Genomic DNA, 144,179 nt, shown 5'->3' on the forward strand with positions numbered 1-144,179 from the left:
CTCCAATCTAGGCGGAACGAACATCAAAAGGCAGTTCCGAGAGAAATCACAGAGAGAGTGTGTAGCACCGGCGATAGCTTTCCTGCCTTCCAACCCTTCTGAAACCCAAGCAATAACTGGCAAAAGGTAAAACTAAGAATCCTGGTTCTGTGAGAGTTTGACCATCACTCCACAGGAACAGGCCGCAGCTTCAAGGACCACAAGGAAATGACTGCATCTACACCATCTATGGCACTGTAAGTGTTTCTGAAAAATGCCTAAACCCAACTCAGCCGTTTATTGCTGAACAGATAAAAGTCAAAGTTAAACATAAATATATAAAACAAAAAGCTGCAGCGGGCCTGGTGATCAGGTACAAATGGCCTCGGGAGCTCAGCAATTCCTACCCTGCCAAAACACAGTAGAATATTTGAACTTCTGAAGAAAAGCATTATCTCTCTCCTTCACCTCTATGTTTACAAATGGAGATATGCCATTAGCCCAAAAATCAGTGATATGAAAATCCCACCCAGGCCAAGTATTATTGTGATATGTCAGAGTTCCCGTGAAAGGGGTTAACTGGAGTTGTTTGTTCAGTGACTGTGATTAATACCAGTCTCCCTGGACCTAACTTGGTCACTGGAGAGTTTCCCTCTTCCATTATTAGGGGATTCTTTCAACCTGTTACGCCATGTATCAGGCGCAGCGTCATCCTCAACAAAACTGAGATCAGCAGTTAGAGAGAAAGAAAGAGAGACCTGAATGTGAGAACATTAGAATGTTCCAACAATGGATCAGAATCTGAGAACATTAGACTGGAATGTTACAACACTGGACAGGAGTTTATCTTGGGGTCTTTACTGGATTTCTCGGAATAGGGTAGGCTTAGAGTGGCGGATACAAGCTGGACTGATGATTATTCAAGCGGGTTACTATCCCATTCTCGCTATTGTTGGTGTTCCTGGTAAGCTTATCTCTGTCAATTCTATAAATGATGCTGAATGTTATTGTTATTCTGGTTAATAATATTTCACAAATACATAAAATTTCAGTCACAAACGTCACTTCCTTTTCATGTATTTCCAATCTACTTACTCGTAAACATCTGAGCAGGAATAAGACTGTTCAGAATCTTGAGTCTCCTTTTTACCGTGAACTGTTTTATGTCTCCATATTATCTTTGTCATCAAACCTGCCGACACCCACCTACATAATATCCCGTTTCCAACTCTGCCTGAGTTCTGTTGCTGATTTCGCCATCATCTACCCCTTCATTAATGACAGTTTATGTGGCTCCAGTACTCTTCTGACTTCTCTTCCAGATACAAATAGTTTGCCCACAAACTTGCTCTATAGTTACTTAACGACAGGGACTCTGTATCAGAGTAATAATGTCACTGACCGTGTAACGCAGAGGCACAGGTTATGACTCTAAAAGCATTGTTTGAAATCTCACCAATGCCGATGATAAAATTTAAATTCCAGTGACTAAAAATTGGAATGAAACCTAATTTCACTCATGGCAACCATAAGCCATCAGGATTTCTTTTCTTATTTTATGGAAAACCTTTGCGAAAGAAACCTAATATTTTTGCCCGATTTGGACTAAGTGTCACGTCAGACCCACAACAATGTGGTTGGTTCCATATTGCAATGACAAATGGCCGCGTGGTCAAGGGCAGTTAGGACGGACAACAAATACTGCCCTTGCCAGTGAGGCTGGCATCCTGGGAAACAACAACATGAAAGGTGAAAGAAAAAAGGAAATGTGGAATTTGGAGATTTGAAATGAAATTCTCCACCGTCTGAAAGAATGTTGGAGAATCTCAGCAGGTATGGCAGTCTGTCGGGAGAAACACAGATAACATTTCGAGTTCAGTGACCCTATCAAAACTGAATGCAACTGGGAAATAATATTATTATATCAAGAATGATCGGAAGGGTGAGCGGGAGGTTTGTGTTGAGTGGATCATGTGCAGCAAGGGAGAGAGAAAGCGAGAGAGGGAGAGAAATGCAAAGCAATCAAAAGGATTGCTGATGATAGACTAGAAAGAAAATAGAATGGGAAGTTATTTGAACATTTCCCCTTTTCACATATTCCTGAATATCATAGCTATTACGGAATGTTCCTGCTTAACGTGAGTTACGTTCCCTCTATCTGTCGTGTCTTCGTGTGATGATCAACTCCATCAGCAATACTTATAGTTGCTGAGATGTAAAGAAACATAATGTTACATTGTCAACTGCTTCTTTGGAAAGAGCAACTGTTACTGTGCGACTGTGGGGAGATGGAACAGCTATCTCAGCCAGGAAGAGAAACTGAGGAGACCGAGGCATTTTCAACTCGGAATGGATGCACTTTGGGTGTGGGGAATTGACTTGCTGCTGTCATCTAGAAAGTCAGTGGAGGCTCTGTGGATGGTGTTCTCAGAATAGTGATGTCAGCTACTGGGTTCATTCAGGGAGCCCCGAGGGTCTGGGGACCCCACTCTGAATACTGCATTTACAGTGTGTTTGGGTCCATGGTAAACAAATGGAACTGAGACAACAAAGAAGGGAAGCTGTGTGAACAGGGAGGAGCACAGCACTCTACGATACTCTCTGGGATATTCAGGAACATTTGTCTAAGCTGTACCCATTCAGGTGTAAAGTGTAAAACCAGCTTGTCTCAAAATCGAGGTGGTCATTGAGCTGTATCCCCTCCTTCAGTATAACCTGTCGTCTCATATCAGGGACAGGACTGTGCTGTCACTCACAATGAATGAAACTGGATTGGTTCTGGAACTTTACAGGCAGCAGTGAGTAATATCTCCACTATCACTTAAGTGCAAACAACCAATGTATTCACCAGCTGACTGAAAGTATCTGAGAGGAATGCATTGGTTCCATCTCCACAGAGGAAGGTATAGAAACTAATTTCCAGAAATATTAGGGAACAGAGTGACTGGTAGAAATAAAACTGCTGAAAATCAGAATGAATGAAGAGTATGTTAATGAAAATCTAATTGAATTGAAGTTTCATAAGTTGCTGCATCTGATGAGCTCCATCCCAGAGTGATTGAGATGAGAGCAGAGCTAATGAAAGAATTACTGATTGTTCTTCAAAGCTAGCTAGATTCTGGAAAGGATGCTGCAGAGTGGACATCAGCTATTGTAAACACAAATATTTAAAACAGGATGGAGAGGGAAAACAGAAAACTAACTAGCTTGATATCAGCCGTGAGAAAAAAAAATAGTGGAACCTTTTATAAGGAACGTGACAACTAGATACTTGGACAATAATGGTATGATTTGGTACATTCGGCCTAGATTCAGGAAAGGGAAATGTTCATTGATAAACCTGTTTGTGGAGATTGTCCGTTGTGACATCGACAGATGAGAACCATTGGGAGTGGTGTATTTGTATTTTTAGAAGACGCTTGACAAGTTTGAATACAGGTGAATGGTGAATGTTAGAGTCCATAGGTAGGTAGGGCTGGAATATATAGCACATGGATTAAAAATTGGGTAATGGAGATACGAGAAGAATGCTGTTTTTCTCTGGACTGAAGGATTGTTGGGTGGCAACAGGATCAGTGTTTGGGCAACAGCTGTTCACAAGGTATAAAAATGATTCAGATGTGAACAACAAATATCATCATGTACATTTATATTTATTAAATGGTAGAGAGGTTGGCGAGTGCTTTTGTTGAAAAGGACCTGGATGTCCTTGGTCATAAGTCACTGACAGAATTCATACAGGGGCAGGAAGGAAATCATATGTGGCTCTTCAGGCAAAATGATTGAAGTACAAAAGTTAGAATATCTTTCCAACTGATCGTGTTTTGTTGGGAGAGTATTTGGTGCATTGTGTAAAGGTTTGGTCTGCTTTATAAACAACAATCCTTTTGTCATTGAGAGAGAACAAAGTAGTTTTACCAAACTAGACACTGGCATGATGTTACCATGAGGAGAGAGTGCAGTAACTATGTTTAATCTGTAGCGCTGTGAGAGATTAAGAAGTTGAAGTTTGATGGGTATGGACAGAAAATTCTTATGTCCCGAACAGCTAATAGGGTGAAAATTTCATACTTTTCATTGGATGTTTGATTTAAGACAGTTCACATGCATCTGCAGAGCCCCCAATGTCGATCGACAGCGAGGTACAGGCTCTGAATGAACTCTGAACACTTAATTGGACAGTTACTGTGTGACACTGCATTGAATGTCACTTTGTACACAATCCTATCAGCATCCAAAATATTTCATTCTGAAACAGTTAGTTATTCCCCAACGGCTTCTGAACTCCACGGAGACCATGGGTCTGCCTTCTTGGAGATGGAAGATAACTTGAAAAATGGCTAAAAACGTTGGCTTCATTCCGACTGCCAGAAACCCATGTTAAAGTAACACATATGTATCATGAGTAATTAAGCCATGTGGATCAATTTAGAGCAATCTGTCTGTCTAGCCCCGGCTCCATTTGTTTGTGATGTTGGAGCATCTCTGACACCTTCCTGTTCCTGCGTTAGTGGCTTCACAAACTGAATAACCTCTTCCTGTTCCTTTGTAAGTGACTCCGGGTGTGAAATGGTTCGTTCTGATCCCATGTAAGTCAAATGTGGGATTCAGCAGACTCCCTGTCTTCATGTGCAACACGCAGGAGGGACTGATCGAGCTATCCCTCTTCTTGCCTTGTAGTTTTGATGGGATGAATGGCTTCCCCATATTCTTGTGAAACCAGATTGAGGTGCTGAATGAACTCCTCCTTTTACTGTGGAAATGTACAGTGCTGTTACATAAATGTTACCCAGACTTTAACAGCACGATCTTGAATGTTGTCCAGGTCTTGCAGCACATGGTCACAAACTGTTTCAAGAGCGGGAGAGGGACAACTTGTTCTGAAAATTTTGTAAACTTCAGTGAATGCCCCCTCTTCTGCTGGCGCGGTGACTCAGTAGCTTACACAGCTGCCTCACAGCACCAGGGTCCCAGGTTCGATTCCAGCCTTGGGCAACTGTCTGCGTGGAGTTTCCACATTCCCCACTTGTCTGCATGAGTTTCGTCTGAGTGCTCCGGTTTCGTCCCACATCCAAAGATGTGCAGATCAGGTGAATTGGCCATTCTAAATTGTCCATTATGTTAGGTGCATTAGTCAGAGGGAAATGTGTCTGGGTGGGTTACACTTCGGAGGGTTTGTGTGACTGGTTGGGACGAAAGGCCTGTTTCCACACTGAGTGGAATCTAATCTGCTCAGTTTGAACTCAATGGGGTGAATAGCCTCCTTCCCCACACTGTAGGGATTCTATGAAGACAAATTGGAGATGCCAGAGCTGAGGAAGCTATGCTGAGGATCTCCTACAGATGTGTCCCACAGCTGAGATGATTGATGCCCCCCTATGTTAATCACCTTCCCTTGTGTCGGGAATGACTCCAAAAAGTGTAGACTTCATAATTAATTCTCATTAAGTGCGATTTTGTTCAGGCTGCTTGATGTCATCCTCAGTCAAATATTGCCTTGAGTTCAGGGCCAGTCTCTATTACCTGAGCACCTGTGTTACCTCTTTTCTTCATATCAATAGGTCATGGTGTAGAAGCAGAGAACGTTTTCTTCAAACAGAGGGTAGTGAATGTCAGGAATTCTCTTACACAGAGAGTTAGGGGAGCTAGATCACTGAAAGGGACCAGTGGTGTCCAGCAGGGATCAGTCCTGGGACCTCTGCTGTTTGTTACTTTGAAGAGTGGGTTAGTAAGTCTGCCGATGACACAAAGGTGGTTGGAGTGGTACAATATGTGGAGGGCTATTGTAAGTTGCAACGGGACATTGACAGGATGCAGAGCTGGGCTAAGAAGTGGCAGATGGAGTTCAAACTGAAGTGATTCACTTTGCAAGCTCGAATATGAACGTAGAATACATGGTTAATTCTTGGCAGTGTGGAGGAACAGAGGGATATTGGGGTCCGTGACAACAGATCCCTCAAAGTTGCTACCCAAGTTGGTCGGGTTGTTAAGAAGACATATGGTGTGTTGGCTATCAGTTTCAGGGGGATTGAGCTGCGAGGTTATGCTGCAGCTCGATAGAGCCCTGCTCAGACCGCACAGGGAATATTGTTTTCAGTTCTGCTCTCCTCATTCTAGGAAGGGTGAGGAAACTTTAAAGAGGGTAAAGAGGAGATTTACGAGGATGCTGCCTAGACTGGAGGGCAGGTCTTATGAAGAAACCGTGAGCGATCGAGGGCTTTTCTCACTGGAGGAAAAATAGATGAGAGGTGACTTGATAGAAGTGTACAAGGTGATGAGAGGCATAGAGAGAGTGAATAGCCAGAAACATTTTCCCTGAAATGTCTATCACAAGGTAGCATAATTTTAAAGTAATTGGAGGAAGTTTTGGGGAGATATCAGCGGTAGATTATTTACGCAGAGAGTGGTGGGTGTGTCGAATGCATTGTCAGCGGTGGTAGTAGAGTCAAATACGTGAGGGACACATAAGAGACTCTTGGATAGGCACATGGAACAAAGTGAACGGAAGCATGTAGGTTAGTCTGATCTTTGAATAGGATAAACGGCACAACAGCGAGGGGTGAAGATCTGAACTGCATGCATTCATGTAGAGCTCTGAACTCAAAAACTGCATGAATTCATGTAAAACTCCGTTACCTCACTTTTTAGATTAGAATCAATCTAATCATCACGGCCTAGACAGAGAACACAGGGGGGCAAAATCCTCAACATATTGTCCAGCTATCACTATTGTTAACAGCTAACCTGAGAATGCAACTTTAAGGAAAAAGTTTTGTAATTTACATATGAAAGAAGTGAAACTATCATGGCATTCTAACAGATGAAAGTCTTAACAGACAATTAATTTTTCAATGTATAATTTCGGTTAAATCACACTGTAAATTTCTGCGATAAATTCTGTGTTAGGATTGAGCCCTTCACTATCACCTGATGAAGGAGCGTCGGTCACTCCAAATGCTCGTGTGCTTATAATTAAACTTGTCGGACGATAACCTGGTGCTGTGTGATTTTTAACTTTGTACAGCCCAGTCCAACACCGGCATCACCAAATCAGTACTGTTCTTTGTTCTGTGTTCTATGGAAGTGCTCAAGAAGACTTGGACATTAAGAAGATTTGAGAATTGGAGCAGGTCAGCCTTGATCTTAGTGAAGGGCAAGTCAGACTTCAGATGTGAATGACCTGCCCCTGTTTTGATGTTCTCCCATTCTGTTATTGGAAAGTTAGTTGGTGTTATTTTCCTCGAAGGTCTTTTATGGAATGTTGCAATTATGGAGACCAGTGGATTTTATGAGCCACTGTTGGGTGAGATTTGGGGGCTGTATTCACAGTGAATCTGGGTCTCAAACATGATCAACAAATGAAGCACAAGTTACAGAGAGAGGAAGCTCTGTCAGAAGAGATGAGGGGCCTCTTTATATCCAGCCTGGGTCTTCTATTTACATTTTCCAAATCTCCCAAACCTTGTGGGACAGTCTTGAGGGACGAAATGGTCTCCTCTGTTTCTGTGCACCATGCTATAACAGTAAGGAGACTCCAACTGCTCCTGTCTATCAGGCTAGAGGGGTTGAATGGAACACAGAAACATGGGATTGAGGAGCAGGAGTGGGTCATAAGAGAATTTGAGCCTTCTCCAGCAGGCATTAAGATTGTGGCTGATCAGATTCTGGTCTCAGCCTCATCTTCCTGTCTGTGTCCCATTATCCGTGATTCACTTCTCTGTCAAATCTTTAATCAACTCAGCTGTGAATACTTGTAATCAGAGAACCATCACAAACTTCCGGGGAAGAGAATTCCCAATTCGAATGGCACTTTTAGAATTTTTCCTCTTTTCGCTGTGAGAATAAGAGTGTCGTACAGAGTGGAAACGGATCCTTTTGTCCAAATTGTCCACGCCAATCAGGCATCTTAATCAGATGTCGTACCACTAACCAGCATTTGGCCCACATCCCTCTGAACCATTCCTATTTACGTACCTATCCAGATACATTTTAAACGTGTAATTGTACCCACTTTCACCATATCCTCTGACAGTACACCCATCAGCCTCTGTATGAAATGTTTTCACCTCAGGTCCCTTCTAAGCCTTTGCCTTGACACCTTCACCCTATGCCAGCTAGTTCTGGACGGCCCCTGCACGGGGAAAACGATCTTGCCCATTCAGACTATCCATGCCCCTCAGGACTTTTTAAAACATCTGTCATATCTCCATTCAGCCTCTGACAGTCCAGGGGGAAAAAGCCTCATCCTGTTCATCATCTCCCTGTAGCTCAAACCCTCAGATTCCAGAAAATTCTTGCAAATCTTTTCTGCACCCGTTCAAGCTTAACAACATCCATCCTTTAGCAGAGTCAACTGACATGTACACAGTATTCTTAAAGTGGCCTCACCTACGTCCTGTACAAGCGCAACACCCTACCCCTACTCCTATACTCAATGTTCTGACCGATTAAGGCAAGCATGCCAACTACATTCCTCACCACTCAATCGACCTAAACTCCACTTTCAAGGAACTATGAATCGTCACCCGTAGTTCTCTTTGTTCACCAACATTAAACTCCATCGGCCAGTTCTTGGCTCATTGATGGTAAAGGATCCCGTTATATTCTGAGATAATCTTCTTTACTGTTGACTGCACCCCTTTGGTGATGTTATCTGTAAACGTACTAACGATGCCTCCGATAATCACATCAAAGTTGTTTATAGCCGTGATTAAAAAGCAGTGAGCTCAGCACTGATCCTTTCAGAACACCGCTGGCCACAGATCGTCAGTCTGGAAAACAATCCATTACCTTCAATCCAATTTTGTATCCAAATTGGTAAGTTTTTCCTCGATTACATATAACCTAATTTTAGTAATCTGTCTACGATGGGGAACCTTATTATATGCCTTGCTGAAGTCTGTGTAAAAATTGTACACCACAGTGTCTTCTTCAATCTTCTTTGTCACCTCTTCATAATACTCAATCACATTAATTAGACATGATTTGCATCACACAAATCCATATTCATTATCTCTAATCAGTCCTTGTCTTTCTAAATAGATGTAAATCCTATCCCTCAGAATCCTCTCCAACGAACTCCTCGGCACTAACGTTGGCTGATTGAGTTGATAATTCCCTGTGTTGTTTTGGCTCATTGCTCCCTTTTCTAGTCCCACTCCTCCACTGGCCACAAAAAATAATTATAACGAGGTTGATGATATGGCCAATGATGTAGTTCTCAGAGTGTGTCAGGGTCAGTGTTAGGAACAAGTGAGGCAGATTTCTTTAATCTACAAAAACAACACGTTTATGACCAATAATGAAGTGACTCAAACTATGATGGAAAGAGGAATGACGAGAGTATATTGCAAATATGTACATTGATATTATACTTTGAAAAATGCTGAGAAACACACACAGTCTCTCACACACACACACACAAACACACTCGCACGCACACACACACGCACACTCCATGGCCCATTGGCCCATTGGCCCAAACCAGTCCATGCTGATCCAAATATTCAACCATACTAACCTCATTTCCCGTCACTTGGCCCATAGCATTCTCGTCCTTTCCTGTCCATGTACTTGCACAAATGCTGTTTAAATATCGTTAATATAAATGCTTCAACCACTTCCGTTGGCAGCTCATTCTTTTTGTGTACCACTCTCTGTGTAAGACAGTTTCCATCAGTTTCCCTTTTATTCATTCCCCTCTCCTCCTCGGTTCCCCAACTCTAGGAAAAAAAGGCTGGATCTATCCTATCCATGTAAACTTCTATAAGATCCCTTTCAGTCATCTATTCTCTAAAGAAAAACGTCCTCGCTTGTCCAACCTCTCCCTGTAATTCATACTGTTGAGACCTGGCAATATTTTTATAAATTCCGTCTGCACACTTTCCAAATTAAAAAACATCCTTCCGATCACAAATTGACTAAAACTGAACACAGCACGACAAGTGCAGCCTCACCAACATCCTGTATAACTGCAACATAACTTCCCAACTGCTCACCTCCATGTCCTTACCGATGCTTGCTAGTGTGGCAAAAGCCTTCTTCACTACCATGTCTAACTATGACCCCACTTTCAGAGAACGGTGGACCTAAACTCCATGGTTCCTCTGCTCAACTACACTCCTTAAGGTCCTACCAATCACCATGAAACTCCTACTTTGATCTAACGTTGCCAAATTATTCCTCAGCCCATTTCTCCAGTTTGATCAAGGTCCTGCTGCAATTTCTGATATACATCTTCACTGTCCACGATACCACCTATTTTCGTGTCATCTTCAAGTTTCCTAATCATGCCTTGTGCATTCGCAGGAATATTATTGATACAGATAACAAACAGCAATGGGCCCAGCAGCGACCCCTGAGGCACGTCATGTATCACAGGCCGCCAGTCCGAGAGCATCCTTCCACTATTACCCTCTGCTTACTACCAACAGCCAATTATGTGTACAATTTGCCAGCTCACTCTGGATTCCCTGCGATTCTAACCTTACAGAACAGCCTATCAATGGTAACCTTGTCAAAGGCTTTAGTGAAAACCATACGGACTACGTATACCGCCCCACCCTCTTCAACATTCCTGGTCACTTCATCAATGAACTCAAACAAATTTGAGAGGCATGATCTCCCACTCACAAAGCCATTCAATATTTCCGGTTAAAAATATCTATTATTAAAGTTAATAATAACATACAAATTAGTAAATAATAATAATATGACATTTTCAGTGGAGAATAAATTATCCATGGTATGTGATATTGGAACGTGCATCATGGATGAAGGGCAGAATAGATTTTGTACCTGTGTCATTGAACTGTGTTGCAAAAGGCAAGGGTGGCATGGTGATTCAGTGGTTAGTACTGCTGCCTCATAGTGTTATGGATCAGGTTTGGTTCCAGCTTCGGGTGACTCTCTTTGTGGAGTTTGCACATTCTCACTGTATTTGTGTGGGTTTCCTCTGGGTGCCCCATTTTCCTTCTACAATGCAAAGATGCATAGGTCAGGTGAATTCGCCATGCTAAATTACCCAGAGTGTTATGAGCATTCGTCAGGGGTAAATATGGGGTAGGGGAATGGCACTGGGTGGGTTACTGTTTGGAGGGTCGGTGTGATCTTTTTGGGCCAAATGGCCTGTTTCCATAGGTAGGGAATCTGTCAAAAAACTATTTCTAAACAAACCTTATCTTCCTAAATGCATGCATATCTCATTCCTCAGAGTCTTCTCAAATAACCTACCTACCACAGTTGTTAGGTTTACTGGTCTGAGGATCCCAGATTTTTCTTTGCTTCCCTTCTTGAATAATGGCACAACATTTGATAATCTCTGGAACCTAAACTGTAGCTAACGATGATGCAAAAACATCAACCAGGGTCCCCGTAGTTTCTTCTGTAGTGTCTTGTAGTGTTCTTGGATGCATCTGTTTAGGACCAGGAGATTTATCCAACTTCATACATTCTAATGCATCCAACACATCTTCTCCTGTGATATTGACTCACCCCAAGATAACACTACTACCTTTGTTAACCTCCCTAGCCTTCATGTTTTTCTCCGCGGTAAAGGCAGAGGAGAAATATTCATTGAGAATCTCGCAAATCTCCTACGGATCTAGACCTGCATGTCCACTTTGGAACTCGAGGCGTCATATTCTCATTTAGTTATTCCTTTTTCTTTAATATACTTAAAGAACCTCTTTGGATTCACCCTAAACTTCTCAGCCAAAGCTATCTTGTGCCCCCTTTTCGTCCTCCTGATTTCCTTCTTCAGTAAACTACTGTATCCCCTGTATACCTCCAGGTATTCCCTCGATCCCAGCTGCCTGGACCTGAGCCACGCCTCCTTTTTTGCTGGTCAAAGCCTCAATATCTCCTGACGTCCGAGGTTCCCTCTTCCTACCAACCTTGCCTGTTACACTCACAGGAATATATAGACCTTGAATTGTAGACATTTCACTTTTAAAGGCCTCCCACTTGCAGGAGGTCCCTTCGCCTGCAGACCAACTCCTCCAAACAACCCCTACAAGCTCCTGTCTAATTCCATCAAAATTCGCCTTGCCCCAAGTTTGAACTTGAACATGTGGAGCAGTTTTGTCCTTCTCCGTAACTATTTAAAAATTAACAGAACTATGGTCACGGGTCCCAGAATGCTCCCCCACTGTCACCTCAGTCAACTGTCCTGCCCTAGATCTTAGAGTAGGTCATGTTTTGTCCCTTCCCGAGTTGCATCCTCTACTTACTGCTTGAGGAAACTATTCTGAACACACTTAATAAATTCACCCCATCTCAGTCCTTAATTCTATGTCATTCCCAGTCTATGTTAGGAAAATTAAAATCTCCTACTAATGCAATCCTATTGGCCATGCAAGTCTCCCCAGTCTGTCTGCATATTTTTATTCCCCTAATTCCTCGTTTACTATTTGGGGGCCTATAGTACAATCCAAATCCTATCACCATTCCCTTCTTATTTATTAGCTCCCCAGACAAATCCTCGCAGGATGATTCATCAGTTATTTTATCTCTGTTACTGCTGTGATACTCGCCTTAATCAACAATGAAACTCCTTGTCCCCTCCTTCCACAATCTCTGTCCCGCATAAAACACCTATACCTTGGTACATTCAGCTGCCAGTGCTGTCCCTCCCTTAGCCATGTTTCAGTAATGGCTATAATATCCCAGTCCCACGCACCTATCCATTCCCTGAGTTCATCGGCCTTACCTATCAGCCATCCTGCATTGAAACAGTTGCAATTTAATCCAACAGGCATTCCTTGCTCCCTGTCGTTTTCGAGCCAGACCTGTCTTTTCATTTTGCTGTTTCTGATTACTGTATCTCCTTCCAACCTCGCAATTGCCTCCATGCTGTTGAGGATCCCACACGCACCCGACCCCAACCCCAGCAAATCTAGTTGAAATCCTCCCTTGCAGCAGTTGCAAACCTGCCTGCCAGGATAATGGTCCCCTTCCAGCTCAGGTACAACCCGTCCTTCCTGAACACGTCTCCTTGCCCCACAAAAGATACCAGTAATCCAAAAATCTCTGCCCCCTGCACCAATTCTTTAGCCACTTCTTCATCTGCCATATCTTCCTGTTCTTACCTTGACTAGCACGGAGCACTGGAAATAATCTGGATATTACCACTGTCATGGTCCTGTCTTTTCTCCTTTTCCCTAGCTCTCTACAATCACTCTACAGGATGTCATCACTATTTCTACCTGTGTCACTCTGTCCTTTGTACCAATGTGCACAATGACTTCTGGCTGCTTCCCGCTACCACCACCCCCCCCCCCCCACCCCACCCCAGGTGAGAACGTTCTGCAGCCGCTCTGAGACATCCTGGACCCTGGCATGTGGGAGGTTGCACACCATTCCGAATTCCCATTTGCAGCTAAAGAATCTCCAGTCTATTCCCCTCACTATCGAGTCGGATAATTACTCTGCAGTTATTCTGCTTGCACAGCCTTCTGACAATGGGATTTCTTCATGAAACAATTGAATTCGGCTGATCTGTTTTGCTTCAGGCAATGGGGAGATTCCAATGAATCCTCATCAGGAATCCTCCATCGGTGGGAAAGACGACTGGGTTTTTTTTCACTCCACACATTGCTGCGATGAGTGATAGGGAAACGGAAAGGGAGCAATAGAATGTCTCTCCACAGTAAGGCTACATTTTCCATCTGTCAGTTAAATCAGTAACGTTATCAATCCCACACTGGACTCCATGATCTCTTCTTGAACATTGTCTGAACGGTATGACTCCATCACATTCTTGACTCCAGGTTAGTGCGTCATTGCAGAATCAATTCATTAACAATAAATGGTCATGATTGTTTTGAAGATGTGTTAATATGTGCTTGCATAATGTAAAAATAAGCGTTTCATGTCTTCACAATATCTGTGTTAAAATGAATATGCTTAAACATATACAATAATTGCTGGAAAAGCTAAGCTTGTCTGTCAGCATGTAGGAAGAGAATTCACAGTTCAATTTTTCTGTCCAGAGACCTTTCCTTTGAAACTGACTTATTCTTAAAGAATTTCCCCAGTTTTATTCTCCCACTCAAGAAGAAATATCCATCCGGTATTTACCAACTGCTCTCTTCTCAAGATCTTATATGGTCAAGAAAACATCCCTCATTCTCAGGTCTAGCTGTTAATTCTTCATAACGTAATGTCTTCATCCCAAGAATGTGTAAAGAGAAATATCTTTGAGACATTTCGAAAACATTTTTTTTTCAGTTTAAACAGTTATAACTACACAAAGTATAACAGATGTAATCTCAGCAATGCCCTGTACTGATGCAGAAAACATCACTAAGATCATACACAACACCCCTTGCATGAAACAGAATCACGACATTTACCTTACAAATCACTTGCTACATCTTCAGGTTAATTTGATGGGATTCATGTACTAAGACACACAAATCCCTCTGTAACACTGAGTTCTGCATTCTCCTTGCATTTAAATAAATTTCTGCTGTTTCGTCCTTTCCCCAAATCAGAAAATTTCCATCATATATATTGAACTGCTTTTTTTCTGCTGAAACTTTGCTCACAGCCATCCTCTGTCTGTATGCCATTGCTTGTTGCTGTGCCCTCCCCCAATCTGTGTCCCATTGCAGACGTTCTGCACTCCCACTGTCTGTATCCGATAGCAGACAATCTGCCCTCCTCCGTCAGTATCCCATTGCCGATGCTCTGTCTCCCCATCTGTATCCCATTGCAGATGCACTGCCCTCACCCATCAGTATCCCATTGCAGACACTTTGCCTTTCCCCTGTCTGTATCCCATTGTAGATGCATTGCCTTCCGTCTGTCCTCCGCTGTCTGTAACCCATTGTAGATGCTTTGCCTTCCCCTGTTTGGATCCCAATGCAGACACTCTGCCCTCACCCATCAGTATCCCATTGCAGATGGTTTGCCTTCCCCTGTCTGTATCCCATTGTAGACGCTGTGCCCTCCCCTGTCTGTATCCCATTGCAGACGCTTTGCCCTCCCCCTGTCTGGATCCCATTCTAGACACTCTGCCCTCACCCATCAGTATCCCATTGCAGACACTCTTCCCTCCCCCTGCCTGTATCCCATTGCAGGCGTGCATCCCTTCCCCAGTCTGTCTCCATTTCAGATGCTCTGGCCTTCCCCTGTCTGTATCCCAGTGTAGACGCACTGCCTTCGCTCTGCCCTCCGCTGTCTGTATCCCATTGCAGACGCATTGCCCTCCCCCCGTCTGTATGCCACTGTAGACAGTGTTCCCTCCACTGTCTATATCCCACTGCAGATGCTCTGCCCTTCCCCATCCATATCGCATTGCAGACACTCTGCCCTCCTTCATCTTTATCCCATTGCAGATGATCTGTCCTCTCTCTGACTGCGTCCCATTCCAGACCCTCTGCCCGCCCCCAGTCTGTCTCCTATCGCAGATGCTCTGCCCTCCCCCCGTCTGTATACCATTGCAGACGCTATGTCCTCCCCCTGTCTGTATCCCACCGCAGATGCTCTTCCCTGCCCCAGTCTGTGTCCCATTGCAAACGTTCTGCCCTCCTCCTGTCAGTATCCCATTGCAGAAGCACTGCTCTACCCCGTCAGTATCACATTGCAGATGCTCTGCCTCCCCATCTGTATCCAATAGCAGACCCTCTGCCCTCACCCATCAGTATCCCGTTGCAGACGCTCTTCCCTTCCCCTATCTGCAGCCCATTGCAGAGGTGCATCCCTCCCCTATCTGTCTCCCATTGCAAACGCTCTGCCCTCCCCCTGTCTGTATCCCATTGTAGACGCACTGCCGTTGCTCTGCCCTCCGCTGTCTGTATCTCATTGCAGACGCTCTGCCGTCCCCCCTGAAAGTATCCCATTGCAGACGCTCTGATCTCCCCCGTCTGTATCCCATTACAGACGCTCTGCCCTCCCCCCTGTCTGTATCCCATTGCAGACGCTCTGCCCTCCCCCCTCTCTGTATCCCATTGCAGACGCTCTGCCCTCCCCCTGTCTGTATCCCATTGCAGACGCTCTGTCTCCATTTGACATCTTATTGAATGACTATCCTGGTGCATGATCAAACTGAGCTCCATCTCCTTCATCCAGTTCATTAGAATAGATTGTAATTTGTTGATGACTTCATGCAGATCCCTGAAGAATTCCACTCATTACAGCTTTCCAAACACAAAATGAGTAATGATCTCTACTCTGCATTTCCTGACAGCCACCCAGGGCGCCCCTGCTTCTGCATAACAGACTGGGATGATTATAGGGCGTCCCCCTGTGCTGTGTAATTTACTGAATACTTCATTCTGTTTGGTGGGGTCTGTTTGGTGCAGCCCATTTTGCCGCACGCACTTATAGACGCAGAACTATTTCATCGCAGCTCATATTTATTCCTTTTCAGGTTTCGAAAAAAGCTTTAATCTAAGCAAGAAAAATAAAAATAATCTTTATTCCATTTAGTAAAAATGTTAAAAATACACTTGAGTAAGTGTAACATTGACTCAGAGTTTTATTTCAGAGCTAAAATGATAGTTGGTCTTGCATTTATTCAGATTGAAAACATTCATGAAGCTATTGAACATTTGTCTGATGGGCTTCCAGATGAACTACAACCGCTGCTGGACTGGTTCGAGGATAACTATGGAGGTAGAAGATTACGCAGAGGAAATGGTCGGTGTCCACCACTTTTTACAGTTGGAATGTGGAATTTATATGAAAGGACTTTAAACCATGAGGACAAAACAAACAATAATGCAGAAGCTGACCACAGGAGATGACAATGCGAATTTGATGTGAAACATCCAGTTATTTGGAAATATATTGACAGTTTACGAAAAGGTCAGAGAGGAAGGGACATTTACTATGAGCATCTGATAGCAGGGCACGATATTCCATTGAAATTACACAAGAATACAAACACTCGTAAGAAGTTTTCGTGAGAGAAATGATGTCGAGTATTTATGAGGGAATGCCCATAATTTTGAATGAACGTCATATTTTAGATTTTTCCTAATGAACTTATTCCATTTACTTTTTTTCTTTTTAACATTTTTACTGAAGACAATAAACATTATTTTTTATTTTTAGTATTTCATTAATGCTTTTAACTAAGCCTGAAAAGTGAGAGAGATGAGATTGGAACTGCCAGCAAGTTTAAATTGAGAATTGCTCTTTCCTGAACATTGCTGCTTACTTGGTTGGTGGGATGTCGATGTTTCACAATCTCCACACAAGGTGTCCTGGTCCTCTGTGGCTCTTTCCAGGATCCTCCCCACATGTCGAGGTAGTGGGTGAGGGAACAGATATCGGTCATTCTAACACCTAACTTGGCCCTTTATGTCCTATTCCAGGCTGTTTCTCCTGGAATTGGTGAAGAGGAGGGATGGAATGAGGGTGGGAGTGGCTACCCCTACTATTAGTGCTGGTTTAGTGGAAGGGGGAAGGGTGAGATGTCCGCAGGAAGTCTGACCACAGTGTTGTATCCATTCAGTGGTATTCGTGTGCGCGGCTATTGTGTCAGTGACAGAAAACGTCGGGGAGGGAAGGTGCGAATTCAACAATGAGTGTGGTCGTGCTTGAGCCTTATTTTGAAATAGAGTGTGAGCCTTGGTCGGGGGTAGGTGTTATAACAGATATACGGTGAGTGTGAGGGAGCAGAAGAATATGGTGACACTTATCCTGGCAAAGTGGGGGGAAAGAATATTGATGCTTGTCCTGTATTGCTGACCAATTCTTCAGATCATCTCAGCGTTGAGGTGAGTCTCCCTGAACGTCTTGTCCAAGTCTATCGCTAATAACGCCACAGACCTTTTCCATTACATCGAAAAGAATCAGTTTGGGTGGATCTTCCAAAGAGCAAGGTGAAGCAAATATTAGTGTGTTATATATCTAACCCAATCTATCACGCAAATACTTTACATCATACGTTCTGGAAATTAGGTATGTAAGTTAATGCAAGGGAAAGCAATGACATAGTGACATTATCGATGGGTTCTTAACCCAGAGACCCAGGTAATATTCTGGGGATATGATTTCAAATCCTGCCATGGCAGATGGTGGAATTTGAATTCAATATGTATCTGGAATCAAGGGTTTATGATGACGAGGAATCCATTGTCGATTGTTGGAAAATCTCATCTGGTTCACTGATGTTCTTGAGGGAAGGATACTACTGTCCTTACTTGGTGTGGCCTGCATGTGACTCCAGACTCAAGACAACGCAGCTGACTCTTAACTGCCCTCTGGCATGGGCAATAAATGCTGGTTATCCAGTGACGCCCTCATCCTGTGAATGAGTAGCAAATAATCATGGGTGCTGCAGTAATACTGGATTGTCTCAAGTTGCACCGAAACTACATTAACTAAGTGACTACCAATACTGTGAAGAATAACTTCCGTAAGTGTGCATCAGGTCGGTTGAACAGTATGTTGTGAACCAAACTGGAGAGCAGGTTATTTCAAATTTGGTGTTGTGTGGTCAGGAGGACTAATTAATAACCTTGCTCTAAAGCAGCTTTGGAGGAATAGTGACATCAATATGTTGCATTTTTACACGGCGTCTGAATACAACATCGAATGTTCGAACGTTCTGGTCAATCATCATGGAAGCCCGGAGGCTGGAGGGTCAAGTACGCTCCAATGAATTGGGGAAGTATGATATAACATTCAATGGGACAAGCAATGATTGTGAGAGTCATAGAGTCCGACAGCTCAGAGAAAGGCCCTTCAGCCCAAACTGGTCCATTCCGAACGAAATGTCCATTCACATTAACCACACTTCCCTGCACTTGCCCCGTATCCTTCTTATTCTTTCCTATCCGTGTATTTGTCCAAATGCATTTTAAATTTTGTGAGTGTACCCGCCTCAAACACTTCTACTGGCAGCTCGTTCCATGTGCATACCACCCTGTGTGTAAAAGAAATTGCCCCTCAGGTTCCCTTTTACTCTTTCCCCTCGGAACTTAAATTAATGCCCTCTGGTCCATGGTTGCTCAACCCTGGGGAAAAAAGACAGAGTGCATTCACTCTATCCATGCTTCCCATGATCTTATACACTTCTATCAGATCCGCCCTCAGTCTCGCACTCTAAAGTAAAAACTCCTAGCTTGCCCAACATCTCACAATAACTCAGACCATTGAGTCTGGGCAACATCCTTGTAAGTTTCATCTGCAATATTTCCAGTTTAATAACATCCTTCCTATAGCAAAGTGAACAACACTGAACATAACACGACCAGTATTGCATCACCACCATCCTGTATAACTGCAACATAACTCCCTAATTTCGATACTCATTGCTCTGACTGATGAAGGCCAGTCTGCCAAATGCCTTTTTCACTGCCCTATCTACCTGTGACTCCACTTTCAGAGGACTTTGAACCTGAATTCCAAAGTCCCTTTGTTTCAATACACTCCTAAAGACCCTGCTATTCACCATGAAACTCCTACCTTGATTTGACTTTCTAAAATGCAAGAACTTACACTTATCTGTATTAAACTCCATTTGCCATTTCTCGGCCCACTTCCTCACCTGATCAAGGCACTGCTGTAATTTCTGAAATTCCTGATAGTCTTCCTCACTGTCCACGACACCGTCTATTTTAGTGTCACCTTGAAACTTATAATTCATGCCTGTACATTCTCATCTAAATCATAGATGTGCGTAATATGTAAATATATATATATATATATATATAATATACATGCATAAAACAAACAGTAATAGTCCCAGAACTGACCCCTGAGGTATTCCACTCATCACAGGCCTCCAGTCCGACAAGCATGCTTCCACTATTACCCAATGTTTTCTACCATCAAGCAAATTTTGGATTTGAGTTGCCAGCTCCCCCTCAATTCCATGTGATCTAAACTTCCAGAGCAGCGTACCATGTGGAACCTTACCGAAGGCCTTACTGAAATCCATATACACAAGATATACCACCAAGTTACTTGTCATTTCACCAAAGCACTCTAAGAAATTTTTGAGCCATGATTCCCCATGCACAAAGCCATGCTGATTGCTCATAATCACACCCTGCCTTTCCAAATCCATGTATATCTTCTCTCTCAGAACCTTATCAAGAAACCTACCTACTAGAGATGTCAGGTTTACTGGTTTATAGGTACCAGGTTTTTCTTTGTAGCTCTTCTTGAATAAAGGCACAACATTCGCTACCGTTGGACCTCACCCGTTGGCTACCTATGATACAAAAGTACCAACCAAGGCCCCCGCTATTACTTCTCTGTCCTCCTGCAGTGTTCCTGAATATATCGGGTCAGGACCAGGAGGTTTATAGAAATACTGATATGTCTACTTATTTCAGGTGGAATTACCAAAGAGTGAGAAAGTGACTTAATGATGATTAAATTAACAATTTAAAGAAGATATTAATCACAGGAAGTGACTTCAGAAGAATTCCAGACTTCGTAGAATCCTGATAATTCTCAGAAAATTGCAATACAGAAAAGGAGGGTCATGAAACTGATCATGAAATCAATAAGCGAACATGCATGCAAACAAACAGGAACACAAAGACTGCAAAAATCTACGATCTATATTTCAAAGGAATGAAAAACATAGTCAAACGTGGAAATTTGCAATCGGGAGAGATGAGTTTATGGTTGATAACAGGGAAATGGCAAAGCAAATGACCAGTTATTTTTCATCTGTCTTAATGGAGTAAGATCCAAAAAAAAATCACCCGGAAATGGGCGGCACGGTGGCACAGTGGTTAGCACTGCTGCATCACAGCGCCAGAGACCCGGGTTCAATTCCCGCCTCAGGCGACTGACTGTGTAGAGTTTGCACATTCTCGTGTCTGCGTGGGTTTCCTCCAGGTGCTCCGGTTTCCTCCCACATCACAAAGATGTGCAGGTCAGGTGAATTGGCCATGCTAAATTGCCCGTAGTGTTAGGTAAGGGGTAGATGTAGATGGAGATGTGCCTGTTTCCACACTGTAAGTAAGCTAATCTAAAAAAATTCGAAGGGAAAGTATAAGACTTGCGGAAGTAAAGACATAAAGTCAATTCATATCAGTAACAAGGCAATATTAAACATGCAGCTGGATTGAGCATTGCTAATCTTGACAAACCAGATGTACTTCGTACCAAAATCTTCAGAAATAAATCACAAAGAGAAGTTTTATTTTCCTTTACATTCTGCAGAGTCTGGAAGCTGGTGTAGATAAATGTACATTAGTAAACATCTTCCAAGCACGATAGATGAATGGTAGGGATCCTAGCATCTACAAAGGGAAGAAGAGATAGTGTGGAGAACTGCTGACAAATTAACTTTACATTTGTGGGGAAACTGTTGGAATCTATTATATAGGATGTGATATTGGATACTTAGACATTAACAGCAATAATGGAGAGACTCAGTATGCATTTCTGAAAGGGAAATCATACTTGACAACCTTTGGAATTGTTTGAAGTTGATTCTTACAGCATCGATAATGGGGATCCAGGAGAATTGGCATATTTTAGATTATCAGAAGGCTTTCTATAAGAACTCACACAGTGAGTTCCAAAATGCAATGATGTGAAGGGTATTTGGAGGAATATATGTAAATAGAAACTTAAAGTTTGGTTTGCCTTCCTTTAAGGGAGTCAGAATATAGATGTAAAGACATGTTGAAGCAGTTTCACAGAGTGTTGGTGAGACTGTACCTGGAATATTGAGAAAAGTTTTGGTGACCAAATCTGAGAAAGAATATACTGAGCACAGAGGAAGTGTAATGGACATTATCCAGATAAATCCCTCAGATAGGAGATTGCGTGATGAGGAAACTCCGCCTGTGTTCTCTTGAGTTTCAAAGAATGAGAGTTGGGTCACTGTCAACTTTATAAAACTCACAAAACATACGACAAGTTGGAAATTAACAGATGTTTATCAGGCTGTCTAATCCACATTCAAGGCAAATAATGGCAGGATAAGGACAGAACATTGAAGACTGAAATAAGTAGGAAATTCTGCACGTGGAAGAGACTGACTAACACAGGGGCAAAGCAGGGCAAGATTACGGAGAATCCACAGACAATCTATAAGTGTGTCAAGTGGAACAGAATAACCAGTAAATAGGTAGGCCTCATTAGTGACTTGCCAAGTTGCATCTAAATCAACTTTAGTAGTCGGAGAAAGAGGGGTGTGTAGAAGGCTGTTTGTGTGACTGGAGGCCAGTGTACCACAGGCATCAGTGCTGGGTCCCTTATTATTTGTGATTCGGCGGTACTAGTGTTGGGCTGGGGTGGACAAATGTAAAAATAGCAGAACACCAGACTGTAGTCTAACGGATCTATCCGGCAGCACAAGCTTTCGAAACACTGCTCCTTCATCAATGTGCACAACCACGTGATGTAACTGATGTTGAGAGATTTTTAACCTTATTATTTGTGGTATTCATAAATGATACAGCTGTGAAAATGGATGAGGGGTGGGGTATGTAATAAATAAGTTTGTGTTTGATACAAAGATTGGCCGGGTGATTGGCAGTGAGGAGGAAGGCCTTATGTTACAGGGTGATACAGATGGAATGGTCAGATGGGTGGATCAATGGCAGATGGAATGTAACTCTAATAACTATGAGATGATACACTTTGGGAGAAGGAACCAGACAGGGGAGTACTCAATGAATGGCAGCACACTAGGAAGCTCAGAGGGTGCTTCTCCACATATCGCTGAATGTGATTGAACAGGTCAATACACAATTTGGGGATGGATAGGGGAATATAAACATAGCCTTTATTCATCTAGGAAAAACTATAAGAACTATGCAGAACTTTGATGAGGGCAAGATGGAATTCTGTGTGCAGTTCTGGGAACAACATTACAGGAAGTATGTGATTGTACTGGAGAGGGTACAGAGATATTCACCAGGATGCTGCCTGGGATGAAGCATATCAGCTATGGAGAGAGACTGGATAAGCTCAGGTTGTTTAGTTTGGAGGAGAGAAGGCTGAAAGGTCTGTGATTCAGAAGAATAGGATTACGAGGTACATGGACAGTGTGGATAGACAGCAGCTGCTGCTTTTAGTCAAAGGGCCCCACTTTTAAAGTGAAGGGTTTGCGGTTCAGTGAAGATTTGAGAATTGTTTTTCAACCAGAGGGTGTTGGGGTCTGGAATGCACTTCTTGAGAGTGCAGTTGTCATGGTAACCTCAACCCATTAGAAACGACACGGCTGTGCACTTCTCAATACTTTAAGATTCACGGCGACGGTCTTGTGTTGGAAAGTGGCCCTAATGTAGACCGTGCTGTATTTCTGGTAGTACAGAGACTTTGCTTCTGTGATTGTATGGCTGTGGAAGGTCAATCATTGAGTAGCTTAAGGTAGGAATTGATGGGTTTCTGAAGAATATCGTAACACAGTTGATAAGAGAGAACTTGAAATATTTTCTGAAAATATGTCAAGGGCAAAATTAAGAGCAAAAAGGTGCAGATTTCTTACCATCTGATAGCAGATAATTGAGGACAGGAAAATAGCAGAATGATGGAGCAAATACTTCAGTTATGCCTTCACAGAAGAAAATAAAACAAAAAAGAAAACTTCCTTGTAATACGAGGGAACTTTATTCTGGTGAGAAAAAGGGATAGAATGAAATTAGCAGCTAAACAGTTTCGAGAAAGTATTCGACTGAAATTAATGGGCTTTAGACAAAGTCAACAGAGATTTATGAAATGGAAACCATATTTGAGAAAGTGGCTTTTAGTAGAATTATGTAGAAGGTATCAATGCCATACGAATGGAATCTCAAACCCAAGCCTATTCTGCAAATTCGAATCCTGTGGAACTCAGGCGAATATATGGTCATAGATTTAGAATGGGAGAGCTGGCAGGAAACAGTGAGTAGGAATAAAACAATGTTTTTTTTTAATGGAAGGCTGGGAGGATATAGAAAGGATCATGGCTTGGGCTCAAGCTATTCCCAATACACATCATATCTTGGGTGTGCAGCGCAACTGCAATATTCCCAAGTCTGCTGACAGCACTAAACGATGTCAGCCTTTGAGTGGATGAGGAGGATGTAAAAAAGTTCCAAGGTGATTGAGAGAAGTGGAGTAACTGGGCAAATACGTGGCAGATGGAGAGTAATGAAGGAGATGAAATGTTGTGTACTTTGATGGGAACAATAGAATGGCGGCCTCTCATTTGAAAAAGGAGTGGTTGAAAAATGTTGCTCTATGAATGAACTTAAGCTGCATTTTTGTTCATTTCTGTATAGCCCGCCGAGTCCATGTAGGGCAGTGAGTTTTGAAGCCAGAAGTCAATACTGGGAATGGCATTGGCACGCTGACAATTGTATATTGGCCCAGCAAGTGGAGAACTGTAACTTTGAAAGGAATCTGGATCTCCCTGTAGACCAGTCACTGAAAGCAATATCGCAGGAGCAGAAAGCGGGTCGGAAGATAAATGCTGTATTCACTTTCATTTCAGGGGGATTTGAGTACAGGACTAAGTGTATCTTATGCAGCTGTACAGGGCCTTGGTGAGACCCCATCTCGAACATTGTGCAGTATTGTGTGCAGTTTTAGTCTGTTTTCCTAACAGAGGACAAACCTGACATTGAGGGAGAGCAGCAAAGGATGACCAGTGTGATCGCTGGGATGACAGACTTGTTGTGGGAGCAGAGTTTGGAGCGACTGGACCTGTATTCCATGGGCTTTAGGAAAATGAGTGGAGATCTCAGTGAAATATATAACACTCTGACAGGGCGAGACAGATTAGAAGCAGGGATGGTAATTCCCGTGGCTGGGACGTCTAAAACAAGGGGCCACAATACTAGGTACAGACAGGCCACTTTGCATTGAGATGAGAATAAATGTCTGCACTCAGAGACTGGCGAACCAGGGCTACTCTCTCCCAGATCAGGCTGTGGAAGTCAAGGGGCTGAATATAAATAAGGCTTTCTGGAAACTAAAGGGATAGGTAGAGAGCAGGAGTATGGTGTGAAGATAGAAAATCAGCTATCATTCCAAGTTGTTCTCTAATAATGCAGTAACTGTGTTCCTGTACAACACTGTGTTGTAGAAAGTCGTGTAATATTAATAATGGGGTCTATGGATAAAAGAGGGTAAGTGCCGAACCCCGAAAAATATCAGTAAAAACCAAAAATTAAACTTGGTCTAACTCACATTCGGACAGTCTAAATAAATCTTTAAATTGCATGTTGTAATGGAACAGTGCTGTAAATGTAACGCTTTCACACGACAGTCACTCACAAGAGCACTGTACCTTTCACCACAATCTTCACCAGAAAGTGAACGGGAGCTGACTGACCACGTGATGCCGATGGGGAATTCCAGTTCTCCCCAAGGTTCTCGCCACAATTTGAAATAAAGTTGTTTCTAAATATAAACTACAATTCCCAGTTTCAGGCTCAATTTCAAGGCCTGCAGAGCGGATTGCATTCCTGTTTTAGCTGAGAACATTGATTGTACCTTTTATAGTCAGAGGGTTTCTGAGGCAGGATTTGCTGTTCAGCTGGTGTCTGGAAAGGAATCGCATCACAGTGAACACGAGTTCACCTTATAGAAAAAGGTTCATTAATTGCATTGCAGCCAAATTTTATTTAATCAACACGTGTTATTGGTGAACGGCCGGTACATAGAATGGAGGCGCAAAACTGATGGGCTGAATGGACTACAGCAGTTCTCATTTTATGGTTCACAACGTTTAAACATATTAAGGGATATGATTATTGTATGGGGAAAACTGCGTTGAGGAGATATTCGGCCATTAACTAGAATAGGGAAAGCTGAATGAGTTGTATGACGTATTCCTTTCCCGATGCTTCTGTGCAGTGTGTGGGAAAGCTATGTAAATGTTGTCACAAGATCTCAGCTGTTAGGAAGGAGGTCTCTGCAGGGTCGACAGGATTGTGTTTCCCATTCCCTTTTCTGATAACGAGGCTGGTGCCGGCTGTTCTCTCCGGGTTTATCCTTTAAGATCTTGGAGCAGGTTGATACAATTGAGTGCCTTGCTTGGCCGTTTCAGAGACCATTGAAGAGTTTATAACATGTCTGTCTGGAGTCACTTTTACGTCAGACCAGGAAAGCACGGGAGATTCACTTCCTGAACGTATACTGGGGAAGGAGATCGTCGTCTATAATCGACATTGAACAAATGATCACTATTACTTACACCAGGTATTAGATCTCCATATTTTATTAATTGTTTTTTTAACTTGCACCAGTTGCCAGATAATTATCCTGATCTGGATTAGCAATCCAATGACAATTACACAACAGCACCATCTCCCCATGGGGGCCTATCGTAAAACCACACTGAACCGATTATTTCTGTGCTGTTTGACAGCTCTGTCAAAAATAACCCCAACCAATTTGACTATCGTGATGGGACTGAGGGCGTGGTAATTGGTCTGATTGTAATTATTCCCTTCTTAGGGGATGGGACATAGTTGAGTAATTACCCACATTAGGAGAAAGTGAGGACTGCAGTTGCTAATTACCCACATTGCCAGGGAGTTGTCAGAGTTGGAGCTGGAATGAAACAGCTTCCTCAGGTAAACGGCTTACTGTGTAGCAAAAGTCCTCAGTCCTATTGCAGGAATGGTGTCAGGGCCAAATGCCTTTGTCGTATTTACAGTGTCCAGCTGTTTCTTCATGTCACGTGCAGTGAATTGAATTGGTTGAAAACGGGCATCAGTGATTCTGAGGGCATCATATTGAGGGTGAGGTGGGTAATCGACTCAACACTTCTGGCTGAGGATGGTGCAGATACTGCATCGTCTACATGGATGCACAGGGCTGTTCTATCATTTAGGATGGGGATATTTGTGGAGTCCTCTCCTCCAGTAAGTTGTTTCATGGTTCATCGACTTTTATCCATGGATTTGACAGGATGACAGAGCTTAGATCTGATATGTTAGTCTTGGGCTCATCTCTCTCTCTCTGTATCAGATGTTAGTCCTGCTGTTCATAGTGTACCCAGTCAAGTGCGGTAGCTTTAATGGGCTGTCGTCAGGTTTAGGTGCACGTGATTCCGATCCGACCATGTTCACCTACACTCGTCACTGACCCATGGATCGGCTTGATGGAAATGGTAGACGAATGGACTATCCTGGGGGAAAAGTTACAGATTGTCATTGAAATCTCCAGCAACAGATGATAACCCAGTTTTAGCTGCAATATCTACAATTCAATACTACTGACTGGCCCCAGTTCACACCGAGACCCATTCACCCATCAGCCCTGTACTCAGTGACCTACTCTGGTTTCTGATGCGGAAATATTTCCATTTTCATATTCTCATTCTGATGGATTTTTTTCCTTGTGTGACGCCTGCAATTTGTTACATAAACTATATCCATTTAAGATAACAATCTGAATCTTTTCCTTTCAGTAATGCCATCTTCTGTATTTGAAGTGAACGTGTTTTCCTCTGTTTTTCTCCCTGACCATGAATCAGAGCTCTGCAGCATCAGTGATGACAGCCTTATGCAATTTTAGAGTCAAGGATCTTGTCACCATGTGTTCCTGTTCAGTTCCCAGTGTACGGCACTCCATGTTGGACAGGATGTTTGGGCATCTTTGACAAATGTCGTTGGAAATTGTTCAACAAACAGAAATTGCTGACGAAATGGCTAAAGATGTTGCAGAATTTTCTGGAATGAATGCAGATCTTAACTTTCAGTTCCAGTGAACCTTCCATAAAGCTTTTTGTATTTTTATTTCCAGTATCCATAGTCATTTGTTTAATTGAAAAATTGTTCTGTGCCTATTCATTTCTGGAGAAACTCAGCAGGTCTGTCAACATCTGCAGCGAAAGAGAAACAGAGTTAGCGTTTCCAGTCCAGTGTGACAATTCTTCAAAACTGAATACAATTGCAAAATGGTATTTTAATCCCTTGCCAGATATAGAGGATGGGTGGCAGGGAAAAGTGGGTGTGGCAAAAGATAAATGGACTTTTAGCAGTGGGGAATGAGAAGATTCCGTATAACGGGTCGAAATTAAGGGTTACTGGGGGAAGGGGGTTTTCTTTATTGAATGCAAGATAAAGAAGACACAACCAGACAAAGTCATACGGAGGCCAGGAGGGAGAATGTTGACCATGTGGTAATATATAGATCTGGCCACAGATTCGTTTTCACTGTCGTGATCATTACCCCTTTTAGACAAAGGAATTCAGGTGCTTGACTTCTTATTGGCACTAGTAAGCGTTTCATGCTGTCTTAGTATTGTAACATGGAGAAAAACAAATCACACTTTGACGTTTGGGCTGAGTGTTGGTTACCTGTCATTTTTAATATTGATTAATTTTGCAGTGCTTATCTTTAAACACTTGTTCTTGAAGTTAGTATCAGATGGAGTGTAGGATGTTGAGGGGTGGCATTATAGAAACATATAAAATCATGAGAGGTATGGATAGGGTGAATAGCCAAGGTCTTTTCCACAGGATAGAGGAATCCAAACATAGAGGGAATAGGTTTAAGGTGAAAGAGGGTAGATTTAAAAGGGACTAAAGGGCAGCAGTTTTACACAGAGGGCGGTGTGGGTATGGAATGAGCTTCCAGAGGAAGAGTGGGAAATGCAAGGACAGCTACAACATTTAAAACTCATTTGGACAAACATATGAATGGGAAACATTTAGAGGCATATGGACCAAATGAAAGCAGATGGGACTCGTATACTTTGGAAGATCTGCCCAGCATGGACATTCAGAAAAGCTTCTCGCAGAGTCAGAGTGGTTTTGTGAAAGGGAAATGATACTTTGCCCTGTTAAATCATGCAAAGTATTTCTGGAGATGCCTGAAAATGTAACAAGTGGACTTGATAAAGGGGATCTGGTGGACACGAGGCTTTCCAGAGATTTTCCACAAGGTATTACAAAACAAACGTTCTTACACAAAACAGAAGCTCTAGAACGTCGGATACTGTATTAACGTGGGATGATGATTGTCTAACACAGAAATCGGAGAGTCAGGATTAATGGATCTAAATGGTAAAGGTGTATCAGCTGGAGTACCACAAATATCAGTCTGATGGCATCAGTTATTTGCAATCTATACTGACAGCCTGAAGGAGGGAGCTGAGTGCAACGCACATCCAAGTTTGAGGATGACACTGAGAATCAAAAGGCAGGCTGTTATTTAATGGAGAGGACTTCCAGAAAAGGAACAGTAAAGGCATTGGAGTTTTCCTGTGTATGAAACATAAAGTCAGCATGATGATGCAGCAAGGAACTCGGTTGGTTCAGTCGGCGGTTTCCTGGGATGAAAGGGTTGAGTTATTGAGAATCTCTAAAATGGTGAGGCGATAATTCATTTGGGTTTAAATGAATGAAGAGTGCTACTGCTGAAACATACAAGACACAGAAGGGGTTGGAGAAGGTAGATGTTGAGAAGTTGTTTCCATTCTTGGGCAAAGTGTCGAACTCGAGGACATAGATACCGAATAAGGAACATCGATTTCAATCTGAGATGCATAGTAATGTCTTCTCTCCGAAGGTAGTGAATGTCTGGAATTCCCTGACCCGGAGAGGTGTGGAGGGATACAAGGAGTCGGCGAGAGAGTGGAGTTGAGCCCAGGAGTAGATCAGCCATGTTCTTATGAAATGACAGGGTTAGCTTGAGGGGCCGATTGACCTCCTCCTGTTCCTATTTATTCATTTCACATGCTATGCATTTAGAAAGGAACGGGTTATTTTGCTGGAAATCGTGTTGTACAATGTTGCATTCAGGGAGAGCAGAGGATTTGTTGTTTTAACCCAAGGTGGGGTATGTAGCTGTATTCCCAGCGTATCTGGGTCTGCAACATGACCCACATCTGGAGCAGAAGTTACAGAGAGGGGAAGCCTGGAAACAGGGATTGGGGGTGGGGGTGGGGGTCACTTCCTGATCCAGTCTGGATTTTCCAAGTACATTTCCAAAACTGCACCTAACCATCGGAGTGGCTTCGATCTGCCCCTGTTTAGCATGTCTGAGGGCTGAATGGAACATCAGAACATAGGGCTGAGGGACACAAGTGGGCCATTCGGCCCTTTGACACTACTCCACTAATAAATAAGGTCATGGCTCATCTCATTGTGATCCCAGCTGCACTTTTCTTTCCATGCACCATTATCCCTGATTCACCTGTCCATGGAAAATCAGACAAAGCCAGCTTAGATATAATTTAAACATCTAGCCATCCCAAACTTCTGGGTAAGAGAATTCCCACTTGACTGAATTCCTACTTTGTGTATTTCTCCTAATTCCTGCTCTGATGGAGGTTGGAGGGTATCACTGTTTCCTTTTCTCATCCCATTCCTCCACTGCTGACACATAATTTTAAATGTAACCAGGTTGGTGATATGGCAGATGATAAAGTTCTCAGACTGAGTCAGGTTCAGTGACAGGAACAAGTCAGGAAGATTTCTTTAGTCAGCCACAAGTAACTAATATAACTTACGGATGTGCATGGTGGATCTGTGGTTAGCACTGCTACCTCCCATCACCAACTAACTGCGTTCAAGTTCAACCTCGGGCAACCCTCCATGTGGATTTTGAACATTCTCCCCATGTCTGTGTGGGTTTTCTCCCAGTGTTCCAGTTTCCTCCCACTGTCCAAAGGTATCCAGCTTAGAGCGGATTGGCTATGCTAAATTGCCTATAGCGCCAAGGGATGTGATGGTTAGATAGGTTAGTCATGGGAAATGCAGGGTTACATGGATAGAGTAGGGGGGCAGGTCCGGGGGGGGCGGGGGATAGTGGATACTTTTACGAGGGTCAATGTGGACTTGATGGACGGAATGTCCTGCTTCCACAATGTCGAGATTCTATAAAAACAACAAGGAGTTTTGCTGTACAAACACCCAGTGGGTATCTATCTGATCACTCTCCTCGAGGCTTTGTATGTTTCAATAAGATCACCTCTCATTCCAAGAGTAACCTGTTAAAGCCTTCATAATATAAGACCCTCATCCCTGGAATACATGAAGTGAAATATCTATGAACTGCTTCCAATTTAATTATATCCTTTCTCAGGTAAGGAGACAAAAATAATCTCATACACAGATGAAGTTAATTTTAGTTTTCTCAGTGGTGAGAGTATTTGGAAATCTCTTCCTGGCAGAGCATTGGAGGTAGAGATATTGAATATGTTTGAGGCACACACAGAAGGTTCATAAATAATAACGGAGTCAAGGATTATCGAGGAATGGCAGGAATGTGCAGTGTTGGGGAAATGCTGACAGTGGTAAAAAATCACATTGCTCCAGAACATCCAGGAATATAATGCAAAATGAAATGATAATATCGATAAAATGTTAAGGGGAAATTCAAGATGGTGGCGATCTGGAAGGTCTGCTTTGTTGGGCTCTGCATCACAGCACGGCCAAAGTGCTTCCCTAACCCACTCCATCCCAGGAACTTACTTAAAATGCTTAATTTTGGAAAGATTTGAGATTTGGCAATTGTAGTAGTTTTAGTTTGTGTACTTTTTAAGATCTATGAGACTTTGTTTATTAATGATCAGTAATTCGAGTTCTTCGTCTCTCGAGTTCAAATGTTGCTACAGTGTGTTCTGGGTAATGATGTGCTTAAATAGTCTACCTGGAGCATTAAGGGGAGCCATTAGCCAGAAAAGATGAAAAATTTACTTTCTAGTCTTAAAAAGAGAGGATGGATGTTGTCCTATTGCAGGAGATGCACCTTGATGACAAAGAACATTTGACTTTCCAGCAGGTCGCGTTTGATCGGGTTTATTTCTCCTCTTTTAATATTACGAGTTGGGGAGAAGCCATAATGGATAAAAAGAATCTTCCATTTAACCTACTAATAATCCCCAAAGCCTTGAACTATGGTAAATAATACAGTATTCTGAATGTTCATTGCACCCCCTCCCCACACCATCCCCCCCGCACCCCCCACCCACCCCACCCCCGGCGCACTCTCTTAAAATCCTGGTAGATGCATTTTCCAAATTCAGTTATCTTGCATCATGGCACATTATTGTAGAAGATTTCAACTGTCTTATGGACCCCACGGTGAACAGAATGTCTTAAGGTGCCCCAATACCCTCGTTATATTGTAAGCAATTAGTGAATTTGTGTGCAGAAAGAGAGCTGGTGGATATCTGGAGGCAGATCCACATCACAAGTAAGGATTTAATTTTCTTCTTTAACCGGCATAAATGCCACACGAGGGTTGATATCTTCCACATTCCTGCAACAATCTTAGATTCGGTGGCATCCTGCACAATTAGGAATATTACCATTTCTGACCATGAAGCAGTATACTTATTGATGAAGATTAAGGGCAATATAATAGATTCGAGACACTAGCGAATCAATCTCGTTAGTATTAAGACTAGTTGGTTAATTGAGTATTTAGATTAGATTACTTACAGTGTAGAAACAGGCCCTTCGGCCCAACAAGTCCACACCGACCCGCCGAAGAGCAACCCACACAGACCCATTCGCTGACATTTACCCCTTCACCTAACACTACGGGCAATTTAGCATGGCCAATTCACCTGACGTGCACATGTTTGGACTGTGGGAGGAAACCGGAGCACCCGGGGAAAACCCACGCAGACACAGGCGTAATGTGTAAACTCCACACAAACTGTCACCTAAGGCAGGAATTGAAGTGGGGTCTCTGGCGCTGTGAGGCAGCAGTGCTAACCACTGGGCCACCGTGCCGCCCACTGCAATGAATTCAGATCTTACTTAGCCATTAATTCAGATTTAACCAGTAAACCATCCATTCGGTGGGAAGTTGCTAAGGCTTCTGCCGAGGGATTAATTAATCCTTAGGATGTCGCAGAAGGGTGAGCAGGAACGCTGGTTTGAGGCAGAGCTGAGGCCAGCCAAGAGGGCATACTGTGATAGACCCTCAGTGGCTAAGCTGCAGAGAATCACAATGCTTCGGTCTACGGTGAATTCCACGCTCACACAGACAGCCAAGAAGGTACTTACTTTTGCAAACCAAAGGCTGTTTGAACATGGTGATAAGCCAGGCAGGTATTTATTCTATCTTGCCAGGAAAACGATCGCCCCTCTTAAGCCATTACCTCAATTATGGAAGGTACTGGGATCCTTCCCTTCAATTCCAAAAAGATTGATGCCCCCTGTCCGAGATTTTTCACCAAATTATTTCAGCCTGAACATTTTGAGGATAGGTGGATTAAGATGGAATCATTTTTCAAGAACCTGGGTCTTCCAGGAGTAACCCCTGAATAAGTGTTGTGCCTTAATGCACCATTGTCAGCGCAGGAAGTTGTGAAGCAACTTCAGAATGTAAAGGTGCACGTTCCTGACGGATTTCTGAGTGAATTTTATAAATGATTTATAAACCTATTGTCAGGGCTGATGTTTAACATGTTCTGTCACTCATACAGTCACGAACCCATCCCTCCATCCTTAAGAGAGACTCATATCTCTCTGATGCTGAAGGAATGAAGGCCCCGGAGGATTGTGCTTCTTACACGCCAATCTCACTTTAAAATGTTGGTCTCAAAATCCCGTCTGAAACCCGTGCATTAAGGCTGGAAACTTTGCTGCCTTCCCTTACCAAAGAGGACCAAACAGGCTTTATAAAGGGCGGCAGATTTTTCTACAATGTTAAGTGGTTACTCAATATGATCCAAGAGTGTCAACATCAATTTGTCCAGGGATTATTGATCTCTTTAGATGAGGGAAGGCATTTGATTGGGTTCAGTGGCCGGATCTCTTCTGTACATTAGAACGGTTTGGTCTACGCAAAGTTTTTATCAAGTGGGTGAGGGTCATTTACCGTGATTCTCTGGCTGCAGTTCTCACTAATGGTGTGCCAACCAGTAATATTAATATTTCTCCAGGCAGCCGACAAGATTGACACCTTTCTCCATTGTTGTTTACGTTGGGGACTGAGCCACTGGCGGAGGCCATCTGTAGGGATGTCAACATATCTGTCCCAGAGGTGGGATATCAGTCACGAAAGATTACATTATATGCAGATGAGGGTGTTTTTTTTTGTCAAATCCCGCAATTTCGTTCGGTCGTGTGATGCAATGCATTAATTTGCTTGCTGCCTTTCCGGGCGATAAGATTAATTTTACAAAGTTGGAGGCCATGCCTATGGAAGGTCTTAGGGAAATACCTGATACTGTGGGGAAATCCTGGTTTCCTTTTAAATGGTCACTGGGGTGGTTTTCCTATTTCAGTATATTCATTGCATCTGTCTTTGATCATTTAGTTAATGTGAACTATATCTATTTGTTGGACAAAATTAAACTACACCTTCAAAGATGGGAGGCATTTCCAAAATCCTGGCTAGGTCGGATAGCTGTTATTAAAATGAATGTCCTTCCTCATTTCCTTCACCCCGTGTGAATGCTTTTTTTGATGTTTCCCAGACAGATGAGGCATGTGGGCTGCACTGTGGCACAGTGGTTAGCACTGCTACCTCATACTGCCAGTGATCCGGTTCACTTCCCACCTCAGGCGACTGGCTGCATGGAGTTTGCACATTCTCCCCGTGTCTGCGTGGGTTTTCTCTGGGTGCTCCGGTTTCCTCCCACAGTAGAAAAATGTGCAGGTTAGGTGAATTGGCCATGCTAAATTGCCCATAGTGTTAGGTGAAGGGGTAAATGTAGGGGAATGGGTGTAGGTGGGTTGTGCTTCGGCGGGTCGGTGTGGACTTGTTGGGCCAAAGGGCCTGTTTCCACACTGTAAGTAATCTAATCAAAGGATTTTTTTTTTTAAAATGGCTGGTTTAGCTCTTTTATCTGGCACCATAAGCGATTCTTTATCAAGCAAACAAAATTGTAACTGCCCCAAAGATTGTGGGGAGTTGATCACCCGATTAATCGCAATCAATTAAGTTTTTTTTCAACGTATTTGAGTGCCTGGGCCGCTGTGGTCTTGGCGTCACTATGGCTAGACATTGAGCCCTCTCAGACAAAGTGAACCCTTTTAGTCTGTCGTTCTTAGAGAAATTGACAACGTTTATGGAGTATTGTCAGAAACTAATGATGATCAATTCTGTTAAAGCATGAAGGACAATCCGTCAGATTGAGGGCAATACAGCCAAAACCATGTTTCTTAACCCCTATAATTGGAAGACCAGGTTGTCAACCAAGGATAATGGATTCCAGGTGTAAGCTGTGGGCAGCGAGGGGGATACCTTGCTTGGGTGATTTAGAATTAGTAGAAGTCCTGCAGAGTGGACTCAGGTCCTTGGGCCCAGCAAGTCCACTTCGACCCTCTGAAGAGTGACACACTCAGACCCATTCCCCTAACATGCTATATTTACCCTGGTTAATGCCCCAACTTACAGATCCTGGAACACGATGAGCGATTTCGCAATGACCAATTTATCTAACCTGCACATCCGCGTGACTGTGGGAGGAAACCTACGCAGACACAGTTGAGAATATACTAACTTCGGACAGCGAGTCACCCAAGGCTGGAACCAAACCCATGACCCTGGTGTTGTGAGTCAGCAGTGCAAACCACTGAGCCACCACGTGTTACTTGAGGGAGAAACAATTATATCATTTGGTCAAATAATTCGTAAGTATGGGCTACCTAGTAGAGACTCCTTCTGTTATTTTCGAAATTAGAGATTTGATTAAAAAATTACTTTTAACAGACACTTATAGATCCGATATAGAGAAGTGGGTTCTTACTGCGAAGAATACACTCTCTGTCAGTACCCTTTATCATTAGTTGGATAGTGTCCGCTCAGACAAGACTGTGAAGCTTCGTGACGTCTGTGCGAGAGAGTTGGGGTTTAGATCTCTTCGGAGACATGGGAGGATATTTGTGAAAATGCTCTAAGGATTTTGATCTGAAATAGGACCCATTCCATACAGTTGAAAATTCTTCACAGGGTCTATCTGACCCTAGATTTTCTGTCAAAATTCAAAGTTGGATTATCTTCAGCGTGTCCTAAATACAGAATGACTACAGGCACTCTGACTCATTGCATGTGGTCCTGCTGCAGGCTTCGTATATATTGGAGCTCTGCGGTAGGTGTGGTAGAGTGGGTCATTGGGACCGAATTGGAGATGGACCCGGTTTGTCTTTTCCTGGGCCTGCCCAGAGTATCTTACACAGATGCACATGGGAAAAAAATATATCCTTACTTTCTGGGCTAGGGAAAATATTATGTTGTGTTGTATGTCTGAAAACTCCACGGATCTGTTGGGACTTTGTAAACTCATCATGGAGAATATCCCTTTGGACTTTCACACCAGCATGGTGCAACAAAAAAACAGAGATTAATATAAGTCATAGAGTCATAGAGTCATAGAGATGTAAAGCATGGAAACAGACCCTTTGGTCCAACCCGTCTTTGCCGGTCAGATATCCCAAACCAATCTAAACCCAACTGCCAGCACCCGGTCCATATCCCTCCAAACCCTTCTTATTCATTTACCCATCCAAATGCCTCTTAAATGTTACACTTGTATCAGCCTCCCCGACTTCACCTGGCAGTTCATTCCATACATGTACCATTCTCTGTATGAAATAGTTGCTCTGTTGTTCTCTATTATATCTTTCCCCTCTCACCCTAAATTTATACCCCCTCGTTCTGACGCCCCGACCCCTGGGAAAAGACTTTACCTATTTATCCTATCCATGCCCCTCATAACTTTGTAAAACTCTATTATGTCAGCACTCAGCCTCCGACGCTCCAGGAAAAACAGCCCCAGTCTGTTCAGTCTTTCTCTATAGCTCAAATCCTCCAACGCTGGCAACATCCTTGAAATCTTTTCTGAACCCTTTCAAGTTTCACAACATCTTTCCGATAGGAAGGAGACCAGAATTGCATGCACTATTCCAACACTGGCCAAACTAATGTTCTGTACAGCTGCAACATGATCTTACAACTCCTGTACTCTAAACTCTGACCAATAAAGGAAACGCCTTCATCACTATCCTATCTACCTGCAACTCCCCTTTCAAGGAGATTTGAACCTGCACTCCAAGGTCTCTTTGTTCAGCAACACTCCCTGCGACCTTACCATTAAGTGTAAAAGTCCTTCTAAGATTTTCTTTCCCAAAATGCAGCACCTCGCATTTATCTGAATTAAACTTCATCTGCCACTTCTCAGCCCATTGGCAATTTGGTCAATCAGAGGTGACCCTCTCCGCTCTCCACTACACCTCCAATTTTGGTGTCATCTGCAAACTTACTAATTGTACCTCTTATGTCTGCATCCAAATCATTTATGTCAATGACAAAATGTAGTGAATTCTGCACCGATCCTTGTGGCACTGAATTTGTCACAGGCCTCCAGTCTGAAAAACAACCCTTCAGCATCACCCTATGTTTTCTACCTTTGAGCCAGTCCTGTATCCAAATGGCTCGTTCTCCATGTATTCCATGAGATCTAACCATGCCATTCAGTCTCCCATGGGGAACCTCATCAAATCCCTTACTGAAGTCCATATAGATCACATTTACCCCTCTGCCCTCCTCAATCCTCTTTGTTACTTCCTCAAGAAACTAAATCAAGTTTGTGAGACATGATTTCTCATGCACAAAGCCATGTTGACTATCCCTAATCAGTCCTTGCCTTAACAAATACAAGCACATCCTGGCCCTCACGATTCCCTCCAACAACCTGCCCATCACCAACGTCAGGCTCACTGGTCTATAGTTACCTGGCTTGTCCTTCACACCCTTCTTATACAATAGCACAGCGTTAGCGAACCTCCAGTCTTCCAGCACCTCACCTGTGACTATCCATATTACAAATATCTCAGCAAGACGCCCAGCAATTACTTCTCTAGCTTCCCACAGAGTTCTGGGGTCACCTGATCAGGTCCTGGGGATTTATCCACCTTTACCCGCTTCAAGACATCCAGTAATTCCTCGTCTGTAATATCGATATTTTGCAAGGTGTCACCATCTATTTCACTACGATTTATATCTTCCAAATCATTTTCCACAGTAAATACTGATGCACAATACTCGTTTAGTATCTCCCCCATACTTCATGTGCTAGGAAGAATATTCTGTTGTGTTGGATGTCTGAAAACCCTATTGGGTCTATTGGGTCGTTGTAAGCTCGTCATGGAGAATATCCCTTTGGACGTTCTCATAAGTATGGTGCACCGAAAAGCAGAGATTTATGGAAGACATGGCAACCCTTTCTGGATTACCGCGATGCAGGCTTATTTGCCACTCTAAAATGGTCTTTTATATAGCCATGACGATATTGTCGAATGAATCACATAATAGGAACTATGAGTGTGTGAATGTGTATCAGTTGATGCTCTCGAAGAACGAGATTTATCACTTTGTTATTATTTATTTATTATTTATTGTGTATTTTTGTTTTCTTCTCTCCGTTTAGAGACGTTAACTTATTTTGCATATACATGCACATGGGTGTAATTTTGTTCAGTTATTTGAGTTGTTTTGTTATTGGTTTAATATAATAATAAAAATATCTTTTTCAATTAAAAAAATTGCTAAAAATTAAAATGCTAATATGGATAGAGTAGAGTCCCAAATAACTCTCATTAGAGAGACCACTCGTGGTGGTTTACGTTGAAGGTCACAACACGGGTGATAGGGTAAGGTTGAGAGAGGATCCCCTTCATGATAACCTCTGGGGAATTGAACCTGCTCTGGTGGCCTCCCTCTGCATCACAAACCAACCATCCAACCAACTGAGTGGGAGACTGTATAACTGCTACACACAGAATCAGCCGCAGAAAAAGGGCAAGAGAAATTTTAATGACAAGGAAAAAGGTGTATTTGATACAAAAATGTTCTGTGCTAGAAATTGTATTTTATAATGAGACAAGTGTTTGGAAGCTGTCTTTGGCTGAATACAATAAGGTGAGACAAGTGAAATAACCAGAATGACTAATTGTGATTGGATATCGATAACCATAAAATAAGTCCATGTTTTTGATTGGTCTGTGGAAAGCATGCTGACTGTTGCATGAATTTATAAATCAGCTGAACTATATTGTTAGGAGAGTCCGTCCCCATGGGAAATGCCTTCTGAACACGTGCTAGAAGAAACCCGGTGTATGAAGTATCTGAGAATCGTCTGCTCTTTAACAGAAACCTGGGGGTTGAATGACTGAAAGTTCCTGTAACATGGAGCTGAGAAAACCATAAGAACACCCCCAAACGTATTGAATGTTTGAGCATATTTGAAGTACTGAATGGCCTCAATGATGGATTTTAATTGTGTGTGATTTGAAAAACGTACATCTCTACTCCATCCTCTTACGTGTTACACACTGGGGCACAGCCGTTTTCCTGAAACTGGGAATAAGTTGGAACAATACCTGGAAAATTCCATCATTGGCATTCCCAGGAATATTCTATAGCTATGTGGGGGGCATTAGAAAGGCAAGAGAGAAAGAGAGGGAAGGTGCTGCATGCAGCAGTGAGAGTGGGGGAGCAAGAGCTTTGTTCGGGGGTCGGTGCTATAACAGATATACAGCGAGTGTGAGGGAGCAGAGAAAATATGGTGACCCTTATCCTGACAGAGTGGGGAAGGTTATTGATGCTTGTCCTGTATTGCTGGACATTTCTTCAGACCATAGATACTGCACTGAGCTGGGTGGAGAGAGCAGCCCATGCTCGGTGGGTCTGGTAGTGTGGCCCCCTCTGGGAAGAGAATGGTCCCCTTTTGTACTTGCCCATCCACCAGGACCTCCATGTTGCTGTCGACAAACCGTGGTGTAATTTCCCCTTCGATTCCATGCTTGGGGAAAATGTGCAGGGTAGCTCCAAACTGAGAAAGCGCAACCGTGTGCCCATCGGCCTTTTAAAGATGGCACCAGTGTCAGTGATCACAGAATATCCAGGGGCATCCAGGCGATTGTGATTACCTCCAGTCATGATGGCTGGCAGAATCGGGCTGGCATTGTATGAGAGGGACACTATGGAGTGGGGTGGGTAGTTAATGAGGTGAGTTTGGTAAGATAGCACCAGGAAACTAGCTCGGCCTCGTGCAGACAATCCCTCTGTCACACCTAATTAAAATGTCACTGCGACAGTTTTTTGTTAGATTCAGCCCAGTGAGGCGAAGACTCTGCTGTCCTCATTGGAAGTTACAAAGCTGCAGAACAAATGCTCATCCAAAACTCTCCATTGCCTGAACTCACAGCAATATCCCTTTCACTCATAATTCTTCGAAATACTGACCCGTGTTGCATGATCCTATCGAAATGTCTTCATTCTGAAACCTGTGAACATATCCTTCCATGACATTTTATCTCAGTCTCCCCCCCGCATCCTATCTCCACCCCAAAACACACTCATTTCCAGTCATATTGCACGAGACTGCCAGTATGACTAGTCATTTGGCCTAGCTGGTCCATGGCAACCAAAATGCACAACCAGACTCACCCCATTTCCCTGCTCTTGTTCTGTATCCCTCTAATCCTTTCCTATCTGTGTATTTGTCCAATTGCCTTTTCAATGTTGTTATTGTACCCACCTCAATCACTTCCACTGACAGCTCAGTCCATATGCATACCACACTCTACGTAAAAAAGTTGCCCCTTAGTTTCCTTTTTATATTTTTTATCCTTTCCAAACATTAATGGATGTCCTCTAGTCTTCGATTCACCAAACTTGAGAAAGAAGTTTGAAGTATTCACCCCATGCACGCCTCTCATGATTTTATAAGGGCTACACTTCTATAAGAACCCCCTCAGTTTATACGCTGTAAAGAAATAAGTTCTAACCTGTCCAATCTCTGCCTATAACTTAGAGCTTAAATCCCAGGAAACATCTTTGGAAATTTGTTCTGCATGCTTTCTAGTTCAATAATATCCTTTCTAGAGCAAGATGAACAAAACTGAAAACAATAATCCAACTGCAGCCTTACCAACATCCTGTACAATTGCAGCATAACGTCCCAACTTCTATACTCAATGCCCTGATGAAGGCCAATGTGCCAATAGCCTTCTTCACTGTCCTGTGTATCTGTGACTCAAATTTCAGACAACCGTGCACCTGATCTCCAACGTCCTTTTGTTCCACTACACGTCTTAAGGCACTATCATTCGTCATTAAACTCCTACCTGGATTTGACTTTCCAAAATGCAAGACGTCACACTTATCAAAATTAAACTCCATTTGCTATTTCTCAGCCCACTTCCCCAGCTGATTAAGGCACTGCTGCAATTTCTGATAATGTTCCTCACTGCAAATGATGTCTCCTAATTTAGTGTCATCTGCAAACCTACTAACATTGCGTTATGCACTCTGGTCCAAATCATTGATATAGATAACAAACAGCAATGGGCCCAGGACCGACCACTAAGGCACTCCACTAGTTACAGGCCTCCAGTCTGACAAGCATACCTCCACCATAGCCATTTGTTTCAGAACATTAAGCAATTGTGTCGCCAATTTGCCAGTTTACATTGGAGTCCATGCGATCTAACCTTCTCGAGCGGCCTATCGTGTGGAACCTTATCAAAGGCCTTACTGAAATCCATATAGACTATGTCCACCATCTTTCCTCATCAACCTTCCAGGTCACATCCTCAAATATCTCTATCAAACTTTGTCAGGCATGATCTGCCACGCACAAAGCTATGCCGACTGCTCCAAGTCAAACTCTGTCTTCCCAAATGCATCCATATCTTATATCTCCGAACATTCTCAAGTGGTTTCCAAAACAGATGTGAAGCTTACTGGTCTATCTTTCCAAGGCTTTTCTTTGCAGCCCTTCTGAATAAAGGCACTACATTTGTTACTGCCCAGTCTTCCGGGACCTTGCCCCTGAACGACCTTCTCTCGCCTTGTACAGTGCTCTTAGATATATCTGGTTAGGACCAAGAGATTTATCTGACTTTATGCATTCTAATATGTCCAACAACACCTCTACTGTTATATTGACGGTACCAAGATATCGCAACTAACCTCCCAAAGGTCACAGGTCTTCATGTCTTTCTTCATGATAAACACAGAGGGGAAATTGAGGACCTCACCCATCTCTTGAGGTTTTACACATGCATGCCCATTTTGGATTTTAAGGCGTCCTATCTCTCTCTAGTTGTTCTTTTTATTTACTATATTGAATTTGGATTCATCTTAATCTGCTCAGCAATGCTATCTCATACCCCATTTTAGCCCTGCTGATTTCCTTCTTCAATAAACTCCTGTAACCCCTGTGTACCTCCAGAGATTTCCTTGGAACCAGCTGCCTGTACTTGAGTGACGCCTCCTTTCTTTCTGGTCAGAGCCTCAATATCTCTTGTCATCCAGGGTTCTCTCTTGCAGCCTCACTTTCCCTTCACCCTCACAGGGACATGCAGACCTTGAACTCGAGCTATCTCACTTTGAAGCCCTCCCACTTGCCCTGGATCCTTTTATCTAGAAACACACTCCTCCAATCAAGCCCTGCAATCCCCTGTCTAATTTCAACAAATTTCGCCTTGCCCCAATTTAGAACTTGAATCTGTGGGCCAATGTTTTCCCTACCATATCTATTTTAACATTAATACATCTCTGGTCACTTTTCCCAAAATGCTCCCCCACTTTACCTCCATCACCTATCCTGCCCTGTTTCCCAACAGTAGGTCGAGTTTGTCCCTTCCCGATTAGGACCCTGTACATGCTGCTTGTGGAAGCTTTCCTGAACACACTTAACAAATTACGTTCCATCTAAGTTCTTAACCCTCTGGAAGTCCCCATCTATGTTAGGATAATTAAAATCACCTATTATGGCGACCCTATTGTTCCTGCAAGTCTCGCCAGTCTTCCTGCATATTTGTTCTTCTAATTCCCATTAATTATTTGAAGGCTTATAGTGCAACCACTATAACGTTACCAACCCCTCTTATTGTTTATATCATTTACAAAATCTCATTGGATATTATCTCAGTTATTTCATCTTTAAATACTCGAGTGATAAACGCCTTAATCAGAACTTTTGGTATTTAAATTGTTTCCATTTACATCTCTTCCTCGCAGTGACTTTCACATTCGCAGCATCCCTTGTCAAGGTACAGTGGAGATATGGAGCTGTAAATGGATGGGAGCGGCACATCCTGTCAGTTCCAACATTGGTTGCAAGTTTCCCCACACTGAGCTGCGATCTAACACAGTGTTACCGAACAATGCAACAATCTGGGTTTATATATGAATGATCCAGTGCGGACTGCACAGCCCCCCCACGCTGGACATTTAGCCCAGGATTATAGATGCAGCATTGGTCTGGGCTGCACAGAGTTTCACTTTGCACATAGCTGGGTTGCATTCAGCAGTACACTAGCCGGATCTACACAGTGGTCCATCCTGAACATGTAATGGTTATGTGAGTTAGATTGTGAATGAGAGAGAACTAAACATCCGGCTATGCCTTTATTTTTGTTTTAATTCTTGTGATTGGACCCTTCAAATCCTGACTCATCCAGTTAGACCCGACCCTCTGGATGAGTGATGGTAACTGTTGTTAGAGTATCTGAGTCTGCAACATGACCAACAATGGAGCAGAGGCTGCAGAGAGGGGCATCTCTGTAAAATGGAATGAGGGAATCACCATCAGATCAGTCGTGGTCTTAGTGAATGGTGGGGCAGGATTGAATGGACCACTGATGCAACTTATCATATATTTCTGTTTGTTCCAAGCAAACTCTCCTTCTCTCCCAGTGTCCCATACTGGTGGGGAGTGAGTCACCTCCTCTTGTTCTTGTGTAACAGGATCCTCAAGCCTCACTAGCCTCCAGATTTCCCTGTGCCCCAGTCTCGAACAGTTGAGTGACTGCCTCCTGTCCCTGTGTCCCAGTTTCAAGCAATTGAATGATTCACGCCTGATCCCAAGTTTGTGAAAGTAGATGTCCTCCTCCTGCTCCTGAGTAACAGGCTCCAATAGCTCTGTGCTCACCTGCTGCTCCTGTGGAATGGAGGTGAGGGACTGAATGGCCTCTTCACATTCTTTACAGCTTTTTCTTGACTAAAGGCCTTTCCCCGTTTCTGTAAAGCACCATCAAAATCTGAATGATATATTTTTTTATTTGATGCTCTGTGATTGAGCAAACAAGCCGACTGGCAGAATTCAGATGCTGAATGGCCTCCTCCTGTTCCCGTATTATACACTGAAGAGTCAATAGACTCTCAGAGATGTACAGCACGGAAAAAGATCATTCGGTCTGGTCATCCATACCGCAAAATATCCTAAATAAATCTCGTTCCACTTGCCAGCACTTGGCCCATCTCCCTCTAAACCCTTCCCATGCATGTATCCATCCAAATGCCTTTTAAATGGTGTAACTGTACCTGCCCCCACCACCTCTTTTGTCTGTTCAATCCATACACACAGCGGTCTCTGTGTGAAAATGTTGTCCCTCATGTCCCTTTTTAAATCATTCTCCTCTCACCTTAAACTTTTGTCTTCTAATTTTGGACTCGTCTATCCTGGGAAGACATTGACTGTTTACCTTAACTATGCCCCTCATGATTTTATAAACCCATTTAAGGATCCCCTCACCCCCAGCCTCAACACTTAAAAATAGCCCCAGCCTATTAAACCTCTCCCTGAAACTCTAACCCTCCAACACCTGCAACATTCTTTTAAATCTCTTCTGCACCCTTTCAAGTTTGACAACATCTTTCCGACAGTAGAGAGACCAGAATTAAAGGCAATGTTACAAAAGTGGCCAAACCAATGTCCTGTACAGATTTAACATGTCATACAAATGCTTCAACTCAAAGCACGCACCAAAAAAGGGAAGATCACCAAATGCCTTCATCACTGCGCTGTCTACCTGTGACAGCACTGTCAAGGAACGGAGAACCTGCACCACGAGGCTAGCTTTGCTGCCTCACAGGGCAGTGACCTGGGTTTAATTCCATCCTTGAATGACTCGCTGTGTGGAGTTTGTACATTCTCCCCGTGTCTGTGTGAGTTTCCACCGGGTGCTATGTTTTACTCCAACTGTATAAAGATATACAGATAAGGGTATATTGGCCATGCTAAATTGCGCACCATACCCAGGGATGTGTAGGGCATGTGGATTAGCCATAGGAAATGCAGGCTCAGAGGGATAGGGCAGGTGTTTGTCCAGTGGGATACTGTTTAGAGGTTTGGTGTGGCCTCGATGGGCCGAAAAGCCTGTTTCCTCACTGTAGGGATTCGATAATTTCAATGGAGTTCTCCTTCACTGGCAGCTTTCGACAGAGCACTACTTGTAAGTCTTACCTTGATTTGTCTTGCCAAAATGCAACACCTCATATGTAACTAAAATATACTCTATCTGCCACTCCTCGGCTCACCTAAAAAGGTCCCATTATAGTCTGAGCGATCATTCTTCACTGTCGACAACACCACCAAATTTGGAATTATCTACAAACTTACTGACCATACTTCATAAACTCAAATGTAAATGATTTGTATCAGTGACAAAAGGCAGTGGACCCACTATTGATCTTTGCGGCATGCCACTGGTCATAGGTCTCCAAGTTTAATGAACAAATGTCCACTCTCACGGCCTGTCTCCAATATTCAAGAAAATTTCGGATCTAAATGGCGAGTTCTCCCTGGATCCGAGGAAGTCTAACCTTGCTCACCAGTCTACCATGTAGAACATTTTGGTTTTCTTACTGAATTCCATAAAGACAACATCCACTGTCCTGCCTTCATCAATCATCTTCATCACTTCCTCGAAAGATTACACCGAGTCAGTGAGACGTGATCTCCAATGTACAAAGCCCTCTTCAGTCCTTGTCTTTTCAAATACATTTACATCCTTTCCAACAAAACCCCCTCCAACAATTTAGTCACCATTGACGTCAGGCTCAGCGACCTATGGTTACCTTTTTTTTCCCTTACTTTTTAAATAATGGCACTATGTTAGCAGCCCTCCAGTCTTTTGACACCTCACCTGTGGAAATCAATGATACAAATATGTCAGCAAAATGCTGACCAATTTCTTTCCTCGCTTCTCACAAACATTTGGGATACAACTGATCAGGTCCCAGGGATAAGTTCACCTTTATGTGTTTTAAAATGTCAAACACCTCCTTGTAATATAGATATCTTTCAATGTTTCACTGTATATTTATTCATTCTCTCGCTCTTGTAACCACCTCCATATTAAATACTGAGGAGAAATTTTTGTGTCATATCCCTCCAATCTCGGGTGGTTCCACACATAGGTAGTCTTACTGATCTTTAAGGGGCCCTGTTCGCTCCCTAGTTAATCCTTTACCATTAAAGGATTTGTAGAATTTCTTCAATGCCTCGTTAACCCTATTTCTAAAGCCATCTCGTGTCCACATTTTTTTGGCCCGAATTCCCCGTTGACTATACACTTATTGCCCTTATATTCCTCTCGGGATTCACTTAATCTCAGCTCTGTTTACCGGACATATGCCTCCTTCCTTACCTTGACCAGAGCATTAATATATCTAACCATCCAGCACTCCCTGCACTCACCAGCCTTGCCCATCTCACTAATAGGAACACGTTGGCTCTGGCCTCTCTGAAACCACATTTTGATGGCCTTGCATTTACTAACCATCCCTTTACCTGTGAATAGGGTATTCCAATCAGCCTTTCACTGGGCACGCCTAACATTTTCAAAATTGGCCTTGTTCAAAGTTAGAACTTTAATGTTGACATCAGGTATTTCATATTCCACAACTAATTTAAAACCAATATTTATGCGTAACAGACTTGAAAGTTAAATCAACACTTCCTGCCCCCCTATAACGGGCTCGAAAATCTGTCTAGGCTCCTCCTGTCCCTCTGTAATAGACTCAAGAGGCTTAACGGTCTCCTCCAGTTCTTCTAAACACACTCGAGAGGCTGCATGGCCTCCTCCTGTCCTTGTGTAACAGATCCGAGACACAACAACCCGTGGATTACGAGCAGCCGTTAAACTGTATCTGATGGAGGTCTTTCCTTTCTCAGTTACAGAAACACAGACAACACAATGTACTGCAGGTGCCCTCTCAGTTACACTTTATGCAGCTGCAGCAACACATCTCTTTGTTCTGAATGATTCTGTTGACAAAATGTGCCAATATTCCAGCTTTCCACCTTTTCAAGTAGCAACAGGCTAATATGGGCTGATTGGTCTTCTCTTCTCCCTCTGTAAGAGGCCCATTGGGAGAGAATTTCTTCGGCCTGTTCCTGAGCAGCAGTCTCAATGCTCTATCTCAAGGTTATGAAAGGATTTGATAACAGGGCATTAAAACCAGGAGTGGCCGTACACTGGTCAATAAGCACCGTACTTTGTGTTCAGGGATCTAGAAACTTGCCCACCAACCCCCCCCCCCCCCCCCCCCCCTTTTATGCAGCCGATCTGTTATTTTATAACTGCCTCCTTTCATAAACAGAATGGGACATACATAGACCCCTGCTGTGTACTGTTAATACTCTCATATACAAGGAAAAAAAGATATAAAATATTGAAAGATTTATGGTCCATCCCTCAGCAACCCTCATCCATTTCATCCAGTATAAGAAAAGTGATGTGTTGAACAGGTTAACTGAGCCTATTTGTTCAGTGACTGCGATTAATGCCAATGTCCATGGATTCTAATTATCCCAGTGGAGGGTTTCCATCTTTTAATGATAAATGGGCTCCGTTCAATGTGTTATCCCATAACATGAGTGGGAGCATCACCAACAGCACTGACAGGGATCAGCAGATCCAGAGAGAGGGGGAGGAGAGATCAGAATCTGAGAACATTAGACTGGAATGTTCCAACAATGGATCAGAATCTGAGAACGTTAGACTGGAATATTCCAACAATAGACAGGAGCTTATCCGTTTATGTTTGGCATCTTTCTGAATGTGATTGGTTGTCATTATCATTGCGGATCTATTTCGCTCTTCTCATTATTCAATCCTTTTATTATCCCTTCCTGGCTATCGTTGGTGTTCCTGGTGAGTGTCACTATCCAGATTTTGTTTTCTATAAACCAGTTATGAGTGTATTATTGTTATTTCATATCGTCTACACTTCCTGCCACTGTTATTGTTCCTGTTGAATCTCACAATCCAGATATTCACTCTACAGACCACTGCTAACTGCATCAATGAAGGTGTTCAATTACTGTCTCGCTCTCTGATCTGGCAGTGTTACTCACGGATCTCTATGTTGAACTATTCAGTTTCAGGGGAGAACCACAATGCATTGTCTCATTGCCTTTACTGTTAAGAGCATAGAGGTCACTTTCTAATCTTCTGGTTACAAACTCCACTTCCTTCCACTGTTTCCATCCCATTCCTGGCAAATATCTGCAGCTGAAACAGTCAGGTCACAACTGTGGGAGATCCCTTTGACTATGAGCTAATTCTTGACACCATACCCTGAACATTTATAACTTGAAATACTCACCACTCCAGAATATATCTCACTGGTTTATTCCATCTGTTGTTTGAACCTTGAGATATGAAATACAATCTTAATGAAGCCAATAATCTGCTGCTGACACTCCCGGCTTCAAACCTGCTGAAGCAAATCTGATTCGACCTCACACCAAACTCCCATCCATCTGTTATTCATGTGCACACAGATGGATATTGCTATTGTGTCTGGCAATGCCTTTATTTTAACATTCTCAAACACTTTAGCTCATCTGTTCATGAAACTTCTCTCGTTCTCTCTATTGATTAACAAAAAGCCTGCCAGTTGTTCGTATTTAAAATAATTTCCTCCATGTGCGTTCCTTCTCAAACAATGAGTTTTGCATTCAGCCACGCCAATCACGCACGCACACACACACACACACACTCTCAGTCTCTGATGAACACACACACACGCGCGCAGAGAGAGCAAACCTTCCCACTGTAAGCAGTAAATCTGCTGCAAGTATAGTTAGCATTTGATAGTAAAGTTTGCAATACTCTCATGCTGTGCAGATAGTGCAGTTTACTGAGCAACACACTAGCATGGTCTGCATGCTGGGCTGTCATCTTGTCCCAGTTTATGTTGTTTGTGGTGTTCTGTGAAGCAGATTGAGAACTTGATGTAACAAACCATTCCAGCTGATCTGACAATGTCTTTATTCAATTCTCATTCTTTTAATTTTACTCTCGAAGATCTCACTTCGCCATGACGTTTTCCACATATTTCCACAACATCTTTTCAGTTAATTAACTGTCTGTTTCTGTCTTTAATGTGAATCTCTTGTCCCTTTCTTTCTTTCCCTGGCCTTGGGTTTTGTCTCCCTAGTGTATCGAGTGCTGGCATTGTGTTGCTCAGAAATAATGAAATGGGGTGTGTCAAGCTGTTGTTCACTTTCTGGTATGTCCCATGTGGTGGTCCATGGACAGGCGTGTTTCAGAAGTTATGAGAAACATCCTTGTAACTTGGTCTGTACCTGTGGCTGTCCCTCTCAGGTGACCATGCGATCAGTAACAAAAGGAAGCCCACTGAGTAAAGGACCACACATATAAATTGCCTGACAATGCTATCACTTTTTAAATAAAAGGTTATTTTCTCCTTTTTTTTTTAGTAAGAGGCCTTAAAGGCAAAACTTCCTACTGAAAACGGCTCAAGTAAATAACTTATGGAGCCTTTAAGGTTTTTAAATAAATAGCAGTAACAATGGCCAGCTGGCACAGACCAGGATTTCTAGCTTTTTTATATTGTAGCTATAACAATCACCAAGTGCTTGGGGTCCCAGAAGGGTTGTAAGTTTCAGTAAATTATCCACAGCTGCTATTCTCTCTGGAACCTCACTTGATGGTGTTTCCTCCTGGATTGGAGAACTGTATGCAAGAATGCATGTCTGAATGTTCCTTTTTGCCAAGGGATGTGTTTATGGGATGTTGATATATTAGAACAGTTCATTAGTAGAAGGTACTGTATCCATTATTCAGTTAAGATTTCCAATAGAAAAATTATTCTAAATTCATCTTCATTTCTAATTGGATTTTCATTAGAGTGTTTAAATATATTGTGTTTTGCTTAATGGTGAGTGGTTTGAATAGTTTGACATCTGGAACATCCAACTCACATCTACCTTTAAAATAAGGAAAGGCATCCAACCTACCTTCTTAAAATAGTTTGAGGCAGTCTGGTTGGTCTATAGCAAACTGGGGACTCTTGTCCGGTTCTAAATCGATAATACCAAATTGGGTTTAGAATTTGCAAACAGGCCATTCTCCCCAACAAGTCTACACCGATCCTCCGAGGAGTAACCTACCCAGACCCATTCCTCTACCCTATTATTACACATTTACCCGACGAAGGCAACTAACCCACACATCCCTGAAAACTATGAACAGTTTAGCATGGCCAATTCACCTGACATGCACATCTTTGGATTGTGGGAGGAAACCAAATCATCCAAAGTAAGCTCACACAGACACTGGACAGTATGCACCAGGAGGCTATTGGGTTCAAAGGTCGCCTATGGTAGTTGATAGTGTATTTTTCTGGATGTTGAGTTTGGTTGGTTTAAACAGTATTTTGTGTATAAAGATTCAGTCATTAAGAGTTCTCTGGGTGTGGAAAAGTGAAGTTGGCGGTTTTACAAAAGGTAATGATGGTAAAGCTTTAGGAATTGACAGACAACCTGGAGTTGTGGTTGCGATTGTCTGTGAGAAAATGAGAGATAATTACAGCTATAGATCGGCAATTACGTTTAGTGGAACCGCCATCAGACTCTTCGGAAATGGCTGGAATTCAATTTCAAATGATGGTCTTTGAACCTGAGAAGGAATTGAAAGAGTTTGAATTTGATGAAAAGTAGAAATAAAAGAAAGGGAAACGAAGAAGAGAGAAAAGGACAGAAGAAAAGCAGAGAGTTTCAACTAAAAAAGTTAGCAATTAGAGACGAAAGTTGATATAGAAGGCGAAGATGAAGGTAGAATGTCGGTGGGATGAGGAGGATAGTGCGGTTGAGCAACCCTATTGTAACCAATGGCCTAACGAGGTTCCGTTTAAATGCATCCAGGCATTCTCTAAATTTGATGAGAAGGATGGGGAAGCCTTTTGAATTTCATTTGAGAAAGTGGCTAAACAAATGCAGACACCAGTGACCATGTGGATTTATTTGATCCAAAGCTGATAGGTATTTGCATCCCTATCAGAAGAGGTATCTGGCCAGTATGGAGTGGTGAAGAAAGCCATCTGAAGTGTATATGAGCTTGGGCCAGACACTGACAGACAGCGTTACAGGAATCTAAAAGAGGGTCCCTGGTTAAACGCACATTGAGTTTGAAAGGATCAAACAAAGTAATTTTGAAAGGTGGTAAGGGTATTAAATCAGAGCAAACCGATGACACTCTTAGAAAGATTCTTATTTTGGAGAAGTTCAACAATTCACTTCCTGCAGTCGTGAAAACTCGTGTGGAAGAGCAGAGTTAAAACGGCAAGATTAGAGGCTGAAATGGCTGATGATGATGATTGAGTTCAGAAATCAAAGTTTGGTTTCTGTGAGAGATGGAGAAGAATGTGCGAGGTCTTGTTAAGGTTTACTGGCATAGGCCAGGAGTAGCAGGTAAAGAGGTTAGAGCAGTAAGAGGTACAGAAGCATGTAATTATTTTATGCTGAGACATGAGGAGCTATGTCATTGAAAAGGATTATTGGAAAGATTAGAAGCGCTCCATTATGTAACGTGTGATTGGCGTGTCCACTGGAAACTCAACAGATTTATTCCACAATGGGGAAGGAGGCCTTGAGCTTGGTGTTGGCGTTGCAACATTTCAGATTTACATTGCCAATAACATACCTGAGACAAATCTTTATCACAGATCATAACCCCTTAAAGTTTTTGGAGAAGTTTGGGGAGAAAAATACCAGTCTGTTTCGATTGAGCTTATTATTGCTGCCATTCAGTTTGAAACTATACAGGCGACAGGGCGATAAAACATAAGTGTGGAGACTTGGCTGAAGAAAGACAAAGGCATTCTGTGGCAGGAGTAAAATGACTGAAATCGAAATAGATGTGAATATTTGTATGCTCAGAGTCAATGTAATATATATGCATTTCAGTCTACTAATAGAGGAAGATTAGGAGGTCTAAAATGAATCCACCTTTGTGTATTGATAGATTATTTTATTAAAGATGGAGTTGTGAGGATACTACCACTGTAGAAAGGTTATTTTCTCTTGGGTTTTTTTTAAAGAGAGTTGTTAAAGGCAGAGGTGCACAACTGCTATCTGAAAACAGTTTAAATAAATAACTGAGATTTTAGGTTTCATTAAAACGGTGATAACAATGGAAGGACAGTGGCCAGCTCTCCCAGACCAGATTTCCTCATTTTACTTTTAGCTGCAGCATTCAGAAGCTGCTGGGGATACCAGAACGGTTGGAAATTTCAATACATGATCTCCAGCTGCATTTCTCTCTGAGATCTCTGTTGATGTTGTTTCCCTCTGGATTGGAAAACTGCTGTAAGGATCTGTATTTGAATATATCTTTGTGCCAAGCGGTGTAAACCAAGAAGGTACGGCATCTATTGTTTGTGTAAGTGTTCCAACATATAAGCTATCCGAAAAAACGTTCTTTTCTTTGATTGTATTTCAACTAAAGCATTTGAATAGATTATAGTTTGCTCAATGTCGAGTGGTTTGACTAGTCACAACATAACTGGAACACACACTTCACATCTATATTTAAAATAAGGAAAGGTTTGGGTCGAAACGGCCTTCTGGAAATATTTTGAGGGAATCGGGTCTGGTCGAAAACACTTGGAGCGAGGGGCTTCTGACTGGCTTCTGCAATTGAAAATTTAGTGGAGGGGCAGGGGATGTTTTGCTGGAGGTTGTGCTGTCAGTTGCCTCAGACATTCAGGGAGATCTGAGGATTTGGTGACCCAACTCTGGATGGAGCATGGGGACTGCAGCTACAGCATCTGAGCCTTCAACATGAACAACAAATGGAGCAGAGGCTGAAGAGAGGGGGAGCTCTGAAATCACGCAGTGAGTGTGTGTGGGGAAAGGGATCTGCTGTATCCACCCCGGGTTTTCCAGGAACAATTTCCCAAACTCCACTTAACCCAGGATCAAAGTATGAGGGGACCCTGACTGAACAAGGAGCTGGTCACAGAGCGGTGTCACCTCCTTCAACATGACCTGCAGCCTCACACCAGGGGCAGGATGGTGCTGCCAGTGGCTGTTAGGGTCACTGTTTCATTCAGCTTCTATGATCCAGAACTTTCCACGCAGGACTAGGTGACATATCCATCATCTCCCAATATCTCAACATCAATGTTACCATTCGGTGATGGAGGATATATATGGTGGATGAGGTAAATAGATTGTTTCTCCCTCAGCAGTGAGCTGCCGGTTGTATCCAGTATAGTGGGATTCCCGATGGTGTCCATGGCATCTGCAGAGTGTCCATGTCAATGGGGAGAGGTAGAGGAACTGAAGGAGCTCTCTCTCTCTCCATTAATGTCACAGCGTGCCCATCACAGTACATCATGTTGGCGAATACCCACTGTCCTGGCAGCAGTCATGGTCTCTTCATTCAGAAGCAGTAAGCCATTCCCATCGTCATCGGGTCTCCACGTAGAAAGGAATGAATATATCTTGGATAAAGTCCATCCCCTTGATGCACGTTTCAAAACACCATCCCCACCACCAATTAACCAGATCAAAGTATTCCATGTGTACGGAGAGCAATGGGGTCACTTGGAGTGTCTGGGAGCAGACGATCAGGGATGGAGCAAAACCTCCCATGTCTGACCGGATCTGAGTGAATCCCCCAGTACACAGTATCATTAATCCCTGTAATCCCTCTCCATTTCAGTAACATATTGCTTTCTATTATTCCTGTAAATGAAATGACAGGTTATATCATGTTAAATTCCACCTGCTAAACTATTATCTATTGCCTTTACATTTCTGAATCTGTTTGCAGACTCTCCACCCTCTCTTGATAATTTATTCTCTTGCTTACCACAGCGACATCACCAAACTCAGCATCTGTATATCTGTTCCGTCCACCTGATCATTAATATAGATTGTAAATATTTGAGAACCCAGCACTGGTCACTGTGTGACCCTACTGGTTACGTTCTGACTAACTGATTGTGACTGATTTATCCTGAGTACCTGCTTTGTGTATGATACCCAGTCCTCCCCATTCCTGTGAAACACTGTCGAAGGGTTGAATAAGAACAAGGAGCATCTGTGAGGAATCCAACCCCTCGATGACACTGATGTCAACACGGCCTCTGTTTCACTTTCTTGCCATCTCTCCATCCTAAAACTCTAGTCTCTTTTTGTAGATTCCGCCACATGAAAAAAAATCCACTCCATATCTACACATTCAATTACTTTTAGAATGTTATAGACCTCAATGAGATCTCCTTTCATTCTTATAAACTCGAGAGTATAGGCCTAAACTGCTCAATTACTCTTCATAAGACAAACACTTCGAATATGGAATCAATCTAATGAAGCTCTTCTGAATTGCCTCCAATGGAAATACCTCATTCTGCAGGACACCCAAACTGTACTCCAGTTGCAGCCTCACTAATGCCTTGCATAGCTACACCAACACTCCCTACCTTTCTACTCTATCCTTTTACAAATAAACACTGAAATTATGCTTGTATATCGCATTACTTGCAGTACCCGCAGGCAGGTTTTCTGTGATATAAAAGCAGACACCCAGATCCCTCTGCACATAAACACTTTGAACTTTCTCTCCATTTAGATAATAATTTGTCTTTCTATTATCCTGGCAAACTTGAATAGCGCCATATTTATTCCCTTTAATATTCCTTGCTAAATTTTGGCCCATTCACGCAACCTATACATATAGTTTTAAAATCTCTTGCATCGTCATTCCAAAGTAATTTCCCACCGATGTGACAGTCAGCTGAAAATGTGGCATTGTATTTTCTATCCCATCAACCGAGTACAGTAATACCATCGATCGCAAATGGTTGAGGCATGAGTACTGAAATCAATGGCACCCCACAAATTGCATTTGCCAAAATAAAATGACACATTTATTCCATCTGACTGCATTTTGTTGGTTAACCAATCCTCCATCCAAGCGAATAAACTACTCCTAAAGCCATGTTGTGTGATCTTACCACTTAGTCTTTGGAGAAGCGACACATCCAATGCCTTCAGGAAGACCAGAGATGTTCCATCTCCCACGATCCACCTTTTTTGTGACATCTTCAAATAACTCAAGCAAACACTTCAAACTTGATTGTCCTTTGTAAAACCATGTTGACTCTGACGGATTGTGGTTTAACTTTGCAAATGTCCTGAACAATGGACTCTAACAATTAGCCTTAAATTACAATGGTTTATTGTTACACTTTAGTCCCTAATGTATACCATTATTATAAGTTCTTCCCTTTCGAAAACCTTCACGTTTTCTTTGAATTCCTATTTAATGGGCACACGTTTTTAAGAGATCTGCTCCAATTACTGAGTAAGAGTCATGTGTGGCTGAATGGACTCACCATCCTGTTGGTGTACAAACTAGACGGGCTGACGTCTTTCTGGTGTTCCCATGTTGTCGTCTCCAAGGCCAGAATGATCTGCACCTGTTGATCCTTTCGAGGATTGGGAGATTATGGAATGTTATTGTTGCTCTCTACCATTTTGATGGGCTGATGGGTCTTCTCATACTTCTCCATTGAAATATTGAACGGTCTCCTCACGTATCCGGGAGATGGTTCCGAGGGATTGATTGGTCTTATCTTGTTCCCATACAACAGACACGTGTCGAAATTACCTTTTCCTTTCTCATTAAAGAAGTCTCAGATAGTTTTTATCCTTATCTAATTCCCTTGCAATAGGCTCGGTGGGTCTGAACGGCCTCCCGTTATCCCTGTGTAACAATCTCCAGTCACTGTGTGACCTCTTCCAGTTCCTATGTTACAGACTTGAGGAGGCTGAATGGACTGATCCTGTTGCTGTTTAACAGGATACTGGTGCAGCATGCCCTACTGTTATAGGCTCGAGTGGCTAATTGGCCTCCTTCTGTAAATGTATATCAGGCGCCAGGGGCTGAATAGCCTCATCCTGTTTTGGTGTAACAGGGTCGACGGCTTGAATATCCTCCTGTTGTTCCTGTGTAACACACTGGAGAACGGAATGGTTCCTCCACTGTCTGTGTATTTCGCTTCACTCGTTGACTACATCTGTCATCTATGTTGAAATAAGGTCATCCTTATTTTTTGTAAACTCCAATGGCTACTGGATCAACCTGATCCAGTTATAAGCTAGCACCTTCATTGCAGGAATCAGTTGAGGGAACCATCTCTGAGCTGCTTCCAATGTAACAACATCATTTCTTCACTGAAGAGATTAAATCTGTACACACTACTCCAGATGTGATCTCACTAAGACCCTGGACAGCAGCAGCAACATTTTACCAGCCTGTTGTAAGGTTCCCACCCAGGTTAGAGCTGTCTCAGCTCTCTGGGGGAATATAGAGCATTGTTGGAAAATCATTGCCCTTCGCTACTCCATGAGCATAACGGGAGATCTGGAGAAATTAAAGTTAGAGAAGATCATAAATGATGTGGCGAAATGATCTCTACCATTAATCTCTCCAGAGCCCACACCGCTCAGATTCCACAGAATCTAGTAAGATGGAGCAAACATTGATGGGAGTTATATATCAAAGTGGAAGCTGCAATACAAATGCTGGACATGTTATAAAACAGGAAATGAGATATACACATTTGTGGGTACTGCAGTAATAATATCCTGCTTACATTATATCTAAATTGTGTTAACCAATTGATTGCTAATGCTGGGAAAATGGATTTCATGACCGCGTGTGAGATGGTTTACATGAACATTATGTTGAGCACTGAGCTGGAGATCAGGTTATTTAGGAATTGGTGCTCAGTGATCAGAAGAGCTAATTGAAAATTTTGCCGGAAAGGACATTTTGGGAACAGTGACCACAATGTATTGGTTTTCTTTTATGCTGTTGGAGTACACGACAGTTTTTGTTGTATTTGAAGGAACCATTTGAAATCTGAGTCATGCAGACCATGAAGGTGTGAGGAGAAAGTGGGGACTACAGATGCTGAAGATCAGAGTCGAAGGGTGTGGTGCTGGAAAAGCACAGTCAGGCAGCATACTAAGAGCAGATAAATCGATGTTTCGGGCATAAGCCCTTCATCAGGAATGAAGCTTATGGGCCAAGGGGGCTGAGGGATAAATGGGAAGAGGGTGCGGCGGGGGAGGTTAGCAGGGATAGCGATAGGTAGATGAAGGTGGGGTTGAAAGTGATAGGTGATGAAGGGAGACAGAACGCCTCATCTACTGCATCCATTAAAGACAATGTGGTCTTCTCTACATTGGCGAGGCAGGAGGTCAACTTATGGATCATTTCAGGGAACATCTCTGGGACAACCACATTGAACGACACCATCGCCTAGTGGCTGAGCACTTTAACTCCCCTTCCCATTCTGCCAAGGACATGAGAGTCCTGGGCCTGCTCCATCGCCAAACCCGAGCCACCAGAAGCCTGGAGGAAGAAAGCCTCATCTTCTGCCTTGGGACCCTCCAACCACAGAGATCATAGTGGATTTCCCCATTTCCCCATTTCCCCTCATCCCACTTTATCCTACTCCAACCTTCCAAATCAGCACCGCCATTTTGAACATTCCTATGTGTCCACCTTCCTCCCTATCAGTCTGTTCCACCCTCCTTCCTCTCTATCACTTTCAACCCCTCCTTCATCTACCTATTAGATGAAAGGAGGCAGCTTAGAAAAATGCCAAGTGTTGCAGTGAGCCAGTGGATTCAGAGAAATGTCGGACCCAGCAAAGGATGACCAAGAAACTGAGAAGAAAATCAGAAAGAGAAAAAGCGTGCAAACGAAAGAAAAGCATAAAGACTGCTAAAAAGCGTCTATCAATGTATCAAAAAAATAAAAATAAGGCCAAATGTGGAACAGTTGGTGTGCGTTCAGGATAATTTATTGCAGAGAACAGAGAAATCGCAGTGAAAAGAAACAGTTTCTTTGTGTCTATCTTCATGGAAGAATGTCCAGAAATTCTTCCAGAAATACCAAGTGACCATGGGACTTGTGCAAGTAACGTCTAAGATCATTCTTATCAGTGTTGGGGTTATCTTTGAAAAGAAAGCTGAATTGAGTATTTACAAATCTGACAGACTAGATGTACTTCATACAAAAATTTCAGAGGAAGCAGCAATAGACATGTTGATTGCATCGCGGATTTTCACTTTATTTTCCGACGCATTCCCGAAATGCATTTAGCCAGTCTGGATAAGGCAAAGGTTATAAATATTATCCAAAAGTTTAAGGAGAGATGAATTTGGAGAATGGTAAACTACAGACCAGATAACCTGTCATCCGCAGTCAGGTATCTCTTGGACTCGATTACAAAGAACATGCTACGAGATATTTAGAAGTTAATAACATAACTTGGGAGTGTGAGAATGTCCCGGTGAAAGGAAAACCAGAAGTGACAAACATTTTTTGGAATGGTTTGAAGATGATTCTTGTGGACATAGGCAATGAAGAACCAATGGATAACGTATAGTTGGATATTCATGAGCTTTTTTAAAGAACTCACAAACTGAGCTCATAAGAAAAGTTAAACCGAGAGGTATTAGGAAGAACATATGCAAATGGGAAAGTAAAAATTAGGTTTATATTCATGTGAATGTAATTGGAAGATAGAGGATGTCGTGCACCAGTTGCATCCAGCGTTGGTGAGACTGAACTTAGACTATTGTGTATCGCTCGGAGTCCCAATCTAAGAAAGAATATACTGACTACAGAGGAACTGCAAAAGGTATTCTCCAAATTAACCCCTAAATTGGCGAGGTTGTCTGACGGGGTAACTCAGCCTGTAATCTCGAGTTTCGAAACATGAGAGGTGATCGTAGTGAATCTTAGAAACATCGAAAGGACTGAATAACAGAGGGACATGAGGAAGTACAAGTAGGCGAGATCTGGTAGAATCCCATGATATTCTACACGGACAAGTAGAACAGAATAATCAGCAAACAGTCAGTGTCCATTAGAAACCAAAGGGGCAATCTGTGTGTCAAGCTGGAGAACATTGATGGAGTCTAACATGAGACCTTCACATCTATTTTACTTGGGAGAAGGAGGAGGAATGTACAGAATTCAAGAAGATGGACTGGACAACTCTTGAACAGATTGATGTAAAATACGAGCAGGGATTTGAGGTTTTGTTCTGTACAAATTTGGACCAATCTCCATGTCTGAATGAGTTGTATAACAGGCGGCTGTCGGGGTCAAGGGAGGAATGACCCTGACTGAATATTTTAATTAGAATCTGACCATAGGGGAGGTGCCAGAGAACTGGAGGACTGCTAATACGATTACACTTCACAGTAAGAGTGGGAGAAATAGTCTAGGTGACTATAGATGAGCGAGTATTAGATCACTGTTAAGGAAACTACTGGATAAAATAGTCAAGGATAAAATCGAACTCCAATCAGAGTCACAAGGTTTGATCAGGGATAATCATCATGACTTTATCAGAAGGAAGTCACATCTAATGGATTTGATTGAATTAGTTTGAGGAGGTCAATGGTTTAGTTTTGTAGGAAAGCCTTTGACAAATTTCCAGCTGGGATACTGAGAAATAATGTAAAATCTCACAATATGAAGGATACCTTGGCAGGTTACAAGGAGATTTTTCTTAATGGCAGCAGGTAGAGGGTGGTGGGAGAAGGCTGTTTGTGTGACTGGAGACCAGTGTCCCCCGGTGTAGCACAGGGATCAGTGCTGTGTCCCTTATTGCTTGTGTTATTCATAAAAAAAGATGTGAATGTGGAGGGGGCTAGGTGGAGAGTGGGGGAGGTGTGAGAAGTAACTGTATGTTTGACATAAAGATTGACCGGTTGGTTCACAGTGAGGAGGAAGGCCTTAAGTTACAGGAAGATGCAGATGATTGGTCAGATGGGCAAATCAATGGCAGATGGAATGTAACCCTGATAAATATGAGGTGATGCACTTTGGGAGAAGGGACCAGACAGGGGAGGACTCAATGAATGGCAGCACACTGGGAAACTCAGGGTGTGCTTCTGCACACATCCCTGAATGTGACTGGACAGGTTAGTGGGCTAGGTAAGAATTGGACCTTGGGTGTTGTGTTTCATAATCAGGATGTAGATTATAAGAGCAATACAGGGCTTTGGTTTGGACAAAATGGAATACTGTATGTGGTTCTGTGGAAGGATGTGATTGTACTGGAGAGGGTACAGAGGGGATTCACCAGGATGTTCCCTGGGATGGAGCATATCAGCCACAGAGAGAGGCTGGATAAGCTCAGGTTGTTTACTTTGGAGCAGAGAAAGCTGAGGGGTCCGTGATTCAGGAGGATAAGTTTATGAGGGACATGGACAGGGTGGATAGACAGCAGCTGTTCCTTTTAGTCAGAGGGTCAAGAACAAATGAGCCCAATTTAAAGTGAAAAGTTTGAGGTTCAGAGAGGATTTAAATATTTTTTCACCTCGAGGATGTGGAGTTCTGGGATTACTTCCCAAGAAGGGGAATTATCACGGGTAACCTCACAATCATTAAAAAGTACTTGGGCGAGCACGTGGAAGTGTCATAACATTCCAGGCTATGGGCCTGGTGTAGGAAAGTGGGACTAATATAGATTGTGCTGTATTTCTGTTGGCACAGAGTCTATGCTCCTGTGAGTGTATGGTGTGGAAGGTCAATTATTGAGCAGTCTAAGGCAGGAATTGATGGCTTTCTGAAGAGTATATTCACAAGGGTTAAAAGAGTGAACTGTAATAGCTGGTTGAATTATGTCAATGTGAGAAATATGAGAAAACAAGTGCAGTTTCCTTACAGTTTGAAACCAGAGAATAGAGAATGGGAAACAGGGAAATGGCAGAATTATGAAGCCACTACTTCAGTTCTGTCTTCACAGAACTTTCAAACAATACAAGGAAAACCAAGTCTGGTGGAGGAAAATGATAGAGTACATTGAACATAGAACATAGTCAGTAAATGGTTTAGGAGAAATTATTGTGGCTGAAAGTATTGGTCATAGGCAACACTAACGTAGATTTATGAAATGGGAATTATGTTTGAGAAACAGACTGGGAGACAAATGAAAGAGAAGCAATGGATGTAAAACATGTAGATTTTTAGCAAGATATTGGTAAAGCTCCAAGCCCAATTTGCGAAATCAAATCTGAGTGGATTGGGGGCTAATATATGGCTATGTTTCCAGAATGGGAAAGCTGGCAGGAAACGGTGAATAGAAATAAACAGACTCGGCAAGCAACAGCCTGACATGGTCTGTAAGGTATGATTCTGTGAGTTTAACTATATCGCAGACACCCCATTACCTTCCCCAGATATCTCCTGTCTCATCAGGACGGACACAGCAGAAGTGGCGGCACAGTGGGATACAGTTGGAAGGGAATTGCTCTTGGAGTCCTCAACAGTGACTCCGTATCCCATGAAGTCTCATGGCATTCCTTTGCACATGGGAAAGGAAACCTCCTGCTGATTACCATGTACCAGCCTCTTCCAACTGATGAATCAGTACTCCTCCATGCTGACCAACACTTGGAGGAAGCACTGAGGGTAGCACGGATGCAAGATCTACTCTGGGTGGGGGATTTCAATGTTCACAACCAAGAGTATCTCAGCGACAGCAATACTGATCGAGCTGGCCAGGCCCCAAAGGATATAACTGCTCGACTGGTTCTGCAGCAGGTGGGGAAAGAACCAACAAGAGGAAAATATATACTTGAACACAGCCTTACAAATCTGCCAGTTACAGAAGTATCTGTCCATGACATGATCGGTAAGAGAGACCACCACATAGTCATTGTGGAGACAAAATCACACCTGCACATTGAGAATAACCTCCACCATTTTGGGTGGTACTATCACGTTGCTAAACAGGACAGACTTCGAACAGATCTATGAGCTCAAATCTGGATGTCCATAAGGTGTCATGAGTCATCAATAGCAGCCAAGTTGTACTCCTGCATAACCTCATGGCCTCCCGCATATCCCCCTCACAATTGCACTCAATCTAGAGAATCAATATTGGTTCAGTGGAGTGTGCAGGGTGGCAGGAACTGCACCAGCCATACCTGATAATGGGGTGTCAGCCTGGTGAAGCCACCAATCAGGACTACTTGTGCGCCAAACAGCATAAGCAGTAAGTAATAGACACAGCTAAGTGATCCCACAAGCAAAGTAACAGATCTAAGCTCTGCAGTCCTTCCACATCTAGCCGAGAAACGTTGGGGACATTTAAACAATTCGCTGAAGGAAGAGATTCCACAAATAACCCCTTCCTCCATGATGGAAGAGCCCAGCACTTCAGTGTATAAGATAAGGCTGATGCATTCGCAACAACCTTCAGTCAGAAATGCGGAGTGGATGATCCATCTCAGCCCCCTCCAGTGGCCTTCAGCAATTCAGTTACCAGTCATCAACCAATTTGGTTCAGTCCACACGATATCCAGAAACGATTGGAGATACTGGATACTCCAAAGGGTCCAAAATCTGACAACATTCTGGCAATAGTACTGACAACTTGTGCTCCATAACTTGCCACTCCCCTAGCCAAACTATTTCAATACTGTTACAACAATGGCTTTTCCTGATTACGTGGAAAATTACCCCAAGTAATCATTGCTCCTGTGTGTAAAACGCAGAACAAATCCAATCCGGCCAATTGCCACCCCATCAGTCTCCTCTCGATCATCAGTAAAGTGGTGGAAGGTCTCAGTGTTTTTAAGTAGCACTTGCTCAGCAATGCCCTGGTCAATGACGCCCAGTTTGGGCTCCACCAGGGCCACTCAGCTCCTGATCTCATTACCGTGATTCAAACATGGACAAAAGAGCTGAATTCCAGAGGTGCGGTGAGAGCGATAGCCCTTTAAATCAAGGCTGCATTCGACTATGTGTGGTATCAAGGGGCCTTAGCAACACAGGAATCAATGGGCATCAGGGGCAACCTCCCCGCTGGTTAGAATCATACCTGACACGTAGGAAGGTGGTCATGGTTGATAAAGGTCAGTCAAGTCAGCTCCAAGTCTGTAGGAGTCCCTCGGGCAGTGACCGAAAACTTCTTCAGTGCTACTTCATCAATGACCTTCCCTCCATTTTAAGGTCAGCTGTGGGGATGTTCGCCAATGATTGTACAATGTTCTGCAACATTTGTGGCTCCTCAGATACTGAAGCAGTCCATGTTCAAATGAGACAAGATCTTGACAGTATCCAGGCTGACAAGTGGCAAGTAATATTTAGGCCACACGAATGGCAGGCCATGACCATCACCAGTAAAGTACAATCTAACCTGCCCCTTGTCATTCAATGGTGTTACTATCACTGAATCCCCCAGTGTCAAATTCCTGGTGGGTAATCATTGCTCAGAAACTCACTGGTCTCGCCACATAAACACAGTAACTATAAGAGCAGGTACGAAGCTAGGAATACTGCGGCGAGTAACTCACATCCTGACGACCAAAAGTCTGTCCATCATCTACAATGCATAAGTCAGAAGTGTAATAGGAGACTCCCAATTTGTCTTGATGAGTGCAGCCCCAATAACACTTAAGAAGCTTTATACCATCCAGGACAAAGCAGCCAGTTTGACTGTCCCTTCATCCACAATGCTCCACCATCAACGCTCAGCAGCAGCAGCAGTGTTTTACTATCTACATGCTGCAATAAAATGATCCACCAAAGATCCTCAGAGACCATCTTCACAACTCCCATGTCTATCTAGAAGGACAAGGGCTACAGATGTATGGGAATACCATCATCTTCAGGTTCCCTCCAAGCCAGTCACCATCCTGACTTGGAATTTTATCACCGCTCCTTCACAGTCACTGAGTCAGAATCCTGGGATTCCCTCCCTAATGGCATTTGAGGTCAACCAAGCAGGTGGACTGCAGCGTTCAACAAGGCAGCTCACCACCACCTTCTCAAGGGCAACTAGGGACAGGCAATAAATGCTGGCCCAGCCAGTGACACCCAGATTCACGAAATAAATAAATAGAAATTAACAGATGACGCTTGCTGAGGTGTCGCAGGGATCGGTGCTTGGGGCCCAGCTGTTCACAATGCCCTTTAAACATTTGGTTACTGGAATCAGATACAATATATCCCAGCCTGCTGACAGCACTAACGGATATGGGATTGTGAATGGGTGAGGAGGTTATAAAAAAGCACCGAGAAGACTAAGACAAGTGGAGTGAATGGGTAAATACGTGACAGATGGAGAAAAATGTGGATAGAGGTGACGGTGTGCTCTTTGGTGGAAACGATAAATTGGCAGCCTACCATTTGAAAGGGATTGGTTGAAACATGTTGATTTACAAAGGGACATATGCTCCTGTTTGTTGTTTCCTTCTGCATAAACCTCTGAGGTCCCTGCAGCGCAGTGAGTTCTGTAACCAGAAGTCAATACTGGACATGGCATTGGCACGCTGCCCAGTGTACACAGACCCACCAAGTGGGGAGCTGTAACACTGAAAAGGATCTGCATCTCCTTGTACATCAGTCGCTGAAAGTAATATTGCCGGAACAGAAAGCAGTGAGGAAGATAAATGGTGTGTGGATCTTCATTTCAGGGGGATGTGAGTCCAGGAGAAAAGGTGTCTTACTGCAGCTGTACAAGGCCTTGGTGAGATATCATCTTGAATATTGTGCACTATTGTGGGGAGTTTTGGTCCCCTTACCTAATAAAGGACAAAACTGACATTGAGGGAGAGCAGTGAAGGATGACAAGACTGGTCTCTGGGATGACGGGCTTGTTATGGGAGCAGAGTATGGGAGACTGGGCAAGTATTCCATGGGGTTTAGGAAAATGAGTGGAGATCTCAGTGAGATATATAAAACTCTGACAGGGTGAGACAGATTGGAAGCAGAGATGATAATTCCCCTGGCTGGGACTTGTAAAACAAGGGGCCACAGTATTAGATACAGGCAGTCACTCTGCATTGAGATGATAATAAATGTCTGCTCTCGCTGACTGGGGAACCTGGGGAATTCGCTCGCACCTGGAAACCGAGACACTGCTTATAAATAAGGATTTAGAGACAGTAAAGGGATAGTGGGAGAGCAGGAGTACGGTGTGGAAATGAAGGGCCAACCATCATTATATTGAATTGGTTAGCAAACTCGATGGACCAAAGGTACTACTGCACCGCCTATTTTATAGCTTCCCAAGGTTATTCACATTAACGGATATGTATATCATGTAGGGTAAGTGCATTGAGGAGAGTTTTTCCATGAACTAGAATGGGGAGGCTCAATGTGTTTTCCATTCCCGATGTTTCTGTGCAGTCTGTGGGAAAGCTCTGTAACTGCTGTCACAAGCTCTCAGATGTTAGGAAGGAGGTTTCTGCAGGGTCGACAGGACTGTGTTCCCATTCCCTTTTCCGACATTGATGCTGAGGCTGGGTTTTCTGTCCGGTTTCATCCTTTCAGACCGCGGAGTAGTTTGCTTCGAACAGATCTGTTGGTCAAGTCTGGTAGCTTTAATGAGTTAGCATCAGGTAAAGTTCACGTGATTCTGACCCTGACATCTTCACCCACACTCGTCACTGAGCCATAGATGGTGTTGATGCCAATGAAAGACTGAGGTGTTACCCTGGCAAAAAGTTACAGGTTGTGTTTGAATGCAGATCTGCTTCTCCTGCTTCTGTGATCTACAGCACTACGTGAATACACAGTTTCGAGCTGCAATATCTGCAATGCAATTTTGCTGTCTGTTCCCCAATTCTCACTAAGACCCATTCACCCATCAGCCCTGCACTCAGTGAACTAACCTGGTTTCTCATGTGTAAATACTTCCATTTTCAAACTCTCATCCTGCTGAGGGTCTCTCTCCCCGGGTCTTGCTTCCAATCTGACACATTCCGCAAAAGCATTTAACTGATCTTAATTCAAATATTTAATTCACCTAAATATTTTTCATTGAGAAATACCAATCTGCTGTGTTTAAAGTGAATGTGTTTCCCCTGTTTCTTTACCTGACCATGATTAAGAGCTCTGTAGAATCAGTAATGCCAGCCTTATGTAGTTTCAGAGCCAATGAATTCTCTGGAGTCCCAATCATCTTCACCACATTGTATATTTTCTCTTTTGGTTTGATGGCTGATCACTCATGGCTGCCTTGTTCACCCTTGAGTATGTTTCAAGTTCTTGGGGTTGCATTTCTGGTATTATCTTCCGAATTTATCCCCAGACCCTCCTCCCGTTGCTGCTCCATGGTCTTTCCTGCTCAGATCCCCTTCCAATTAACTCTGGCCAGCAACGCCCGCATGTCTTTGTAGTTCCATTGCTCAATTATAACCACATTACATCTTGAAGAGAGCGTTAGATATAAACCGAAAGGAGGAGTTTTGGGAGACGGGACACGAAGAATAATTGGTGAATTTCTTAACTAGATACAAAGGGAAAACGAGAGAGAGAATAGAGATCTGGAGATGTGGAAAATGAGAAAGCTACATTATCGAAAGAAGTAGATGAACATCCCCCAATGTTTTGGCAATGCCTGTGTGCTGTGGTCCTTTGTACAGTGCATGTACAACAGAGTAATATGTTCAAATGCTGAGTCTGATGCCAGAATATTTATCTCCAATAATATGACAGACACTAGCTTTGGAAAGAACCCACCAGGCCAACATATTGAAGTCCCAGTAGAAAGGGGATTAACTGAAATAAGTTGGGACACCAGAATCAAGAATTTGGAGCACACATCCTGGTAAGAATGAGAGATTAGAGTTGGGAATCCCAGAAAAGGAGGGTTCGTTAAGAGGATCAAATCATGTTTTAATGTTTTATCAATTTTATACATCATATGCATCATTTTTCGTTAACTGTGTCTCTGTTGTTTATTTCCAATGTGTTGTGCACATATGAAAAATGCGACTTATCTGCACACACACATTGATTAAACAGTGTATATAAAATCATTTTTCCACCATTGAAACTGTCCTGTTGTTGTGTAACGAGGATAGATTAGATTAGATTAGATTACTTAGTGTGGAAACAGGCCCTTCGGCTCAACAAGTCCACACCGCCCCGCCTCAGGCAACTGACTGTGTGTAGTTTGCACATTCTCCCCGTGTCTGCGTGGATTTCCTCCAGGTGCTCCGATTTCCTCCCACAGTCCAAAGATGTGCAGGTCAGGTGAATTGACCATCCTAAATTGCCCGTAGTTTAGGTAAGGGGTAGATGTTAGGGGTATGGGTGGGTTGCGCTTCGGCGGGGCGGTGTGGACTTGTTGGGCCGAAGGGCCTGTTTCCACACTAAGTAATCTAATCTAATCTAATCTATCCTCGTAACACAATAACAGGACAGTTTCAATGGTGGAAAAATGATTTTATATACACTGTTTAATCAATGTGTGTGTGCAGATAAGTCGCATTTTTCATATGTGCACAACACATTGGAAATAAACAACAGAACACCAACTAGCCACCAAAAGATATGATCCACTATCACTATGTTCCATACATACAGACAAAGAAGGGCACCACTTTGACTGGGAAAAAGCACACACACATACTAAGACACGCAAGGACCTTCTTAGAGGAATCGTATTATAACCAGAAGTCCATCAATAAACGCATCAATTTAGATCCTGTCTATATTCTCTTGTTAAAATAACCGGAATTGACATCACCCACTTTAAGAAACAAAGACCTATAAATAGAGAGGCGGGACATACCACCACAACTTCAGCAGATACTCTCACTGATGATGTCATCTATGCATGGTGACGAAACTTCTGAAAACAGACCTTCAAGCTCAGCGAGCTAACTTGCACAGATATAAATTGTTATTTGTTGTTTATTAGTGGAATTTAGGAGTTCTCTGTCCCTCACGTTTTGACAGATTATGATGTGAGGTGAGCTTTTCTAGGTGTGTGATTTTAATTAACAGAGGGGTTCGACATTGATGTCATAACAGTTTGGGGCCTTGCCGTGTGGCACTTGGACCGATCTGAACAGATTTGAGATACAACAGATCGCAGCAAATTCCAACTCATTGCAATTAGTGACTTTGATCTTCAAATAAAACCAGTGGGAAAATTCGTTTAATTTTGTTACTTGTGGTTGGTTAAATGTAAAGTGAGGGAAATGGCTGTTCACATTACTAAAGAGGTTCCCAAATTTTCCAAGGAAGTTTAGAAAGACAGAAGGAGGACATTTGTTAGAATTAGCAAATAGGTTGGAATTGGGTTCAACCAGGGAGAAAAGGGAAGCTGAAATTGTAATGGAGTTGGTTAAGCACTTTGACGTATCAGAGAAACAGGCAACTGCAGTAGAGTTATAAAAACTTAAATTGCAAATGTGGCAACTGGAGTTAGAAGATAAATAAAGGGATGGAAACAGAGAGAGACGAAAGAGAAAGAGAGGAAAAAGAAAGAGAGAGGGGATTTGAAATTCAGAAGTTGGGAATTAGACAAGAAATTTAAATTAACAGGATGGAGATGAAGGGAGAACGTAGGGATGTATACAACTAGGTTAGTAACTTGCCATATTTCGTTGAGAAAATTGTCAAACCCTTTTTCATTTCATTTGAAAGAATGGCTAGTCAGATGACGTGTCCAGTGAACTTGTGGGTAATGCTCGTTCTGACTAAGCTGGTGGGCACAGCTGGTGAGGTATGTGCAGCGCTATCAGATGAGGGGTCAAGAGATTATCAAGATGTTAAATTGGTTATTTTGATTGGTTATGAATTGGTACGAGAAGCATATAGACAGAAGTTCAGAAAAATAGAGACGGAACCAGGTCAGACTTATATTGAGTTTGAAAGAATTAACCACAGTCATTTTGACAGGTGGGTGCTGGCCTTAAAAATGGATAAGACCTGTGAGGCTTGAAGGGAGATTAATCTGCTGGAGAAGTTAAAAGACTCACTTCCAGAGATAGGAAGAATTCATGTGACTGAATAGGAAGTTCAAGAAGTGAGAAGCGCGGCAGAAATGGCAGGTGAATATACATTGTGGCATGTGATGAAATTTAGCTTCTGGCAGGAATTTCATCCTGTGAGGGATAAAAATTGGGAGAAGGGACGATCACACATTACAAAGCGAACAGTAGCTCACAATAGTTTACCACAGGTGAAAACAGAAGCCCAAGGGGGTTGAAAGTTGGTGAAAGGCCTCAGGTGCTCTCACTATAATGGAGTGGAACACATAAAATTACAGTGCTGGTGGTTTAAGAAGGGCTCAGGGAAAAAGTTGTTTTCACTGCAGTAAACTGGGACACACCGTGCTGGGCGTTAAAGGAAGACACTTTGGGGAAAGATGTGGTAGAAGAGGCTAAGCCCAGTGGCATTAGTGAAACTAGTAAAGGAGACCCCAAGTGGAGCCGAGGAGCTGCAGGAAATTGCACAGCATAGGCAAGGGCTGGGTATGGAGGCAGTACCTGATCTCTCTAAAGAATTCACTTCTGTAGATAAAGTTTACTCAGAAAGGTCAGGGGGAGAAGAACAAGAAGTTATAATTTTGTGAGATATGGGATCTGCTCAGTCTCTAATAGTTGAGAAGTGAGGCGCCAGAAAAGCACAAAAGATCAGGCAGCATCCAAACAGCAGGACAATCGAATATCAGGCAGGAACCCATCGTCAGGAACATGGTGGGGGGACAATGGGGCTGAAGGATAAATACGAGAGTAGTAGCTGAGCTGGTGGGAGGGTCACTGGGAAGGCGATAAGAAGATGTAGGTGGGAGTGATAGTGATATGTTGGAGGGTAAGGTGGAGTCGATAGGGGGAAAGGAAGATGGCTAGTTAGGGCAGTCCAAAAGAGCAGTGCTAGGTTGAACGGTTGAATCTGGAAGAGGATGGTGGAGGGGAGATTTGGAATTTGGTGAAGTCAACGTTGATGCTATACAGTTTGAGGGTTCCAGTTGTCCTACCACCGATAGGAGTCCTATCACCCTCCTGTTTGATATATCACCATCACACCCTCCCTGCATCTACCTATCGCCTTCCAATCTCCCTTCCACCAGCTCCACCCCCATTCTCCCATTTATTTCTCAACTTCCTTCCCCCTCCCTTCCCTCCCCCTTTCCTGATGAAGGATTTATGCCTGAAACGTCAATGCTCCTGCCCCTGGGATGCTGCCGAAGTGCTGTGCATTTCCAGCCCCACACTTTTCAACTCTCATCTCAAGCATCTGCAGCCCTCACTTTCTCTCACCCTCTAATAGTAAGAGATGAAAGTTTTTATCACTCTTTCTGGCATGTTCATCAAGAGCGTGTTAATTTGTGGAATGGGGACAGAAATTAAGCATTCCCTTGTGTAGCATCAGGATGCAGTGCCAAATCAACATTAGGGAAGTAACAGTGAGAGTGAGTAACAGAGTGTCAGTTCCAGGAATACAGTTTGTTCTTGGGAACGATTTAGCAGGAGGTGATGAGGGAGAGGCACTCCTTGTGGTGGAGAAGCCAAAGGAAGACTCGGGAATTGGTGAGCTAAAAGAAAATTACCCAGGAATTTTTCCAGACTGTGTAGTAACAAGATCCCACTGTCATAAGGTACAGCAGGAAGGAAAAACGAACGAAAAAGACAAATGGGTGGATGCTCAGTGAACTGACCCCCTGTTTGATGAAACGGTGCAGGAAAAACCTGAACAGGCAGAGGATCAGGCAGAGGGGTTCAGTCCAGAAAGGCTAATGGACTTACAACAGATATATACACACACATTCACACACACATACACATGCACACACAGAGAAAGGAATCAGAATATATTGTCGAACGTTATTAACTTAAAGATAGAATCATAAAATTAAAATGGAGACCCCGATAGTTTACTGCAGAAGGGAAATGGTCCGAAGTGCACCAGGTTGTGTTCGCAGTAACGTACAGTGTTACGGGTAGCACATAAACTAACTGCAGGGGGTCACCTAGGTGTACAGAAGACTCAGGCTCAGGTATGGAAGCATTTCTAGCGGCCTGGAATGCACAAGGACGCTGTTAATGTTTGTTTTACGTGACATACATACCAAATGTTAGGTAAGTAACAGGCAGTAATAAACCAGCACCTTTCTTGCCAATTCCTCCATTCGAAGAACCTTGCACGTAGGTTATGATTAATTGTGTAGCTCCCCTTTCTAATGTAAAAGTGGAAACCAATATTTGCTGACTATATTGGATGTGTCTACCAGATTTCCAGAGGCAATTCCATTATTGGTGTGTTAAGGCAAAAAGGGAGGTGGAGGAGTTGGTAGCTTTCTTTTACTCGCTGTGGGCTGCCCAGAGAGATTCAGTCAGACCAAGGGTCTCATTTTACCGCTCAGCTGTTTAAGGAAGTCATGGATGGCTTAGGCATGCAGCACTTCAAATCAAAGTCATCCCATCCTGAATCCCAGGGAGCCTTGCATAGTTAGCATCAGACACTGAGGACCATGTTAACGGCGTACTGTCAGGATTACCCGAATGGTTGGGATAAAGGTGTCACATTAAATTGTTTGCCATTAGAGATGCCCCAAATAAATCTACTCACTTTACTTCCTTTGAGTTAATATTAGTACATGAAGTGAGCGGTCCTTTGAAATTAATTAAGTATAAACTTACAGAACCGAAGTCGGATATCTCACACTTGGATTATGTAAGTGAGTTGAGGGAGAGATTGGATGGAGTAGGTGAGTTAGCTAAACAGCACCTGAAGGGGGCACAGGATAGATTGGATAAAGTTTCAGAGATTGACGATTTCCCGTGGGGATGACGTGTCAGTATCGCCACCAGTGGTAGGAAATCCCTTCAAAGCCAGGTTTAGTGGCCCCTTTCAAATTTAAAAAAAAGTGTGGAGTCAGTTAAATTACCTAGTAAAGATACAGGAGATGACAAAAAAACTTTATGGAGTATTTCATATGGATGAATAATGCACTAGCCACATTTAAGACTCAAGAACAGAGGTGTGGCCATATGAACAAATTGTGCAGCTTATCTCTATGATGTAGTGATCTTTAGCAAATGATTGAAAGCTCACATGTTACAGTTAGCAGAGCATGTTGAACGATTACAAGAAGCAAACTTGGTAATAAACTTAAAGAAAACATAATTCGTGAAGGCAGAGGTGACGTTCTTGGGACATTACATTGGACATGGAAGGTTGACCCCATGGAACATAAAAACGAAGGGCTTTGAGGAATTTCCACGACCATGCTCGAAGAAAGAGGTGCTTTGGTTTATGGAACTGAGTGGATTCTATTGAATGTTTGTTCAAAACTTCAGCAGTGTCTTGGCACCACTGATGGATTTACTGAAGAAGAACAGAGAATTGTGGTGGACAGAACAATGTCAGGAGGCATTTGAGAATTTAAAAGCAGGATTAATCACCACGCCAGTTTTAGCTACACCAAATATTCTGAAACCCTTTGAAAATTGTGTTTGATGCTCGGGATATAGGGGTCGGCGATGTATTGATACAGAAAGAGGATGATGGAATTGAATGGCTAATATACACCAGAAAAAAACCCAACAAAATCTCCATGATTGAACAAGAAGGATTATGTTCCACACTGGCCTGACAATATTTTAATGTTTATATGACAAACAAATTGTCAGAGATGTTTTTGGACAACGACAAATCTCTCGCATTTTTTGGAATATTTAAAGACCAGAATATCAGACTATTTAATTGGAGTCTTACCTTACCGACTTTAAACTCACAAAATGTACATGCTGCGGCTCCTACAATGTGATAGCAGATGGGTTTTCGCGGATTTAAAGGAAAGCAGTGTAGATATGATTTGACTTATTCCAGTGTTATATTGGTGTGCAAAATTAATATGAATGATATAACTGAGATTAATACTTTTGTATTTCATATAATTGGGATTAAGAATTAGAGGAAAAGAAATGTAGCCAACTTTTCATTCTGCTGGTTCATTTTATTTTATGAAGCAGGAAGATGTTATGAAGCCAAAAACATGTATGGGCACTTTAAGACAGAATGGGTTTTGTTGAATAGAAATTAAAGCCACAGATGCCAGCTAAAGGTCACACTGTTCCACATGTCACCATAAACTGAGGAATGGATTCCTGAGTTTTGGTTGCTGATTTGACAATCATTCAAATGTAACCAAAGAGTTTAAATAACGCTCAGGACACCATATGCCAACAGAATTTGAATATTATTGTTTGGACACCTGGACAGCAATCAAATTATGAGAATTATTATATCATGGGGAGCATACATACCCAGCATTTTGAACACTGGAGGGAGAGATACTGCCATCCAACATCAGAGTAAATGCTGTAGAACAGGAGTTCTACAGGAGAACTGGCCATCGCAAACACTCTCTATCAAAGACACATGTTCATGTCAAACCTATTTGCAATGAAAAAAACGACCCAAGGAGATCATCAGCTGGAGGAGTGAGCACAGCAGGGAAGATAGAGACTGTGTGGTCTTGATTTTGTAATGTTTCATATGTGGGTTGTTGGAACAGCATATTTTTACAGAGTTGGAGTCAGATAGTAAGTAGCTAAGAAAAGAGGGGCTTGCATTTGTGAATAGTTGTTGCTTAGTGTTCACTATTAAAATGTAGAAACTAACTTGATAATTTTTGTTTAAATGGTGGAATGTAGGAGATCCGTGTCACTCATATTTTAACAGATTACGAGGTGAGACGAGCTTTTCTGGGTGTTTGGGTTTAATTAACAGAGGGGTTCGAGTCCAACTTGTAAATGTCCATCCACGTTAACCCCATTTCCCTGCAGTTGGCCCATATGCTTCCAGTCCTTTCCGATCCACATATTTATCCAAATACTTTTGAAATGTTGATAATGTACCCACCTCAACCATATCTGCTGGCAACTCATCCACGTACCAGCCCTCCGTATAAAGAAGTGGCCCCTCAGGTTCCCTTTTATTCCTTCCCCTTTAACCTTAAACTGATCCCCTCTAATCCTCGATTCACTACACCTTGGAAAAAGACTGAGAGCGTTAACCCTATCCATACCCCTCGTGATTTTATACAGCTCTATAAGGACTTCCTCAGTCTCCTACATGCTAAAGAATAGGTCCTAGCTTGTCCACACTCCCTATAACTCAGACCATTGGGTCCTGGCAACGTCTTTGTAAATTTCTTCTGCACTCTTTCTAATTAAACAACATCCTCCCCATAAGAAAGTGACAAAGCTGAACACAATACTCCAATTGTGTCCTTACCAAAGTCCTGTGTAACTGCAACATTACGTCCCAACTTCTATACTCAATATCCTGCCTGATGAAGGCCAATGTGCCAAAAGCCTTCTTCACTGCCCTCTGTCTCCACTCTTAGAGAACGGTGCACCTGAACGCCAAGTTCCCTCTGCCCACTACACCCTTGAATACCCTCCCACTCACCATGAAACTCCTACCTTGATCTGAGTTCCCAAAATGCAAGACCTCACGCTTCTATATTAAATTCCATTTGCCATTTCTCGGCCCATTTCCCACCTGATTAAGGTCCTGCTGCAATTTTTGATAAACATTCTCACTGATCATGCTCCCAATTACTTTACTGTCATCTGCAAACTTACTAATCATACCTTGTACATTCTCAACCAAATCATAGGTAACAAACAGCAATGGACCAAGCCTCTGGTCTGACAAACATCCTTCCACTCAACCCTCTGCTTCCTACCATCAACCCAACTGTGTATCCAATTGGCCAGTTCCCCCAGTATTCCACGAGATGAAACCTTCCTGAGCAGCCTGCCATGTGGAACCTTATCAAAGGCCTTACTGAAATCCATAGAGACTACGTCTATCACTCTGCCCTCATCAAACGTCCTGGTAACTTCATCAAAATACTCAAAGCAATTTGGGAAGCATGATCTCCCACTCACAAGTCTATGCTGACTGCTCCGAATCAAACCCTATGTAAGTAATGGGTGCAGTCAATGGTATGCTGTCCTTCATTGTAAGATGATTCGAGTACATAAGTAAAGCCATCTTCCGGCTGTTGTAGAGTCTTGCTGAGAGAGCATTTGTGGGGCATTCTGTACAAATTTGATGTCCTTTGTAAGGAATGATTCCCTTACCACAGACACTGATGATGGTAACATGAGAATAAAGTGAAGAAGCTGAGTGTTTAATCTGTAGAGCTGTGAGAGACGAAGAAATGGTGATGCTGAAACACGAGGAGTGGCAGCGATCTCTTATTTCCAAAAGAGACATTGACAGGGAGAGAAATTCCATACTTTACCCAGGGTGATTGGTTTGATTTATTGTCACGTGTACCTCAGTACAGGGAAACACTTTGTTTATGAGCAGTGGAGGAAGATCATAGTAAGCATGGCCAGACAGATCATAGGGTGGAAATAGACTTGGACAGAGTAAGGCACACAGGATACACTAAACAGGACGTGCCCTAGACAAGAGCAACATGAACAAGATCAGCATTATTTGAACTTAGAGAGTCCATTCATCAGTCTAACGTGACTTTCCTAATAGTTTATATGGCTCAATTAACTCTCCCCACGTTATTGTGCAGTCGGCAAGTGAACCCTGGACTGAACATCAGGTTGTTCACAATCCCCAACAGCAGCCACAATACCTTTCATCTGAAACAGGTAGCAATTCCCAACAGCTTCCTCCCTACATAGAGAACACCAGGCTATCTTCTTGGAGATGGAAGATGCCTTCTTGAGACTTCGCACAAGACATATGGCTACCCTGCTCACCACGAGAAAACCACTTTAAAGTCCCACGTGTGTATCATGAGCAACGGAGCCAAGAGGAACAACGTGGAACAGTCTGTCTGTGCAGCCTCTGCCCCACTTGTTCATCATGTTAGAGCATCAATTAGGAGACACTTAAGACTGCCGATGCTGGATATCAGAGGAGAGCATCAATTGCTGGAAAAGCACAGCGGGTCAGCCAGCATCCGATGACCAGGAGAATCGAAGTTTTGGGCATAAGGCATTCATCAGGATTCAGCATCAATTACCTCATTCTGCCCCCGTGTAAGTGCATTGAGGTTGGAATGGCCTCCTACTGTTCCTGTGTAAGTGACTCACGGGAGTGATTGGCTTCAACCTCGTCCAATTGAACAGGGGCAAGGTCCTGACTGGTTACCCCTGGTTCTTGTTTGATAGCTCATTGTACTGACTAGTGTGACAACGCTGCAGCTTTAAGAGGTTATTTTGTCTTGGTTTCTTTTAAGAGAGAGATTGAACGATCGTTACCAAGCTGGTTAGTAAAGACCACTTGGGTAAGAGCTAGGGAGGCCTTCTGTTTATTTTAGTGCAGCCTGAATGGGTGTGGCCAGCTCTCACAGATTAGGATCTCTGGGTTTTGGTTTCTCGGCAACATCAGGAACTATTGGGGTGTCCACAGAGTTTGAAGCTTCAGTGAATGTTTCCTGGTTGCAACCCTCTCTGAAGTTTCTCTTGATGTTGTTTTTAATTCCTGGATTGGAGAAATGTTTGTGACAATCTGTGTCTAAATATTTCTTTTTTCCAAGGGCTGTGTATGGGATTTTCCTATATTGGAACAGTTCATTAGTAATACTTTCTCGATCTATTATTCTGTTAACTTGTCCAGTAGAATTACGTTATTCTAAATTTCTCTTTCTTTGGTTTCATTTTCTCTTTCGTGTTTAAGTAGATGGTGTTTTGCTTCACACCGAGTCGTTTGACCAGTCACATTGCATCTGGAACAGACACTTTACATTTCCTTTAAAATAAGAAAACATTAGAATCTAGGCTACTGCCTTCAAATATTTTCGAGGGGCTCTGGTGTGGCCCATCACACTAGACTCCTTCTCTTCCTAAGCAATAGGCTGGAGGTACTGAATGGACTCTCCCTGTTCTTCTCCAATAGTGTCAATGGGGTGAATGGCTTCCTCATATTCCTGTGAAACCAGCGTGAGCTGCTGAATGAACTCTTGTTTTACTGGAGCAGTGCCCGTCATTGCTGTTACATGAATGTTACGGACAGTTTAACAGCACAAGTCTCAATGGAGTCTGGATCCTGCTACACACGGACAAAGACCAGTTCAGGAGCTGACGGAGGACGAAATGTTCTGAATATTGTGGAATCTTTAGCGACCATCCCCACTTCTGATCTTATGGTGGGGAGGTGGGGGTGGGGAGACATTGATGAAGCAGCTGAATATGTTTGTGAAGGGGAAGCGACCCTGAGGATCTCCCACAAAGGTGACCCAGGACAGAGATGATGAACATCTTCCTTTGTGCCATGTTTGACCCCAAACACTGGAGAGGTTACTCTGATTCCTATTAAGTCCAGTTTTGTTAAGCTCCTTTATGTCAACAAAAGTCAACCACTGCCTTGATATCGGGGCCTGTCATTTTTCTCAGAAAGATATAACCTCTTTTGTTCACATCAACAGGCCAATGATATAGGAGCAGCATGTGTTTTCTTCCAACAGGTAGTATTGAATGTCAGGATTTCTCTCCTCAAGGGTGTTCTGGGAGCTAGATGACTGAACGTATTTGAAGAGGAGGTAGATGGAAATTGACCTGTCAGAGAGTTGAGGGCGATGAAGAATTGGATATGAAAGAGGATTTGAGACCAGGAGCAGATCAGTCATGATCTTAAAGAAGGGCAAGGCAGGCTTGGGGAGTGAACAACATGCCTCTGTTTCTGATGTTCTCCCATTCTGTTATTGGAAAGTTAGTGGGTGTTATTTTCATGAATGTTCTGTTATTGAATGTTGCAGACAGGGAGACCAGAGGATTTTGTGAGCCATCTCTGGGTGAGGTATGGGGGCTGTATACACACTGAATCTAGGTGTACAACATGACCAACAAATGAAGCACAAGTTGCAGAGAGGGGAAGCTGTGTGAAGAGAGATGAGGGGCCTCTTGCATACCCAGCCTGGGTTTTCCAATTACATTTCCCAATTCACTTCAAACCGTGTGGGACAGTACTGAGGGGCTGAATGGTCTCCTCTGTTTCTGTGCACCAGGTTATAGGAGTAAGTAGCCTCCAACTGCTCCTGTCTAGCAGGTTTGAGGGGCTGAATGGAACACAGGAACATGGGACTGAGGAGCAGGAGCGGGTCATTAGATACTTTGAGCCTTCTCCACCAGGCACTAAAATTGTAGCTGATCAGATTGTGGTCTCAGCCCCACTTTCCTGTCTGCGTCCCATTGTGCATGACTCACTTCTTTGTCAAATATTTAAATAACACAGCTTTCAATTAATGTGAACATAGAGACACGACAACCTTCCACTGAAGACTATTCCGACTTGAAAGGTCCTTTCAGAATTATTCATCATCCCTCTTCTCGAATCAGAGAGTCATGCAGAATGGAAACAGACCCATTAGTCCAATCTGTTCACCCCGATCAGATATCAAATCTGATTTAGTCCCATTTACCAGCATTTGGCCAATATTTCTCGTGTGATTGTACCCGCCTTGACCACTTCCTCTGACTGCACTTTCTGTACAGACACCAGTCTCTGTGTGAAATATTTACCTTCAGGTCCCTTCTAAATTATTCGCCCTCTCCCCTCCAACCTATGCTGTCTTGTTCTGGACTCCCCTATCCTTGGGAGCAGAACATGGCTGTTCAGAATATTCATGCCCCTGATGATTTTATAAACCTCTATAATGTTGCCTCTCAACCTCTGACACTCCAGGGGGAAACACCTCAACCTAACCAGCCTCTCCCTAAAGCTCAACCCTCCAGTCCTGGAACATTCGTGTAAGTCATTTCTGCAGAAAACCGAGTTGTACGCAGTATTCTTAAAGTGGCCTCACCAACATCTTGTACAGATGCACCATACCACCACAACCCCTATACGCAATGCTCTGACTGATTAAGGCAAATGTGCCATATGTGTTAAGCACCAGTCTGTCTACCTGCGACTCACTGCTACAGGTAATCATGTACGTAAACATCAGAAAGTTAACATGATAGTAGTGCCAGCAGATAGGAGGACCAGTGATACGTTAATCATTATTGAGATTAGATTGTGTTGGAAACATGAGCTTAACATGTCAGGAAGTGAAATCAAATCAATGGGTTCAGGATGGTTAATATACAAAATAACAGATAGCCCGGAGTGCGTTACAGACTGGAATCTAATCGAGGGGTTCAGGTGGTTAATATACAGAATACCAGATACCCCGGAGTGAGTTACAATCTGGAATCTAATCAATAGGTTCAGGGTGGTTTATATAGGAATAACATGTACCCCGGAGTGAGTTACTGCCAATAATCTAATCGAGACTTTCAGGGTAGTTTATATACAGAATAACAGGTAGCCCGCAGTGAGTTACAACCTGGAATCTAATTGCAGGGTTCAGGGTGCTTTATATACAGAATAACAGATACCCTGGAGTTAGTTACAGCCTGGAATCTAATCGAGGGGTTCAGGGAGTTTTAGAATCAGAATAACAGATAGCCTGGAATGTGTTACAGGTTGGAACCTAATCGAGGGATTTAGGATGGTTTTTGTACAGAATAACAGATGCCATGGATTGAGTTACAGTCTGGAATCTAATCGAGTAGTTCCGGGTGGTTTATATACAGAATAACAGATAGCCCCGTGTGAGTTACAGCCTGTCATCTAATCGAGGGATATGTTAACCTTTTTATGTGAAATAACTTGTAACTGGGAGTGTGTCACAAAGTGTACTATTGGCCAACTGGTTTTAAATCTTGACTCACATAAACATAATGCAGACACAAACTACACAACTTTACTGACTCCCCACGATCCTCAGTTGAGGACTACCCTCCTCTGTTTTCCCCTTTCACTGAAGATATTAATATACCTTTTAGACTGCACTGACATTCTGGTTATAGTGCTACCTATCTCTCACTGCCTCATTTATCTTCAATCCTGTTGAAAGATACTTAAACCAACAGATGCACAAAGTTACAGAAAGAGTGTTGTTTAATTGCAGGTGCATTATTTTCTTTTATTTGTAGACAACACACATTTTGAACCCACAGAAGGTCAGTGTGGGATATGAGAAAACCTTCAATTTGGGAGGAGCCCAAGCCAGTCAGGATTCTGATCCAACGCTGCAAATCTACAATTCAGTGGCTGAGCTCTATCAAGTTTTGGATATTATGTTTCTGTTATATATTAGGAGCTTGGAAAGTAAGGCAGACCTTACTGGAATGTCACATTGTCTCTCCGCATTCACTGTAAAAAGGTTCTAGGATTTGCATTTTATTCAACTTCAAAGAGCTGTCTCCATTTCCTATCTCTGCTGGCATCAATGAATGGAAATGACTTTAGACACATTGCCCCCTCTCCCTTACTGTAAGTATTCCTGACACAAATCAGTCAGGCAGACATTTTAGATTTGTCCACAGCCACCATTTTATATCAGCAGAATGATGACATTGAGTTTATAAATAAGGAAAAGCAAGAGAGACTGGCAACATCAATACAGTTTGAAAATATATAAAACATTGAACATGCACACAGAATCACAGACACACCGAATCACACACACAGGGATACATACACCTTCCAGAAGCTGTCTCCATTGCCTATCTTGCAAGAGAATTCATGTTATGATGATGCATTCATGCAGGACAGTAAACAGCTTTTGAGACTTTCCCCATTGTGACAGAAATTCAGCCCCAATCTGAAACTTGGAGATATGTAACAGGACAGAAATGAACCAGCAGCTTTCTGTGTTCTTGCTACCCAGGTAACATTTGACCATTTAGTTTAACTTGTCTTCAGTCTAACATTCAACAAGGATCACTTCACAGATCCAATAACAGATCCCTAGGAGTGAGTTCCAGACTGGAATCTAATTGAGGGGTTTAGGGTTTACATACAGCCTAAGAGATACCCAGGAGTGAGGGACAGAGTGGAATCTAATCGAGAGGTTTGAGGTGGTTTACATACAGAATAACAGATAACAAGTAGTGTGTCACAAAATCACGGAGTCATACAGTCATAGCATGGAAACAGACCCTTTGGTCCAATCTGAACATGCCGACCAGATATCCTAATCTACTCTAGTCTCTTTTTCAAGCACTTGGCCCATCTCCCTCCAAACCTTCCCATTCATATACCAATGGAGCTGCATTTTAATTGTACCAGCCCCCACCACTTCCTATGACAGTTCATGACATTCATGTACCACTCTCTGACTGAACAAGTTGCCCTTTAGGTCTCTTTCATATTACCTCTCACATTAAACCTATGCCTTCTAGTTCTGGACTCCCCACCCCAAAGAAAAGACTTTGTCTATTTATCCTATCCATGCCCGTCATGATTTTATAAACCTCGATAAGGTCACCCCTCAGCCTCTGACGTTCCAGGGAAAACAGCCCCAGACTATTCAGCCTCTCCCTGTAGCTCAAATCCTCTAACCCTGGCATCCACCTTGAAAATCTTTTCTGAACCCTTCCATGTTTCACAACATCCTTCCGATAGGAAGGAGACCTGAATTGCATGCCATATTCCAACAGTGGCCTAACCCATGTCCAGTCCAGCCACAACATGACCTCTCAATGCCTATACTCAAAACTCTGACCAATAAAGGAAAGCATACCAAACGCTGCCTTCATTATCTTATCCACCTGCCACTCTACTCTCACGGAGCTACGAACCTGCACTTCAAAGTCTCTTTGTTCAGCAACTCTCCCTCGGACCTGACCATTAAGTGTATAAATCCTGCTCAAATTTGCTTTCTCAAAATGCAGCGCCTCGTGTTTATCGAAGTGGAATAGAATTGAAGGTTTTGGGGTGTTTTTGAAACATGCCAGTCACATATACATGGAAGTGAGTTACACGTTGGAATCTAATCAAGAGGGTTCTGGGTGATTCATATAATCCCGACAGTGGGGAAACAAGCCCTTCAGCCCAACAAGACCACACTGACCCTCAGAAGATTAACCAATCCAGACCCATTTCCCCACATTTACCCCTGACTAATGCACCTCACCTACACATCCCTGAATACCATGGGCAATTTTAACAGGGTTTGGATTGGATGGCTAATATACAGACTAACAGTTACCCAGGAGTGTGATACAGACTGGAATCTAATCAAAGGATTGAAGTGGCTAATGTACAGAGCCCCTTAAAATTGGAAGTCAGTTGCAGATTGGAATTTTATCAAGGGGATTCGGGACGATTATGTGTACAATAACAGATACCCCAGAGTGAGTTGCAGACTGGAATCTCATCGAGGGTTTCAGGGTGGTTTATATGCAGAATAACAGGTTGCCCGGAGTGAGTTATACAGTCATAGAATCATAGAGATGCACAGTATGGAAACAGACCCTTCAGTCCAACCTGTCAATGCCTACCAGATATCCCAACCCAATCTAGTTCCACCTGCCAGTACCTGGCACATGTCCCTCCAAACCCTTCCTATTCATATACTCACCCAAATATTTCTTAAATGTTGCAATTGTACCAGCCTTCACCACTTCCTCTGGCAGATCACTCCGTACATGTACCACCTTCTGCGTGAAAAAGTTTTCCCTTAGGTCTCTTTCATATCTTTCCCCTCTCAAACTAAACGTATGCCCTCTAGTTCTGATCTCCCTTACCCCAGGGGAAACCTCAATAAGTTAATCCCTCAGCCTCCGACACTTCAGGGAAAAGAGCCCCAGACTGTTCAACCTCTCCCTGTAGCTCAAATACTCCAACCCTGGCAACATTCTTGTAAATCTTTTCTGAACCCTTTCAAGTTTCACAACATCTTTCCGATAGGAAGGAGACCGGAATTGCACGCAATATTCCAAGACTGACCTAACCAATGTCCTGTCTTGCCGCAACATGACCTCCCAACTCCTGTAATCGGTACTCTGACCAATAAAGGAAAGCATACCAAATACCTTCTTCACTATCCTATCTACCTGCGACTCCACTGTCAAGGAGCTATGAACCTGCACTTCAAGGTCTCTTTGTTCAGCAGCACACCCGAGGAACTTAACATTAAATGTAGAAGTCCTGCTAAGATTTGCTTTCCCAAAATGCAGCACCTCGCATTTATCTATATTAAACTCCATCTGTCACTTCTCAGCCCATTGGCCCATCTGGTCCAGATCCTGCTGTCATCTGAGGAAACCCTCTTCTCTGTCCACTACACCTGCAATTTTGGTGTCATCTGTAAACTTGCTAACTGTACCTCTTATGCTCGCATCCAAATCATTTACATAAATGACAAAACGTAGAGGGCCCAACACTGATCCTTGTGGCACTCCACTGGTCACAGGCCTCCAGTCTGAAAAAGAACCCTCCACCACCACTCTCTGTCTTCTACCTTTGAGCCAATTCTGTATCTAAATGGCTACTTCTCCCTGTATTCCATGAGATCTAACGTTGCTAACCATTCTCCCATGGGGAACCTTGTCGAACGTCTTACTGAACTCCATATGGATCATGTCTACTGCTCTGCCCTCATCAATCTGCTTTGTTACTACTTCAAAAAACTCAATCAAGTTTGTGATACATGATTTCCCACGCACAAAGCCATGTTGACTATCCTGAATCAGTCCTTGCCTTTCCAACTTCATGTACATTCCGTCCCTCAGGATTCCATCCAACAACTTGCCCACCGCCGAGGTCAGGCTCACTGGTCTATAGCTCCCTGGCTTGTCTTTACCGCCCTTCTTAAACAGTGGCACCACGTTTGCCAAACTCCAGTCTTCCGGCATCTTACCTGTGACTATTGATGATACAAATTTCTCAGCAAGAGGCCCAGCAATCACTTCTCTAGCTTCCCACAGAGTTCTCGGGTACACCTGGTCACGTCCTGGGGATTTATCCACCTTTAACCATTTCCAGACATCCAGCCCTTCCTCCTCTGTATATCTGTAACATTTTGCAAGATGTCACCATCGGTTTCCCTGCATTCTATATGTTCCATATCCTTTTCTACAGTATATACTGATGCAAAATATTCATTTAATATCTTCCCCATTTTCTGTGGCTCCACACAAAGGACGCCTTACTGATCTTAGAGGGGCCCTATTCTCTCCCTAATTACCCTTTGTCCTTAATATATTTTTAAAAGCAGTTTGGATTCTCCTTAATTCTATTTGCCAAAGCTATCTCATGTCCCCTTTTTGCCCTCCTGAGTTCCCTCTTAAGTATACTCCAACTTCCTTTATCCTCTTCTAAAGATTCACTCGATCTATCCTGTATATACCTGACATATGCTTCCTTCTTTTTCTGAACCAAACCCTCAATTTCTTTAGTCAGCCAGCATTCCCTATAACTACCAGCTTTCCCTTTCAACCCTGACAGGAAGTTACTGCCTGTAATCGAATCGAGGTGTTCAGGGTCGTTTGTATACAGAACAGCAGACACCCCGGAGTGAGTTACAGCCTGCTATCTAATCGAGGGGTTCAGAGTGGTTTATATACAGAATAACAGATATTCTGGGGTGTGTTACAGCCTGGAATCTAATCGAGGGGATCAGGGTGGTTTATATACAGAATAACAGATACCCCGGACTGAGGTACAGCCTGGAATCGAATCGAGGTGTTCAGGGTGGGTTATATACAGAATAACAGATAGTCCAGAGTGAGTTAGGGCCTGGAATCAAATCGAGGAGTTCAGGGTGGGTTTTATACAGAACAACAGATAGCCCAGATTACGTTACGGCCTCGAATCTAATCGAGGGTTTCAAGGAGGTTAATATGCAGAATAACAGATAGCCCGGAGTGTGTTACTGTCTGGAATCTAATTTATGTCTGTTCACTTTAAGATAGGACGGGTTTTGCTGAATCGAAAGTACAGCCACAGATGCCAGCTAAAGGTCAGACTGTTCCAAATGTAACAATTAGCTGGGAAATGGAAGTCTGAGTTTTGGTTGCTGTTTTGACAGCAATTCAAATGCAAACAAAGACTTAAAATAATGCTCAGAATATCAGAAGCCAATGGAATTTGAATATTATTGTTCATACATCTAGATATCAATCAAATTATGAGAATTATTGTATCATGGTAAATAAATAAACCCAGCATTTTGAACACTGGAGGGAGAGCTACTGCCATCCAACAGCAGAGTAACTGCTGTAGAGCAGGAGTGCTAACTGGCCATCTCAAACACTCTCTATCAATGTCACATGTTCATGTAAAACATACTTGCATTAAAAAAAAACATGACCCAGGGAGATACAAGCTGAAATAGTAAACACAGCGGGGAAGACAGAGACTGTGTGGTCTTGAGATTGTAACGTTTAATATGTGGGTTGTTGGAACAGCATACATTTTACAGAGTTGGAGTCAGATAGTAAGTAGCTAAGAAAAGAGGGGCTTGTATTTGCGAATAGTTTTTGTTTAGTGTTCACTATTAAAGTTAAGAAATTAACTTGTTAATTTTTGTTTAAATAGTGGAATGTAGGAGATCTGTGTCACTCATATGTTAACAGATTAGGAGGTGTGGCGAGCTTTTCTGGGTGTTTGGTTTTAATTAACAAAGAGGTTCGAGTCCACCTTGTAAATGTCCATTCACACTAACCGCATTTCCCTGCAGTTGGCCCATATCCTTCTCGTGCTTTCCTATCTACCTATTTATCCAAATGCTTTTGAAATGTTGTTAATGTACCCCCCTCAGCCACTTCTTCTGGCAGCTCATCCACATACCAGCCATTTATGTAAATAAGTGGTCCCTCAGGTTGCCTTTTATTCCTTCCCCTTTAACCTTAAACTGATCCCCTCTCGTCCTTGATTCACTAAACTTTGGAAAAGACTGCGAGCATTCACCCTATCCCTATCCCTCATGATCTTATACAGCTCTTTAAGGACCCTCCTCCGTCTCCTACACTCTAAAGAAAAGTCCCTAGCTTGTCCAACCTCTCCCTATAACTCAGACCATTGGGTCCTGGCAACTTCTTTGTAAATTTCTTCTGCACTCTAACTAATTTAATAACATCCTCCCTATAACAAGGTGACAAAACTGAACACAATACTCCAATTGTGGCCTTACCAAAGTCCTGTGTAACTGCAACATAAATTCCCAATTTCTGGACTCAATGTCCTGCCTGACGAAGGCCAGTGTGTCAAAAGCCTTCTTCTCTGCCCTGCCTACCTGTGACTACACTCTCAGGGAACCGTGCACCTGAACACCAAAGTCCCTCTGCCCATTGCACCCCTTAAGACCCTCCCATTCACTGTGAAACTCCTGCCTTGATTTGAGATTCAAACCTGCAAGACCTCACACATCTATATTAAATTCCATTTGCCATTTCTCAGCCCACTTGCCCACCTGATTAAGGTCCTGCTGCAATTTCTGAGAAACTAACTCACTGATCATGCTCCCACTTATTTTAGTGTCATCTGCAAACTTACTAATCATGCCTTGTACATTGTCAACTAATTCATAGATAACAAACAGCTGTGGACCCAGCCTCCAGTCTGACAGGCATCCTTCCATTAAACCCTCTGCTTCCCATCAAAAAGCCAACTGTGTATCCAATTGGCCAGTTTCCCCAGTAGTCTACGTGATGGAACCTTCCAGAGCAGCCTGCCATGTGAACCTTGTCAAAAGGCCTTATTGAAATCCATAGAGACTACATTAATCATTCTGCCCTCATCAACATTCTTGGTCACTTCAACACAGGACTCTAAGAAATTTGGGAAGCATGATCTCCCAATCACAATTTTATGCTGAAGGGTCTGAATCAAACCCTGTGTAAGTAATGGGTGCAGTCAATGGCATGCTGTCCTTTATTGTAAGATGATCCGAGTACATAAGTAAAGCCATCTTCCTGCTGTTGTAGAGCCTTCCTGAGAGAGCATTTGGGGCACTCTCTATAGATTTGATCTCCTTTGTAAGGAATGATCTCCTTACCACAGACACGGGTGATGGTAACATAAGGATAGAGTGAATAAGCTGAGTGTTTAATCTGTGGAGCTGTGAGAGATGAATAAATTGTGACGCTGAAACACGAGTAGTGGCAGCGATCACTTATTTCCAAAAGAGACATTGACAGGGAGAGAAATTCCATACTTTACCCAGGATTGATTGGTTTGATTTATTGTCACGTGTATCTCAGTACAGGGAAATGCTTTATTTATGAGCAGTGGAGGCAGATGATGGTAAGCATGGCCAGACAGATCATAGGGTGGAAATAGATTTGGACAGAGTAAGGCATACAAGTTACCCTGAATAGGACGTGCACTAGACAAGGTCAACATGAACAAGATCAGCATTATTTGAAATTAGAGCATCCATTCATCAGTCTAACATGGCCTTCCTAATAGTTTATTTGCCTAAACTAACTCTCGCCTCTTTATTGTGCAGTCAGCGTGTGAACCCGTACTGAACATCAGGTTGCTCACAATCCCCAACAGCAGCCACAATACCTTCCATCTGAAACAGGTAGCCATTCCCACCAGCTTCCACCCTACATAGAGAACACCAGGCTGTCTTCGCAGAAATTAAAGATGCCTTCTTGAGACTTCACACAAGACATATGTCTTCCCTGCTCACCACTAGAAAACCACGTTAAAGTCCCACATGTGTATCATGAGCAACGGAGCCAGGAGGAACAACGTGGAGCAGTCTGTCTGTGCAGCTTCTGCTCCAACTTGTTCATCATGTTAGAGCATCATTTCGGAGACACTTAAGACTGCCGATGCTGGAGATCAGAGTAGAGTTTCGATTGCTGGAAAAGCACAGCAGGTCAGGCAGCATAAGAGTACCAGGAGAATTGACGTATTGGGCATAAGACATTCATCAGGAATCAGCATCAATTACCACATTCTGCCCCCGTGTAAGTGCATTGAGATGGGAATGGCCTCCTGCTATTCCTGTATAAGTGACTCACGGGAGTGATTGGCTTCTTCCTCGTCCAATTGGACAGAACCAAGGGCCTGACTGGGTTACACCTGGTTCCTGTTTGACAACTCGATGTACTGTCAAGTATGATGGTGCTGCAGCTTTAAGAGGTTATTTTGTCCAGGTTTCTTTTAAGAGAGAGGTTGTATGGTCATCACAAAGCTGGCTAGTTAAGACCACTTCAGTAACAGCTAGGGAGACCTTGTGTTTATTTTAATGCAGCCTGAATGGGTGTGGCCAGCTCTCACAGATTAGAATCTCTGGGTTTTGGTTTCTCAGTAACATCAGAAACTATTGGGGTCTCCACAGAGTTGGAAGCTTCAGTGGATGTCTCCTGGTTGCTACTGTCTCTGAATTTTCTCTTAATTCTGTTTTTAATTCCTGGATTGGAGAAATATTTGTGATATTCTGTGTCCGAATATTCCTTTTTGCCAAGGGCTGTGCTTATGGGATTTTACTATATTGGAACAGTTCATTAGTAATAGTTCCTAGATCTATTATTCTGTTAAGCTGTCCAATAGAATTACGTTATTCTAAATTCCTCTTTCTGTGGAGTTATTTCTTCTTTCGTGTTGAAATAGATGGTATTTTGCTTCACACCGAGGAGTCTGACCAGTCACATTGCATCTGGAACAGACACTTTACATTTCCTTTAAAATAAGAAAACAAAAAAGTCTAGGCTATTGCCGTCAAATATTTTCGAGGGGTTCTGTTGTGGTCCATCATACTAGACGCCTTCTCTTCCTGAGTAATAGGCTGGAGGCACTGAATAGGCTATCCCTGTTCTTCTCCAATCATGTCAATGGGCTGAACGACTTCCTCATATTCCTGTGAAACCAGCGTTAGGTGCTGAATGAACTCTTATTTTATTGTGGCAATGCGCAGTGTCAGGCAGTGCTGGTAGATGAATGTTACTGATACTTTAACAGCACAAGCATGAATGGAGCCTGGGTCTTGCTGCACATGGACACAGACCAGTTCAGGAGCTGACGGGGGCGTCAAACTATTCAGAACATTGTGGAATCTTCAGTGACCATCCCCACTTCTGTTCTTATGGTGGGGAGGGTGAGCGCGGGGAGACATTGATGAAGCAGCTAAAGATGTTTGTGAAGGGGAAGCTACTCTGAGGATCTCCCACAGAGGTGACCCAGGACAGAGATGATGAACATCTTCCTTTGTGCCATGTTTGACCCCAAACACTGGAGAGTTTACTCTGATTCACATTAAGTCCAGCTCCTTGGTGTCAACAGAAGTCAACCACTGCCTTGATATCGGGGCCAGTATTTTTTATCTAAACCCTTGTCTCAACCTCTTTTGTTCGCATCAATAAGCCATGATATAGGAGCAGCAAGTGTTTTCTTCAAACAGGTGGTATTGAATGTCAGGATTTCTCTTCTCAAGAGTGTTCGGGGAGCTAGATGACTGAAAGTATTTGAAGAGGAAATAGATGGATATTGACCTGTCAGAGAGGTGAGGGCTATGAAGAATTGGGTATGAAAGAGGATTTGAGGCTAGGAGCAGATCAGTCATGATCTTAGTGAAGGGCAAGGCAGGTTTGGGGAGTGAACGACATGCCCCTGTTTTTGATGTTTTCACATTCTGCTATTGGAAAGTTAATGAATGTTATTTTTATGAATGTTCTGGTATTGTATATTGCAGTCAGGGCGACCAGATGATTTTCTGAGCCATCTCTGGGTGAGGTATGGGGGCTGTATTCTCAGTGAATCTGTGTCTACAACATGATCAACAAATGAAGCACAAGCTGCAGAGAGGGGAAGCTTTCTAAAGAAAGATGAGGGGCCTCTTTCATACCCAGCCTGGGCTTTCCAATTACATTTCCCAAATCACCTCAAAGCGGGTGGGACAGTCTTGAGGGACTGAATGGTCTCCTCTGTTTCTGTGCACCAGGTTATAGGAGTAAGTGGCCTCCAACTGTTCCTGTCTAGCAGGTTTGAGGGGCTGAATGGAACACAGGAACATTGGACTGAGGAACAGGAGTGGGTCATTAGATACTTTGAGCCTTCTCCACCAGGAACTAAGATTGTGGCTGATCAGGTTGGGGTCTCAGCCCCACTTTCCTGTCTGTATCCCATTATCCGTGACTCATTTCCCTGTCAAATATTTAACTCATGCAGCTTTCAATCAATGTAAACATAGAGGCATGATAAACTTCCAGAGAAGAGAAGTACGACTTGAAAGGACCTTACAGAATTTTTCATCATCCCTCTTATAGAATCAGAGAGTCATGCAGAATGGAAACAGACCCGTTCGTCCAATCTGTTCACTCCGATCAGATATCAAATCTGATCCATTCCCATTTGCCAGCCTTTGGCCAATATTCCTCCTCTTTCAGATACTTTTTAAATGTGCAATTGTAACCGCCTTCACCACTTCCTCTGACAGCACTTTCTGTACACACACCACTCTCTGTGTGAAACATTTACCTTCATAAACCTTCTAAATCAATTCCCCCTCACCTTCAACCTATGCTCTCTTGTTCTGGACTCCCCTGTCCTGGGGAGCAGAACGTGGCTGTTCAGAATACCCATGCCCCTGATGGTTTTATAAACCTCTATAATGTCACCCTTCAGCCTCTGACACTCCAAGGGGAAACACCTCAAACTAATCAACCTCTCCTTAAAGCTCAAACTACCAGTCCTGGAACATCCGTGTCAGTCATTTCTGCAGAAAACCGAGTTGTACGCAGATTTTAAAAGTGGCCTCACCAACATCCTGTACAGATACAACATGCCACCACAACTCCTACACTCAATGCTCTGACTGATTAAGGCAAATGTGCCAAATGTGTTCTGCACCACTCTGTCTACCTGCGACTCGACTTTCAAGGAACAATGCATCTGCGGCCCTATGCGACTTTGTTTCACAACATGCCCCAGGACCTGACCTTGAAGTATATAATGTCTGCCCTGATTTGCCTTTCCAAAATGCAAAGCTTCATATTTATCTAAATTAAACTTCATTTGTTACTCCTTGCCCCTTTGTCCCATTTAATTGCGGTCTTGTTGTACTCTGAGATAATCTACTACACCATCTTTCTGATGTCATCTGTAACCTTACTAACTATTGCCCCGATATTCACATCTAAATCCTTTACATAAATGATGAAATGCAGTGAACTCAGTACTGATTCTTACAGCATACTGCTCCTCACAAGCCTCCAGGCTGAAACATATCCCTCTTCACTCAAGCCATTTGTGACTAACTTCTTCTGTATCCTATGTGACTGAAAGTTACTAATCTGTCTACTAATCAGAATGAAATACTAGCTATGAAGGCAGGCTGAGTAGGTTAGGTTTATTTTCACTAGATAAAAGAAGATTGAGGGGGGACCTGATTAATGTTTGCAAAATCACGAAGGGTATAGACAGGGTGGATAAGTACAAGCTTTTTCCCAGGTTGAAGGAATGAATAACGAGAGGTTGTGCTTTCAAGGTGAGAGGTGGAATGTTTAAAGGGGATACACGTGGTAAGTACTTCACACAGAGAGTGGTGGGCATTTGGAACGTTTTGCCAGCAGAGGTGGTAGAGGCAGGCACGGTAGATTCATTTAAGATGCGTCTGGACAGATGCATGAGTAGGTGGGGAGCAGAGGGATACAGATGCTTAGGAATTGGGCGACTGATTTAGACAGTACATTTGGATCAGCTCAGGCTTTGGGGGCGAAGGGCCTGTTCCTGGGCTGTAAATTTTCTTTGGTCTTTGTTCTTTAAATGAACACCTTGCTGAAGTCTATATAGACAATGTGTACCAAACTGCCTTCATCAATCTTCTTTGTCACCTCTTCAAAAAACTCAACCAAATTACTGAGACATGATTTCCCATGCAGAAAGCCACATTGTCTACCCCAATCAGCCCTTTGCCTTCCCAAATGTATGTAAATGCTATCCCTCAGAATCCCCTCCAACAACTTACCCACCACTGACATCAGGCTCACCGGTCTATAGTTCCCTGGCTTTTTGGGTCACTGTTTCCTTTTCTAGTCCCACTCCTCCACTGCTCACAACAAATGTTAAATGTAACCAGGTTGGTGATATGGCCGATGATATTGGTCTCAGACTGGGTCAGGGTCAGTTTTAGGAACAAGTCAGGCTAGTTTCTTTAATCTGCTAAAACAACATGTTTATGATCCAGAGCAATGTTACTCAAACTATGATGAAAAGATGAATAGCAAACTGTTTGTTTATTGCAAGTATATAACCAATATTTCCCTTTATAAAAACACTGACACACACACACACACACACACAAACACACACACACACACACACACACACACACACACACAATCTCTGCAATTCTAACTTGAAAGAACTTTGTCCAGATACTGTTGGAACTCATGACAAAAGGAAAAATCGTGAGATTGTCCAAAACATTATTCTGCTTCTGAAGATATTGTACTCACACAGCTGCTAGCAATGGGATTTCATCCTGGGAGAGTTTGGATTTGGATGAATTCCCTTTGCTTTCGGCAGTGAGTAGATTCCAGTGAATTCTGGTTAGAGATCACCCAAAGGGTAGCACGGTGGTTAGCACTGCTGCCTTACAACACCAGGGACTTGGGGTCGATTCCAGCCTTGGGTGACCGTCTGTGTGGAGTTTGCACATTCTCCCCTTGTCTGTATGAGCTTCTAATGGGTGATCCAGTTTCCTACCACAAACTGTGTAGGTTCGGTGGATTCGTCTTGCTAAATTGTCTGTAGTGTTCAGGGATTTCTAGCTTATGTGCAATAGTCAGGGGTAAATATAGGGAAATGGGTTGGGAAGGTTGGTATGGACTTGTTGGGTCGAAGGGCCTGTTTCCACACTGCAGGGATTCCATAAAAATAAGAATGGTAGCGATGACTGTCGAGGTTTTTTTTAGCTCACACACATTGCTGTGATGAGGAACAATGAAGGAGAGAGAGTGCAATAGACCATTCCTTCTCAGGCAGATTACATTTTCTCCCTCTCTGAGTTGAATCACACAGTAATGTCATCCTCTCCCAAACTGGACCATGTGAGGTCTCCTTGTACATTGTCCAAACTATGTCTCCATCACATTCCCTGTTCCATGTAGGTGCATCATTGCTGCTGTCATACACAGAGCAAGACCCTGAGCAGAAAATGGTCTCGGTCGATTTGAAGATATGGTTATATGTCCCTGCGTCATTAAAAAATAAAAATGTTTAATTTATTCAGAATACCTGTGTTAAAATGAATGCATTTTTTAAAGAAATACAGAAATTGCTGGAAAAGCTCACCAGGTCTCTCAGTACCCAGATGCTGTAGTTGTACCAGCCTCTACCACTTCCTCTGGCAGCTCGTTCCATACACACACCACCCTCTGTGTGAAATGGTGCTTTTAGGCCTCCTCAAATCCTTTCCCCTTTCACTTTCCCTCTAGTTTTGGATGTCCATAACCTGGGGAAAAAACCCTGACTACTCACCCTATCCATGGCCATTTTGATTTTATAAACCTTTACTGATGCAAAATGTGACCCTAATCAACACGAATGGCTGTACTTTCAGTCATCCTGGGCCTAAATTCTGAAATGCAATCCTGACACCTCTTCCTTCTCCATCAAGTCCCAATTCTAAATCCATTTTAATCAGTTTGTTCAGATGTATCCTGAGACACCTCTGTGGGCTTTACACCTAGACCTTTGTGCCCGGAGGCAGGGACACTAGCATCACTCAGCAATACCCATAAAGCTGTCACATTATTCTCCCGTGTGTTTGTTCATCAGACTGTCCTGACATGCTGGGACATACCTCTGCAACAGGCAGAACTTAAATCCAGTCCTTCTAGCCCAGAGCTAGGAACACTACCACTCAAGTTCAGGAATTGGAATGAAATCCAGAGCTCTGGATCAGAGACAGGGACACTACCCACTACACTACCATACCCAGACTTGGGTCATATTTTAGTGCCCACTTTCAGCTTGGTGTGGATTTACTACAACCAGGTTACCATTAATGAATTACAAACAACACTTTGTATTATTAAACAAATGCAAGATATTTGTCTCAACTGTAGGATATTGAGTGTACATACAGTGCCATCAAAATTAACAATAAACATCTTTAAGTGCGATTATCTATAGTCTGCAATATTAAGGAAAGAAATCCTGCAGACACACTCTGCCCAATGAAGGGTCTCAAATAGATATTTATTACTGAACACCAGAGACGACGGAAGAGCTTAATTTCTGACCCCAAAACACCGATCACACTTACCCATCTCTAACGTGCGACTCCCCTCTTCCTGGCCGCTGATTACTGTCCAGCCTCTCCTCCCCACTGACTGTGTCTGCAATCTGTCCCTCCTCCCCCTAACCACACAAGGCAAACCAAGCTTAGGGTCTTTGTGAAAATCAAGGCCGGAGTGTGCAGGCCTCCTGCAGAGGGATGGGCATTTTAAAATTGAAGAGGGAGGGTGATGTGACAGTAATATCACTCACTGGGCTGAGGGGTCTCTGATGGAGTTTAGTTTGGATTAATGCGAGGTATTGGATTTGGTAAATCAAACAAGAGCAGGACCTATACAATTAAAAGAAGAGCCTTTGGCAGTGCTGTAGTACAGAAACCTAGGCCGTCAGGTTTAATTCTTTAAAATTTGCATCTCGTATAGATAGTGTGGTTAAGAAGGTGTTTAACACACATGTCTTCATCGGACAGACCTTTGAGTATCGGAATTGCGATGTCATGTTGTGGTTGTACAGGACATTGGTGAGACATCTGTGTCCAGTCTGGTCATCCTGCACGCTCATTCCATTGGCACACCACCCTCTGGGTGAAATAGCTGCCCCTTATGTCACTTTTAAATGTTTCCCCTCTCACCTTAAGCCTATGTTCTCTAGTTTTGGACTCCCCATACCCTTAGAAAATACCTTGACTATTCACTTTGATATTACTGACGTTGATATTATTAAACTGGAGAGGATTGAGAAGAGATTAACCTGGTTGTTGCTGGGAAAGGAGGGAGTGAGCTAGAAGGAGAGGCTGAATCGGCTGGGACTTTTTTCACTGAAGGATATGAGATTAAGCAGTAACTTTACAGAGATTTATAAAATAATGAGGGTTACAGAGATGCTGAACGACTGATGTCTTTTCTCTAGAGTTGAGGATTCAAAACTAGGGAATTTTAAGGTACGAGGAAAAACGTTTTACGAAAGTCATGAGAGGTAATTATGTTCGACAGAAGCTGGCTTGTGTGTGGAATGAACTTCCAGAGGAAGTGGTGAAAGCAAGGACAGTTACAATGTTTAAAGGACATTTAGATCAGTCCATGGATAAGACATCAGTTTGGATGGTGCTGTGAGCAGCTGCCCTCTCCTTCCCCATCACTGAATGAATTCCTGTTGGTTTTCACCCTCTGTCAATGCCTGTGCAGTGGCGTGGGGAGGCCAGCAGAGGGTGGCATTGAATCACTTTAAGCACCACAGAGACTGCCAGACCTGCCCCACACAGAGACACACAGATACACACACGGGAATGGTGAGGGCACTGCGTGAAGCTCATCTGGTAATTTAAATGAAACATAAAAAATGCTCAATTCACCTCGTAAACTGTTAAAATATGAGGGACAGAGAACACCCAAATTCCACTGTTTAAATAAAAACATCAATTTATTTTTTCATTCTGAAAGTGAACATTTGACATCAACTATGCACAACTCTGGGACCCCCTTTCTCTTAACTGCTTATTACCTGACTCCAGCTCTATAGCAATATATTGTTTCTGGGTCTGCCATCGTCTCATATCACAGGTGCTAGGCAGCTCTCAGTTCAGAACAGCATTCCCTCTCTCTTAAAGGTACAGTACACATCAGTCCTTCATCACATTATACCCTGATGAATATCGATAAGTGGGACCTATCCGGGTTTCTTTTGTTCTGTGGTTTGTCAATATTTCATCTACTCTGTCTCGTATATCGTAGGAATTTTGTTGCTCATTGACAGCATGTCAACTCTGTCGGTGGGAATATATCAGTATTTCATTTGTTCATACTCGTGTGTGTGGGGCAGGATTTCAGTTGTTTCATGGGGACTGTGACACTATAACAATCTCAATGTTTGTAGATGGCACCAAACCTGGAAGAACTCTGAAGTCTATGGAGGAGAGTGTGGAACTGTAACAGGACAGTGACACGTTGATGTAGTGTTCAGGTTTATGGCAGATGGGGATCAATGCAGACCTGTGTGAGGTGATGCACTTTGGTAGGAATGACAATGAACGGCAGTTTAAAGCAGGCTGTGCCATGGTAAAGGGGCTGCAGGAACAGAGAGAGCTGGGTGTATATGAGCACAGATTGTTGAAGATGTCAGGACAAGTGGGGAGAGCAGTAACTCTCACAACTTAGTTTCAGTATCTGAGCTGTTTATTGGGGGAGGTGTAGGAGGCAGTCTCGGTGCTCCTTTCCTGGGAATTGGTGGTGACGATGTGATGTGAGCCCACCCTCCTGCCCATCGAGACTGTGGGGATTCCATTTGTACCAGCTCGACACAAAAGGGAGATGGCATCAGGGCCACAGCTTCTAAGTTGTGCCGGGGGGAAACGGAGCTGCCAGTGGGTTTAAAGTAAGAATTGCCCTTCACTGAACATTGCTCCTTACTCCGTCGGTGGGACGTGGATGTTTCAGAATCTCCACACGAGGTGTCCCTGTCCTCTCCGGCTCGTACCAGGGTCCTCCCCACATGGTGAGGGGAGGGGTGTGAGGGAACGGATATCGGGCACTCCACCATCCGGATAGGCCCTTTCTGTCCTATTCCAGGCTGTTTCTCCTGGAATGGGAGGGAGGGAGGGAGTATGGGAGTGGGTGGCCCTACTGTTAGTGTTAGTGTCGGTGGAGGACAGGTTCATGGTGAGGTGTCCGGAGGGAGTCAGTCCACAGTGTTATATCCATGGAATGTATTAATGTGTGTGGGGGGGTTAAAGTGGAGGGAGAGAAAGAGAGAGAGAGAAAGACAGACAGACAGAGAGAGAGAGAGAGACAGAGAAGGTGCTGCATGCGGCAGTGAGAGTGGTTGACCATGAGCCTTGTTCGGGGGTCGGTGCTATAACAGATAGACAGTGAGTGTTAGGGAGCAGAGAGAATACAGTGACCCTTATCCTAACAGAGTGGGGAAGGTTATTGATGCTTGTCCTGTATTGCTGGGCATTTCTTCAGACCGCAGATATTGCACTGAGCTGGGTGGGGAGCTCAGACCATGCTCGGGGGTTCTGGTGGTGTGATCCCTCTGGGAAGGGAATGGCCCCCTGTGCTTGCCCATTCACCAGGACCTCCGTGCCCCTGTCGACAAATCGTGGTGTAATTACCCCTTATCTGCCATGCTCAGGGTAAACCGTGCAGGGCAGCTCCTAACAGAGAAAGCTCAACCGTGTGCCCAGTGGCCTTTTAAAGATGGCGCCAGTGTCATGGATCATGGACTATCCAGGGGCACCCGGGCGATGGTGAGTACCTCCAGCCATGATGGGTGGGAAAATCGGGCTGGTATTGAATGAGAGGGACAGCATGGGATCGGGTGGGTAGTTAATGAGGTGAGTTCAATAAGATAGCACCAGGAAACTTGCTCGGCCTAGTGTAGATGATCCCTCTGTCACAGTCAATGGAAATGGCACTGAGACAAATTATTGTTAGATTTAGCTCAATGGGTCAAAGACTCTGCTGACCCTACGCCCAGATACAAAGCTGCAGAACAAATTCTCATCCAAAACTGCATCATCTGAACTCCCATCAATATGCTGTTCACCTACCATTCCTGGAAACACTGGCTGATGTTACATGATGCTGTTAAAATGTTTTCATTTCTGCATTCTGAAACCTAGGAACACATCCTTCTACAACACTGTCTCTCAGTCTCCCCCACTCTGCCTATTTCCCATACCCCTCCCATTTGTTATTGTTTAAACTGATTCCCCCTCCACCTCTGTATCTCTCTTGTAGTGATGTCCACACCCACAGCACCCCCTTGTCAGGGCACAATAGAGAGTTGGAGCTGTAAATGGGTGTCAGCTGCACATCCTGTCACTTCCAGCATGGGCTGCAAGTTTCCCCACACTGGGCAGGGATCTCACACAGTGTTACAGATCAATGTACCGGGGTGGGGTACACAGTCCTACATGCTGGGAGGGTAACTTCTCCGGGGTTACAGATCAATGCACTGGGGTGGGGTACACAGTCCTACATGCTGGGAGGGTAACTGCTCCTGGGTTACAGATCAATGCACTGGGGTGGGGTACACAGTCCTACATGCTGGGAGGGTAACTGCTCCGGGGTTACAGATCAATGCACTGGGGTGGGGTACACAGTCCTACATGCTGGGAGGGGAACAGAACCTGGGTTACAGATCAATGCACTGGGGTGGGGTATACAGTCCTACATGCTGGGAGGGTAACTGCTCCTGGGTTACAGATCAATGCACTGGGGTGGGGTACACATTCCTACATTCTGGGAGGGTAACTGCTCCTGGGTTACAGATCAATGCACTGGGGTGGGGTACACAGTCCTACATTCTGGGAGGGTAACGGCTCCTGGTTTACAGATCATGACACTGGGGTGGGGTACACAGTCCTACATTTTACAGATTTTCAGATTAATCCTGGTTTACAGATTAATTCACATGTGACCACTGCTCAGGTCTCTGTGCTGGTCAGACTATCTGGTTGAGATTTATAGATAATGTCCTGTTGTGGTCTGCACAGCTCCTGGTGCTGGACAAATATCTAATCTGGGTTTATAGATCAATGAACTGCTGTGGTCTGCACTTCTCACCGCGCTGGACAGACATGTGATGTGGCATTATAGATCAATGCCCTGATCTGATATGCACAGTGTTCCACTCTGGCCAGATTGCTGGGTTGCATTGACCAGTGTAATGGATGAATCTGGACAGATTGCTGGGTTGTACTGAGCAGGACACTGGCCTGGTCTGCACCGTGTTCCACGGTGAACAGATATCTCCTCTGGGTGTATAGTGTCTGGGCTGGTTCTGGGAGGTGGATTGAGAATGTGGTACATCTAACCATTTCATCTGCTCGGGCAATGCCTTTATTTCCCATTCCTGTGAGTGGACCCTCCGTCTCTCACCCCATTAATGTTAATGTCACTCCAGGCACAGGTCATCATGTTGGTGGGGTGGGTAGGGGGGAAAGGTCATGGACAGGTCAAGGGGTTCCCTGGAATATTCTGTCCCCAATATTCTATAACTGCCATTCCCCGGAACGTTCTGTCCCTGACATTCAATAACTGACATTCCTCGGAACGTTCTGTCTCCGACATTCTATAACTGACATTCCCCGGAACGTTCTGTCCCTGACATTCAATAACTGACATTCCCCGGAACGTTCTGTCCCTGACATTCTATAACTGACATTCCTCGGAACGTTCTGTCCCCAACATTCTATAACTGCCATTCCCCGGACCGTTCTGTCTCCGACATTCTATAACTGACATTCCCCGGAACGTTCTGTCCCTGACATTCAATAACTGACATTCCCCGGAACGTTCTGTCCCTGACATTCTATAACTGACATTCCTCGGAACGTTCTGTCTCCGACATTCAATAACTGACATTCCCCGGAACGTTCTGTCCCTGACATTCTATAACTGACATTCCTCGGAACGTTCTGTCCCTGACATTCTATAACTGTCATTCCCCGGAACGTTCTGTCCCTGACATTGTTTGTGAACGGCCGGACGTCAGTGAATTGAACAAACGATAAGATCCCGAGGGATGAGTTCCCGTTCCAGGGAGAAGGAGACACTGTTCCGAAGTCCCCTCAGGCAGTTAAAGGGGGGAATACGTTTTCCCTGCGTTTACATTTCTTCACGACACAGGATCGACCACAATTTAGACCAAAATACAGGAATTCCCAAACTCCGTTTGTCTTCAGGAAACTGGGAGAGAATCCTTCAGGACAGCAACATTTCCACCCTCCGTATTAGGAACTGGGAAGGAGTGACCTGTGTCTGCTCTCGAGTGATCGAGAGTGTGGGAATGTTCGAGAAACGATCTGTCCTTATGGATGTGTCTCTGTGTGTTTGGGGAGGGAGGGTTTCTTGTGGTTTATGTCACATTTTTGTCAGTAATTCCGATCTTCCCATTTGTTATTCCAGCTCCAAATATTTTAATAAATCCCTGAATACAGGGACACATTTGAAAATCTCACTGGGTCCCCGATCAAACGGGTCCCTTTGCCTCCAGGCTGATGGATAATGGGTTTGTTTTCCTTCCTCACAGTTAACGTAGTGACCATCTACGTCTTGCTTTATAAAGATTGTGGATTGTCTCCATGTGTCAGACGTTACCTGGGGGCCATGGCAGCGGCGGATCTCCTGGTCATTATCCTCGACCTGATCCTGAGACACATTCCCATTGTTTATCGGGAACAGTTTTATTTCCTGATGTACTCCGTCCCCGTGTGTAATATCCATGCCGTCCTGCTTTATGCAGCCACTGACTGCTCTGTCTGGTTCACCGTCACTTTCACCTTTGATCGGTTTGTGGCCATTTGTTGCCAGAAGCTGAAAAGTAAATATTGCAGTGAGAAAACGGCGGCTGTGGTTCTGGGAGCAGTGACTGTGCTGAGCTGTTTAAAGAACATTTTCTGGTATTTTATGCTCGAGGCTCGGTATTGGCTGTGGAACCGCCCCTGGTTTTGTGATGTAACACTCGCTGTTCTATTCTCCAGTGTCTGGGTCACAATCGAGTTCCTCCACCACATTCTAACCCCGTGTGTCCCATTTCTCCTGATTCTGCTGCTCAATGTTCTCACCGTCAGACACATTTTAGTGACCAGCAGAGCCCGCAGGAGACTCCGCGCTCACACCAATGGGGACGCTCAGTCTGACACTGAAATGAGAAACCGAAAAAAATCCATCATTTTACTGTTTGTGATCTCGGCCAATTTCATCCTGTTATGGTCAATGTTCATGTTATATTCTATATGGAACCGGATGTGGTCGATTGGGTATCGGTCTGTGAATCTCCGTCTCTTTGTGCGGGAATTGTGCTTCATGCTGCAGCTCCTCAGTTGCTGCACAAATACCGCGATTTATGCCGTGACCCAGACTAAGTTCAGGCAGCAGCTGAAGAATGTGCTGAAATATCCCTTCACCCAAATCCATCCATCCATCAAATTCCCTCATTAATCACACCATCCGGGATTTTCTCATTTCAGTTCAGTGTTTCAGCGATGGTAACAGACTGAGGGTAGCGCTGGATTGTCCATCCTTATCCCACAGGGGGGTTACAGGGAAATGTTTCAATGTTTCTCACAACTCAGGGGCCAGTGAGAAAAGGCACCATCCCACTGACTGTATCCATCACTTCCATTTGTAACCAATAAAAATGTTGATTAAAACGTGCCGAGCAGCAGAGTGACCGATGTTGTTGTGTGTCTTTGTGTTGGAGAAGCTGAGCTGGAGAGAGACAGACTCAGCCCCAAGTCTTGGTCCTCAGGGAAGGAGAGGGCACTGCGCCCTGAGCTCAGGAGCTGGATTTAACTCCCTCTGTTCCCGCCATTCCAACCTGACCTCCCCATTTCCTCACCCCCACACTTTCTCCTCATTTCTCTCTCATTGTCTCTCTCTCTCTCTCTCTCTCTCTCTCACTCTGCATACTCTCTCTTTCACACCACCTCCCCTTTCACACTCCATCGTCCACCCATCTCTCACACACACAACCCCAACCCTGGTTTCTCCACCTGCCTACAGTCATTACTCCCCCCTCCACTGCACTCTCTCTCTCTTCTGCCGTCTGTCTCCCTCATGCAATTCCATTTCTACCACATTTTCCCCGTCCTCTCACCTCTCCCATCTCTGTATCATCTCAAAACCACTACATGCAGCCACAGCAGCAACAAGGACATCCACCCCACAACCCCACCCCCAGTCTCTAGATCAGAGGGAGAGGGCCGCATCAGGGAGACAGAGTGTGTCATAGAGAGAGGGAGGGGCAGGAGGGAGAGAGATTTAGTCAGAGAGAAACAGAGGGAAGCTGGGAGAAAGAGAGGCCGAGGTAGGTGGATCGAGAGTGAGAGAAGGTGGAGAGATAGTGATGGAGTTGGGAGATACAGAGACAGAGAGAGAGAGGGGTGCAAGGGAGAGATAAGGTGAGGGAGGGGGAGAGAGAGAGAAATAGGGGAGGACATAATGAGAGGGGGGATAGAGAGTGGGGGACAGAGAGTGGGGGGTCAGAGATCGGGGGGACAGAGTGAGGGGGTAAAGAGTGGGGAAAAATAGATGGGGCAGAGAGAGGGGGGCAGAGAGAGGGCGACAGAGAGGGAGGGGACAGAGAGGGGAGACAGAGAGGGGAGTAGAGAGGGAGGGGATAGAGAGAGGGAGGACAGAGGGGTGTGACAGAGGGGGGACACAGAGCGAAGGGACAGCGAGGTGGGGACAGAAGGGAGGGAGGAGAGAAAGAGAGGGGGCACAGAGAGAGAGGGGGATAGAGAGAGAGGCAACTGAGAGAGAGGAGACAGAGAGGGGGAGGACAGAGGAGGCAGGACAGAGAGAGGGGAGACAGAGAGGGGGGAGAGAGGGGGGGGAACAGAGAGAGGGGGGACAGAGGTAGGGGGCAGAGAGAGGGGAGACAGAGAGGGGGGAGAGAGGGGGGGAACAGAGAGAGGGGGGACAGAGGTAGGGGGCAGAGAGAGGGGAACAGAGAGAGAGGGTGACAGAGAGGTGGGACAGAGAAAGAAGGTGACAGAGATGGGGGACAAAGAGATGGGGCAGAGAGGGGCGACAGCGATTGGGGGACAGAGGGAGGGGGACAGAGAGCGGGGGGCAGAGAGGGGTGTACTTAGGGGGGAACCGAGAGGGGGGAGAGAGAGAGGGGGAACAGAGAGTGGGTCAGAGAGAAGGGGTAGAGAGAGGGAGGGGGACAGAGAGAGGGGTCAGAAAAGGAGGGGGGACAGAGAGAGGGAGAACAGAGAGAGAGGGAACAGAGAGAGGGAGCAGAGACAGGCGTTGAGAGAGAGCTGGTCAGAGAGAGAGAGATGGGGACAGAGAGAGGGGGGAGAGAGAGAGGGAACAGAGAGGGGGACAAAGAGAAATGGGAGACAGAGAGTGAGGGGACAGGGAGAGAGGCGGGACAGAGAGACGGGGAGTGACAGAGAGAGGGGTTGCAGAGAGGGGGAGCAGAGAGAGGGGGCAGAGAGAGAGTTGGGGACAGAGAGAGAGGGGGACAGAGAGAGAGAGGCGGGAGGGGGGGGACAGAGAGAGGGGCAGAGAGAGGGGGAGAGAGAGTATGGGACAGGCAGGGGGCAGAGAGAGAGGGACAGAGAGAGAGAGGGAGACAGAGATGGAGGGACGGAGAGATGGGGACAGAGAGAGGGGACAGAGAGGGGGAGACAGAGATGGCGGGACAGAGAGGGGGGTAGAGAGAGAGGAGACAGAGAGAGAGGAGACAGAGAGAGGGGGACAGAGAGTGGGGGGACAGAGATTGGGGGCAGAGAGTGGGGACAGAGAGGGGGACAGAGAGAGGGGGGGAGATAGAAGGGTTCAGAGAGTGGGGGGGACAGAAAGTGGGGGGACAGAGTGGGGGGACAAAAAGGGTCGACAGTGGGGCCAACAGAGAGAGGGAAAGAGCAGAGTGGGGATAGAGAGAGGGGGACAGAGAGAGGGGGACAGAGAGAGAGAGAGAGGGACAGAAAGAGGGGGGATCGTGAGAGAGATGGGACAGAGAGAGAGGGGGGCAGAGAGCGCGGAGGGACAGAGAGAGGGACAGAGAGAAAGAGGGGGCAGAGAGAGGGTGGGCAGAGCGAGCGAGAGAAGGGAAGGAGAGAGGGGGGACAGAGAGAGAGGGGAAAGAGAGAGTGGGGGGAAAGAGAGAGAGGGGGGACAGAGAGCGGTGGACAGAGACAGGGGGAGAGACGAGGTGGACAGAGAGACCATGACAGAGAGAGAGAAGGACAGCCGAGGCGGGACAGAGAGAAGGGGAGATAGAAGGGGTCAGATACTGGGGTGACAGAGAGACCGGGAAAGAGAGAAGGTGGACAGAGAGAGGGTGGACAGGAGGGGAGGGGTGACAGAGAGGGGGGGGAACAGAGTGGGGGACAGAGAGGGGGACACAGAGAGAGATGGGACAGAGAGAGAGTGGGACGGAGGGGGAAAGAGAGCGCGTGGGCAGAGAGAGCGGTGACAGAGAATGGTGACAGAGAGAGGGACAGAGAGGGGGACAGAGAGTGTGCGACAGAGAGAGGAGGACAGGAAGAGGGATGACAGAGAAAAAGGGGGACAGAGAGAATGGGACAGAGAGAGGCGGACAGAGAGAGAGGCGCGGGACAGAGAGAGGGTGGACAGAGGGGTGTGACAGAGAGAGACGGGACAGAGAGAGTGGGACAGAGGGGACAGAGAGAGTGAGGACAGAGAGAGGGGGCACAGAGAGGGGGCACAGAGAGAGGTGGACAGAGAGAGAGGGGGACAGAGAGAGGAGGGACAGAGAGAGTGGGATAGAGAGTGGGTGACAGAGAGAGGGGGGACAGAGAGAGGGTGACATAGAGAGGAGGGACAGAGAGAGTGGGATAGAGAGTGGGTGACAGAGAGAGGGAGGACAGAGAGAGGGGGGACAGACAGAGGGGGACAGAGAGGGCAGAGAGAGAGGGGGACAGAGAGAGAGGAGGACAGAGAGAGAGGGGGACAGAGAGAGGGTGGACAGAGAGAAAGGGAGACAGAGAGAGGGTGGACAGAGAGAGGGTGGACAGAGAGTGGGGGACAAAGAGAGGGTGGACAGAGGGAGGGGAACAGAGAGACGGGAACAGAAAAATTGGAACAGAGAGAGGGACAGTGAGTGGGAGACAGAGAGAGGGAGAACAGAGAGAGGGGCAGAGAGATGGGTACAGAGAGAGGGACGACAGAGAAAGGGGGTACAGAGAGAGGGGACATAGAGAGGGGGACAGAGAGAGAGGGACAGAAAGTGGACAGAGAGACAGGGACGGAGAGAGGGTGAACAGAGTGAGAGAGGACAGAGAGAGGGGGCAGAGACAGAGGGGGATAGATAGAAGAGGGAAAGAGAGAGAGGTGGACAGTGGGGTGCAGAGAGAGGTGGACAGAGAGGTGGTACAGAGAGATGGGGACAGAGAGATAGGGGAGCAGACAGTGGGGCAGGGTGGGGAGACAGAGAGGGGTACAGAGATAGGGTGGTCAGAGAAAGGGGTACAGAGAGATGGGGACAGAGAGAGGGGGGACAGAGAGGGGGAGAGAGAGGGTGGACAGGGCGAGGGAGGACAGAGAGAGGGGGCAGAGACAGAGGGGACAGAGAGAGGGGGAATGAGATGGGGGAACAGAGAGACGGGAACAGAGAGAGGGGGGACAGAGAGGGGAGAGAGAGTGTGGACAGCGAGAGGGAGGACAGAGAGAGGGGGCAGGGACCGAGGGGGACAGAGAGAGGGGGAAAGAGATGGGGGAACAGAGAGACGGGAACAGGGAGAGGGGGGACAGAGAGGGGGGAGAGAGAGGGTGGACAGGGAGAGGGAGGACAGAGAGGGGGGGCAGGGACAGAGGGGAACAGAGAGAGGGGGAAAGAGAGGAGGTACAAAGATGGGTGGACAGAGAGAGGGGGCAGACATGGGGCAGAGTGGGGAGACAGAGAGGGGGGATAGAGAGAGGGGGGAACAGATAGAGGGAGACAGAGAGAGGGGACAGAGAGATGGGGACAAAGAAAGGGGGCAAAGATGGGGGACAGGGAGCGGGGGACAGAGAGAGGAGGACAGAGAGAGGTGGAGATAGTGGGGGTCAGAGAGTGAGGGCACAGAGTGGGGGAACACTGTGGGGGGCAGAAACATGGGGACAGAGACAGGGAGACAGAGACGGGGGACAAAGAGAGAGGGGGGACTGAGGGAGCGGGACAGAGAGTGGGGGGCAGAGAGAGTGGGGACTGAGAGAGGAGGAGATAGAAGGGATCAGAGAGAGGGGGCAGAGAGTGGGGGGACAGAGACTGGGGGTACAGAGTGGGGTACAGAGTGGGGGGACAGAGTGTGGGACAGAGTGGGGGGCAGAGTGTGGGGGACAGAGAGAGGGGAACAGAGAAAGGGGAACAGAGAAAGGGGAACAGAGAGCGCGGGACATTGAGTGGGGGACAGAGAGAGGGAGAACAGAGAGAGGGGTTACAGAGAGACGGGGACAGAGAGAGGGTGGACAGAGTGAGGGAGGACAGAGAGGGGGGCAGAGACAGAGGGGGGCAGAGAGAAGAGGGAAAGAGAGAGAGGGGGACAGAGCGGGGGCAGAGAGAGGGGGACAGAGCGGGGGCAGAGAGAGGGGGACAGAGCGGGGGTGCAGAGAGAGTGGGACAGTGAGAAGGGGGTTGACAGGGGGGCAGAGTGGGGAGACAGAGAGGGGGACAGAGAGATTGTGGTCACAGAAAGGGGTACAGAGAGATGGGGTCAGAGAGAGGGAGGACAGATAGAGAAGGGACAGCGAGAGGGGGAAAGAGATGGGGGAGCAGAGAGACGGGGACAGAGAGAGGGGGTACAGAGAGGGGGGACAGAGAGGGGGGACTGAGAGAGGGGACTGAGAGAGGGGACAGAGAGCAGGGACAGACAGAGGGGACAGATAGATGGGGACAAAGAAAGGGGGGCAGTGATGGGGGACAGGGAGCGGGGGACAGAGAGAGGAGGACAGAGAGAGGGGGGACTGAGAGAGGGGGGACTGAGAGAGGGGGAGATAGAAGGGGTCAGAGTGGGGGACAGAGTGGGGGGAGACGGAGGGGGCGGGACAGAGGGGGGGACAGAGAGAGGGGAGACGGAGGGGGGGACAGAGAGAGGGGGTTACAGAGAGGGGGGACAGAGGGGGAGGGACAGAGAGAGGGGGACAGAGAGAGAGGGCGACAGAGAGAGGGGGAAGACAGAGTGGGGCAGACAGAGGAGGGACAGACAGAGGGGGGACAGAGAGAGAGGGGCACACAGTGAGGGGTACAGAGAGAGGGGGTAGATAGAAGGGGTCAGAGAGTGTGGGGACAGAGAATGCGGGGACAAAGAGTGGGAGTACAGAGTGGGGGGACAGAGATGGGGATCAGAAAGAGGGGGACAGAGACAGTGGGACAGAGAGAGAGGGGTGTACAGCGAGGGGGGACAGAGAGCGGGGTGGGACAGAGAAAGTGGGGGACAGAGATAGAGGGGGACAGGGAAGGGGGACAGAGAGAGAGGGGCAGAGAGCGCGAGCGAGGGGATAGAGACAGACAGGGGTTCAGAGAGAAGGGGACAGAGAGAGACGGGGACAGAGTGAGCGGGGACAGAGAGAGGGAGGACAGAGAGAGTGGGGACAGGGAGAGGGGACAGAGAGTGATGTACAGAGGCAGGGCATAGAGAGAGAGAGTGGGACAGAGAGGGGGGACAGAGGGGGGCAGAGAAAGCGGTGACAGAGAGAGGGGGACAGAGAGAGAAGGGTGACACAGAGAGGGGGACAGAGAGTGAGGGACAGAGAGAGGGGGAACGGAGACGTTGGGACAGAGAGTGTGGGGGCAGATAGAGATGGGTGAAAGAGAGGGATGGGGACAGAGAGAGGGGGGACAGAGAGAAGTGTGGATGGAGAAGGGAGTTCAGAGAGAGGGGGATAGAGAGAGAAAGGGGACAGAGATAGGGGGAAAGAGAGAGGGGGACAGACAGAGGAGGGACAAAGAGAAGGGGACAGAGAGAGAGGGGCAGAGAGAGGGGGGCGAGAGAGTGGAGCGAGACGGGGGGCGAGAGGGATGCGAGAGAGGAGGGAGACGGGAGGGAAAGAGAGAGGGGAAGAGGGAGCTGGAGAGAGTGGGGGAGAGCCGGGCAGAGAGAGGAGTGAGAGAGGGGGGAGTGAGAGGGATGTGAGTGAAGGATGCAGTGAAAGAGGGAAGGGGTAAGAGAGGGAGAGAGGGGGAGAGAGTTCAGTGACAGTTGGGGGAGACAGATAGTGAAGAGTTAGAGAGGGGGAGAGAGAGAGTAAGGGGTAGAGAGAGGGGGTGAGAGAGAGAGAGGGGAGAGAGAGATGCATGGAGAGAGGGGGTAGAGAGAGGGGGAAGAGAGGGGGAGATAGAGAGAGGGAGTGAGGGGGAGGGGAGGAGGAGAGAGGGATTAGAGAGAGGCGTGGAGCGAGAAGGGGTAGAGAGAGGGGGTAGAGAGAGGGGGAGAGGGAGGGGGAGAGGGAGAGAGATGGGAGAGGGGGAGAGAGAGGGGGTGCAGAGAGAGAGTCGTGGAGAGACGGCGAAGAGAGAGAGGCAGTAGAGAGAGAGAGGAGGGAAACAGAGCAGAGAGAGGGGAGAGAGTGAGCTGGACAGAGTGAGGGGGAGAGTGCGAGCGGGACAGAAATGGGACAGGGACAGGAGGGCAGAGGGAGGGAACGAGGAAGGGGGCAAGGGAGGGTGCGTGGGAGGTGTCAAGGAAGGGGGTGAGAGAGTGGGCGGGAGAGGGGTCAAGAGTGGGTGGCGAGAGAGGGGGGAGAGCGCGGGGGAGGGAGGGGGGAGATGGAGAGACAGGAGATGGACTGCAGAGTTGGAAATGGGAGTTGAAGAGGGGAGAGAGAGGGGAAGAGAGTGGGAGAGCGAGTGGAGGAGAGCGGAGGAATGGGGGAGGGGGGAGAGAGTGGGGGAGAGAGGAGGAAGAGGGGGAGAGGGGGAAAGAGGGGGCAGAGAGGGGGAGATGCAGAGAGGTCAGATGGAGAGCAGTTGGAGAGGGGAGAGAGAGGGAGGGAAGAGAGAGAGAATTCGGAAGGGAGGGTAGAGAGAGGGATGAAAGAGACAGTCGGAGTTAAAGAGAGGGTGAAGAGAGAGATGGAGAGAGAGGGTAGATAGAAGGGGAAGAGAGAGAAAGGGAGAGAGAGGGGCGAGAGAGGGTTAGAGGGAGGTGAGAGAGAGGGAGAGAGAGTGTGAACGAGAGTCGGGACAAGAGAGCGGGCGAGTGTGGGGGCGAGACTAGGGGCGAGAGTGGGGCTGAGAGAGGGGGAGAGAGAACAGGAAGAGATGAGCGCGAGAGAGGTGGACGAGAGATGGGTGCGAGAGGGGGGGGCGAGATAGACAGAAGGATTTAAATAGAGGGTGAAGAGAGAGGAGAGTCGAGAGAGGATGCAGAGACAGGTGGAGAGAGAGGGGGGCGAGAGAGGGGGCGAGAGTGGGAGTGAGAGAGGGGCAAGAGAGGGGGCGAGAGTGGGGGCAAGAGGGAATGAGATGGGGAGAGATGGGGATGAGAGAGAGGGGGAGAGAGAGGGGGCGAGAGATGGGGCGAGAGAGGGGAGCGAGACGGCAGGCGAGAGATGGGCGAGAGGGGTGCAAGAGAGAGGGCGAGAGAGGGGGTCAAAAGTGAGGAGTCAAGAGAGAAGGGGGTGAAAGAGGGGGGAGAGAGATTTGGGGAGATTTGGGGAGAGAGCGGGGAGAGAGATTTGGCGGGAGAGGTGAGAGGGAGGGGGAAGAGATGGGGAAGAGAAAGGCGGGAAAGAGAGGGGGAGAGAGAGGGGAGAGGGGTGTAGAGAGAGGGGGTGGAGAAGAGAGTGGGGGAGAGAGAGTGGGGGAGAGAGAGTTGTGGAGAAAGATGGGGTGAGAGAGGGGGAAACAGAGGGGTGGAAGAGAGGGGTGGCAGAGTGGGGAGAGAGAATGGGAGAGACACACTGGGACCCTCTGACAATTTGAGACACACTGTGACACACTCTGACAAACTGTGACACACACTGACAAACTCTGACACACACTGTGATACACTCTGACATTCTTTGAAACACATTATTACACTCCCTGACAAACTGTGACACACTCTGACACTATCTGCGACACAATGGGACCCTCTGACAATTTGAGATGCACTGTAACACTCTCTGATCCTATCCGACACTCTCGGAGACACACTGGGACACTCTCAGAAAACTCTCTGAAAAGCACTGTGACACTCTCTGACAGACTGTAACACTCTCTGACACTTTGAGACGCACTGTGACACTTTCTGATCCTATGTGACACTCTCTCAGACAAACTGTAACGATCTCTGACTCTCTCTGACATTTAGAGATGCACTGTGACATTCTTTGACTATCTCGGAAACACACTGTGTCTCTCTCTGAGAAACTATGACAAACTGTGACACTCTCTGAGACACACTGGGACGCCCCCTGAGATTTTGAGATGCACTGTGACACTCCCTGACATTCTTTGAAACACACTGGTATACTCTCTGACAGACTGTGACACTCTCCAACACACTCTGCGACACACTGGGACCCTCTCTGACAATTTGAGACGCACTGTGACACTCTCTGATCCTAACCAACACACTCTGAGACACACTGTGACACTCTCTGACTGACTGTGAAACACCCCGACACACTGGGACCCTCTCTCACAATTTGAGATGCACTGTAATACTCTCTGATCCTATCCAACACACTCTGAGACACACTGTAGCACTCTCTGATACTCTCTGAAAAGCACTGTGACACTCTCTGACTCTCGCTGACACTTTGAGACGCACTATGCACTCTCAGATCCTTCTGACACTTTCGGAGACATGCTGTGACACTCTTTCAATCTCTCAGAAACACACTGCGACACTCTCATAGAGACTGTGATATAAAGTGACACTCTCTGAGACGCACTGGGCCCCTATCTGACAATTTGAGACGCATTGTGATACTCTCTGACACCCACTGTGACACTTACTGACATTCTTTGAAACACACTGTGACAATCTCTGACAGACTGTGACACACTCTGAAACTTTCTGCGACACACCGGGACCCTCTCGGACAATTTCAGACACACTGTGACACTCTCTGACAGACTGTGACACACTCTGTCACACTCTGACACACACTGTGATACTCTCTGACATTCTTTGAAACCCATTATTACACTCCCTGACAAACTGTGACACACTCTGACACTATCTGCGACACAGTGGGACCCTCCCTGACAATTTGAGATGCACTGTGACACTCTCTGATCCTATCTGACACACTCTGAGACACACTGTGACACTCTCTGATCCTATCCAATACACTCTGAGACACACTGTGACACTCTCTAACACTCTCTGAAAAACACTGTGACACTCTCCGACACTATCTTAGACACACTGTGACACTGACTAAGACTCGCTGACACTTTGAGACGTACTATGACACTCTCTGATACTATCTGACACTCTCTGAGATACACTGTGACACTCTGACTCTCGCCGAATCTTTGAGATGCACTGTGACACACTCTGACACACACTGTGACACTCGCTGACATTCTTTGAAACACACTGTGACAATCTCTGACAGACAGTGACACACTCTGACACTATCTGCGACACACCGGGACACTCTCTGACAATTTGAGATGCACTGTGACACTCTCTGATCCTATCTGACACTCTCTGAGACACACTGTGACACTCTCTGATCCTATCTGACACTCTCTGAGACACGCTGTGACACTCTCTGAAACTCTCTGAAAAGCACTATGACACTCTGACAGACTGTGACACACTGTGACACTGACAGGTTTTGACACATTCAGACTCTCTCTGAATCTCTGGCACACACTGTGATGCTGTCTGACACTCTCTGAGACACAATGCAACACACTCTGACAGACTGTGACACACTGAGACACTCTCTGAGACGCACTGTGACACTCTCTGATCTTATCTGACACTCTCTGAGACACACTGTGACACTCTCTGACAGACTGTGACACACCGTGACATTCTCTGACACTCTCTGACACTTTGAGACACACTGTGACACTCTCTGATCCTGTCTGACATTCTCGGAGACACACTGGGATACAGTCTGACTCTATCTGAAACACACTGTGACACTCTCTGAGAAACTGTGACACTCTCTGAGACACACTGGGACGCTCTCTGAGATTTTGAGATGCACTGTGACACACTCTGACACTCTATAAGACACACTGTGACACTCTCTGACATTCTTTGAAACACACTGTCACAATCACTGACAGACTGTGATACAGTGTGATTGTCCCAGATTATGCGAATATTGAAGTTTCCCAAGATTATCACAATAGCTTTGTTAAAAAATTCCAATTAATTCCTGTTTAATGCAGTGATGTGCAATGAAATGCAGTTCGGTGGCTAAAACTGTTCTGCTGTTTCTGTCCTTGGCAAGTAGTTGCCAGAATTTACATTGCGACTTTACTTCATGATCTGCGGCCAAATTTTATCTCTGTAATGCCTTTGTTATCCATTATAGTTCTCGTTGCGCATTTTGCCTGAGTTTCCGCAAGGTTGTGAGCGATTTAATACTTATGTTCACCTTTTGTTCGCCCTGTCACCATTTCTCCCTGGTGTCTAACTTTCTTTGTTCTCTGTGTCACAAACTCATCTACCTTATTGCAGAGACCTTGTCCATGCCAAAGAAAAGACATAATTTACTCTTTCCCACAATGACCTGTCACATACCTATTCGCTGATGTACAGGTTTAGTTAAACTCTGTCCCTTTCGGTTCCTTTCTGCTTGTCTTCGGCCAAATTCCCATGCTGTTCTGATGCTTCACCTTTTCTCTTTGGATTTGGAAAGGTTCTTTCACCTGAGCCCTGTCCCTGCATCCTCTCTGCCAGTTTAAGGCCCTGTCCATAAACCTACTGACATGATTGGCCAGTACACTGATCCCAGCACGGTTCCAGTGGGTCCATCCTAATGGATTATTTTTTAAAAAATCAGGTATGGGATGTGGGTGTCTCTGGCTGACCAGCCTTTCTTGCCCAGCCCGAGCTGCCATTGAGCTGAGTAGCTTGCTCAGCCATTTCAGAGAGTAATTGAGAGGCAAACACTTTGCTTTGGTAATGTCGTGCAGACCATGTGAGGATGGGCAGATGTCCATCCCTGAAGGACAGGTGTTGGGGTTTTTTTGTACATTAGCAATGGTCTCATACTTACATGTGGATTGTTAATTACTATTTTTAAAATTATTGATTTCAAATTCCACCATTTCTGATGGTGTGATTCAAACCTTTCTCCCCTGTACATTAGCTGTGGTTTTGGATACGTGCTGTAGTAATACCACTCGGCCATCACCTCACCTGCTCAATGGTTGCCCATCCCTGAACCCTGACACCAGTGCATCATGAAGCTAAACCCGTTCTTCCGACACAATTGTTTGATCTTGATACCTTCCTGAACTCTGGTGATATCACTCAGTCTCTCTCCATGTGGTATCCCTTCCTGTGTGGGTCTATTTGCTGCCTCTGTCAGTGTCTCTCATTCAGGATCTCTAGATCCTGAGCCAACAGATTTCTCCACTCCAGAGAGAAGCAGCAGTACAAACCAGGGATGGAAACTGAGATTTTTCAGATCTCTTTGGGACACAGTGCCATTTTCCATGTGTAACCCTCACAGCATCAGTCTAATTTCCCATTCTGTCTATCTCTTTGTCTCCTACATGTACTCAGGAAGGTCCTGACTCAATAGACTTCCCAACTGCTGGGTGTCTCGTCAATCATCACATTGAAGATGGTTGGTCAGCCAGAGAGACATAGGGCAGGGAGATCTGGAGCCTTCAATAAATCCTGCAGGAAGGTAAGATCACTCACAGCGCACAGAGCAGAGAGCAATGAGAGGGCTCCAAACATCGGCTAACAAGACATGACATAGATACAGTGCTGGAGGGGGAGCACAGTATAGACATACCCCAGGCTCAATCCCTGTCCATAGTGTAAGGTCTGTTGTACTAAGAATAACCACACTGTAACACTGAATCTATGTTATATCTTGGTGACCAATGTCTTCAATATTTTTTAAAATCCTGTAATAATTGCTATCTTTGTAACCTCCTCCCTTCCTTATAGTCACTTCACTAATTTGAAACGTACTGCATTCCAGCCTACCATCCCTCTCGCTGAAACTTGCTTCAGTGTCTACAACATGTCTTATCTCAGTAGTCTCCTCCTCTTTAACTGCATACAGAGTCATGTAGCATGGAAACAGAACCTTCACTCCAACTCATCAATGCTGACCATGATTCTTATACTAAATGTGTCGCGTTTGCATGTGTTTGGCCCTTATCGCTTCAAACCTTCTCCTCTCCATGTATCAACCCAAATGTCTTTTCCATGTTGTAATTGTACACGTTTCTCCCATTTCCTCTGGCGGCCCGTTTCATCTGTGCACCATCCTCTGTGGATAATGTTGCCCCGCAGCTCCCTCTTTCAATCCTTGCTCTCTTACCTCCTGTTTATACCCTCTAGTTTTGGACTCACCTACCCTTGGCTTTTCACCTTACTGAGGCCCTGCATGGTTTTATAAATCTTTATAAGGTCAATCCGTAGCCTCCTCTGCCTAAGGCAAATATTTAGGACAATGTTACAAATGTCTCCAAATCATATCAAAGCTCTGGACAATGAAGGAAAGTGCATCAAATATTGCTTTCACCGCCCTGTCCAACTGCAATGTCACTTCCAAGGAACAATGTAACTGCACCCCTTGGTCTCGCTCTGCTCGACAACACTGTCCAGGGCCAAACCATTAACTGTGTTAGTCCTCCCTGGTTTGGCTCAACAAAACCCAACACCATACGTCAACTGCATCTTTCATTCCTTGATCCACTGGCCCAGTTGTTCAAGAGCCCCTTTGATAATCATATTCACTGCACACGATGCTATTAATTTGATCATCTGCAAACTTACTAACAATGACTCCTATATTCTCAACCAAATCGTTTATGTAGATGATACATATCAGTGGACCCAGCCCCGATCCGTATAGCACACCGCTGGTCACAGGCCTCCAGTCTGAACAACAATACTCTCCCACCACCCTCTGTCTCCAACTGTCAAGCTAATTTTGTATCCAGTTGGCTAGCTCGCCCTGATCCCATGTGATCTAACCTTCTGAACCAGTATATCATGCTAAACCCTGTCAAAGGTCCTGCTGACTTTAGTGTAGACAATGTATGGTCACCACTTCAACAAAAGCAATCAAGTTAGTGAGACCTGACTTTGTACGCACAAAGTTAAAGAGACCTGACTTTGTGCTGACTAGCTTTCATCAATCCTTGCCTTTGCAAATGCATGTAACTCCTGCCTGGCAGAATCACTTCCACAACCTACCCATCACGGACATCTGGCTTATTGGTCTTTAGTTCCCTAGCATTTCTCAAAAAATCACAGCGTTTCTCAAAAAAATGGACCAAAACTATATTCTTGTCATAGTTGTACAGCATGGAAACAGACCCTACCGTTTGTAGAAAACATAATCTCAAACTAAACCCATCCCATCTGCCTGTTGCTGGCCCATATCCCTCCAAACATTTCCTATTCACGTACTTATCAAAATGTGTGAAAAATGTTGTTATTGTACCCACATCCACCCCTTCCTCAACAACTTCATTCCACACTCAAACCGCCCTCTGTGTAACAATTTGAACCTCATGGCATTCTTTTGAAGATCTCTCTCCTCTAACCATAAAAATGTGGTCCCTTCTCTTGAGACTCCCCCAACTTGGGGAAAATGCAGCTACCGTTAACTCTATCTATATCTCTCATTATCTTATAAACTTCTATAAGGTCACCTCTCAATCTCCAGGCTCCTGTGAAAAACGACTCAGCATATCCTGCCATTTTTTATAACTCAAGCCTTCCATACCCAGCGACATCCTGGTATATCTCTTCTGAACCCCTTGCAGCAGAATAATATCCTCCCTATAACTGGGTGACCAGAACTGGACAGAGTGTTGCAGAAGAGGCCTCACCAATCTTTGTGTCGTCTGCAAACTTGCTGACCAATCCTTCAATCCCCTCATCCATTTCATTAATAAAAATTACAAACAGTAGAGGCCCAAGGACAGATCCCTGTGGAACACCACTCACCACAGACTTCCAGGCAGAATATTTTCCTTCTACTACTACTCGCTGTCTTCTGTTTGGCCAGCCAGTTCTGTATCCAGACAGCTATGTTCCCCTGAATCCCATTCCTCCTGACCTTCTGAATGAGCCTACCATGGGGAACCTTATCAAATGCCTTGCTGAAGTCCATATACACCACAACCACAGCTCGACCCTCATCAACCTTTCTAGTCACATCCTCAAAGAGCTCGATAAGGTTTGTGAGGCATGACCTGCCCCTCACAAAGCCGTCTTGACTGCATTTAATCAAGCCATGCTCTTCCAGATGGTCTTAAATCCTATCCCTCAGAATATTTTCTAACACGATGCAGACGACAGACGTGAGACTGACTGGTCTGTAATTGCCGGGGATTTCCCTATTTCCTTTCTTGAAGAGAGGAATTACATTTGCCTCTCTCCAGTCCTCAGGTACGACCCCAGTGGAGAGCGAGGATGCAAAGATCTTCGCAAGTGGGGAAGCAATTGCATTTCTCATTTCCCAAAGCAGCCGAGGACAAATCTGGTCCGGGCCTGGCAACTTGTCAATCTGAATGTTTGACAAAATTTTCAGCACATCAGCTTCCTCTACCTCTATTCATTCCAGCATGCACACCTGTTCTTCAAAGGTTTCATTCACTACAAAGTTTGTTTCTTTAATAAAGACAGAAGCATAAAACTCATTTAGGGCTTCCCCTACCTCCTCAGACTCCACACACAAGTTCTCCATGCTATCCCTGATCGGCCCTACTCTTTCTTTGACCATTCTTTTATTCCTCACATAAGTGTAAAATCCCTTTGTGTTCTCTCGTGCCCCCTCCTAGCTCTCCTCAGACCATTTTTGAGCTCCTCAGTTTCTCATATTTGTTCCTCAGTCTCCCACTGATTATTAGGCACAAGCAGTAAGGTCGTGTCAAAGTGGTGACCCATTCTTATTTCTAAGTTAGACTAACATAGCTTCACTGGGCGATCCCACAGGAACATCCTCTCTAAGTACTGCTGTGATGATTCATGCAATCAAAACCCACCACCACACAACCTCTCGTGCCTCCCCTTCGATGCTCCCTGCAGTCCCTCTACCTTGAAACAATGAGTTTCCAGTCCTGACCCTCCCTCAGCTGTGTTTCTGTGATAACTATAATCTCCCAGTCTGATGTTCCAGTCAATGCCCTGAGTTCATCTTCCTTAGCTGTCAGGCCCCTTGCATTGAAATAAATGCAGTTTAATCATCAGTTTTCCCCCATTTCCTGTTATGTTCCTGCCTGCCTTGTCTTTTGAAATCGCTCTCTTTAACTTGTGTAGCAGCCTCAATCTTCTTTCCGGCCTTACGACTGTTTAAGGTCCAACACCCTGCCAGACTCGGTTATATCCTCTCAAGCAGCTCTAACAATTCACCCACCAGGATATGGGTCCCTCTCCTGTTCCGAGTTGAGATGCCTTTCCCACCCTGTCTCCCTGTGCTGACACCTTCAGGGATCTATGGACTTGTCCACCAAGGTCTCTGTATTCCTCAGTACTCCACAAGGACCTACTGTTCATTATTTCTGTTCTTCGCTTATCGTACCTCCCACAGAGTATTACCTCACTTCAATCAGAACTAAATTCTGCTTAGATTATCATCCGATCGACATCGGACTGCGGACGGAGACCATCCTCCTCACTGTGAACAACACCCTAACCTTTCATGTCATCTGCAAACCTACTCTTGATACCTTCTGCTTTCACTTCAAAGTTACTGTTTGACAGAATAACCAGCAATGGTTCCTGCACAGATCCCTGTGGTACATCCACTGGTGAAAGTATGCTATCCACCAATTTTGCATCCAATTTGCCAACTTGCCTTGGAACCAGGAAGGCTGGTCCTTTTGGACCAGCCTTCCATGTTGGATCTTGTTTAAGGACTTATTCAAGTCCGTGTAAACCACATCATCTACACTGCCCTCATCAATATACTTAAGCACCATTTCAAAAAAACCGAACTGAATCCCTCAGACAGTATCTTCCTCTGCCAGTGTCTTCCTCTGCCAAATCCGTGATGACTAAACCGAGTTGATCCTTACTTTTGCAAGTGTTGATTCATCCTCACAATTGTTTCAAATAATTTCCCTCCCCCTGCTGTCAGACTATCTGCTCTGTAATTACCTGGCCTATCCCTGCTGCCCTTCTTGAACAAAGGAACCACATTAGCTATTCTCCAGTCATTCACCACTTCACCTGTAGCCAGCAAAGTATGAAATTCCCGGGCCCCAGAAATCTCTGGGTAATTAGCATGGGGTCACAGAATGCTGGTCTAGGCAGTGACACCCACATCCCATGAAAGAATAAATAAAAATACATAAGTCCCTCCTTACCTCTGACACACCTCACAGCTGCAGCAATCCTTACTGGCTTTGTAACACCGTTCAGGTCCTGACCACTCCCTGTAACACTCTCACCACCTCCAGCACCTTCACCTCTCCCTGTTCCTATCGTGTCATTAAACCCTGACAATGATTCCCCTTCCCACTGCCATCCCCCTGCTTGGTGACCCATTACAATCCCTTCAAAACTTACTCCTAAAACACTCTCTCATTTCAGGATTTTAAGTACTTTGTGGTGATCTTCTCAGCCTGTTAATCTAATATGATCCATTTTGTCCTGAGTGAGGGACCGGTGGGGATTTCTTGCTGAGGTTTGGTCTGTTTCAGTGGAATGACCTTTTGAGTGTTTTACACTGTTCCTTCAAATGTTTTCCACTGTTCATTTACAGACACATGTTTCAGTCTGTTCAGCCTGTTTACCTTGGTCAGTTCTCCTCTCAAACTCATGTCATTGTCTATTTTTGTTTCTAATTGTAGTTTGTCCTTTCTGTGATTCACTTTAATACTTTATATTTCTTTAAACTGCACTTTATCATAATTTCCCAGAGGGTCTCTCCAGGTGACATTACTCATTCTCGAAGTGTCATCACACAACTGTCACTCTGCGATAGTTATGTCCCTAGCCAGTTGCACAATGTGTTAATCAAAGAAACACTTTAAAAAAATTCTCTGAACTCCCCTTCCAATATCACTCTTGTCAGTGTGATTGTTCCAGATTATTCGAATATTGACGTTTCACTAAATTTTCACAGTGCCTTTATTAAAAATTCCATTGAATTCCTGCTTATTGCAGTGATGGGCAATGAAATACTGTTCGGTGGTCTAAAACTGTTCTGCTGCTTGTGTCCCTGGCAAGTAATATTCAGAATTTACATTCAGACTGATTCTACCTCATGATCTGAGACCAAATGCTTTCTCTGTAATGCCTTTGGTCTCCATTATTGTTATTGGTGCCCATTTTGCTTGTGTTTCCGCAAGGTTGTGAACGATTAAATATTTCTGTTCCACCTTTTGTTCGCCCTGTAACCACATCTCTCTGTGTCTAAATCCCTTTTATCTCTGTGTCACAAATCCATCTACCTTGTTGCAGAGACTTTCCCCATTAGTGAAAAAAAACATAATTTACTCGTTCCCACAGTTTCCTGTCACAAATGGATTTGCTGATCTACAGTTTTAGTTAAACTTTGTACCATCCTGTTCCTTTCTGTTGTCTTCAGTCACATTCCCATGCTGCTCTGATGCTTCATGTTTTCTCTTTGGATTTGGAAAGCTCCTTTCACCTGAAGCCTATCCCTGCATCCTCTCTGTCAGTTTAAAGCTCTGTCCATAAATCTACCAATGTGATTGGCCAGGACATTGTTCCACTGGAACTGTGCTGGGACCAATCTGAATGGATTTTTTTTTCAATCAGGTTTGGGATGTGGTTGTCTCTGGCTGACTAGCCTTTATTGCCCATCCCTTGCTGCCCTTGAGCTAAGCAGTTGGCTCGCCCATTTCACAGGGTAATTGAGAGGCAAACACTTCGCTGTGGGGATGTCCTGCAGACCACATGAGAGTGAACTGTTGTCTTTCTCTGTGTTTGGATTTTTATCAATACTTATTTATGGATTGTTAATTCCAATTTTTAAAAAGTTTATTCATTTAAAATACCACCATTTCAAATGGTGGTATTCAAACCTGCCTCCCCTGAACATTTGGGATACATGCTCTAGCAATAATACCACTAGACCATCACTTCGCCTGCTCACTGGTTGCTCATTCCTGACCAGTTATACCAGTGCATCATGAAGCAAAACCTGTTCTTCCGACACAATTGTGCGATCCTGCCATCTTCCTGCACTCTAGTGCTATCACTCAGTCTCCCTCCATGTGGTATCCTTCACTGTGAGGTCTAATTGCTGCCTCTGTCAGCGCCTCTCACTTTTGCATCTCCTGCAGATCCTGAGCCAACGGAATTCTCCACTCCAGAGAGACACAGCAGCACTGGCCATCGATGGAGACTGGGATTTTCCAGATCTCTGTGGAACTCAGTGCCATTCTCCACATGTAACCCTGACTGCATCAGTCTAATATCCCATTCTGTCTATCTCTCTGTCTCCTGTAGGTACTCAGGAAGTTCCTGACTCAATAGACTTCCCAACTGCTAGGTGTATCGTCCATCACCACATTGAAGTCGTACCCAGGCTCAGTCACTACCCCGACTGTAAGTTTTGTTGGACTAAGTTGGCACCGAGGGTGTCACAGTTATCAATCCAGGCCTGTGCTGTCTTAGCGAGCATCAGTACAACAGAGGGGAAAGCAGGCTTCCCATGAGTGAGTTGTAATGCTGACTGGGAACTTTCTGTACTGTGCTGTCCCTCCAACACTGTACCTATGGCACGTCTTGTGGACCAAATATCTGACATCTCCCACATATCTGTTTCTCAAATTCCTGCTGACTGCTGAGGGCGTGTAGTACAATCATATCAAACTGAGGACACATTTGCACTATTACAACTTCACCGTGTGATCGCCAGGAATATCCTCTCTAAATTCTGCAGTGATGTTTTCATTGATCAAAACATTCGCTCCTCTTCCTCCTCCTCCAATGCCTCTCCTTCTGTTCTTCCTGTAGCATCTGTACCCCAGAACATTAAGTTGCTTGGTCTATCCTTCCCTCAGCTGTACCTCTGTAATTCCTGTGATATCCCAGTCCCATGTTCCTATCCATGCCGTGCATTCATCTGCCTTTCCTGTCAGGCATTTTGTATCAAAGTAAATGCAGCTTAATACATCAGTTTTCCCTCATCGCCTGCTGTGCTCTTGCCTGCCGTGTCATTTGAAATGACTCTCTTGAAATTCTGTCCCAGCCTCAACCTTCAGACTGTAGCCTGAGACCGTCCCTCTCACTGTGGACAACACCCTCCCCTTTCATGTCATCTGCAAACCTGATAATGATACCTTCTGCTTTCACATCCAACTCATGAATGTACATAATAAACAGCAACGGTTCCTGCACAGATCTCTGTGGTACACCCACTGGGCAAAGGCTTTCAATCACAAACCAATCCTCCACCAATTTTGGATCCAATTTCCAAGATGCTTTGGATCCCATGGTCTGTTCCCATTTGAAAGAGCCCTCCATGTGGGACCTTGTCAAAGACCTTAATGAACTCCATGGAACCCACATCATCTGCACTGCACTCATCAATATTTTTAATTGTAATTTCAAAAAAAAATTAGCTGAATTCATCAGACAGGATCTTCTCCTACCAAATCCATACTGAGTATCCCTAATCGATCTCTACCTTTCGAATTATTGATTCAAATTGACCCTCATAATTGTTTCCAATAATTTCCCTCACACTGATGTTGGGATATACACTCTAAATACCTGGCCTATCCCTGCTGCCCTTCTTGAATTTCACTTGTGGCCAGCAAAGTATTACATGTCTCTGCCAGGGCCCCAGCAATCTGATGTTTCACCTTCCACAGCAGCCTGAGACACATTTCATTGGGCACTGGGGATTTCTCCACCTTTTATGCCTGTGAAAACATTTAATACCTCCTCCTTATTGATCTTAACATGTTCTGGGACCACACCATTCCACTTAAATCCCCGGCTACAATGTCTTTCTCCTGTGTGGATACAGATGGGAAGTATTCATTGAAGACCTCACCAACTTCCTCTGGCTCCATGTACCGATTGTCCCTTTGGTTTCTAATAGGCCTCACTCTTTCCTCAGTAATCCTCTTACTCTAACAACCTGATAAAATACCTTGTGGCGTTTCCTTAATCATATCCGCTAAATATATTTCTTGTCTATTGTTTGCCTTTCATTTTCGACAATCCCCTTTCACTGGATGAAATTTTGAAGAGCTTCACCTGTTTTTATTGCATTGTACTTTCTTTATGAAACTGACAATCTCGCTGAATCAGTTTTTGCTGGACATGTGGCCTTACTGTCCTCTTGACAGGGACACGCTGTCCCTGAATTCTCACTGTATCACTTTAAAATACTCCCACTTTCCGAATATAAATCCAACTGCAGATCGGTCCTCACAGTCTCTGTCCAATGATACCGATAGGAGATACTGATCATATTGATACTGATAGGTGACTCCGTTGTCAGGGGTACAAGCAGGAGACTGTGTGGCTGCAGAAGCGACCCCAGCTGGTCTGCCCCCTCCCGGTACCAGGGTCAAGAATATCTCTGAGCAGTTGCAGAACATTTTGAATGGGGAGCATGAACAGCCAGAGGTCATTTTACAATTGGCACAAAGGGATGGGGTCTTATGAAATGTGCACAGGTAGTTTGAATGGATTAGATTTGCTACATTATAGAAACAGGCCCTTTGGCCCAACAAGTCCACACCGACCCACCAAAGAGTAACTCACCCAGACGCATTCCCCTCCCCTATACTTACCCTTGACTAACGCACCTGACACTATGGGCGATTTTGCATGGCCAATTCGCCTAACCTGTACATCTTTGGGTTGTAGGAGGAAACCGGAGCACCCGGAAGAACCCCACTCAGTTTGGTAAGAAGTTAAAAAGCAAGACCTCAGGAGACCTCTCCCGATTACTCCCCTACTGAATGCCAGTGAGGATAGAAATAGAAAGATAGGCCAGACGGATATGTGATTGAGGAGTTCTTAAGGTGGGCAGGCTTGTCAGTTCTTGGATCATTGGGACCTCTTCTGGGCTAGAGGGACAGGTTAGACTTGAAGCAGAGGGGCACCAGCATCCCTGTGGGGTGATTTGTTCACGTTACCCGGGGGGGTATAAACTAGTTTGGCAGGGGGTAGGGACTCTGAATAAGAGAGGGACCATCGACTTGTCAGGGGAAAATACTTCAGCCATCGAGACCAAGTTTCCTATTCAGGATACCCAGGGACACAGTCAAGGCAGGGAAAAGACTTCTGGTTTAAAGGGCATTAATTTCAACGCACGAGGCCTGACTGGTAAGGCAGATGGGCTCAGAGCATGGATTAGCTCTGGGGACTAGGATATTATAGCCATATCAGAAACATGGCTGAGAGAAGGGCAGGACTGGAAGCTCACTGTTCCAGGGTAAAGAAACTATAGGAGTGATAGAAGGACATGTACGTGGGGGGGGGGGGGGGTGGGGTGGGGGGGGTGAAGGGAGAGACTTGTCCTCTTAATAAGGGAAGACATAGCCATAGTGTTTAGAGAGGATGTTCTTAAGTGGTCATCAAATGAGGTCACATGGTTAGAAGTTAGAAAGAAGAGGTGTGGTCACTTTGTTGGGACTGTATTGTAGACTGTTTTAGACCTAACAGATACCAGAGGAGCAGCTGTGTAGAGAGATTGCAGATAACTATCGGAATAATAGAGAAGTGCAGGCTGAAGGTTTTAATTTTCCCTGTATTGACTGGACCAGCCAGAGTATAAAAGACCTGGAAGGAGAGCAATTTTTCAAATGTGTCCAAGAAAGGTTCCTAAATCAAAATGCAGAGGGCCCTACTCTACTCAGGCAGGTGCAACACGAAGCCTTCCCTCAGAAAACTAGGTCAGGCAAGTGACTGAAGTGTCATTCGGAGAGCACTTTGAGTCCAGTGCCCACAGTTGTCTTCGTTTTAACATAGTTATGGAAAAAGATAGGAGAGGTCCACAATTGAAGAGGAAAACTGGAACAGGGCCCGGTTTGGGACCATTAGGCAGGAGCTGGCCAGCAACAATCCGTGTATTTTAAATTGCATAACAGCCGGTTGTAGTCCAACTCGCTTTGGAAGCGCTGGTGATCACTGTAATAGATGAAAGGCTTAAACTAAATTTGTTTGCTATTATATTCCATGTTACTCCTATCCTGTTGCTATAAATTCTATGTCTTAGGATTGTGCTCCTCAAACACCTGATGAACAAACAGTGCTCGGAAAGCTCGTGCTTTCAAATAAACCAGTTGGACTGGAACCGAATGTAGGGTGATTTTTTAAAACTTAGTACACCCCCAGTCTGACACCGGCACCTCCACATTATGATTCCAATCGATTTGGTGAGTCTGTTTGAAGGAAAAGGAACAACTGGCAAATGGGAGGCTTTTCAAAGTGTGATATCAAGAATCCAGAGCTAGTATGCCCCATTGGGATAAAGGGAAAAGCTGGTAGGGTTAGGGATTCTTAGCTGATGAGGGATAATAAAGCTCTTGTCTTGAAATGAGGACTGCATGCAATGGGTTTAAGCTACCCATATCTACATAAACTCTTCCATTCTTAAAGACACGATCATTCTGTGGAGACCCTACAATCAGTTCCTGTAACACTCCCAATCTGCAGAAGTCCTTCCAATGCCTGTGACTCTTTCAATACAGTTCCTACCAGACCCACTATCGATGTGATATCTTTTCATTGCCAGCACCCACCCTGTCAATGTAAGCTCCTCCAGTGTCTCCATCCATCTACTCATTTCCACAATCTTCTCCAACTCTTACATGTGTAAACATCACCCTCCCCTACAACCCTTCCCCACTCTGACCAAACTGGAGGAGGTTACTAATGCTCCCTAATCTGTGAAACTGTCTCCAACCAAAATTGCGTTTTTTTCACTGGAAAATCTGTATGATTCCACACCCTCCATGTCTAAATAACCTGCAGAAGCTAAGCCTTCCTGTATCTATAAACATCTTCAGTGATGACTACCCTCCATATGTCTATTTGTTTTTCCAATCTGTACAACCCACTTTATCTCTGTACTCAGCTCCATTCACCTGAAACATTCCTGTCTGTGTAAAACACCCCATCCTACCAACATCCTTATCCCTGTAACCTGCTCCATTCCTCCCAACCTCCCCAGCTCCATGAAATCCCTGTAGGGCCTACAGCTCTCCAGATTTCTGTAACCTCCTGTGGCTCTATGCACCTTCCTCCCTGTGAAACCACCTCCAGTCCCCTCTGTCTCTGTTACTTCATGCGACCTTAGCAACGCCTCCTCTTTGTGTTTCTTCATTCAGACCCCATCCTCTCCAGCTTCCCAAAACTTTTTCCTGCCATCATAAAACCCTCGCTATTTAGAACATAGAATAGGATAGCCCAGTACAAGCCCTTCAGCCCTCGATATTGTGATGACCTTTTATCCTACTCTTAAGACTAAACTAACCTACATACCCTACGTTTTACTACAATCGCTGTGCTTATGCAAGAGTTGCTTAGATGTCCATAATGTGCCTGAATCTACTACCACGGCTGGCAGTCCATTCCACGCACCCACCACACTCTGTGAAATAACTTACCTCTGACATCTAAGCTAAATCTTCTGCCAATTACCTTAAACATATGTCCACTTTTGATAGCCATTTTGCCATAGGAAGTTGTCTCTGGTTATCCACGCAATCGATGCCTCTCATTACCTTGCACACCTCTATCATGTTACCTTTCTTCCTTCTTCACTCCGATCAGAAAAGCCTGAGCTTCTACAACCTAACTTCAATGGACATGCCCTCCAGTCGCGGCAGCATCTTGCTAAGTATCCTCTGCACTGTCTTTAAAGCTTCCACATCCTTCCTATAATGAGGTGAACAGAACTGTTCAGAGTATTCCAAGTGTGGTGTAACTGGGGCTCTATAGAACTGCAGCAAAACCTGCATCTCTTCAACTCAATCCCCTGCTAATGAAAGCCAACACAGCATACGCCTTCTTAACACCCTCTCTACTTGAGTAGTAACTTCAGGGACACAGGAACCCTCTTTTTGTGCACACTGCTAAGGATCCTGCCTTTAACCATGTAAAGATTTTTTTTTCTAAGAATCCTCCAATCTGAAACCATCCCTATCTTTGTAACTTTCTCCAGTCCCTACAATACTCGTATACTGTGAAACCTCCTCATGTCCCGATATTCCTAATGTCTGCAAAATCCTCCAGTCCCGAGATTCCTCCCTAACTCTGTAAATGCCACCGGCCTCCAGTGCCCTTTCTGGGGAACAGTGCAGAGGAAGGAAGAGTTTTAGAACCCGGGCCATGTTACAGAGGTAGGAAGGGCTGCAGAACCTGGAGGATGGTACTAATGTAGGAAAAGACGTTGGTCCTGTAGGAGTGTAGAGGAAGCGGGATTCACAGAGCCTGCAAGATGGAACCAAGAATGGGTTGTGGAACCTGAAGGATATTATGATTTGAACTATAGATCATTTCTGATTGAACCATTCAGCCCCTCTTTGAGTCAAAGAGATGTACAGCATGGAAACAGACCCTTCGGTCCAACCCGTCCATGCCAACCAGATATCCCAAACCAATCTAGTCCCACCTACCAGCATCTGGTCCATATTCTTGCAAACTCTTCCTATTCCTATATCTATCTGGATGTCTTTGTATCAACCTCCACCACTTCCTCTGGCAGCTCATTCCATACACGTACCACCCTCTGCGTGAAAAAATTACCCTTAAGTCTCTTTTATATCTTTCCCCTCTAACCAGAAACCTATGCCCTACAGTTCTGGACTCCCACACCCAAGGGTAAAGACTTTGTGTCTCCACCCTCTCCATGCCCCTCATGATTTTATAAACCTGTGTAAGGTCACCCCTCAGCCTTAAACGCTCTGGGAAAAACAGTCCCAGCCTGTTCAGCTTCTCTCTATAGCTCAAACCCTCCAATCCTGGCAACCTTCTTGTAAAAAGTTTCTGAGCCGTTTCAAGTTTCACGACATCCTTCCGATAGGAAGGTGACCAGAATTGCCCACAATATTCCAAAAGTGACCTAACCAATGTCCTGTACAGCCACAACATGATCTGCCAACTCTTGTGCTCAATACTCTGACCAATAAAAGAAAGCATACCAAATGCCTTCTTCACTATCCTACCTACCTCCGACTCTGCGTTCAAGGAGCTCTGAACCTGCACTCCAATATCTCTATGTTCAGCAACACTTCGTCAGACCTTACGACTAAGAGTGTAAGTCCAGCAAAGATTTGCTTTTGCAAAAGGCAGCACCTCGCATATATCTGAATTAATCTCCATCTGCCACTTCTCAATCCATTTGCCCATCTGATCAAGATCCCATTGTTATCGGATGTAACATTTTTCACTGACCACTACACCTCTAATTTTGTTGTCAACTGAACACTTACAAACAATACCTCTTATGCTCACATCCAAATCATTTATGTAGACAATGCTAAGTATTGGACCCAGCACTGATCCTTCTGTCACTCCACTGGTCACAGGCCTCCAGTTTGAAAACCAACCCTCCCCCACCAGCCTCGGTCGTCTACCTTTGAGCCAGTTCTGTACCAATTGGCTAGTTCTCCCTGTATTCCGTGAGATGTAACCTTGCTAACCAGTCTCCCATGGGGAACCTTGTTGAACGCCTGACTGAAGTCCATATAGATCACATCCACTGTTCTGCTCTCATCAATCCTCTATGTTACTTCGTCAAAAATCTCCATCAAGTTTGAGAGACATTATTTCCCACTTACAAAGCAAGGTTGACTATCCCTAATCAGTCCTTTCCTTTCCAAAAACATGTACATCCTATCCCTTACGATTCCCTCCAACAACTTGCACATCGATGTCAGGCTCAGCAATCTATAGTTTCCTGGATTTTCTTTACTGCCTTCCTTAAATAGTAGCAACACGATAGCCAACCTCCAGTCTCCTGGTTCTGATGTCCTGTTTCTAGAGATCTTTACCGGAATGGCTGCGCACAGCTTCAAATTGCCAGGCTGGGAGATGTGAATTCCGTTATGAATCTATTTGCCCGTTCTGTCTGTGTGCCTGTTACTGACCTGGTGGTGCTTTGGTAGAAAGCACTCTCTGTAACCTCCAGATCTATGTTACTGACCAGATGTCACCTCATCAAAGCCTTAATTTGGAATGTTCTTTATTTTAATATTTTTAAATGGCAGTTTTGTGAGATGCAGGAATTGAGGAGATGTCATTTTTGAAAGAATGCAAATTTTGTCATTGACCCTGACCCATGCAATGGGGATTCGTGGATTCTGTTATTCTCTGCAGACTATCACTCAGAGGACTGTATCACCAGGGAATCTGAGGGCAGATGGTCTTTGCTTGGTAGAATGTGAATTTACCAGTTTATGTCGACTAGGACACAATGTTTCTGGAAATGTACAACTGTGTAAATACTTCACCGACTGGTTCAGGGGTGAGTTCACTGGGCTCTGAGCACCAGGAATGGGGAAACCTCATGCTGCTTGCATGTGGAGCTTGGCACCAGACTGGGTGAGAGCAGCTCCCTGAGTAAATGACAGGTTAGGAGCTTGGGATCCTCCTGCTGTGTTTGACCTTGTGAAATATCGTTATCCCCCTCTCATGAGTGAGCTTGACATGTTCTCCAGTCCTGGCACTGTCTACTCCCTATAAACCCTTCTTGCTGTTGAACATCTCCCTTCTCTCCCACTCCCTCCAGCCCTTCCAACCTGACCTTCGTCTCATATCTCCTGCAGTCCCAAACAACCTTGCTCTTTGTTATTGCATTGCTTTTCTTTGAGCTGTGTGGGAACAAACCTGAAGTAAGTTTGGGCCATTGGGAGAAAAACACATGTCCCTGTTCTCCATCTTTGTCAAACAGAGTCTCGTTGTCTGCCTCTCTCCCATAAGGAGAAGGAAGCATCCTTTCAGCATCCACCTGTCCATTCCCGTGAGGATCTGTCCATTTTAATGAGGAAGAATGTCCTCCTGATGACCCTCAGTGGCACAGCACCGAAGTGACCTGTTTATGTTCTATAATTTTTGCGACCACTTCCTTTTGCTCTGTCCCTCCATCATTCTGAAACCTCCCCCAGTCTCCAAACCACTAGTTACTGAGAAATCTCCAACCCTCTATCTCCGTAAACTCCCCACATTCCTACAATCCTCCTTGTCTGTAAGAACCCCTCCAGCTCCTACAGTCCAACCAAATTATTGCATCTCCTCCAGCCCTCACCATCTCCGTATGTTCCAGTCACTACATTTCTCCATGCATCTGTAAACCCCTCCAGCCCCTCCAAATTTACCTATCTTTCTAAAGTCCAACAGTTCAAAAACCATCCCTCTACATGGAACTTCCACCAGAGACCACTGGCCACCATATCTCTGTAATCCCCTGAGCGTCTCTTTCTCTCTGTTCCCAGCTTCAGTCCCTATAACTCTACTTCCATGTACAACATCATCAGGTCCCTGCAATCCTCCCGAACTGTGGAACCTCCAAAAGACCTTACAATTCTATCTCAGTCTCTTAACTGCCTGCAGTGATTTGAAACTTTGGCAATTAAAGTCAGAGAATCATAGAGATATACAGCATGGAAACAGGCCCTTTGGTCGAACTTGTCCTTGACAGTCCAGTCGCACCAATCAGCACCTGGCCCATCTCCCTCTAAAACATTCCTATTCATGTACCCATCCAGATGTCTTTTAAGTGTTGCAATTGTACTAGCATCCACCACTTCTTCTGGCAGCTCATTCCAAACACGTACCACCCCCAGTGTGAAAAAAATGATCCTTAGGTCTCTTTTATATCTTTCCCCTCTCACCCTAAACCTATGTCCTCTAGTTTTGGACACCCGACCCCAGGGAAAATACTTTGTCTATTTATCCTATCCATGCCCCTCATGATTTTATAAACCTCTATAAGGTCACCCCTCAACCTCTGACGCTCCAGGGAAAGCAGCCCCACCCCGTTCAGCCTTCCCCTGTAGCTCAAATCCTCCACCCATGGCAAAATCATTTGAAATCTTTTCTGAACCCATTCAAGTTTCACAATATCCTTCCGATAGGAAGGAGACCAGAATTGCACACGGTATTCCAAAAGTAGCCTAACAATGTCCTGTACAGCCGCAACATGACCTCCCAACTCCTGTGCTCAATACTCTGACCAATAAAGGAATGCATACCAAGTGCCTTATTTGCTATCCAATCGACCTGTGACTCTACTTTCAAGGACCTCTGTATTTCATTTGAAAAATTGGATAGTCAGATAGAGTGGTCCGAGGTCTTGTGGGTAAAACTAGTTCAGTCGAAGCTGTTAGGCAGAGCCAGTGAGGTATTTGCAGCGCTGTCTCCTGAGTGGTCAAGAGATGATGCACATATCAAACAGGGTAATTTAAGTGCTTATGGATTAGTACCAGAGGCGTATCGACAGTGGTTCAGAAACATAAAGAAGGAACCAGGACAGACTTATGTAGAGTTCTAAAGCATTAAACATATTAATCTTTCTGCAACATCTCCAGTCTCCATGCCCCTCCCTATCATGTTGAGCTGCTCCAACCAACCCCCCCCAACAAGCTTTCCTGCCTGTGTGCACCATCAAGTTGATACAACCCTTTTCATTTCTGTCGTGTCCTGCAGACCCGTTTTATGAATTCTGCCAATCACTAATACTCTCCCTCTCAATGTAAATACCTCCAGTCTTTACAATCCCCTTTACTTTGCAGCCCCCACCAGACCCGAAAGCCATCGCTATCTGTGAAAGCTCCTTCAGGTCTATATCTTCCAATGTGCTGAAACCTGCTCTCACCATTGCAACCCCCATTATTTGCCAATGTTGTGGAGTCTCTAAAACCATCCCTATCAGTTTAATCTCCTCCACTGCATACAACACTCCCAAGCTATGTAATCATTTCAATTCCTTCAGTTCCTATTTACCTATGTATTGGTGTGACTGCTTTGTGGCCATTGTATCCTCGTTTATATCTTCAGAAGGCTCTGCTCGCTGTAGCACATCCTATGCTCATAAGTGAATCTGGTCTCTCACAAGCCTCTCTGTGACTCTCTCGTCGAGTCTCTATAAGCTTCCCTATCCCTGTCGTAACTTGCAGCATGCACAGCACTCACTCTCTCTGAAGTACATTCCAGAGCATAAAATCATCTCTCCTTTCAAGTTTATTCAGTCCACAATTTCCCCCCTATCCGTGCAACATTCTCCAGTCTATATCATCTTCCATGTGCTTGCAACATTCTGCAATCCATACCACCCTCCCTTTCCCTGTAATATTTTCCAGTCCATACCATCCTCCCTATCACTGTGATATTCTCCAGATACCACAACTGTTGCTAAATGTACCACATCCTGGAATCATGCGAATGTTTCTACACCCTGATCAGTATAGTCCATGTAACGATCCACAACCCTATACACGTCACTATCTTTGGAATCTAATCAAAGACACTTTATCTCTCTAACTTCCTTCAAACAATAAAATGTTTTCTCCTGTGAACGTTCGCTAGCAACTGTAGCTATGCTTAACCCTGCAACATTGTCGCGTCCCCAAACATCTCTCCCACTCTGTGACCTCTAACCGTCCCTCAAAGGCCCCCTCTCGGTGACACGCGCCATGCATTTGCAATAAGGCAGATGGAATGACAGCAGTAACTGAAGAGAACAGATATGATCGAACTGTTATTGTGGAGGTGTGGCTGCAGAACGATCATGGCTGGGATGTGATTATTGAGGGGTTGTATGGATTTAGGCAGGATCAGTTAAAAAAAACCAAACAAGGTCCCGTTTTGTTGTGAAGAAAGGATGCAGTCAGTGTATTAGTGAGACAGCCAATTTAATCTGGAATTAAAATAAAGAGTCATTTTGAATCGACAGCTTCCAAATAGCAAGGGAAATCTGGAAGATCAAATCACAATCCATGGAATCAATGGTCATTGGTAAGTTGGATACAATATTTTCTTGGTGATAGTAGATAGAGGCATGTGGGGTGATCAATTTCTGATTGGACGTCTGTGGCCAATGCTGTTTCACAAGGATCAGTGCTGCGATGTCTGTGTGTAATTTATATCTGTGATTCAGATGAAAAGGCCAGCAGTTTGAGTGGTAATTTTGCAGACAACATTTGGAAAGGGATAGTAAGGGGAATTGTGGATAGTGAGGAAGAGTGTTAAAGGTTGCAGCAGTGTGAAGATCAGCTGGAACGTTGGGCAGAGAAAGGGCAAATCGAATTTCATCGGGACAAGTGTGAAGTGATGCATTTATGAAGTCAAATGGAAGAGAGAATTACACCAATTGACTGATTGGAAACATTGATAAAACAGGCGACATTGGATGCAAATCCGTAGCTACCTGAAAATAACAACACAGCAGAATGTGGTTGTAAAGGAGGCGTATGGCATGCTTCCTGTCATTGGTCGCAGTATTGACCAATATTAAGTATTAAGTTCAGATATTTGCATGTCATGTTCTGACTGAATGAAACTTCATTCGGCCATGTTGTGTGTCGGTCTCATCGCCACACTATAGAAGGATGTGGAGGTTTTGGGGAGGTTACAACAGAGGTTTGGCAGAATATTGCCTGGATGATAATGTGTTTACTGTCAGGAGTTTAGACACAGTTGGATTGTCTTGCGAGAGTATTGTCGCCTGAGGTGTGACCTGGTACAGATATATAGCATTAGGAGACATGGATTGTGTGGATAGTTGGAATCCTTCTTCCAATGTTGAAATCTCAAATACTAGAGCACCTCAGTTTAAGGTGAGAGTGAGAAGTTTTAAGTGAGATGAATGAGGCCAGTTGTCTTTACTGAGAGGGTGGAAGCTGCTCAAGAAGTGGGAGAGGTGGCAATGAGAGTAAAGTTTTGAAGTGGCATTTAGACAGAAACATGAACAGGCCTAGAATAAAGGGATATCGCCCATGTGCTGGCAGATGGGATTAGTTTAGAATAGCATCATGGTCAGCACAGCCATGGTGGGCCGAAGGGCCTATTACTCTGTTGTACTGTTCGAGTTTCTAACTTCATGGCATCTACCCTGTCAAAACCCCTCAGAATCCTGGATGTTTCATTCAATTTATCTCCTATTCTTCAAAACACCTATTAGGTTCAAGGTGAATCGACTCCACCTCTTCTCATTGGAAAATCCCGCCATCTCCAGGATCAGCCGAAAGAACTTTCCCTGGCCTGCCTCCAATACAAGAATATCTTTTCTTAGGGCACGCATGCTATTCATTGCAATCTAGGTGTGGTTTGACTTGTACCTTGCATCGTTTTAACTAGACCTCCCTATATTTAGACTCCATTCCCTCTGTAATAAATGGCAGCATTTGATCTGCCTTCTCTATTACCTGCTGACACTGTAAACTACCTTTTACAGAATGCTCCACAAGGATTCCCATAATCCTTTACGCAGTCAGTCTGAAACCAAACGGTGTCAGCCTGACAGTAAGTCGGGGACGTGCTGGAATGTGTTATAAAGGATATGGCAAAAAACGATAACTGGATGCTTAGAAACAATGGGAGAGGCATGATGTTATAAAAGGGGAATATTTTTAAATTTGTTGTATTCTATATTTTGGTGTGACCATAAATGGCAGAATAGTTAAATCTGGGGGAGGCTAGTAGCGCTAGAGGAATATTTGAAATTCCAGAAACATTTTGACAAGATTCAACAAGGGCTAAGAATTAGCTGGGGAGAGAATAGGGCCCTTGAAAGGTCAATGAGGCTGTCTGTGTAGAATCACTGCTGATGGGTGAGATACTGAACAAATATTTTGCATTAGGATTTAATGCCAGTTCAAGAACAACAAGGCTGCTGGAGCAGACGGTGTCCCTGCTGAGGTATTGAAATGCGGAGGCACAGAGCCTTTGCAGCTACTCCAGGTCCTGAGCCAACATAACTCTCCACTCCAGAGAGACGAGGCAGCACAAGCCAGGGATGGAGACTTGGATTTTCCAGATTTCTGTGGGACTCAGGGCCATGCTCCATGTGTAACCCTCACTGCATCAGTCTAATTTCCCATTCTGTCTATTTCTCTGACTCCAGTAGTTACTCGGGAAGTTCCTGACACAATAGACTTCCCAGCTGCTGGGTGTCTCATTGAAAATGGTCGGTCAGCCAGAGCAACAAAGGGCAGGGAGATCTGGAGCCTTCAATAAATCCTGCAGTGAAGTAAGGTCACTCACAGTGCACAGGGCAGAGAGCAATAAGAGGGCTCCAAACATCGGCAAACAAGACATGACATAGTTACAGTGTTGGAGGGGAAGCACAGTTCACACATACCCCAGGTTCAATCACCACTCCTACTTTAACTTACGTTGCACTGAGACAGCATCGGGAATTCAGCGTTATCAATCCAGACCTGTGCTGTCTTAGTGAGCATTCGTACAACAGAGGGGAAGGCAGCCTCCCACAAGAGTGTGGAATGCTGCCTGAGATCTTTCTGTTCTGTGTTCCCTCTCCAACACTGTATCTATGGCATTAGATTAGGTTAGATTACTTACAGTGTGGAAACGGGCCCTTCAGCCCAACAAGTCCACACCAACCCACCGAAGTGCAACCCACCCTTACCCCTACACTTACCCCTTCACCTAACACCTCGGGAAATTTAGCATGGCCAATTCACCTGACCTGCACATCTTTGGACTGTGGGAGGAAACCAGAGCACCCGGAGAAAACCCACGCAGACACGGGGAGAATGTGCAAACTCCGCACAGTCAGTCGGCTGAGGCATGTCTGATGGACCAATCTCTTCAATAATTTCTAACTCCTACATTAGTTCCCATCTCTGTAACCTCCTCCATTCCCTATAGTCCCTCCCCATATTTGAAATGAGCTGCATTCCAGACTACCATCCCTATCGCTGGAACTTGCTTCAGTGTCTAAAACATGCCTTACTGGAGAGTCTCCTCTTCCAGTAACTTGATACAGAGTCATGCAGCATGGAAACACAACCTCAGTCCGATTAGTCCATGCTGGCCAGGTTTCCCAAACTGAACTAGACTCATTTGCCTGCGTCTGGCCCATATCCCTTCAAACCTTCTCCTCTCCATGTTCCTGCCCAAATGTCTTTTCCATGTTGTAATTGTTCTGGTTTCTCCCATGTGGCCCTGACATTCCTTTCCATCTATGCACCTTCCTCTGTGGATAATGTTGCACCTCAGCTCCCTCTTTGCTCTCTCGCCTCACGTTTATGCTTCTACTTTTGGACTCACCTACCCTTGGCTATTCACCTTCCTCATCAAGCGCATGGTTTTATAAACCTTTATAAGATCAACCTGTAGCCTCCTCTGCCCAAGGGAAATATTGAGGACAATGTTACAAAGGTCTCCAACCTTTGTACTCAATGCTCTGATCCATAAAGGTAAGTGTGCCAAATGCCGCTTTCCCCACCCTGTCCATCTGTGAAACCACTTCCAAGGAATAGTGTAACTGCACCCCTTGGACTCTCTCTGTTCGACAACACTGCCCAGGGCTCTACCATTAACTGTGATCATTCTCCCTGGTTTGTCTTAACAAGATCCAACACCTGATTTTAAACTTTACCTTTCATTCCTTGGTCTACTGGCCCAGTTGGTCAAGATCCCCTTTGGTAACTGTATTCGCCGCCCTCTATAAAATTAATTGGATCATCTACAAACTTAGGAACAATGACTCTTATATTCTCAACCAAATCATTTATTTAGATGATGCACATCAGTGGTTCCAGCCCTAATCATTATAGCACCCCGCTGGTCACAGGCCTCCAGTCCGAACAACAACCCTCTCCCATCACCCCTGTCTCCTACTGTCAAGCTGATTTTGTGTACAGACGGCTAGCCCTCCCTGGTCCCATGTGATCTAACCTTACAAACCAGCATATCATGCTAAATCCTGTCAAAGACCCTTTTGACGTTAGTGTAGACAATGTATGGTCACCACTTTAACAACAATGAAGTTAGTGAAACCTGACTTTGTCTGCACAAAGCCGTGCTGACTATCTTTCATCAATCCTTGCCTTTTTAAATACATGTGACTCCTGTCTGGCAGAGTCACTCCACAACTTACCCACCACTGATATTGGGCTAATTGGTCTTTAGTTCCATGGTTTTCCATCACAGCCTTTCTTAAATAATGGAACAAAACTATATTCTTGTCATAGTCGTACAGCGTAGAAACTGACTCTTCAGTTGAAACAAACCATAATCTCAAAGTAAACTCGTCCCAGCTGCCTGTTGCTGGCCCATATCCCTCCAAACCATTCCCATTCATGCACTTATCCAAATGTCTTTTAAATGTTGAAAGTGTATCTACATCCACCCCTTCCTCAGGAAGTTCATTCCACGCTCAAACCACCCTCTGCATAAGAATTTGCCTCTTATATCCTTTTGTTTGTAACATGTCTGTCCTCTCGCCTTAAAAATGTGTCCCCTCTTCTTGAGACTCCCTCATTCTGGGAAAAGGCAAATGCCATTAACTCTATCTATATCCCTCATCTTTTTCATAAACTTCCAGAAGGTCATCACTCATTCTCCAGGTTCCAGTGAAAAAAAGACTCAGCCTATCCAAGCCATTTTTCAGAACTTAAGACTTCCAAACCCAGCAACATCCTGGTAAATCTCTTCTGAACCCCCTGCAGCTTAATAATATCCTCCCTGTAACTGGGCGATCAGAACTGGATGGAGTATTGCAGAACAGGCCTCACCAGTGTCTGTACAATCTCAACATGACGTCCCAAATCCTCCACTCAATGGACTGAGCCATAGTCAAACGGACCAAGAACCGTCTATTCCATCCTGTGATGCAAACTTCAAGAGTTATGTACCTGAACCCGGAGGTCCCTCTGCTCTAAAACACTAACCGAGGCCTGAACATTAATTGTATAAGCTCTACCCTTGTTTGTTTTACCAAATGCATTACCTCGCATTTATTCAGATTGAATTTCAACTGCAGTTTTTCAGCCCATTCACCCATTTCATCAAGATGCCTTTGTAATCTCAAAAACCCTCCTTCACTGTCCATGATTCCAACCTCCAGCCTTCCAGCCAATCACACCTGGTTGTCAATGGTACAAGTACCTTTGCTCGGGGCTCCACAATTTCTTCCCTAGCATTCCACAATGTCCTGTGATACACATAATCAGGTCCTGGGGCATTCCATACCTTTGTATTTTAAAATCTCCAGCACCACCTCTTCTATAGCATGCACTGTTTTCAAGTTGTAGAGACGTACAGCATGGAAACAGACCCTTCAGTCCCCAACTCGTCTAGGCTGACCAGAAGACCTAAACAAATCCATCCCAATTAATCAGCATTTGACCCATATACCGCTAAATCTGACTATTCATATACCCATCCAGATACCTTTTAAATGTTGTCATAGTATCAGTCTCTGTTACTTTCTCCCTCCTCTTGTTCCATACCCACATCACTGTATGCATGAAAAAGCTATCCCTTCGGTCCCTTTTAAACCTTTCTCCTCTAACCTCAAACCTATGCCCTCTCGTTTTCCCAACCCCTGGGAAAAGACCTTGACTGTTTACCCAATCCATGCCCTTCATGTTTATACGAACCTCTGTAGGGTCACCCCTTAGTCTTTGATGCTCCAGGGAAAATAACCACAGCTTATTCAGCAACAACCCTGGCAACATCTTATCAATCTTTTCTGAGCCCTTTCAAGTTTCACAACATCATTCCTGTAGCGGGGATACTGGAATTACAGAGAACTCCAATTGTGGTCTAACGTATTACTCTTGTTCCCTGAGTTGCCCAGTCTTTTTCCACAGCAAGTTCTTGAGTGCAAAATGTGTTTAGGGTCTTAGCCATATTCTACAGTTCCACACATTGATAGCCTCATTGATCTTTAAGGGCCCATATTTCGTCTCGAGTTACTCTTTTGCTCTTAATATATTTATGCAATCACTTTTGGATTCTCCTTATCCTTCTCTGTCAAAGTTATTTCATGTCCCCTTTCTGCATTCCTGATTTCCACCAAAAGTATACTCCTACAGCTCCTCTGATCCTCAGGGATTCCCTTGATCCAGCTGGCTATACCTGACATGTGCCCCCTTTTCCTTGACCAGACCCTCATAGACAGCCAATATTTCCTAATGTTGTCAGCATTGACCTGCACCCAAATAGGAACATGCTGGCGCTGATCGCTCAAGTTATCTCACTTTTAAAATATTCTCACTTGCCATATTTCCTTTTCCCTGCAAATAGACTCCCCAATCACCTTTTGAAAGTTCCTGGCTGACACGACCAAAATTGGACTGGCTCCACTTTATAACTTGAACTTGTGGACCAGGCCTGTCCTTTTCCATAGCTGTTTTCAAACCTAATAGGACTGTGGTCACTTTAGCAAAATGCGTTCCCACTAACACCTCAGTCCCTTTCCCTACCTTGTTTCCCAAGTGGAGGTAAGATTTTGCACCTTTCTCCAGTTGGTCCATTTACATACTGTTTGGGAGTTTTCTGGAACGCAATTACGAAATTTCTCTGTTCCTAACATTGAATAGTGGAAAGTTTAAAAACCCCTACCATCACAGTCTTATTATTATGATTGATATTTGAGATCTCCCGACATATTTGTTCCTCGGTCTGCCATGGATTATTCAGGGTCAATGCACTCGTATCAAAGTGATGACCCATTCTTATTTCACAGTTCCTCCAACACAGTGGGTGATCCCACAGGAATGTCCTCTCTAAGTATTGCTATGATGTTTCATGCAATCAAAACCCACCACCACGCATCCTTCCCCTCTCGCCACCCCTGCTGCTCTTGAACAAAGGACCCACATTAGATATCCTCCAGTCATTCGGCACTTTACCTGTGGACAGCAAAGTATTAAATATATCCACCAGGGTCCCAACAATCTCCTCCCTTACATCCCATAGCAGCCTTGGATACATTTTATTGGGCACTGGGGATTTCTCCAGCTTTATGCCTGTGAAAACATTTAATATCTCCCCTTTATCGATCTTAATATGTTCTAGAGCCTCACCATCCCAACTGAAATCCCTGGCTACAAAGTCTTTCTCCTGTGTGAATACAGATGGGAAGTATTCATTGAAGACCTCACCTACTTCTTCTGGCTCCATGCACGGAATGTCCCTTTGGTTTCTATCAGGCCTCACCCTTTCCCCAGTAATCCTCTTATTCTATCTATACTGATAAAATAACTTGTGGGTTTTCCTTTATAGTATCTGACGAGGAGATTTTATGGCCATTGTTTTCCCCTCATTTCTAAAGACCCCCTTGCAGTCCCTAAACTTTTGGATGGCTTCGCCTGGTTTTATTACACTGTATTTTCTTTATCAATCTCACGATATCGCTTGATCAGTATTCGCTGGACTTTCTGCCTTTGCTATTCCCTCGTCAGGAACACACTGGCCCTGAATTCTAACTGTATCACTTTAACATACTCCCACTTTCCAAATATAGACCCAACTGCAGAAAGTCCTCCCAGTCCACATTTGCCAGATCCTCTCTAATGAGCGTGATACTGATAGGAGACTCAGTTGTGAGGGGGGGGGGGGGGGGGCAGACAGGAGATTCTTTGGCTGCAGAAGACATCCCAGGATAGTGTGCTGCCTTCCGGGTACCAGGGTTAAGAATGTCTCTGTGCGGTTAATGAACATTCTGAAGGGGAGGGTTAGTAGCCATTGGTTATTGTGCACATCGGTCCACATGACAGTGGTAGACAATGGGATGGGGTCCTGTGAAATGAGTATCAGGAGTTCGGTGAGAGGTTTAAAAGGATGACCTCAAGGGAAGTGATCTACAGATTATTCCTAGTGCCACCTGCCCCGTTGAGGACTGAAATAGAAAGATAGGCCAGATAGATGTATGGCTGAGGAGCTGGGGGATGGGGTAATGTTTGGATCATTGAGATCTCTTCTAGGGTGGAAGTGACCTGTACAAGGGGGAACAGGTTTGACTTAACACAGAGGGGCACCAAGATCACTGCGAGGTAGATTTGTTAGTGTTACATGGGGAGGGTTTAAACTAGGTTGGCAGGGACTCTGAGTAAGAGAGTTACCATTGGCCAGTCAGGGGAAAAATACGTCAGCCACCGAGAACAAGTTCCCTATTCTGGATATCCTGGCGCACAGTCAAGGGAGGGAAAAGACTACTGTTTTAACGTGCATTTATTTCAACACACGAGGCCTGACTGATAAGGCAGACGATCTCAGAGCATGGATTGGCTTTGGGGACTGGGATATTACAGCCATAACAGAAACATGGCTGAGAGAAGGGCAGGACTGGCAGATCACTGTTCCAGGATACAGAAGCTACAGGTCTGACAGAGTGAGTGAGATGGGTGAGTTGCACTTTTGATAAGGGAGGGCAGAACAACAGTGATTCGAAGGGATACTTTTAAGGGATCATCAAATGAGGCCATATGGTTAGAAGTTAGAAACAAAAAGGGGATGGACTCTGTTGGGACAGTGTTCTAGATTCCCAAAGAGCCAGCGGATACTAGAGGAGCACATGTGTAGAGAGAGTGCAGGTACCTATAGAAATAATAATGTAGTATTGGTTGGAGATGTTAGCTTCCCCTGGATGGACTGGGCCGTTCACAGAGTAAAAGGCCTGTACGGAGTGCAATTTGTCAAATGTGTCCAAGAAATTTTCCCAAACCAAGATGTAAATCTAACAAGGCCTAACTCTACTCAGGCGGTAGCAGCACTGGACCTCCCCTCAGAAAACGAGGTCTGGAGAGTGACTGAAGTGTCAGTCAGAGAGCACTTCAGGTCCAGTGATCACAACTGTCTTCGTTAGAACAGAGTTATGGAAAAGGATCAGACATGGCCACAGACGAAACTGGAGCAGGGCCGGGTTTGGGGCCATTAGGCAGGATTGGGTGAATTAAAAATCACAGAACACCAGGTTATAGTCCAATAGGTTTATTTCAAAGCACCAGCTTTCGAAGCACGGTGATAATCCTAAAAGGTGAAAGGCAGAAACTAAATGTGTTTGATATTACATTCCATGACACTGCTATCCTGTTGTTATAAATTCTGTGCCATACGACTGTGCTCCACACCCACCTGATGAAGCAGTGCTCTGAAACCTAGTGCCTCCAAATTAACCTGTTGGACTGTAAGCTGGTGTTGTGTGATTTTTAACATTGTCCACCCCAGTCCAACAACGGCTCCTCCACATCACGATTACCATCAATTGGGTGAGTCTGTTTGAAGGAAAAGGAATGATTGGCAAACGGGAGGGTTTTAAAAGTGTGATCTCAAGAATCCAGGGCCAGTATATTCCTGTTAGGGTGAAGGGAAAAGCTGGCAGGGTTAGTGCTCCCTGTCTGCTGAGGGCTATTGAGGCTCTGTTCAGGAAAAAGAAAACAGCATACATTGGGTTTAATTAATCCATATCTTTTTAAAATCTGAAAGGCATGATCAATCTATGGAGACCCTTCAATCCTCTCAGGTCCTTGCTGCAGTCAGGATCTGTAGAACTCACTCCAATACCTGTTACTCTCTTGATCCAGTTCTATAAAGACCCACTATCTGTGTAACATCCTCCCCTGGCTATCTCCCACCCTGTCAATGCAAGCTCCCCCAGTCTCTCCATCCATCTCCTCATCTCCATAACCTTCTCCAGCTCTTACACCTCTATCTGTGTAAATGCCACCCTCCCCTACAAACATTCCCACTTTGACTAAACTGCAGGAGGTTTAAACTTCCTTATCTGTGAAACTGTCTCCAACCATCCCATCCTACCAACATCCTTGTGCCTGTAAACTGCTTCATCCCTCCCAACCTCCCCATCTCCATGACCTCCTGCAGGCCCTAAAGCTCTGAACCCTCTTGTGGCTCTACTGTCCTCCCTCCCTGTGAAACTACCTCCAGTCCTCACTCCCCTCCCAGTCTGGGCCATCTGCTCCAGATCAGATCATTGCTGTGTCTGTTACCCTCGACAATCCTGGCAACCCTTCCTATTTGTGTCTCTTCATTCAGATCCCATCCTCTCCAGCTTTCTGAAACCTCTTTGTGCTGTTGTGACCCTCCCTATTTAGAACGTAGAACAGTACAGCACAGTACAGGCCCTTCGGCCTCAATGTTGTGATGACCTTTTATCCTACAGACCCTACATTTTACTATCATCCGTTTGCATATCTAAGAATTGCTTAAATGTCCCTAGTGTATTGGACTCTGCTACCACTGTTGGCAATGCATTCCACGCACCCGCTTCACGATGTGTAAAGAGCCCACCTCTGACATCTCCTATAAACCTTCCTCCAATCACCTTCAACTTATGCCACCTCATCATTTCCAGTTTTGCAATGGGAGAGGTATGTGGTTATCCTCTCTATCTGAGCCTCAAATCATCTCATTCACATCTATGAAATCACCTCTCATCCTTTTTCATTCCAATGAGAAAAGCCCTAACTCCCTCAAATGTTCTTCGTAAGCTCTCCCCTCCAGTCCAGGCAGCATCCTGATAAATCTCCTCTGCACCCTGTCTAAAGCTTCCACATTTTACTGATAATGAGGCAACCAGAATTGAACGCAATAACCCAAGTGTTGTCTAACCAGGGCTCGATAAAGCTGCAGCATAACTTCAGAGCTCTTAAATTCAATCCCCCTGCTAATGAAAGCCAACACATCACATGCCTTCTGAACAAGGCTATAAGCTTGAGTACCAGCTTTGAGGGATCAATGGGCGTGGACCCCAAGATTATTCTGTTCCTCCACACTGTCACGAATCCTTCATTTCTCCCTGTAAAGGCTTTCTGCGGAATCGTTCAATCTTAAACCCTCCCTATCTTTGTAACCTGTTCCAATCCCTCCAACACTCGTAAACTGGGCAACCTCTTCAAGTTCCGACAATCCTCCTTATTCTGTAACCTTCTTTATTAGTATCTTCCCTCAAAATTACTGCAACCTATTTGCCACAGCAATACTCCTGATATCTGCATAACTCTCCAGAATGGCTATGCACAGCTTCAGGTTCCCAGGCTGGGAGATGTGAGTTCAGATGTGAATCTATTTGCCCATTCTGTCTGTGTGCCTGACACTGACCTGGTGCTACTCTGGTAGAAAGCACTCTCTGTGCATCTGGTAACCTCCAGATCTATGTTCCTGTCCAGAGCTCACCTCATCGATGCCTTCCTTTGGAAAGTTCTTTATTTTGTCATTATTGTCAAGCGGCGGTTTCGCGAGATGCAGGAATTGGGGAGTTGCCATTTTGAGAGAATGAAACGTTGATCATTGGGAATTGAGAAACCTTTAAAAATGAAAACAGCAGTCCAGAGACAGTGAAGAGTATTCCTGTTAGGGTGAAAGGAAAAACTGATAGGGGTACTGAATACTGGATATGGAGAGAAATTGAGGTTTCAGTGAAGAAAAAAGAAGTAAACATATCTCAGGAGAGAGTCTGAATCCTGAGAAGAGTATAAAGGCAGTAGGAATGTACTAAAGCGGGAAATCAGGAGTGTGAAAAGGGGGCACCAGATAGCTTGGATAAGTATTGTTAATGAGAATCCCAAGGGTTTTTATAAAAACATAAAATACAAAATGGTAACTAGGGAGAGAATAGGACCCCTTGAAGATCAGCAAGGCAGCCTGCACGTGGAGCTGCAGGAGATGGAGGAGATACTAAACAAGTATTTTACATCAGTGTTTACTGTGGGGAGGACATGGAAGATGTAGAATGTAAGGACATAGATGGTGTCAACTTTCAAAATGTCCATATTACAAAGGAAATGGTGCTGGATGTCTTGAAATGCATAAAGGTGGATAAATCCCCAGGACATTATCAGGTCATAGAATCTTAGAGATGTACAGCCTGGAAAAAGATCATTCGGTCCAACCCGTCTATGCCAACCAGATATCCCTACCGAATCTAGTCCCACCTGCCAGCACCCGGCCCATATCACTCCAAACCCTTCCTATTCATATACCTATCCAAATGCCTCTTAAATGTTGCAAATGTACCAGCCTCCACAACTTCCTATGACAGCTCATTCCATGCCCGTACCATCCTGTGTGTGAAAAGGTTGCCGCTTAGGTCTCTTTTATATCTTTCCCCTCTCACCCAAAACCTATACCCTCTAGTTCTGGAAGCCCCGACCCTTGGGAAAACACTTTGTCTATTTATCCTGTACATGCCCCTCATAATTTTGTAAAACTCTACAAGCTCAGCCTCCGACGCTCCAGGGAAACCAGCCCCAGTCTTTTCAGCCTCTCCCTGTAGCTCAAATCCTCCATCCACGGCAACATCCTTGTAAATCTTTCACATCATCTTTCCGATAGGAAGAGAGACCAGAATTGCATGCAATATTCCAACAGTGGCCGAACCAATGTCCAGTACAGCCGCAGAATGACCTCCCAACTCCTGTACTCAGTACTCTGACCAATATACGAAGGGACACCAAATGCCTTCTTTGCCATCCTATCTACCTGCGACTCTACTTTCAAAGAGCTATGAACCCGCACTCCAAGGTCTCTTGATTCAGGAATACTTCATAGGACCTTGCCAGGACCTGATCAGGTGTACCCTAGAACTCTGTGGGAAGCTAGGGAAGTGATTGCTGTGCCCCGTGCTGAAATATTTTAATCATCGATAGTCACAGGTGAGGTACCAGAAGACCTGGAGGTTGGCTAACGTGGTGCCACTATTTAAGCCTGACGTCAGTGGTGGGCACGTTGAAGGAGGGTATCATGAGGGACAGGATTTGCATGTATTTGGAAAGGAAGTTTCTAATTAGGGATAGTCAGCATTGCTTTGTGCATGGGAAATCATGTCTCAAGAAATTGTTTGAGGTTTTTGAAGAAATAACAAAAAGGATTGACAAGGGCAGTGCGGTCGGTGTGAGCAATATGGACTTCAATAAGGTGTTCGAAAAGTTTCCACATGGGAGTTTGGTGAGCAAGGTTAG

This window comes from Chiloscyllium punctatum, chromosome 23 (assembly GCF_047496795.1).
Source record: "Chiloscyllium punctatum isolate Juve2018m chromosome 23, sChiPun1.3, whole genome shotgun sequence".
In the NCBI taxonomy this organism is placed as follows: Eukaryota; Metazoa; Chordata; class Chondrichthyes; order Orectolobiformes; family Hemiscylliidae; genus Chiloscyllium; species Chiloscyllium punctatum.